General features: G+C 37.8%; 5 protein-coding genes and 2 pseudogenes across 13 annotated transcripts; 5 read left to right on the forward strand and 2 right to left on the reverse strand.

The window, feature by feature from the left end:
- Positions 1–2,825: 2,825 nt before the first annotated feature.
- On the forward strand, positions 2,826–14,071 carry LOC121781410 (annotated as a pseudogene).
- A 1,367-nt stretch (positions 14,072–15,438) lies between these two features.
- On the forward strand, positions 15,439–40,248 carry LOC121781411 (annotated as a pseudogene).
- Positions 40,249–49,581: 9,333 nt separating this feature from the next.
- LOC121782738 (patellin-3-like) lies at positions 49,582–52,386 on the forward strand. The gene is made up of 4 exons (XM_042180686.1): positions 49,582–51,039; positions 51,458–51,582; positions 51,667–51,808; positions 51,883–52,386. The coding sequence occupies exons 1-4, from the start codon at positions 49,804–49,806 to the stop codon at positions 52,132–52,134; spliced, it is 1,755 nt and encodes a 584-aa protein (XP_042036620.1). The 5' UTR covers positions 49,582–49,803; the 3' UTR covers positions 52,135–52,386.
- Positions 52,387–72,050: 19,664 nt separating this feature from the next.
- Positions 72,051–73,969, forward strand: LOC121782884 (60S ribosomal protein L6-like). Its single transcript, XM_042180870.1, has 4 exons — positions 72,051–72,350; positions 72,442–72,548; positions 73,407–73,588; positions 73,677–73,969. Exons 1-4 carry the CDS (start codon positions 72,106–72,108, stop codon positions 73,830–73,832), a joined length of 690 nt encoding a protein of 229 aa, XP_042036804.1. The 5' UTR covers positions 72,051–72,105; the 3' UTR covers positions 73,833–73,969.
- A 37,306-nt stretch (positions 73,970–111,275) lies between these two features.
- On the reverse strand, positions 111,276–119,152 carry LOC121782420 (agamous-like MADS-box protein AGL80). Of its 6 annotated transcripts, none has more exons than XM_042180264.1 (9): positions 118,895–119,152; positions 118,184–118,252; positions 117,547–117,607; positions 117,337–117,411; positions 115,683–116,282; positions 113,444–113,488; positions 112,774–112,886; positions 111,994–112,135; positions 111,276–111,530 (listed from the first exon to the last, which is right to left on the reverse strand). In XM_042180264.1, exons 1-5 carry the CDS (start codon positions 119,051–119,053, stop codon positions 115,717–115,719), a joined length of 930 nt encoding a protein of 309 aa, XP_042036198.1. In that variant the 5' UTR covers positions 119,054–119,152; the 3' UTR covers positions 111,276–111,530; positions 111,994–112,135; positions 112,774–112,886; positions 113,444–113,488; positions 115,683–115,716. The 6 variants fall into 6 exon arrangements, 5 of the variants coding, with proteins under 5 accessions (XP_042036198.1, XP_042036195.1, XP_042036194.1 ...); XM_042180261.1 differs by having other exon boundaries at positions 112,791–112,886; positions 117,511–117,607; XM_042180260.1 differs by having other exon boundaries at positions 117,511–117,607.
- A 1,760-nt stretch (positions 119,153–120,912) lies between these two features.
- Positions 120,913–123,247, reverse strand: LOC121781794 (probable polygalacturonase At1g80170). Of its 4 annotated transcripts, XM_042179488.1 has the most exons (6): positions 122,968–123,247; positions 122,163–122,294; positions 121,783–121,953; positions 121,667–121,687; positions 121,184–121,391; positions 120,913–121,089 (listed from the first exon to the last, which is right to left on the reverse strand). In XM_042179488.1, exons 1-6 carry the CDS (start codon positions 123,214–123,216, stop codon positions 121,004–121,006), a joined length of 867 nt encoding a protein of 288 aa, XP_042035422.1. In that variant the 5' UTR covers positions 123,217–123,247; the 3' UTR covers positions 120,913–121,003. The 4 variants fall into 4 exon arrangements, with proteins under 4 accessions (XP_042035422.1, XP_042035421.1, XP_042035425.1 ...); XM_042179487.1 differs by having other exon boundaries at positions 120,913–121,391; XM_042179491.1 differs by lacking the exon at positions 122,163–122,294 and having other exon boundaries at positions 120,913–121,391.
- A 7,562-nt stretch (positions 123,248–130,809) lies between these two features.
- Positions 130,810–134,011, forward strand: LOC121780753 (adrenodoxin-like protein 2, mitochondrial). The gene is made up of 7 exons (XM_042178378.1): positions 130,810–131,033; positions 131,508–131,569; positions 132,541–132,608; positions 133,073–133,179; positions 133,302–133,351; positions 133,457–133,539; positions 133,608–134,011. The coding sequence occupies exons 1-7, from the start codon at positions 130,850–130,852 to the stop codon at positions 133,684–133,686; spliced, it is 633 nt and encodes a 210-aa protein (XP_042034312.1). The 5' UTR covers positions 130,810–130,849; the 3' UTR covers positions 133,687–134,011.
- Positions 134,012–137,197: the final 3,186 nt, after the last annotated feature.

The following is a 137,197-nucleotide window of genomic DNA, read 5'->3' on the forward strand; positions in this document are numbered from 1 at the left end:
TTTTTAAACAGTTCAAAACAATGGTTGAAAATCTTTGAAGCTCCAAAATTAAAACCTTGCAGTCAGACTGGGGAGGTGAGTTTCAAGGTCTAGTTCATTTCCTTAAGGAGTGTGGGATTGTTCACAGGGTTTCTTGTCCATACACACCACAACAAAATGGCCTAGCTGAAAGAAAATATATGCACATAGTTGAGACCGGTCTGGCTCTACTAGCTCAATCTTTCTTGCCTCAATGTTTTTGGGATGATGCTTTCACTACTGTTGTCCATTTGATCAACCTTATGCCATCAAAAACCATCAAAAACTCATCCCCTTATCAAAGGCTCTTCCTCAAGAAACCTGATTATTCTGCCTTAAAATTTTTTGGCTGTCTGTGTTTCTCTTTCACTAGGCCTTATAACAAACACAAATTGGAGTTTAGATCTGTCAAGGGCACATTCCTAGGGTATAGCCCTTCCTACAAGGGTTATAAGGCTCTACTTCCGGATGGGAAAGTAATCATAACCAGAGACATCATCTTTGATGAGTCCTTCTTTCCTTTTCAACATGCTTCTGCTGCTCAGCCTAAATCCTCTAATCCCCCTGCCTCATATGTCATCAATCATCATCTGTTCCTTCTCAGCTCATTCCCATCCCTCACCAGTTCCCTTCCCCTGCTACCAGTTCTTCTCATTTATCATCACCTCTCACAGCTTCATCTGCCTCAGATTCAGCTTCATCCAATCTTCAGCCTAATTCTGATCCTAGCAGCCCAGATGTTCACCCATCTGATCAGCCCCATCCTGAACCTGTTTCCAATCTTTCTTTAGATCCTGTTCAGCCAACTCACTCCATGACAACCAGATCAAAATCTGGTATTTTCAAGCCCAAAATCTTCACTGTCACCACCCCTTCTTCCTTTTTGCCTAAATCTGCCATTGAAGCCTTACTTATTCCTGTCTGGAAATCTGTTATGCTGAATGAATTTATGGTTCTCCTTAAAAAATAAAACTTGGATTTTAACAACTTTCCCACCAGGCAAAAATCTTATTGGTTGTACTTGGATTTTTAAGATCAAATTGCATCTGTCTGGGGCCATTGCTAGACATAAGGCTAGACTAGTTGCTCAAGGATTCTCTCAACAGCCTGGGTTTGACTTCACTGAAACTTTTAGCCAGGTTGTGAAGCCTGCTACTATAAGGATTATTCTGAGCATAGCAGTTTCTTTAGGCTGGAATGTTACTCACCTTGATGTGAACAATGCTTTCTTGAATGGTGAATTGAAAGAAGACATTTACATGAAGCAGCCTCTAGGTTTTGAACAAAGTGAACCTCATCTTGTTTGCAAGCTAAATAAGGCTATTTATGGTCTAAAGCAGGCTTCTAGAGCATGGTTCTTTACTGTTCACTCTACTCTTCTCACTCTAGGCTTCTCTCAGTCACGAGCAGATGCCTCAATGTTTTTCAGACAGTAGGGCGAGGAGGTGATTTATCTATGACATGTTAATTACTGGTAATGCTCCGCACTCTATTCAGCTTGTTATCTCTCAATTAAACTCTTCTTTCTCTTTAAAAGATCTTGGGGAGGTGAGCTTATTCTTGGGAGTTGAAGTAGTTAAAACTACTGATAATGGATTTCATCTCTCTCAGTCCAATTACATCAAAGATCTCCTAAAGAGAGCTAATATGACAGGAGCTAAAGGATGTCCAACTCCCATGGTATCTAGCTGTGAGTTGAGCAAGAATACTGGTGAGCCTATATCTGATCCAATGCTTTACAGAAGTGTTGTTGGAGCACTACAATATGCAGCAATCACTCGTCCAGATATCAATTTTGTTGTCAATAAAGTCAGTCAGTACATGGCAAATCCATTGGATACTCATTGGAGAGCGGTGAAAAGAATCATGAGATATCTATCTGGAACACTTGATTATGGGATTCAAATTCACAGATCAAATGGAGACATTTCAGCCTTCTCTGATTCTGATTGGGCAGCTGATGTTGATGACATGAGATCAACAACTGGAGTGTGTGCTTATCATGGGAGAAACTTGATATCTTGGTGTGTGAAGAAACAGACTGTGGTGGCAAGATCAAGCACTGAAGCTGGATATAGAAGCTTGGCTCAAGAGGCATCAGAAGTGACTTGGCTGACTTCATTGCTCAGTGAGTTGAGGATCAAGAAAAGACATGCTCCAGTGATCTGGGTAGATAATATGAGTGCCATTTCTTTGGCATCAAATCCAGTTCTTCATGCAAGAACTAAACATATAGAATTGGATATGCATTTCGTTCGTGACAAGGTGTTGAATAATGTACTAGAATTGAGACATGTGCCAACTGGAGATCAGATAGCTGATATCTTTACTAAACCACTGAGCCATCAATCCTTTGTGAAGCTGAGAGAACGTTTGGGACTTGTTTCTCTAGCCTCCCTCGGATTGAGAGGGCGTGTTAGAAGTGCCTGCAAAGATGATCAAGCAACGGCTTGCCATGTGAAGTTGGCTGATGAGAAGCATGCAAGCGATGGAGTGTCCTGTGCACGAGAGAAAGCAGCTGGAGGCTCCACACAAGCTGTCTCCTCGCAAGCAAGCAAGACACGAGCTGAACTCGTGATTGTACTAGAGAGCACAGCTCAGATTGGGGACCATTTGTGTACTTGGAGAGACGTGGTCATTAGAGTATTAAAGAAGAAAGTAGCTTAGTTGAGTTTGTTATGATTAAGAGTTGTAATCTTGTTTTTGTCTTGTACTAGATAGATTAGTGTAGCCTTCTAGATTGTTCTCATGCTACTAATATGTAAGAGCTCGTTGTAGCAACTAACTTAATCGAATGAAACAGCAATTCCAGTTACAAACTTTTGAGAAAACAATGCAGTGCTACTTCTTCTTCTCCAATGTTTGTGCATGTTTTCAAGAGCGACGCAATGGATGGTGAAGCTCCGCTATTATGCGATAACGCCAGGGGATGTGTTGACTTCAAGGCCGCAGCGTTCTCCGCTCCAAAACCGGATGCATGAAATCTGCTTCCTTCATCATAGGTAGCTTTTAATTGGTGCGTCGCTGCTGTTACATTTCATTTTTATTTACTATTGATATATATTTGTTTGAAGGCGTTGAAATGGCGGAGAGAATTGCTTACTATGGAATCTGTTCCAATCTGGTGAGCTATCTGACCGGTCCACTAGGCCAGTCCACGGCGGCGAACGTCAACGCGTGGGCGGGAACGACATCGCTCACGCCGTTGCTTGGCGCATTCGTCGCCGATTCCTTTCTAGGGAGATATTGGACGATCATCGTTGCCTCTATCCTCTACATCTTGGTAATCGAATCGATTTAGGTTTTGTGATTTTTGAGCTGCGATTGCTTGTTGAACATTGATTGTCATTGATTTGGATAGTGATTGAACTGGATCATGCTTAGAGGCTAGGTGCACTCTCTGTATTTGCTGCTCTCAATCAAATCTTTTCAGCTGGTTTTTTGAATTGGATTATGTTTTTATGATATACCATTTGCTTGTTTAACATTTAGTGAATGATAAAACTGTTGGAATTGGGGATTATTTTAGGGATTAGGTTCAATTTCTGTGTCAGCAGCTCTCACTCCGTCTAATTCCTCAGCTCCTACTCGGATTGATGTGATATTTTTCTTCTTCGCGTTGTATTTAGTCTCATTTGCAGTAGGCGGCCACAAGCCTTTCTTGCAGGCGTTCGGAGCTGACCAGTTTGATGACGAGAATGTTAGCATCGTTGGCTGATCAAGCATGGCAGAGGTGCATGCATATGTATGGTGGAGCTGCAGACCACTTGATCAAGATGCATGGTTTGTAACTAGCCGTTGGAGTTAGTTTCAACCAACTCAACAAGATCTTGTGAAGATCTCATTCACTTGATCTCTAGCTTAAATAGTTAGTTAGATGAACTCATTTGTGGATGTGTAATTCTGTTGTAAACATTCACTACTCTCAATAAGATTTATTCTTCGATTTTCTCCATAGCAGAAAGTTCATCTTCTTCTACAAACTTAAGTTTCTTCATCTTGTTTTCTTCATATACCTTATATCTTCAATTGGCGCTGTCCGGTGGGAAGATTCGAACGATCTCAAAGGATAGCAATGGCGGCACGTCTTGATGCTGAAAAATTCACGGGCAAGAATGACTACAGCTTATGGAAAATGAAAATGCGAGCCATTCTTGTGCAGCAGGGTTTGGCTGCTGCTCTGACCCCAGCCGACGCAGATGCGAAGGGAAAAACTCCTTCTCTCGACGAAAAAGCTCAAGCTAAGCTCGATGAAATTCTCCTCAAGACACATAGTGCAGTAGTCTTGTGCCTTGGAGACAAGGCTTTGAGAGAGGTGCAAGCAGAGACCACCGCCGCTGGAATTTTGAAGAAGCTTGATGAGGTATATCTGGCAAAATCTTTGGCTAACCGTCTCTATATGAAGAAAAGGTTGTATTCTTATAATTTCTTGGAAGACTTCTACAAATCTATAGATGACCTTGAGGCTGTTGATGTCAAGATTGCTGATGAGGACAAGGCCATTTTAGTGCTCAATGCTCTCTCCAATTCATATGATCAAATGAGGGATGCTATTTTGTACGGGAGAGATAAGAAAATTACCTTTGTTGAAGTCCATGCCGCGCTCATGGCCAAGGAATTATAGAAGGGATCAATGACAAGATCATATCCACAGCCAAAATCTCTACACATCAAGAAGTTTAGTAAGAACAAGTTCAAAAAGAAGAATGGAGAATCAAAGGCTGAGGGCTCTGGATTTAAAGAAACTCGTTCTTGCCATTGATGCAAGAAGCCAGGGCATTTAAAACGAGACTGCTATGCATGGAAGAAGAAGCAGGCTAGTGAATGGAATTCTCACTCAAATAATGTGAATGGTGAGGCTGATGAGGTGCCTGAAGTTATGAATGTGACAGATAAATGTGAAAAAGGGTTCTGGATAATGGACTCCGGTTGCTCATTTCATATGTGTCCCACAAGAGATTGGTTTCAGGAGGCACAAGGGACTGTGCTTCTTGGAAACAATCAGACATGCTGCATCAGAGGGATACGAAGCATCATGTTGAGAATTGATGATGGATCTATCAAGGTGCTATCAGATGTCAGATACATTCCTGAAGTCAAAAGAAACTTGATTTCTCTGGGGACTTTGGAGCAGAAAGGATATTCCTTCATATCACAACATGGTGAGATGCAGAAATGTAAGGGTTCTCAGGTCAAGATGGTTGCTAGAAGGAATGGTAGCCTATACTATCTTCAGGTTGCAGTCATTGAAGGAGAGTCACACTCAGTCACCACACCAGATTTGAGAATCTGGCATCAGAGATTAGGACATCTAGCAGAGAGAAGTTTGAAAGCATTGGTCAAAATGGGTATGATAGAGGCCAGGGCAGAGGAAAGAATGGAGGTTTGTGAGGATTGCTTGCTGGGAAAGTCCAAGAAACAAAGCTTTCCGACAGGTAAACACACCTCCACATCTCCTCTAGACTATATACATTCAGGCCTTTGGGGCCCTGCACTAGTCAAGAGTTTAGGTGGAGGGATGTATTACATGTCAATCATTGATGATTGGTCAAGGAAGGTCTGGGTGTACATATTGAAAGAAAAATATGATGCATTCAAAACATTTAAAGATTGGTGTATAGAGGTTAGTAATGAGAAAGGCTCTACACCAAAGGTCTTGAGAACAGAGAATGGACTAGAGTATTTGTCCAGAGAGTTTAATCTTTTTTGTCAAGAGAAAGGGATCAAGAGACACAAGACTGTCCCAGCAAACCCTCAACAAAATGGGGTTGCTGAGAGAATGAATCGAACATTGCTTGAGAGAGTAAGATGTATGCTTTGTTCCTCTGGTGCAGGCAAGCATTTTTGGGCAGAAGCAGTCTCCACTGCTGCCTATTTGATCAATAAATGCCCAGCATCTGGAATAGGTGGTGCAGTTCCAGATGAAAGATGGTATGGTGAGAAGTCAGATTATAGCAGACTCAAGCCTTTTGGCTGTACAGCGTTTACACATCAGAAGCAAGGAAAATTGAGTGCTAGAGCTCTCAAATGCATCATGCTTGGATACCAAAAGGGTGTGAAAGGATATAGGCTCTGGTGTCTTGAGCCTGGTAATCAAAAGATATTGGTGAGTAGTGATGGTCTTCATTGAGCACAAGATGCCTTTTCTGAACAAGAAAAATCAGTTTGGATCTATTTCTGAGGCTATGGAAGATGATGTTCACTTTGAGGTGGAGAGTGTTCACCTTGCTGGGAATGACTATGTTGATCTCCCTAATGCACAGAATGATGGTGATCAAAGTGAGATCACTGGTCCTATAAATGAAAGCTATGAACATATTGCTAAAGAAAGCTCAGATTCACAAGAAGATCTCAGAAATTATCAGTTGGCCAGGGACAGAACTAGAAGAACAAATGTCAGGCTCCCAGCTAGATTTAGAGACACTAAGATGCTTTTCTATGCTCTTCACATTGCTGAGCAGCAGGAATATTCAGAGCCTAGCTCCTATGCAGAGGCCATTACCGGTCTAGAATCAAAGCAGTGGATCCAAGCCATGAGAGATGAGATAGACTCTCTACTCAAGAATAAAACATGGATTCTTGTGGACAAGGAAAAAATGAGAAAGGTGATTGGATGCAAATGGGTGATTGGATGCAAATGGGTGTTCAAAAAGAAGATTGAATCAGCTCAGGCAGACAACATCAGATTCAAGGCAAGGCTGGTGGCCAAGGTCTTCAATCATCAAGAGGGAGTTGACTTCAATGAAGTATTCTCACCAGTTGTCAAGCATAACTCTATCAGAGTTCTGTTGGCTGTAGCTGCACATAAAGATTTTGAATTGGAGCAGCTTGATGTCAAGACAGTCTTCTTGAATGGAGATTTGAATGAAACAATCTACATGGCATAACCCCAGGATTTTGAGGTCCCTGGATCAGAAGGAAAAGTTTTCATGCTCAAAAGGAGCTTGTATGGTCTCAAACAAAGCAGTAGACAATGGTACTTGAAGTTTGGAGAGAATCTGTCACAGCTAGGATTCTGTAGATCATTATATGACATCTGCATTTTTGTGAAGAAGCAGAAGAATAAGGAGCCCATATATCTTCTATTGTATGTGGATGATATGTTAATATCAGGCAAGGATGTTAGTGTGATCAGAAAGATCAAGGGCCAGCTCAGTTCCATTTTTGAAATGAAAGATCTTTGAGCTGCCAAAAGAATACTAGGCATGGATATAATAAGACATAGAAGTAATGGGAAGCTATGGCTATTCCAAACTGACTACATCAACAAGTTTTTGAAGAAATTCAAGGCTGACAACATGAAGAGTACAACCATTCCCCTGGCAGCTGATTCCTTATTCCAACATAATTGGAAGTATGATGTACATGATGATTTGCACACGACCAGATATTGCTCATGTAATAAGCTCTACAAGCAGATACATGGTTGGTTATGGAAGACAACACTGGAGTGGGTGTTTGAAGTGGATAATGAGATTCTGAATGGAGCTCAAAATCTTGGAATCCTATTCACTTCAGAAGGTGGAGCAAAGGGAGACCCTCTAGTTGGGTATTGTGACTCAGATTATGCAGCCAACATTGATACCAGAAGATCTCAGACAGGATATGTCTTCACTTTGTTTGGTTCGGCAATTTGCTGGAAATCAAGCTTGCAGAGTGTAGTGACTTTGTCTACAACGGAGGCCGAGTATATGGCTCTCACTTCAACCGTAAAGGAAAGTAAGTGGTTGCTTGGTTTGGTCTCTGAGTTTGGCATAGATCAGAAATCAGTGGCTGTTCATTTTGACAACAATGGGGCGATTTGCTTGGCTAGGCATCAAATGTTTCATGAGCGTAGCAAGCACATCGACGTTCGACTCCATTTCATTAGAGATAAAGTTGAAAGAGGCAGGGTTAGGGTGATAAAGATTGATACAGCCCACAACCCTGCAGATATGCTCACGAAGCCATTGAGCAAAGAGAAGTTTGAATATTGCTGTAGGCTTGTAGGCTTGCATAATATGAAGTTTTGAGAACATGGAGCCATGAGCAGCCAAGCTGGACATTGTTAGCATCGTTGGCTGATCAAGGCAGATGCATGGCAGAGGTGCATGCATATGTATGGTGGAGCTGCGGACCACTTGATCAAGATGCATGGTTTGTAACTAGCCGTTGGAGTTAGTTTCAACCAACTTAACTAGATCTTGTGAAGATCTCATTCACTTGATCTCTAGCATAAATAGTTAGTTAGATGAACTCATTTGTGGATATGTAATTCAGTTGTAAACATTCACTACTCTCAATAAGATTTCTTCTTCGATTTTCTCCATAGCAGAAAGTTCATCTTCTTCTACAAACTTAAGTTTCTTAATCTTGTTTTCTTCATATACCTTATATCTTCAGAGAATGTGAAAGAGGCCCAATCAAAGAGCTCATTCTTCAATTGGTGGAATTTTTGCTTGTGTTTTAGCGTTGTACTGGGCTTGTTAGTCTTGACCTACATTCAAGACAATCTGAGTTGGGTACTCGCTTTGGAATCCCCTGCATTGTGATGTGTTTTGCGCTATCTGTGTTCTTGTTTGGGATTGTCACATACAGATTCCGTGTGAGGAGTGATGAGAGGAATCCATTTGTGCAAATCACCCGTGTTTTTGTCAGAGCTGTGAAAAATCGGCATGCTGCTGCAGCCTTGGAAGGTGTGGCTATTGAGGAGGAAAGAGCTCACTTTAGGTAAACTAATGCTCCAAGATATGCACAGTTTTAACATGTTTGTATGAAAGTGAGTATTTTTCATATACACAAGTTATGACTTATGAGTTTAAGCTTTTAAATTAGATCTACCACCTTCATTTGAAATATAGGAAGATGAAGCCGTTGTTGTTTGTTACGATGTGCTAGGGTTTCTTGATCAAGCATCACTAGAGTTTAATAGCGAGGAAGTTTGCAGCATGAGTGATATCGAAGATGCAAAGGCAATTCTAAAGCTTCTCCCGATATGTTTGGCGCGTTTGCCTTTCACCATTGTGTATCAACAATCCACAACTTTCTTCACCAAGCAAGGAGCCACAATGGACCGTCACATAGCCAGAGCCATAACCCACAAACCAACCGGCATATCACTCCTCCAAAGAATAGGAACCGACCTAGTTCTTGGCATAGTTTTTATGGTCGTTGCAGGCTTTACTGAAAGGAAATGCTTGGAGACTGCCCTTGAACACGGGTTGTTAGACTTGCCTAAGGAGACTGTCCCAATGAGCATATGGTGGATAACACCAATTTGTGTGATAACCCTATAACTAAATATTCACCACACATTTTAAAAATATGTGGTCTGTATTTAATCTAACAAAACTATCATTTTATCAAAGAAAACTATCATATTTCGGATATATTAAGGGAAAAATTGTCATTTCATTATAAAATTAGGCGGGTAAGAAGAAAACATGAATTAAACACTGCATTCAATTTCTCTCACACTCAAACCCTCCGAATCGCATTTCAAACCCTTGCTTCTTCAGTTTCGAAGGAAAAATCATCCAAATTCTGGAATATGTCGAAGGAAAACGCTCAAGCATCATCGAAGGAAGGCTGGATGAAGTTTATTACTTATTTCACTTTTGTTTTTGCTCGATTTTATCATTTTGCCAGAGATTCTCATTTTTTTAGATTCTATAGGTTTTTAGTAAAGATTTAGAGTTACATATGACAACATGATGAATTTACTTTGAATTTACTTCATACTTGGTTTTGTATCATCAATTTATACCTTATTCCATGATGAATTATTGTTTTAAATTATAAAATGATAGTTTCAGGGGATAAAATGATAGTTTCAAATGATAAAATGATACCAGGGATAGAAATCAACTGCTTCTACTAATGTATTGAATTTCATACCAATCATTGGCTTCAAAGCATCATCACAAACAAGAATGTACATACCTACAAATCAGTAAAACTATCATTTTATCAACTCAAAGTATCATTCTATCCGGCAAAACTATCATTTTATCAACTCAGAGTATCATTCTATCCGGCAAAACTATCATTTTATCAACTCAGAGTATCATTCTATCCGGCAAAACTATCATTTTATGCAGTAAACCTAACATTTATATGCCAAAAGTATCATGTTAACACATAATCGGCAATGCATAATATAATTACATAATATCATGAACTGATTTGTTGCCCAGTTTACGAATGCCAAAACCAACTAAACGAGCATAATGTTCATAGAAATCAACTGCTTCTACTAATGTATTGAATATCATACCAATCATTGGCTTCAAAGCATCATCACAAACAGGAATGTACATACCTACAAATCAGTAAAACTATCATTTTATCAACTTAGAGTATCATTCTATCCAGCAAAACTATCATTTTATCAACTCAGCGTATCATTCTATCCGGCAAAAGTATCATTTTATCAACTCAGAGTATCATTCTATCCGGCAAAACTATCATTTTATTAACTCAGAGTATCATTTTATCTGCTGCAACTATCATTTTGTCATTTTATAGGTCAGAAGTATCATTTTATCTGCTGCGAGTATCATTTTATCTTTTTATCAGGTTATTGGCATATTATATGCTGTGAGTATCATTTTATCAGCTTATATATCACTTTTTCAAGTTAAAGTATCATTTTATCAGTTTATATGTCATTTTGTCAGGTTTAAGTATCATTTTATCAGCTTATATGTCATTTCTTCAGCTTATATATCATTTTATAAGGTTACTGTCATTTTATCCGCGTAGAGTCTGCTTCTACTAATGTATTGAATTCCATACCAATCATTGGCTTCAAAGCATCATCACAAACAGGAATGTACATACCTACAAATCAGTAAAAATATCATTTTATCAACTCAAAGTATCATTTTATCCGGCAAAACTATCATTTTATGCAGTAAACCTAACATTTATAAGCCAAAAGTAGAATCTTAACACATAATCGGCAATACATAATATAATTAAATAAGAATTTCAGTACTTCAGAAACATAAACCAAGTTATGCTCTCTCTGCTTTTTTGAACTCATTGAAATTTAGAAAATGATAGTTTCAGAAGGTAAAATGATAGTTGCACTTGATAAAATGATGGTTTCAGATTATGAAATGATACTTTGGGTAGATAAAAAGATATTTGTGCAGATAAATGATGGTTTTAAATTATAAAATGATAGTTTTGAAGGGGTTGGCAACGGAAGCGTGCATGAATTTACCGATCACATAAATTTGATTTATTTAGCAGATTATTTAGACAAATTCTATTCGCGTAATTATCACATGTATCATGCTCATAACTTGAATTAAAATATACATTAGCATATAAAATCCCTAAAACATGCTTACTACGGAATTAGCCAATTTACCTTGTTGATTCAATCAAGAATCGATGATGGCTTGCGTCTTCTCCACGTGAAGATCTTCAGTACTCAATCTCGGACCTTCTGACTGGTGTCCCGGACTATACACTGATATTTGTGTGGGCAAATCTCACCAACGTACTAGGACTTGAATAACAAAGACAGAACTCAGCTCACGGAGGAGGCAAAATTTCGAACTCTCTCTTTCTCTGAGGGGGACGAAAATTCTCAACCAGAATTATTGTGTTTTCTGTCTCCTTTATTCTCCTATTTATATTAAGTCACATATTGGGCCCAGTCAGGGATCTAAGGAAGAATTTGGAACAGGCCTCATCCAATTAGCTTTTTACTAATTAAATTGAACCCACAATTTAATATAAGCTTATATTGGAATATTACAAGCAACCACTACAGAAGTAATATTGCACTGCCTTCCAAATCCGAAATTACAAGTATTCGGGGTTTTCTTTAATTGCATTTAATTTATTTCCTGCGCTTAAGATAGAAACATCTATTAATTAATTATTGTCTGCTATGGACTTAATTAATTAACATATTTTAATCTCCAAGAGTGGACTTAGCAAGAAACTCTTATTTATTATTCATAGATTAATTAAACTCCAACTAGCTAGGTTCCGAATAATAAAACCTTGTTTCGAGCTCCTCTTGTGGATGTTATCAAACGAGACTCTCCTCGCGCACGATTCAACGCAATAGCAATCCTAGCACCGCTAGATAATGATCGCCACTACCCAATATACCTGGATCGTTGGGTGACGAAAAACCTGCACCTTTGGTAAGTCAAAGTAGTAGATACTCAATATCGTATGCTCAATGCTAACGTACATTGATTAAGAAATTAATTATCAAGACCTCGTCTTTCAGTAGATAGCATAAAGACTCGTCTTGCTGTTAGATCCATTCAGTGCTATACCACACCAACGTCATCTTATTTCAATAAGGCTTAGAAATAATCGGACTGACATTACAACCTTTCGCGATAGGTAGTCTAGGCCTATCTAGGTTGTGAAATTCTTATTTTTCTTTGTTTAGAACTGACCGTGTTACCTTAAATTGGACGACGCCCACAATCGGTCTACTAAAACAAAGACTTAGACTTTGTTACGTTTGCTTATACATTTAAATATGCAATAAACAACCATTAAATGTAAAACATAACAACATTATGACAAAAAATAATCTGTTGCATTTATTGGAAAATAACAATTAAAGTTTTACAGTATCCAATCACTCGAAAGGTGATTTCTAGTATACAAAACCCTAACAAGTTTCAGGGGATAAAATGATACTCTGACTTTATATAATGACATAAACCGTCATTTCGGTTATCATATTTCGGATATATTAAGGCAATATTGTCATTTCGTTATAAAATTGGGCGCGTAAGAAGAAAACATCAATTAAACGCTGCTTTCAATTTCTCTCACACTCAAACCCTCCGAAACGCATTTCAAACCCTTGCTTCTTCAGTTTCGAAGGAAAAATCATCCAAATTCTGGAATATGTCGAAGGAAAACGCTCAAGCATCATCGAAGAAAGGTTGGATGAAGTTTATTACTTATTTCACTTTTGTTTTTGCTCGATTTTATCATTTTGCCAGAGATTTTCGTAAAACGCTTTGGTTTAGAAGCAATTTTTTTGAGTGTTGATTTTGTGAGTAGCGTTTTGTTCTACTTAAGTGACAAGTTATGCTCTCTCTGTTTTTTAAACTCATTGAAATTTAGAAAATGATAGTTTCAGAAGGTAAAATGATAGTTGTACTTGATAAAATGATGGTTTAAGATTATGAAATGATACTTTGGGTAGATAAAAAGATATTTGTGCAGATAAATGATGGTTTTAAATTATAAAATGATAGTTTCAGGGGATAAAATGATACTTTGACGTTATATAATGACATAAACCGTTTAACACAATGAAATCTTTTATTTATTAGGAAAGAACATTCGTGATGATGATGATGATGATGATGATGATTGACTATTAGCAGATGAAATAGAAAATATAAGAAATAAGAAGAAAAGAAAGAATGATGATGCAACTAATGGTAAGGAAGCTTCAAAGAAGGGGATGGAAATAGTTGTTCAAGATGATACAGTCATTAAGATAACGACTTTGGCGGGAAGAAGGAATATTGACTTCTTCGTTGACATGCTTGAATCTCTAAACAGGAATCAAAGAAGAGCTGTTCGAGAGATTGAGTTTGGCGCACTCCTAAACTTCAATATAAGAAGTTTCCCAAGAGCATTGGCATATTATTTGATTTACAACTTTATCCCTAAAAGTTCATCAATTACATTGAACAACGGGGAATCACTGTTTTTAGATGATGAAGATGTTCACATAACTCTTGGGTTCCCGATTGGATCTTTACCTATGAAGAGGATCAAATTTCAGAAAAATATCAACATCAAAACTCAAATTGCTAGATTCTGTAAATGTGGAGAGAAAAAAATGGTGTCAAAGTATGTTGTAGAGCAGATGGAGAGAGACGAAGAAGGTGGTGAGTGGTTCAAATGGAATTTTATGGTTCTCGTGGAGTATGCCTTGATTAACACTCCTGCTGATGGAAATGTGAGCCCACAAATTTTAGATTACATAGCTGATGTTGAGAAGATCAAACAATACAATTGGTGTAGCTATGTCATATCTAAATTGCATGAAACACAAAAGAGATGAAAAACAACACAACAAAGATATTTACCGGACCAGTTATCTTTGTAGTGGTAAGAATATATTTGTTTTTCATTGTCTATGAATCTATTTACAGAATAACTAATATTTAGTTTTTGTTAATGTAGGCTTGTTACGTGGACAGAATTATCTATGAAAAAAAATGGTGCCAAGATGTTATCCAACAGTTAAAGGATGGACTGCCGAACTGTTGAAAGAAAGACAAAGAGCATAAATGAATGATTCAGATTTTGGTCTGGGTCATAAGTATGACCGATATAAAAAGCAACCTCATGAAGAGAATGATGAAGATGATGAATTTGAAGATGAAGATGATGAACCTGAAGATGTAGAAGCTTTGAAGATGAATGATCATGATGAAGAGGGGACAACCAGTGGAAGTCAAGAAAAGACTTTCATAGATAAATGGAAGGAAGCTGCCAGGGATTGTAAAGCCTCAATGTTGAAGATGGTTGATGTCCTTGAAGCAGCGCCGGATGAACTCAGGAACTTTAATAGGTTTAAGATAATCTGTGATACAACAAGAAATGCAATGGGATTGAGAGAGGAAGGTGTGCAGCATGCTATAGAAAGTCAGAAAACAATGACACATGCTATGAGCAATGATGAAATTGACGATCCTGAATGGATCGATATCATGATTGAGCTAACTAAAGCTGTTGAGAGGACATGTATACTGAAAAATAGGAATGAGTTCCCTACCTTCACTCTGATACCGGAATATGACTACACTCCTGATGAGAATCAAAATTTTAATCAGAAAAGGATATGGAGAAGGAAAAAGATGATGAGGTGGAAAACGAGCAAGAGAAACAGAATGAAAGCGAAACGGAAATGGCTAATAAAGCAGCTCCAAAAGAAAAGGAAAAAGTTCTAGAGAAAGAAGTTCAAAATGAAGAATATGAGGTAACTGTTAAAAATGATAGTTTAAGTACATAAAATGATTGTTTATATGGTTAAAATGATATAGGTTTGATGATGTTTTTTGGTTGTTCTGTTTTATTTGAAAAATTATACTTTTGCATCATAAAATGATAGTTTAAGGGGATAAAATGATAGTTTCAAATGATAAAATGATACTTTTGCATGATAAATTGATTCTTTGAGTTCTTTGGTTGGATAAAATGATAGTTTCATGGAATAAAATGATAGTTTCATTGGGTAAAATGATAGGTTCAGAGATAAAATGATATTTTTGTTTCATAATGATAGTTTTAGATTTTTGGCTGATAAAATGATACTTTTGGCTGATAATATAAGTTCCATTGTGTAAAATAATATCCCTTCTGTCAATAACAATTTATATTTTTGAATGAAAGCATGACAGAGTTGATACCATAATATCCACTATCATGGAGGATATAAATGGTGAAATAGGAGATGATGAAGTTTTAAAACAGAGAGAAAAAAATTTGAAAAAGGACAAAGGGAAGAAGATGGTTTCCCAAGAACCTCCAGTTGAAAAGGAGAAAGTGGTCAGAACAACAAAGAAAATTGTTGAAGCACTGTGCTCTCCCTACAATGTCAGAGCAGTAAATCTAAAAGGAAAACTGAATAAAGAAGAGAAAGAAATAATGTACTGGTTGATGACACATGAAGAAAGCGAATAGTAAGTTTTGAATTACATAATTATATTCTTATTAAGTTCTTTTAACTAACATTAAATATGAATTTGAAATCAGTTATGAGATGGTTTATGAGAACAACATGATGAGTATGTTCAAGATTGATTTCCACACCTTGCTCCACGTACATACGTCAGTATCAACATCATAGATACATGGGTTGTGTACCTCAACTACCATGAAAAATTCAAATCAAAGGCATCGCCGAGTCATCTTTTCATCAACACCACACCTACGGTACAGTAAACGAGTAAATAAATAATAGTGTTACATTAAAAGTTAAATTTATTTACAAAAATGTAAACATGATAGGTATACAATATTATTGCAAGGAAATCTGATTGGACAGAAGCCGAGGCTCAAGAAAGATTCTGCTCAACGTTAAATGAATTTGTGTCAAAGATTGAAAATTTTAAATGGGAAAATTATGACATGGTAAGTCATAATGAGATATACATTACAGAACAATATACCTATATTTTTTAAAATGACATTTGTATATAATGTTTTGAAAATTAGATATTCTTTCCGATCTGGGAGTACGAACATTTTTATATCATGTGCTTCAATCTCAAAATGCAAATGATGGATGTGATTGACAATGCTCTGATTAGTGAAGAGTTGATTAAGAAGAAATATGGAGATGCACCAAGTATTCTGGTATGTTTAGTTAAATGCATTCAATATTTATTAGTTAAAATGCATTGAATATCATTTAGTACTGAACATAATATCATTTTTATTAGTAATAAATATCGTTTTTAATCAACCTCATGTATGTTTTGTGTTATTTGAATAGAAACATTTCTTCCGAATTTATCTTGGAAATGGAGTTAATCCAGCAATGGGGAAAATTGTCAAACAGTCAAAAATCATGCACATGAAAATGCCATGGCAGAACGATACAAATAAAGTTGACTGTGGAGTTTATGTGATGCGCCATTAGGAGACTTATGGGTGGTGCTGTTCGTAACTGGAATTCGGGTTTAACGAAGAAGGGGACAGAGTCTTTCACAAAACTCTGTGCCAAATATACTGAAGCATTGCTTATTGGAGATACTAACTAGAAGGCTTTTGAGACATTTACAATGATACAAAAGAAGTTTGAGAATGATAGCAAAAAAGGGGAAATCGATGTTGAAAAGATGATTAGAGAATTTGAACCCCCTAAAGAGAGCTAGTAGTTGTAATAGTAACTTGTATGACTTGATACTAGTATTTTGTAATAGTGGTTTCGAATATAATCACCCAAGATTATCATTTTATCAGACAGAAGTATCATTTTATCTGCTGCAAGTATCATTTTATCATTTTATAGGTCAGAAGTATCATTTTATCTGCTGCGAGTATCATTTTATCATTTTATCAGGTTATTGGCGTATTATCTGCTGCGAGTATCATTTTATCAGCTTATATATCACTTTTTCAGGTTAAAGTATCATTTTATCAGTTTATATGTCATTTTATCATGTTAAAGTATAATTTTATCAGTTTATATACCATTTCTTTAGCTTATATATCATTTTATAAGGTTACTGTCATTTTATCCGCTTAGAGTATCATTTTATCAGGTTAAAGTGTCATTTTATCCCCAATGTATCATTTCTATGAAAGCATTATCACAAACATGAATGTACATACCTACAAATCAGTAAAACTATAATTTTATCAACTCAGAGTATCATTCTATCTGGCAAAACTATCATTTTATCAACTCAGAGTATCATTCTATCCGGCAAAACTATCATTTTATCAACTCAGAGTATCATTCTATCCAGCAAAAGTATCATTTTATGCGCTGAAAGTAACATTTTGTTAACAAAAAGAGTATCATGTTATCAGCCAAAGTGTCATTTTATAAGCCCAATGTATCATTTTATTAAACAAACCGAGTATCATTTTATGAGCTGAAAGGTATCATTTTATCAGCTGAAAGTGTCATTTTATATCAAATGGCTTCAATCTGTCTTCTCATTGACTCTACCACAATTTCTTGAATCATGACGACCCATCTCATGACATTTACCACACCGTCGTAGAGGCTTATTTGCTTTCCTTATTGCACTCTCCCTCTTTGATACCCTATCACTAGCTAATCCTTCGGTACTAACAACATCTGGAGGATGTACATCAATTACATCAGGTACTGCCATTCCACAAAAATCCTCAACCATCTTTTTCTTTTCAATTACTTAAGGTGTTGCACAATTTCCAAATATATGCTCTTCCAAATCATCAAGACCAGCACATAACAAAGACAGATGATCCATACTTCCCTCGGACTTTTGGACTAATCGATAAAAGTTGGAGAACAACTTTTTCTTAACTTCCTGCTTTTCATCCAAATCTGCAAGGTAAAAGATAACATTATTACAATAAATACTATAATTTCTCTGACTGAAAAATAGAGTTTTTACAAATAAGGTTAAAAAGGGAGCACACGTTCAAATGGTTGGTGCTCCTCAGATGGGTAGACCATGGGTTGCCTTTAGTAAAGAGCTCTTCAACCACCTTCGGCCAAAATATTTCTGAGGAATGAGATTAGCAGACTTATTCTTCAACAAACAAAATATATGACAACATAACAAACCAATTCTGGAAAACTTCTTACAGTCGAATGTGTCTTGCTTACAATCATACTTAACATCCCATGTTCTGTTAATTATGGAGCCTAATTTATCTCCTACCATGTTTAGGATTTGTTTCCTTGAAGTATTTTTTCCTTGTGATATATGTTTCCTAGTTTGACTAGAATTAGGGCTCTCTAGTTGCTTATAAATAGAGGTGCTCCCTCATTGTTAAATTATGCTTATTCTGAAATTATATAGTGAAATCCCTGGCTTGGCATCGCCCCCAGACGTAGATACACATTGTATCGAACTGGGTAAACAATTTCTTGTGTTCATTCTCTTTCATATTCGTGATTACCTGTGTTTATTTCCCAACAACTGGTATCAGAGCCTAGGGTTTAAGAGGCAGAATCACGATGGGGATCGACGAGAAAATTGTTGTAGAGAAGTTCGACGGATATAATTTCGGATTTTGGAAGATGCAGATTGAGGATTACCTGTATGGTAAAGATCTCTGGAAGCCTTTAAAAATCAAACCCGAAAAGATGGAACAGGAGGAGTGGGAGCTGCTGGACAGAAAAACGATGAGCGCGATTAGGCTATCGTTGTCCAAGGATGTGGCTTATCACACGACTGCAGCAAAGTCGACAAAGGAGATGATGAAGATCTTGAAGGACATGTATCATAAACCATCAACGGCAAACAAGGTACATCTGATTAGATGATTGTTTAATTTTAGAATGCAAGAGAGAAAGCTGGTGCAACAACATCTCAACGAGTTCAACATGATTACTTCGCAACTGAACTCGGTTGATATAAAATTCGATGATGAAATTCGTGCCCTGATTTTGCTATCGTCTCTGCCTGAGAGTTGGGCTGGCACAGTGACAGTAGTTACTGCTGCAGAGACAAACCTAACAGTTGACAGAGTAAGAGATCTGATGATTGGTGAGGAAGTTCGCCGGAGAGAATCAGGATCTTCTACTTCGGGATCAGCACTGAATACAGAACAGAGAGGCAGATCGAAGGGAAAGCAAAATCGTGGAAGATCAAATTTCATAGGAAGGAGCCAATCCAAGAAGGATTTTGGATAAAGTTAAATGCTGGAATTGTGATGAGTTTGGGCATATTAGAAATCAGTGTGAGGCACCGAAGAAGTATAAGAATAAGGATCAGAAGAACAAGAAGACAGCAAACGCTGCCATGTCTGATGACGATGGCGAGGTGTTGGTCTTGAGTGTCAGTAGTCTGATGGAATCGTGGGTATTGGATTCTGGAGCGTCGTTCCACTCCTGCAGCAATGTGGAGATAATGGAAGACTACATTTCTGGCGATTTTGGGAAGGTACATCTGGCTGATGACGAGCCCTTAGATATCGTGGGAATGGGAAACGTGAAGGTAGTGATGTCCAATGGATCCGTGATAAAACTGAATGGAGTCAGACACATTCCTGGATTGCAGAGAAGTTTGATTTCGATTGGGCAGCTTGATGCAGAAGGGTACACCGTGACGTTTGGCTGCAACAATTGGAAGATTACCAAGGGAGCTATAATAGTAGCTCGAGGTAAGAAGGAGGGTACGTAGTATACCACAACTAACTACAAAGATTGCATTGATATTGCAAGTGAGGCAAATAATGCAGATTTGTGGCACTGTCGTCTTGGCCACATGAGCGAGAAAGGGATGAAGATAATGTGCTCAAGAGGTTTACTGCCTGGCCTGAAAACTGTTGAAGTTGGCCTGTGCGAGGATTGGGTGTTTGGGAAACAGAAAAGGGTGAGTTTCTCAAGAGGAGGCAGAAAATTGAAGACACGGAAGTTGGAGATGGTCCACACGGATCTATGGGGACCAGCACCTGTGAAGTCCCTAGGAGGCTCTGAATATTATATGACTTTCATCGACGACTCTACTCGAAAGCTATGGGTTTATTTTCTGAAGAGTAAATCTGATGCGTTTGACGCTTTTAGGAAGTGGAAAGCCCTTGTTGAAACTGAAACCTGGCTGAAGGTGAAGTGTCTAAGATCCGATAATGGAGGAGAATATGAACTTGCAAAGTTCTAGGAGTACTGCGCCGAGAATGGAATCCGCATGGAGAAAACTGTGAAAGGAACTCCACAGCAGAATGGAATCGCAAAGCGCATGAACAGAACGTTGAACGAGCGAGCAAGATGCATGAGATTGAAAAGTGGATTTCCAAAGAGTTTTTGGGCAGATGCAGTCAACACAGCTGCATTCCTAATTAATAAAGGTCCATCAGTTCCCTTGGAGTTTCGGATACCCGAGGAGGTTTGGACAGGAAAAGAGGTAAATCTATCTTTCCTACGCATCTTTGGTTGTGTTGCTTATGCTCATGTTAGTTCCGTTGAGAGAAACAAGTTGGATGCTAAATCTATTAAGTGTACGTTCATTGGTTATGGAGGCGATGAGTTCGGTTATAGACTCTGGGATGAGCAGAACCGTAAGGTTATTCGCAGTAGAGATGTCATTTTCAATGAACAGGTATTGTACAAGGATAGATTGGAGGCGTCGAGTCCCAACAGTTCTGAGCCACAAGTGGTCAAGCTAGACATCTCAAACTCGAGTGGGAGCAAAGAGAGTCAGAATGCTGAAGAGGTGCTTGAAGAAGAACCAAGCACTCCACCATCGACTATTCCGCTTCCTAAATCGACTAGAGAGCGACGTGCACCTGATAGGTACTCGCCCTCTAATTTCTATTTGTTACTTACTGATGGTGGTGAGCCCGAGTGTTATGCAGAGGCAGGAGAAGGCCCTGATAAACGAAGGTGGAAAATTGCCATGGATGATGACTTTGCCTCTCTTCTCCTGAATGGCACATGGGAGCTTGTGGAACTTCCTAAAGGGAAAAAGGCATTGCATTGCAAGTGGGTCTATCGAATCAAATGTGAAGCTGATGGTAGCAAGCGCTACAAGGCTAGGCTGGTTGTCAAGAGATTTGAGCAACGATATGGTATTGATTATACAGATGTGTTCACTCATGTTGTGAAACTAACTACTATTCGTTTAGTGTTGAGATGGTAGTTGCAGAAAATCTATTGTTACATCAGATGGATGTAAAGACGGCATTCCTTCATGGTGATTTGGAGGATGAGTTGTACATGACACAGCCTGAAGGATTCGTAGTAAAAGGAATGGAAAATCTTATGTGCAAGTTGAAGAAGAGCTTGTATGGTTTAAAGCAAGCTCCAAAGCAGTGGTACAAGAAGTTTGATGGATTCATGATGGAGATTGGCTATAAAAGATGCTACGCTGACCATTGTTGTTACTACAAGAGGTTTGACAAGAGCTATCTTATCCTGTTATTATATGTTGATGATATGTTGATCGCAGGAGGTGATCAAAAGGAGATGGATAAGTTGAAAAGGCAATTGTCTGAACGATTCTCCATGAAAGATCTTGGAGAGGCTAATCAAATTTTAGGCATGAGAATCGAGCGTGACAAGGCGACAGGAAAATTGTATCTTTCGCAAGCTGCTGACATTGGTAAGGTTTTGGAAAGATTCAACATGGATAATTCGAAGCCAGTAAATGTGCCTTTAGGCAGTCACTTTAAGCTGTCAAAGAAGGAGTCGCCGAGTACAAAAGAAGAACGTGCTGAAATGAAGAAAATTCCTTATGCTTCAGCAATTGGCAGTATTATGTATGCAATGGTGTGTACGAGGCCTGATATTGCACAAGCAGTGGGAGTAGTGAGCCGGTTCATGGGTGATCCGGGCAAGCAACATTGGGAAGCAGTTAAATGGATCCTTCGATATTTGAGAGGTACTACAGAAAGTGTCTTATGTTTCAATGGCAAGAATGTCGAGCTGGCAGGTTATGTGGATGTAGACTTGGCGTCCAATGATCTTGATGGGAGAAGAAGCACAACCGGGTATGTATTTACTTATGGTTAGACATCACCAAACCGAACCGGCCCGGCTGAACCGGCCTGGAACCGTCACCGGCGGTTCCGAACCGGAACCGGAACCGTCGTCGGCGGTTCGAACCGGCACCGGAACCGCCGGTTCCGACGGGCCGGTTCAGGTTCCAATTTTTGGCGAACCGTAACCGGTGGTTCGGAACCGCCGGTTTCGCCGGAACCGCCGGTTCGGCGGTTTCCGACACAATTTCAGGCCTACTCCCTAGCCTTTTCAGAAACCACTCCCGCGGCCACCGGTTTTGACTAAAACCGTGGACGGAAACCGGCGGTTCCACTGATAAAACCGGCGGTTCCACCGAAAACCGGCGGTTCCGGCGACAAAACCGCCGGTTTCCCGCCGCATTTTTCAAAATTTGAAATTTCAAACGGTCCTCAAAACCGCCGGTTCCGCCGAAAACCGGCGGTTTCGCCGTGATTTTTGAAAATTTGATTTTTTTTTTATTTTTTTTAATCACAATTTTCCCCTATAAATACCCCCCCTCCTCTTCATTTCTACTTACCCCATTCTTGTGTTAATAAGAATTTCTCTCTCAATCTCAATTTCTCTATTCTCCATCCTCATTCTCTCAAGTTGTTTACGTTATTTGCGCTCATAATTTACTCACGTTGTTCTTGTTCACGTTATCATATTCACATAAACACTACTCTCTATTCTCTACTTCCAATTTCCATAATATCATGTCTTCATCTCGTCGTGGTGGTGATCGGGGCAAGGGAATTGCCCAAGATCAAAGTGACTCTCGTCGTCGTCGTGCCCCTACTAGAGCACAAGTTGCGGAGGAGGTGGGAAGGCGAGCCGCTCTTCGAGTAAAAGTAAGTTCTAAACTTCTAAGTTTTAATATGTTATATGTTATATGTTATAAGTTTTAATATGTTAGTAAGTTTTAATATGTTTTAAATATTAATATGTTAGTAAGTTTTAATATGTTTTAAGTTTTAATATGTTAGTAAGTTTTAATATGTTATAAGTTTTAATATGTTTTAATATGTTAGTAAGTTTTAATATGTTAGTAAGTTTTAATATGTTATATGTTTTAATATGTTATAAGTTTTAATATGTTTTAATATGTTATATGTTAGTAAGTTTTAATATGTTATATGTTATAAGTTTTAATATGTTTTACAATTATGTTAGTATTATATGTTTTAATGTGTTTTATTTATATGTTAGTAATAAATTCGTTTGTATTAAATATGTTTTATATGTTTTATGTTATATGTTATATGTTATATGTTAGTAAGTTTTAATATGTTATAAGTTTTAATATGTTAGTATTAATTTCATTTATATTAAATTTCTCTATATGTTAGTATTAATTTCATTTATATTAAATATGTGTCTATGGACTATGTGTTTTACTTTTATGTTAGTATTTTTACTTAGTCGTATAATTCTCGTAGGAGGAAGAAGATCAAAATGCGGCCTTGTTACTTGCCCTCGGCGACGACGACCAACAAGGGGGGCATTCACATTCGGCTTCGCAGTTCGAGTATGATGTGAATCTATCGTCGGACGAAGGCGATGATGGATCGCATCAATTCCCCCCTTCTAGCACCGGCGACGTAGGCGAAAATGATGATGAGGAGGCCGATGCTCCTCCTCCTTCCGCAGGACGACAAAAGAAGAAGATGCCTCCCAAGTTGAAATCCGATATCTTCACCAAACATTACAAGAAGGTACCGGTTGTAATTTCAAATCCTAATGATCCGACCACTACTACCGTGGAGACAGGTGAGTTCAAAGCATATTGCAATTATTGCGATAAAGTCTATCCATTTGGAGTCGGTGGTGGATATGGTACTCTCCATCGCCATTTGAAGTCAAACACCCCGTGGAATATGGGCATGCTAAGTCCCAAAGCCAAATCAACTTCCCTTCCGGCTCATCGTCTCAAACAGGTACGCCTCTATTTAAATATGACCCCAAAAATGTTACCGATACTATGGTAAGATGGGCGGCAATGAAACATTTGCCGTTCAATTTTTTTAATGACAGAAAATATGAAATGACTATGCAACAAGCTTTTAATGTTGCTGCAAAAAGAATTCCCCCCTCTACTGCTCAAAGATTTAACAACCGGCAGTATTTTGATAAAAAAATGGAAATTGCAAAGTTTCTATCCACCTTGGGACACAAAGTTAATATTTGCTCCGATGTGTGGACGGATTCTTTCCAACGAAATTCTTACATGGGTATTTCTTGTCATTTTATAGACAATAGTTGGTCTTTAAATAAACGTTTGATTGGTTTTAGACAATTTCCTTCCCCACACACCGCACAAGCAATTGCTTCTTTAATTATTCAAGTTTTGAATGAGTATGAGTTATGCAACAAGATATTTTCGGTTGGTTTTGATAACGAACCGTCAACACCGCAAGTATATCCGATTTAATTGCGGCTTGCTCCCCTGTGATAAGTGGTAAGTATTTTCATCAACGATGTATTTGTCATATTTTAAACTTATGTGTACAATATGCTTTGTCTTTATGGCAAAGACATATTCAACCTATTACTACAGTTGTATCCTTGATCCACTGGAAGCCTCAAATTGGCAAGGCGTGGAAGAAGTATTGCCACTCGAAGAAAATAAGGTACACAAAGTTTACTTTAGACGTGTCTACTAGATGGAACTCTACATATGACATGTTGCAATCTACATTAGAGCATATAGAATATTTAGTTGATTTTTATAGAACTTACCCTGTTGATGATTTATATCTAACATCTTCTTGTTGGGAACAAAGCATGAGTTTATTTAAATTATTCAAAGGTTTTCGAAATGCCACTATGGAGTTATCGGGTGTGTATTATTGCACATCCGTTCGTGTTTTAGAACATTGCATGATCATATCACTTGGTTTTAAAACTGCAATGAAAAATTCCACAAACAATCTTGAGCTAATGTGTGTTTTATATTACATGGTTGAAAAATGGCTCAAGTATTTCAATGAGATCCCAACGGTTTTTTTGCTTGCCAAAGTTTTGGATCCAAAGTGGAAACTAGTTGGTACTTTCAAAATTTTAGAATTTTATTACAACAATTTAGCTTCTATTGATCTTGAACCACTCCGAGCTTTGCAAACTGACGAGGACGACGACAACTACATAAACCTTGCCCAAACATTCCAAATAAACCTCCCCCACATCCCAAGCCTCCAAAGAAATTTTGAGTTCGACTTGCGGGCTCTCTTTCACGATTACGAAGCCAAGTACAACACTACCCACCAAGTTCAACCTAGACCCCCCCGTCAAACACATAACTTTGGCTTCTTCCAAGTTGATGACCCCGACGCCCAATCCCAATTGGCAAACCTATACGGCTTCAGCAGCGGAGGAAGGACGGCACATTCGGTAAGTGAGTTAGATTTATATTTTGACTCACACTTTTCATTCAATGAGGAAGAAGGAGGTCCCGTTCCCCAACAAATCGACGTCCTAGATTGGTGGGGATCACACGAGAAAGATTTTCCCATCCTTGCATCAATGGCCAAGGAGATCTTTTCGGTTCCGGCTTCCACTGTCGCCGTCGAGTCCGCCTTTAGTGTTGGAGGCAACGTCTTGGACGACAGAAGAAGTAGACTCACCGGGAAAAACATGGAAGCCACCATGTTACTTGATGATTGGTGCTCCACCGAAATTAGAGACCAAGAACCGGATTGGGACAATCAAGTAGTACAACCCGACCAAGACTACTTCCCCGACGAAGAAGAGAACTACGTGGACTTTGATTCCAAAATGCAATTGAGCATTGAGGATACGTAGGCATCTCAACTTATATTTCAACTTAAATTTTATATTTAAGTTTAAATTTAAGTTGAACTCAAGTCCTTTTCCTTTATTTCTTTTTTCTCCCCTTTATTTCGAATATGTAATTTTGTAAATTGTAATGAAGACTTTAAGTCTTTTGTAATTTATAATTTTAAAGTTGTAATTTCTAATTTTTATGTTGTAATTCGTAAATTTTAACTTGTAATTTGTAATTTTAAAGTTGTAATTTGTAATTTTGAAGTTGTAATTTGTATCAATAAAATTACATTTGTACATCGCTTCATTCTAATTTTATTTACGCAAGTTTTTTTACATTTTTAACTTGAATTACAATTTACAATGTAAAAAAAAATCGGATGAACCGCCCTAACCGGCCCGGAACCGGCTCGGAACCGGATAACTACCGACGGTTCAGCCGGTTCAAGTGAACCGCCGGTTCACGGTTCATGAACCGAAACCGTGAGGTCTTGGCCGGGCCGGTTCAGGTTCCACCAATTCTTGAACCGGAACCGTCGGTTCCGAACCGTGAACCGGCGGTTCACGAACCGTGGTGACGTCTACTTATGGTGGTACTGCTATTTCATGGACTTCTAAGTTGCAGAAGACCGTTGCTTTGTCTACTACGGAGGCTGAATATGTAGCTGCGACAGAGGCAAGCAAGGAGATGGTGTGGTTGCAGAGTTTCTTAGATGAACTTGGGAAGGAGAACAAGAGTAGCATACTCTACAGTGATAGTCAGAGTGCTATTTTCTTGGCTAAGAATCCAGCGTTTCATTCTAGGACAAAGCATGTGGAGTTGAAGTATTATTACATCCGACACCTAGTGGAGATGAAAATCCTGCAACTTGTGAAGATACTTGGAAGTGAGAATCCTGCAGACATGTTTACTAAGGTGGTGACCTTAGAGAAATTGAAGCTATGCATAGCTTCAATTTGCCCTGGAATTTGAAGAGAAGGTTAGGCGATGCTAAGCGGATGAAGGGATGAGATCACGAGGAAATGGTTATTTAGGAGTTGTTAGTCTCCAAGTGGGAGATTGTTAATTATGGAGCCTAAATTATCTCCTACCATGTTTAGGATATGTTTCCTTGAAGTATTTTTTCCTTATGATATATGTTTCCTAGTTTGACTAGAATTAGGGCTCTCTAGTTGCTTATAAATAGAGGTGCTCCCTCATTGTTAAATTAAGCTTATTCTGAAATTATATAGTGAAATCCCTGGCTTGGCATCGCCCCCAGACGTAGATACACATTGTATCGAATTGGGTAAACAATTTCTTGTGTTCATTCTCTTTCATATTCGTGATTGCCTGTGTTTATTTCCCAACATGTTTTACCATATTGGTCTTTGACCTTATGCATCTTGATGTTATCCTCAACAGTCATAGAAACAATCTCACATACCATACTTATTTCCTGTTGTACATGTTTGAAAATAGAATCAACGTAGATTGTAGATGCATGCCAGGAATAGTTGAGTAATCCAAGTAGTTCAATCGTGAATTGGCATTCCTTTAATCTCCCACAGCACAGTTAAAGAAATTGATGAACTGTACAAGATTTGCACGAGGCTTTGTGTAGTTTTTAAAAAAGCTATGCTCTGATTCAGACATCGATGTAGTCCTAAGAAGCGACCCCATGGGAAAATCTCGAAAATAAGCAGGAACCCAGAATTCTCTATCTTCAAACATCGATCCAAACCAGTGCACGTCTTCTAATCCATATCGTTCCATTATATCATTCCATATTATATCAAACTCATCAGGCTCTAACAAATCAGACCAAACACATGCATTCAACTCTTTTTTGAAATCTTCATTACCAAGCAAGGATTTGGGCAACTTATCTGACACCTTAACCATAATATGCCACATGCACCATCAGTGCCTTGTTTGTAAAAGTACTTGTTGAACAGCAAGTTTGATCCCCCAATCTTGATCAGTGATAATCAATTTGGGTGCTACCCCCATACATCGAACAAAACAGCCAAACAACCAAGAATATGAGTCTCTACCTTCACTTGATAACAAGCCAGCTCCAAATGTAACTGCTCTGGAATGGTTATCTTTTCCAGTGAATGGAGCAAAAATCATGCAATACCTTCAGAACATAACATAAAAATGAATTATATTTTCATACATACAGAAAAGTATTACTTTATCAGCTATGACTATCATTTTATCAGCCAAAAGTATGATTTTATCACTGAAATATAATTTAATCAGCAAAAAGTATCATTTTATGTCTTTTAGCAACAAAAGTAATATATCTGTTAGTGTTGTATGTTGAGTCAAATGAAACTACATCTCCAAACATATGATAATTTCGTCTTGAAATAGCATCAGCCCAGAAGAGTTTAGTTAACTTTCCATGAGATCCTATCTCAATTTCATAATAGAAGGCATCAGATGATTCCTTTTGAGAACGCATATAATCAAAAATCATTTGAGCATCTGAACCATCAATATTGGACATAATATCACGATAACCATTTCTAATATCAATAATATCACATCCAACATTTTCAGGTCCACCCATTATCTCCTTCAAAAGTTTGAATGTGAGAGTGGGACCAATATTACACCTGCCACAATCCTCCATAAACCTCTGATGGATAGGATCCAGTCTGCGATTGGTCGTCATAAAATGCTTATGTTCATCCGCAACCATTAAGTGATTATGATAATCAACAAACTGATAAACCTCATACCCTTTGCTCATGCCATCTGAAAAATATCTCAAGTTGAGCTTAGCAAGACATTCACACCTAAATGACCGACACCTACGCTTCTTAATAGACACTTCAGTTGATTGGGATGGATGACCAGGTATAAAATTCTTAGAGCCTTGTCTGCTGCAAGCCAAATATTGCCACTTGATAATACCATGAACTGATTTGTTGCCCAGTTTACGAATGCCAAAACCAACTGAACGAGCATAATGTTCATAGAAATCAACTGCTTCTACTAATGTATTGAGTTTCATACCAATCATTGGCTTCAAAGCATCATCACAAACATGAATGTACATACCTACAAATCAGTAAAACTATCATTTTATCAACTCAGAGTATCATTCTATCCGGCAAAACTATCATTTTATCAGACAGAAGTATCATTTTATCTGCTGCAGCTATCATTTTGTCATTTTATAGGTCAGAAGTATCATTTCATCTGCTGCGAGTATCATTTTATCAGGTTATTGGCATATTATATGCTGCGAGTATCATTTTATCAGTTTATATGTAATTTTGTCAGGTTTAAGTAAAACTATCATTTTATCAACTCAGAGTATCATTCTATACGGCAAAACTATCATTTTATCAGCTCACAGTATCATTCTATCCGGCAAAGTTATCATTTTATGCAGTAAACCTAACATTTATAAGCCAAAAGTATCATCTTAACACATAATCGCCAATACATAATATAATTAAATAAGAAGTTCAGTACATCAGAAACATAAACCAATCGACAACTAATATTAATCTAAAATCAAATTCAATACATGAAGCAAAACAATCAATAAATTAAAATATGAACACAATCAATAAGCTAAATAATAGATAATGATTGTTACCTTCGTTATTTGCTACAGACTCCATCAAAGCAAATTCTGACAGCAATTGAATAGGTAATCAATGAAAATAAGAACGCAAAATTGAAAATATCTTCCCGGTCACAATTATGCGAGAAATATGGAAACAAAATCTAGAGATTATGGAATTATGAACCAAATCGGAAGAAAATATGGAAACAAAATCGCTGAGAAGAGGAATATGGAAACAAAATCACTGAGAAGAGGAGAGAATCGAACTGAGAGAGAGTGAAAGAATGAAGCGAAATTCAGAAATTAAATGAGGGAAATGACATATTTACCCTCTGCGCCTTTTTTATGAAGTAAATCTAAGTTTGAATCTCAGCCACAAGATTAGAATATGTGTGGTTCAGATTTGGTTATAGAGTTATTACGTGATTTGGGGGTTATCATATGATTACAACTATCTCTCTCTATATATATATAGAGAAGTGATCAGTGTCGAACCAATTTTAAAGACCGAACTAGAGACCAAATCTCATCCATCCATTAATCACATCTAATGGTTATTAATAATTAGTCATTATTTTATTTCTTTTATTTAATTAAATTGACACAAGGGTAGTTTTGGAAGACCAAAAATGATGCAGTTCCGTGCATACGCTTCTTCCTCCATTCCCAAATTCAATCCACTTCTCTCTCTCACCAGTCCCCGGCGCCAACTACCTCCACCATGCGGCCTCCCATACCCCACCGCATCGGAGTTGAGGAAGAAGCACCACACTGCGGAGTGGATCTCGGATCTGGTGGAGATGGAGAAGCTCTCTGACTACACTTGGAACGAGGCATATACAGCAAATCGTCGACATGATCTGCCGATCCTTTATCTCGTAAATATCTATCTTCTTATCTCAATCTTCCTCAAATCGTGTTGCAGTTTTCATCAAATCGTGATTCATCTCTGAATATAAAGCTGGAGATATCTAAACAACGAAGTCGGACGTGAAGAATTCCGATTACTTCGTGAGACAAGAATTCCGATTACTTCTCAAGCTTACCTTCAGAATCTCATAGAAAAATTCTGATTATGGATGATCTACAAACACCAATTGGCACTCTTCATACAAATTCAGATTTAGAGGTAGAAGAAGACGACAACTCATTTGAAGGTTCACGGTTTTTTTGATTCATTTTTTTGGATACCTGATGTGTTTTTAATTTTGCTAAAGTTTTTTAACACATCCGATGAAAAATCTATTGTTGAACCTTGTTGATGAATGAATTATATTTAACAAGAGATTAATAATTTGTATTTTTTTTCATGTTTGTAGTAATAAACAGATCAGTATGAAGTAATAGTTTATCTGAATGAATTACTAGGTTGTAAGAAGAAGAAGAAGAAGAAGAAGAAGAAGAAGAAGAAGAAGAAGAAGAAGAAGAAGAAGAAGAAGAAGAAGAAGAAGAAGAAGAAATGCTTATTTCCTTATAGTAAATTATTTCATTCCAGTAGGTTTCATTCGATTTTTTCACACTTGTTGTAATAAACATATCAATATGAAGTAATTTATTTCCAGTAGGTATTACTTCATTTTTGTAGTTTTTTATTTCATTACAGTAAGGTTATTACTTCAGTTCATTATCTAATAAATTGAAAATGAAAATGTTTTTACTTCATTCAAGTAAGTTTATTACTTTATTCCAGCACGTAATATATTGAAAATGAGTAGATTTTTACTTCATTCCATACTACTTCATTTAAATGAGTCGTTACTTCATTCAAGCAGGTTTTTAGTTCATTGCATGCAGTAGGTTTTCAAATGATTTAACACATGTTTCATTCGAATTCATTGAACTAGGTTTTTACTTCATTCCAGTTGGTTTTTACTTCATTTCAGTTGATTTTTACTTCATTTAAGTAAGTTTATTATTTCATTGCAGCACGTAATATATTGAAAATGAACAGGTTTTTACTTCATTCTATATTACTTCATTTCCTTATAGTAAATTATTTCGTTCCGGTAGGTTTCGTTTGATTTTTTCACGCTTGTAGTAATAAACAGATCAGTATGAAGTAATAGTTTAGTTGAATGAAGTAATCACCAGAATCAATGAAATAATATTAACATTACTAGGTTGTAAGAAGAAGAAGAAGAAGAAGAAGAAGAAGAAGAAGAAGAAGAAGAAGAAGAAGAAGAAGAAGAAGAAGAAGAAGAAGAAGAAGATGTTTATTTGCTTACAATAAATTAATCCATTCCAGTAGGTTTTCGTACTTCATTCCTGTAGTTATTTACTTCATTCTTGTTGTTTATTACTTCAACACATGTTTCTTTCAAATTCATTGAACAAGGTTTTTTACTTTATTCACTCTAAATAATAGTACAATTTATTCCAGTATATTTATTACTTCATTCGAAAAAGTTATTACTTCATCCAGTAGGATTTCTAATTCTTCTACAGATATTTCGTTTCTGCAGTGTCCACGGCAGAGCCTTCAGCTTCTGAAAACCAAAAATCCTCTCTAATAATTGAACAAATGGATTTAACAAACAAAATGCATCACCTCTTCCGCACCAAACTCACTTGCTCATCGCATTTTTAATCAATTATGACCATCATTTCAGGATCCAAGAGTTATTTGTACTTAGAAACATCGGCGAGGCGGTTCTATCCACAGTGGTGACTCGATAGCAGTAACGAGCACGGTGAATAGATGCAGCGCGAAGGAGATGACGGCGAAATAGCTTCAAGTGGAATTTTATTACTATTTTGACGAAAATCAGAATCCAATTTAGGAATTAGATTAAGTAAATTAAGACTAAGAACTCTGTAAAGCTTCAAAGGTGTATTACCTTCACCAGACGTTCAGCCAAAACGCAACAATCGTTGATTACCTTCGGTCAACGATTGGCCTGTGCCAACCATTTCAAATCAGTGGATTGGGGATGAATTGGGGTGAATCGACTATAGTTGAATCAGCCGGAGATGTCGTCGATTGTAGCCGAGGTAGACGATGATGTCGTCGATTTGCAAAAGAAGATGTGGAAGCGTCGATTTTGGTAGAAGAAGCAGCTTTGGAGTGTCGATTTGCCGAAGAAGAGGAGCGGGAAATGAGAAAGAAGGGTAAATATTTTTGGAGGCGCAGCAGCGGGAATGAGTATGGAAAGTAAACCATGAAATTTTTACCCTAAATGCAATTTTACCTAAATACCCCTGGGATGAAGTAAATTGTGTACCTAATTAAGGAGCCAAATTAATATAACATGGTCTAATCTCATCCATTAAAAACTAGATCTAAGGGCCCTAATTTGGTCTCTAGTTTGGTGTTTAAGACTAGATTTGTGAATAATGGGACTATATATATATATATATATATGTTCACAGTGGCGTATGCAAGTGGGAACAAGGGGGTAAAACTGTACCCCAAAGTTCATGATATTAATACTACATTTATTGGTGATTTACAATAAAGCTTGGTGCTCCAGTGGTTTGTCGCTCATAATGTCTCTCATAGCTCCGAGTTCGATTCTTGGCTGGGGCAAGCGCTTTTTCCTTTTCTTTTTCTTTTTGATTTACGAAAACTACCTTTCTATTTCTATACTCATCATTTTCATTTTTGTTATGCATTTAATTATGTTTATGTTTGAATATTTTTTTATTTATGTACTAACATTTTCATTTTTGTTACAGTACGTAGTAATTAGTTTTTTTAGTTAGTTAATTATTTGCACTTCTACTAACATTTTCGTTATTGTAATGTAGTACTCCAGTAATTAATTTTTAGTTAGGTAAAAATTTGCACTCCTATTTTATTTTATAGATATTAGGATTGTTTACTATACTTTAATTATTTTGATTTTTCCTATTATGTTTGTTATTTTATTTATTTTAATTGCTTTATTTATGATACCGATACTCTATTTTATTTTATCATTTTAAGTAATGTAACTTGTACTTCAAATAAAAAAATTCTTAGTTTTTTTATTGCTTTTATTTTTTAATATGAAATTCTTATTTTTAACATTTTAGGTAATACTCTCCCGTCCCACTTTAGGAGTCTCATTTGAGTTTGGTACGCGTTTTAAAAAATGTAAAGAAAAATTGGTGAAAAGGATAGTGGAATGTGAGTCCCATTTTTATATATTAATCTTATGATAAAGTATAAGTGAAATAATGTTAGTAGAGCGTGGAGCCTATTGTCATTTATTGAATATTTTAACCGAAACTCTTAAAGTGGGATTGATGGAGTATTATTTTTAGTACAACTCATACTACATGTAAAAAATTATTACTATTTAAATTATTTTTATAATCAATATATTTTATTTATAATAATTATTTGTCATATAATTCGTACCCCAAATCAAAAACTCTGGATACGTCACTGTATGTTCGGCCATATTTGTAGTTCTAGCCCAAAAGTTATAAGTCTATTTTTGCAATTATTCGAAACCAAATTTTTAGGGCATCGCATCGGCACCGCTAAAATTGCACTTCACTTTACTTGCACTATTATTTATTATTAGGCATAATATCTCATTTTACCCTTATTACCTAACACTCAGCAACCACACATTCTAAAATTGCACTTCTTAACAGTATTATAGAGTCTTGTACTACATAACTAAATTATACTAAACCTCATACTATGTAAATACCATAATTAAAATAAGAGACTTGAATATTCAAATTTACCATAAAAAAACAAAAGAAATATTAAAAAAATGTGATTCATAATTATTTATAGAATTAATTGAATGAAAAAAGTGTAGTATATAAAATGGACAGCACGATACTGATGCGTCAGTAATTGAGTGGAGACCAACAAGCAAAGTTATACTATGGCTTACTATTTACTTTTAATTTATTAATCATTTTGAAAGCTAAGTCATATAAATATTTCTTGCTATTTGAATTATTGCAATTCAGAATATCTTACGCTATCATGTATCTCGGGCAAAATTTTTATTCTCGTGTTACTTCAAAACAAATAACTTTTTAAAGCAAACTTCAGAAGGCACCATTAAAAATGTTTAATTCAAGATGCGTGTATTTTTAAATTGATACTCCCTCCGTCCCGGGCTACTCGCCCCTTTCCTTTTCGGCACGGAGATTAAGGAATGAGTGTATAGGAAAGTCAAAAATTACGGCTGTAGGTGAAAATTTTTACTAAAAATGGAAAGAGTGCAAGTAACTTGGGACGCCCAAAAAGGAAATAAGTGCGAGTAGTGCGGGACGGAGGGAGTATTAATCATTAGAATTTAGACTAATACAAATCATTTTTTCGCATTAATCACTATAATTATGATATTGCAAGTTTTTGTATGAAAATGAAGTACTTACTCCTTTTGGCCATTAAACTTGGAGTCTAGCTAAAATTTACTTTATTTCAGATTTTCTTATCTAAAAATATACTATCCAATAATTTTGGTAATTACATCAATTACTCCTGGTACCAATACATCACCAGCTTGTGGCATCTCTTATGGCATCCCAAACCAAGCAATGACAAATCTACTATCATGGTGTACCTTGGTAATTACATCAATTACTCCTGGTACCAATACATCACCAGCTTGTGGCATCTCTTATGGCATCCCAAACCAAGCAATGGCAAATCTACTATCATGGCGTGGTACACCGTTCAGAAAGTTTGATATGAAATCTTGGTTGTCACTGTGCTACATTATTACTTGGATTGTTTGGGATATATCAGGAATAAGGTTGTTTTCCAAGGCCTCGATCCGAAATGAGAGTTTGAGAAAAAAATATTGTTTTGGCGCCTCGGCATGTGGACTCGGGGTTGGTGTCACGATTTTCCCTTCTCGCCCGGACAAATTCTTAATAATTTGGAGGAAGTCAGGAAATGGGCAGGTTCTTGTCAACCTGAGGCTAGGTGGTAAGCTTTTCGTGACCTTCTTGAAAGTTGTTTTATGACACCTATTGCTTGTCGTAGTTTTCTTTTCTAGCTTTGATTGGGGAAGAGTTTGTTGCTCCCTTTCTTTCTGTTTTGGTGTTGTTTTGTTTCTGTTTTACTCCACAGCTCGCTTCTCTTGGCTCGAGCATTTTGAATAATAATAAAAAATCATTACTAATTAATCTAAATTAAATAAATATACCATTTTTTTCATTTTATTAGTAGATGGAGTATTATTTATATTACATGATTATCCATATATATATATATATATAAACACTAAATTCCTATCAATAAATAATGCATATAGAAAGTAATATGATCAGGTCTTATTTAGCCTAAAACCAAAATCTGTTATGCACAAGAATGTGAAAAGTATAATGTAAATACACTTAAATAAGCCAATTATATATAATTAATAAAAAAAATACTAACTACAAATATATTATTGCACCATATGGAATCGCCCCAACTACCCTTCAACACCTACTTGCTTGAACTACAAATATATAATAAACGCCATTGTTTTTATGTGATTTAAATCTCTACGCTTAAATGCCACCACAATCTTCCTAACATTCTATAAAATAAAACATTATAAAATTGTCATGAAATGCCATAAATCTTTTAATTGCTTATTGCATGCTGAAATAGAGAGAGTGAGGAAGCGAAGAGAAAGGTAGAGAATGGATATCGGAGTGGACAATGGAGGAGCCATTAAAACTCGGCTACTGGCCCACGACAAGGACGACGTCGTGGCAGGCTTCGCGGATTTTAAAGGCCGTCGTGCCGTCCGAGCGAGCGAAAACCGGACTATGGAAGTCCGCTTCTTTCATCCTAAGGAAGTAGGAAAAATCATAAATTTGAATGACATTATAATATGTTTCGTAATTTTAAAAATCTGGCCGATAAACCATGAAATTTGAATTTTATTGGCAATTACTCTACATACAATATACTCCTACGACATTAGTTAAATAGCCAATGATACGTTAACATATGATCTTCCTACTACCAAATTAGAGACATTTTCAGCAAAAAAAATCCTCAGCGGAAAATTGTGAACAAATCAAAAGTTATGAAAAATACCATAATTTTACCAAAATTCATGGTTATTCAAGCAAATTTCCTTATAAATTAATTATGGCGAGGTGGGCCATGAGGGCTCAAGAAATTCCATTAAGAGCATCTGCAGCGGTGCTCGCTGGGACGGACGGCGTCCGTGCCGCTGGCGCGGCACTGCTGCTACACTCCCGCCGCTGGGACGGCGTTGTTCGATGCATCGAGCACGTCCGTGCCGCTGAGCAGACTACGTGGCGCGTTTCTATTGGCCAACGGATTATCCGTTGGAAATTCAATTTTTTTTTAAATCGAAAATAATACCAAAAATTAAAAAAAAAATTCAGATTCCCAAAAATATGGCCGTTTTATTACCGTTTTTCAGAAATTTTTTTTTTTTTTTTTAATTTTTAATTCCCAAAATCATCTATAAATACATACATTCATCATCCATTTTTCACATCAAATCATCTCTCATTCATCTCTCATTCATATTTTTTCATACAACTCATCTACATCTTTATCTCTCACTCAAACCCTCTCAAATAGATTTCACCGATATCATGGCGGAAGCGGAGCGCGAAGAATAAGAATACTATGAACAATATGATGCCGCTTATGAAGCCTATGTCGCCGCCACTACCCCCGCCCCTCCTCCTCGACCAACTAGATCAATTCGCCGCTACATCCCTCGTGACCGGGAGGGAGCCAACGAAAGGCTCGTTGCCGACTATTTTTCCGACCAGCCGCGGTTTCTGAAAGATTACTTTCGGCGCCGTTTTCGCATGTCAAAACGGTTGTTTATGCGTATTGTCAACACATTGTCCACCCATGTTGAATACTTTCAATCAAGTACAGACGCAACCAGTCGGCAAAGTCTCTCGGCGTTGCAGAAGTGTACTTGTGCCATCCGACAACTTGCTATTGGGCAAACAGCTGACCTCTTCGACGAGTATTTGCATGTCGGTGAGTCAACTGGAATCCTAGGCCTTAAATATTTTTGCGACGGCGTTCGTTCTACTTTCGGCGAGGAATTCCTTCGGGCACCCACCACCGATGATTGTCAACGGTTGCTTCTTCTTCACAAAACAGTCCACGGTTTTCCCAGTATGCTTGACAGCATTGACTGCATGCATTGGAAGTGGAAGAATTGTCCGACTGCTTGGAGGGAGCAACACTTAAGCGGCCACAAAGGCGGCGGCCCAACACTTATCCTTTGAGCGGTCGCCGACTACCGCGTATGGATTTGGCATGCATATTTCGGTATTGCCGAATCCAACAACGACTTGAACGTGCTCTATTCTTCACCACTCTTCAATGATGGTTTGAATGGTGTAGCACCGGCGATCGACTTCACCGTCAACGGAAATGCATACCACATGGGTTACTATCTTGCCGATGGTATCTACCCAAGGTGGTCGACTTTCGTGAAGACGTTCAGCAATCAACAAGACCCGAGACGGGTTCTTTTTGCGTAGCGTCAAGAGTCTGCTCGGAAAGACATCGAAAGAGCTTTTGGGGTCCTTCAAGGCCGATTCAACATTGTGAAGGCCCTGTCTCGGCTGTGGTACGTTAAGAATATCGCCGACATCATGTACACGTGTATTATCTTGCACAACATGATTATAGCTGACGAAGGACCGTGGGCGGCTAACTTTTACGACGAGGATGAAGCCGGAAGCTCAACCGCGAGGTCTCCCCCACGCCGAGGTGTGCATACGACGGTGGGCGAGAGGATCGAAACAAGAAACACAATGCGTTATACCCGAACCCACACTGAGCTACAAGAAGACCTAATCAAACATATTTGGGCGAAATTCGGCCACGAGTAGTGGGTTTTTTTATTTTATGAATTTAATTATGTAATTTTTAATTTTTAGGATTTTAATTATGTACTTTTTAATTTTTGGGATTTTAATTATGTAATTTTTAATTTTTTGTAATTTGTAATAGTATTCCGGGTATTTTTAATGCATTTTAATATTGTGGAAATATTTTTATTTAAATTGAATAATAGAATGGTGGGACCCTTGAGCATGTCCTTGCGGAAGAGCATGGATGTGAGTGTTGTGCTCTTGCCTAAGAGCAGGGAGTAAAAAAGTAATAAAAGTGGGTTCGGGCCCACATTCGTGCTTTTTGGCAAGAGCACGGATGGGGATGCTCTAAATTTTACCGTTTATAATTTTCTTGGGTTGTGAATTATTGAGTTAAGGTGTTAAAGTGGCGGAGAAATTTGCATATAACGGTATAAGTTCAAATCTCATCACTTATTTGACGGGGCAGTTAGGACAGTCGACGGCGTATGCAGCTGTCACCTTTCTTTCAATTGAACTATTATGATATGTCATGTTTAACTTCGGAATTCTAATGAACACCATCAGAGTTTGGGGTTACTGTCTCTGTCGGCGTCCCTCCACTCCGACTGCAAGGCCGGAGCTAATACCTCCGATCGCGCTCCTCCTCCGCTCGAACTTGTCGCTTTCTATCTCTATTTGTACCTAGCTGCATTTGGGGAAGGGGGAATGAGGCCCTGCATACAAGCTTTCGGAGCTGACCAATTCGATGGCGACGACGTCAACAAGTCATAATCGAAAAGCTCCTTCTTCAACTGGTGGTATTTCGCAATGTCGGCTGGCTCTTTGCTGGCCTTCTTGATCTTGAACTACATTCAAGATAATCTTAGCTGGGAGCTCGGGTTCGGGATCCCCTACATTGTGATGCTCGTCGTTCTCCTATTATACTTGCTCGGCTCCCCGACCTACCTATTCCGCCTACACAGAGATGCCAAGAATCCATTCGCAAGGATCGGTCGTGTTTTCTTGAACGAAGCGATTCCTCGCCGCGGCTGCTCTGAAGCTGATGCAGAGCAACCCAGAACTAAGTAAGTAGTTTGTTGTATAGTGGATGATAAATTTTGATGTTATGTTTGTAGATTTGGATATAGTTAATGCTCGTACACGTGGCAGGTTTTTGGACTAGGCCGGGTGCAGTGAAGGCGACATTAGAGACGCCAAGGCGCTCCTTGGCCTCCTCCCCATCTGGTTCACGAGTCTGGGCTTTGCGGTCGTGTTCTCGCAAGGCACAACCTTGTTCACCAAACAGGCCCAGACGATGGACCGAGAGATCTTCATCGATATCAAGATTCTCGCCGCCTCGCTGCAGTCTTTGTCGTTTTTCACCGTAATTTCCTTTATGCCAGTCTATGACTGGGTTCTGGTGTCGGCTGCCCGATCCTTGACTGGGCGACCGGCAGGGATATCCATGCTCCAACAATCGGGGCGGGCTTGTTCATGTCGTTGCTCTCTATGGTGATTGCCACACTTGTCGAGATGAGGCGTCTGGACGTTGCGGCCGAGTGGGGAATGGTCGACGAGGCGGGGGCCACGCTCCCGATGAGTGTGTGGTGGTTGGCGCCCCAATACGTGCTGTTTGGTTTGGCGAATGTGTTTGTGATCGTTGGGCATCAGGAATTCTTCTACGACCAAGTTCCTAATGACTTGAAAAGTATAGGGCTTGCCCTATACCTTAGTATTTTAGGAATAGGTGACTTTTTGAGTAGTTTTTTAATAGCTCTGCTCGAGTCGATCACGACTCGAGGAGGGCATGGTAGTTGGTTCGACAACAATATGAATAGAGCCCACGTGGATTATTTCTATTGGTTGCTAGCTGGGATTAGTGCGATTGTGATGTTAGCTTATGCTTTCGTTGCAAAGTCCTACGTTTATAGGGAAAGAGATTCGGTGTGTTGTTAATAGTGGATGGTCGAATTCGTATGACTTATTATTATTGTGTAAATGTTCCACTATTTTTTCTTTCTTTCTTCATCATTCACAGAATTCTTTCTTTCATCATCATTCATGGGCTCTGACCCCAAACAATATTGGGCCAAATGCAAATTAATAGCCCAAACATTTGGACCAATTACTCAATTAATATGGTACTCCATAAAATTTAAATATCACAAAGAATTCTGAAATATATGTATTTTCGATTTTTGTTATGAGGTTTACCACTCTTGATTTCATTAATTTGTGAGGTATTGCATGTGAACCAGACATCCCCGACCACGCAAATACAGCCCAAATGCTAAATAGTAAACACCTTGTACTAAGCCCAATTATATACGTGTATGATTAAAATACGAGCCCAATTTGCATAACTACATATCTTTTTTCAATGATCTCTCCTTTACTTAGCTACTAGTATTAACACCCGTGCTATGCATTGGACATAAAAGTTTCAAATTATAAATACAAAATAAATGAATATATAAAACCATAAATCATGTATGGCTATATCTTTCACCCAACTATTACATTAGTACGCATAAAAATATGGTCATTTTCATTTATGAAAAGTTATCCCAATTTATTACCCATATACACCAAGTTATTTATAACTTGTACCACCATTAAAACATTACTTCAACTACTCTTCCCCCCTCTCATACTTTACAAATTTTATCTTAATTTCCATAGCATATTATATGCCTATATTTTTATTGAACGAAGAGAGTAATGTACATAAATATAATATTTTAAGAAGCATAAAAGAGAAATAGGAATCAAAGTTATAAAGAACAAAATCTTTTCTCATAAAAGAAATCAAAATCAAATAAATTGTACTTTTTCATACTACCTTTAGTGTCCACAATCTTATCTCATGACGCAAATTATTTTGTCACAATCTCATCCTATGAATATCATCACCCAAACACTATCATTTTACTTAATTAGTATTTTAACATTTCTTGATTATATGTACTATGCAAGTTTAGAGAATTTGTTTTTCTTTCATCCAAAATAAAATGATAATAAAATTTTATATAGTTATACTATCTTAATAATAACTTATAAAAAAACTAAATGTCTCAATAAAAAAATACTTAAATCGCAACAAATATTATAATAGTAAGTACCAAATGTATCTTTAACACTATAGGTTTTAATGACTTAGCATAACTTATGATGTATGGCCAAAGACTAAATACATAGTAATTATTTATAATAGATAAAATAAAATCAACTCAATTAGAATTATGTATACTAAATTTAACTGTAGACTTAATTGTAGAATTATGTATACTAAATTTTGTATTATCCGATAATCACATTTTAGTTGACTATTTATTTCTTCCGTTTAATTTCAGACCGTAACATAACTTGATATATATGGCCAAAGACTAAATGAGTTGTTAATATTGGAAAGAATAAATTTCTTACTTCCCACCACATACACGTATAAAAAGTAAATTGCCACTTAAAATAACGATAATATTTTATGCATCTTATTTGTTTTGAATAATATGAAGTTTACACTACTCTTATATTTAGAAGTTATACAAACTTTATATGTTAGATTTAATTTTACGTGTATATATATATATATAATTTCATCTTATTCCGTAATTTATACAACTCTTTAGTAGTATTATTTAATTAATTAGAGACTAATTAAAATATATGAACTGAAAACTTTAATTGAGTAATTATAGGATGAAAATTGTAAACATTACATATTTGTGTTGTCGTTTAGCTTGTGAATTAATTCAGAAAAAAATATTACAATAAAGGATTAAATTGCAATTTCAACCTAAATAAATGGAAGGCAAACTAAACTCTATAGCACAATTCCAATTTTAATCCAAATATAAGGCTAATTAACATATACTACTACTTTTATAACTAAATTGTAAAAAAAATTAAAAATATATATGAAGTATATACTAAATCCAATAAATTAATAGTCCAAATTAAATCTAACTTTTAAGACACAATAATACCTAATTTAGGACTATATTCAATTAAAAAGAAAATCAATCAATGAAGTATAACATTTTCTGAAAATCCAACTCAATAAAAACCTTAATAAACCTACCAACCCTACGATAAAAGTTGTGCCTCCCTATTCTCCATCTCTCTCCCAATCACGCCTCTCTCTTCATCTCCTGCTCCTCCACACTCTCTCTCAATCGGCCTCGCCACCTCCATCTCGTTGCATTGCCTCGCCACCTCCCTCTCTCTGCCAATCGACGCCGCCACGCCCAACGCCGTGCTCGTCGGGTTTCCTTCCATCCTGCATAACTGTCTGTTTGGTCGGCCAGGTGTCGTCGGATGGCTCTTGCAGAGTTGCAGTTCCTACACCGCCGCCGCTTCCTCCGTCTCTTCCGCCGGATGGTTCTCTTCCAGCTGCCGCTGCTACCTACGTCCCTTCCGCCGTCGCCGCTGCCTCCGTCCCTTCAGCCGCCGCTGCCTTTACTTTCCGGCCATGCATCTCCAGCGCTGGCCTCATCCCCGATGAAGTATCTTTTTCATGTTTCAGAATATAGAATTTAAAACCAATATTAAGTTATTCAAAGTTTCAAAAATGTATAAATTGAAAGATTCTACATAGATTTTTGCTAATTTGATATGTTTGTTCCTTTGCCAAAGCCATTGCCGGAGTTCTCGCCAGAGCCATCACCGGATTCCAAGCAGAACCACCCCCTATTTTGCAATCAGAAAATTAGAAAATTTAGTCCATGATACATAAATGTAGATTCAACTAATGGCAGACTCTATTTAAAAGTGTTTCAAAACTTTCTCAAGAAGCTAGAATTTTATTGAACAATACTCAAAATAAAATAAAGAAATAAAAGTCAATTCATCTCTCCATTTTCCCTCCAAAAAGGGTATTATTGTCTTTTCACCAAACTGACACTTTAGATTATGATAGATTAAAAATTTTAACTAGTTGTGCTTAGAAGTCTAATCCTCCTTGCTAATTTTAATTATAATTACAAGAAAACATTATCATTAAAATATACTCTTAATAGCTTGATGATGAAATTGTGTACCATAATTTGGGTCATATTCTTCACTCTAATTATGCCAAATGCAATTTCCGCATCATTTTAGTTCCTTGTCCCCATCATTTGTCAATTTATGATGACATTTATATTTCGCCAACATGGATATGTCACACTTCATATTAAATTTTGGTAGCATGATCAACCAAGAAGCAACACAACGGTTGAAGGCATCCATAACTGTTTTCTATTAATCACTTTAAAAGGTTGCAGTGGTTAAAATTTAAATATATAACATATGCATAGTGGATGCGATGCTCTCAATATCAAAATTAGTAATGGAGTCCAACTAAAAATATTAGTAATTGAGATTACCAAGAAAAAGGAAAAGGAATTTAGATAGTGACGTTATAGTACAAACAAAAAAGAAGAACGTTAAAAGCGGTAATTGTCTTTAACGACACTAATACAGATTTTTAAATAATTTCACTAAATTCCAAAAGCTTATATATAATCACACTGTTTATTGCTTGGACATTTGCAGCGTCCTGAATTAGGGTACGATATCTTCACTGATTAATTAAGCGGACTTTTAAGAATTATTTTATTTTTGGAATTTTTAAATAAATAATATATTTGGAAGCATTTACTAGCAATGACTAGGTTATTTTTCCTAATAAAATAATTCGATTAGTAATCATCGAATCAATAAGTATTGGAGTACTCCTGATTTTTGTTGCAACATATGATCCAATACGTAATTGCTAAAACCAGCTGAGTTTCATTTTAGTCAATGTATGAGGCTTGATTAAGATTAATACATTTAAATATTAGTTATGTGTTTGATTTTGATAAGATTAGTACAGCTCTTGACTTTAATAAAGTTTTAATAAAATATTTCGACATATAATTAATTATGATCCTTATCTCTTTTATTGACCAAAACAGTGTTTATCAGGTTTATAGATGACATTAACTGACATTCGTATAAGATTTGGTTAAAATAAATATGACAGTGAAATGTAACATGACATTAAAAAAATTGTAAGAAGGTACTCCACAAATAAAAAGTACTAGTAATTTTCATCTTCCCCCCAATGCCCCAACTAATATGAATAACCCTATAAATTAAATAAATAAATTTTCAAATAAAAAGGAGTATTAAACTCAGCTATATCAACTAATTATGTGGAAGTGGATGCATATTTATGTGCTTTTTTAAGTGTCAAAATATTAAAAACATCACTGAAATGTTAGTAATAATTAGTTATATCATGTTTTTCATGGGAAGATCATATAGAAGTAAGTTTTCCAAATTAGTGTAGCAAAACTAAATAAATAAAAAAATCCTTAATTAAAAACTTAAATACAATAAAGACAATATAATAAATTAAATCTCGGTTTCTAATTCTATATAATAAACTTAAAAATTAAAAAAATGTTAAAAGTTTGTAACTTTGTATGTTCATATATAAATAATAAACTTAGTTATATCATTACAAGGAGATATATTATTATTGTACTATTTAAATAAAGCATCAAATTATTCAAAAAGTTGCACTGAAACTACTGCAATTAAATACTAGAATATGTAATAAGCACAATTAATTAGAGGTTTAATACAGTTTGGAATATCTATTTGGTGAGCCGGCTTTTTAAAACGAGACGATGATTATTATGCTTATGTGGGATCATAGGACAGCCTGTAGAATAACAAGTTATTTAAAATAATTTATTTTTGGGAAAATAAATTAAATATTTTTGGAGTGTACAATATTAAGGTAAAATAATATCTTTCTTGATTTTGTATACTTTTGACAACTTTTGTCGTGCTGGAAAAAAGTTAGTAGTAGGATTTTGTTTAAAGACGAATGAAGTTGGTGATGACGAAAGTGAATCTAATGTACATATATACTTACCTTGTATTAAGAATAAATAATTATTCAAATAAATATTTCGAAAAATAAATTAAATAATTTTACTGGAAGTGTATCATGACAAAGTGAATCTTGCGTGTGTATATATATATATGCTTCAAATTAAGAAAAAGAAACTAGGGAGGTATTAAATTAGTTATTTAAATTGGCTTGAGATACAGGGAGACATATTGATTTAAAACTTATTAGCAAGGAAAATATAATTTTAAAATTGTAACTCTTGATAATTCAACTGCCTTGATGTGTAGGTTTTTTAGAATTTTGGTGGAATTTCGATTCATAAATATCATCGTGATTTATTTTGGCGCAATTTATATATTACTTCCTATGTTACTTGCACTATTCCATTTCAGCTCGTCTCAAACTATTTATATTATTCCTAGTTTAAGTTAGAATTAATGTATTTAGTTAATATGTTAGATTAAGTTAAGAGTTCCTTTACTAAGTTATGTTCATTACACTTAAAATTCTAATTTAATTATCCTAAAAAATTAGGGGTGGGGAAACGGTTCTCGATTCTTGGTTAACCGAGATCCCAACCTTATTTTTTCGGTTATTGGTTAACCAAGAACTGAAAAAATAAGGTTAAGGTTCGGTCCCTGTTAGTGGGTTTAGGATTTAGGCAGTTCTCAGTTCTAACCGAACCGAAAGGTTAGAACCGAAGAACCGATTGGTGTGTTTAATTTTGATTTTTATAGATTCATTTTAATTTCATAAACTCTATCTTTCAAGTTTCAAAGAACTTGATAGAAACCAAACTCTATGTCCCTATAATTTGTCTGCATTTTAGACAAGAGAACACACAGATCAGGCCACCCGCAATGGGGCGCCCGATGACGTCCATCGTCCTCGGGCGCGGACGATGCCCACATTGTGGGTGGCCGCCATCGCCCGCGCCCTACGTCCGCGGCTGATGCATAGGGCGCGCCCTACGTCGCGGACGATGGCCTATCATCCGCACCATCGTCTGCGCCATTGTGGGCTCGGCGGACGATGGCGCGGACGATGGCCTATCGTCCGCGCCATCGGGCGCCCCATTGCGGGATCGGCGGACGATAGTCGCAGACGATGGCACGCGTTTTCGATTTTTTGTATAAATACCCCTATCCCACCTTCATTTGTAACGTTTCATTTCACGATTTCACTCTCGAAACTCACATTTTTATTATTACTACGAAATGGATTCAAGTCCCAAGAGTCCGATGTTTGGGGAGGTGCCAACACGTAGTACGATCCCGAATTCAGCACGGAATCGTACGGTTTGGATGACATGGAGCCGTCTCCAAACCGACCCGTCGCGCTGCCGCCGCCGACGCCACCCCTTCCGCCCCTCCAAAAAGAAGCGGACCTGGCACCGCGCGCAGAAGTTGCCACCTCCGAGAAATTGTGAAGAGTACGCCCCCGCCATACAAACTACCAGCCGGATGAAACCCTCATATTGGCGAGCTGTTGGGTGGACATATCGGAGGACCTGATATTCGCGAACAACCAGAGGCAGGTGACGTACTGGGAGCGCATCGCCGAGCGTTACAATGCGGCGAAGCCGCCGAGCGCGTACAAGCGCCAACGGGAGCAGCTCCGCAAGCACTGGGACTAGGTGAAGAAGCAAATCAACCTGTTCTCGTCGGAGTACGAGAAGTGCGCGAGGGAGCAGGAGAGCGGCGAGAGCTTGAGCGACGTGCGCTCCAAAGCGCTGATGTCGTACCAGTCCCTGTACGGCGAATTCAAGCACGAGGCCATCTGGGCGCTCTTGAGGGACAAGCAGAAGTTCCAAGGCGGAATTCTTCACACCGGGGTGACAAAGAGGACGACGACCACCGAAGCTGGTGGTTACACGAGCAGCGAAAGCGGAACTCGTCCGGTGGACCTCAACCGGACGTACGAGGACATTGAGAGTTCCGGCACACCGATGTCCTCCCTGCGTCCCATAGGCGTCAAGGCTGCGAAGGCCAAGGGGAAGGCGGCGGCGACATCATCCTCGACTGCCGCCGCCCCATTGCCGATCCCGATCCCGAACCCGACGGCCGCCGGGAATGAGCAGTTGGCAACAGCCTCGATGGCGAAGACGTTGTTGCAGACGTACAAGGCCCTCAAGAAGTGTACGGACCCCTCCGAAGCTGAATATCTTCGGGGGTTGATCGATGAGCTGCGCCGGAAGTTGGGAATTACGTAGATTAGCTAATTTTAATCGTGTAACTTTTGTTTAATCAATGCAATCTTCGCCGATTTTTAGTTAATCGTTGTGTTTTTTAATTAGTTTGCATTACATATTTGAAAACATTTAAATTAATTAACAAAACAATAGTAAAACATATAGGGTGCGCCTTAGGGCGCCCCATTGCAGGTGGGGGGTAGGAGGATAAAACTGATGACGTGGCACGCCATAGGGCGCGCATTAGGGCGCCCCATTGGTAATGGCCTCAGAGAGATAACCAATCTCAAGACAGCTACTTTGTTTATTAAAATTTAGAACTTAACGTATTAGATAAATATGGAGCATTAGCAAATAACTTAAATATCCCATAATGATATAGATACATTGACTTATCTTCCATGAAAAAATTACCAAGTGTTTACAGTAATGTCAAGTCAAATATCTCGTGAGCTCTCTCATCTAAATTCTCATAGCACGCCGACCGTTGCTCTCTCCCACACCGGCCACGACGAGGCTGCTACTTTCTCCTCGTTGCGTTGCTCTCTCTCGAGCCGGGGACGACGAGGCTGCTGCCCTCTCCACACCGCCGCTCTCTCCGACGAGGCTGCTGTCCAACTCTCCACGCCAATGTTCTCTCCTTTGGTTCCTTTGGTGGAACCGAAGAACCTGTCGGTTAGGATCGATCGGTTCCTCAAGGAACTGAACCGACAAAGGGTGCGATTCCGGTTCTAGATTTTGGAAAAAATGGGATTCGGTTAACGACTAATCGGTTCGGTCGGAACCGAACCGACCGAATCCCCACCCCTATAAAAAAATCAATACCAAGTTTACGGCCTAAAATGAAAAGTGCTAGTAACATGAGACGGAGGGAGTATGTTATTAACTTGTATCATTATCATTATTATTATTATTATTATTATTATTATTATTATTATTATTATTATTATTATTATTATTATTATTATTATTATTATTATTATTATTATTATTATTATTATTATTATTATTATTATTATTATTATTATTATTATTTTTTGATACCCACAAGGCCACAAAGGTCCACAATATTTCATTTTCTCTCTCAATGATTTATAAAATTACAAGACTATGTTTATTCATATCATTGACAGGCTCTTCCCATGCTTATCTAATAGTCCCTATAAATCTATAATCTTTTTCTAGAAGCTATAAATAAGTTTCACAAGATGATAATAATAATAATTATTATTACTCCATATACATAATTTTGACATCTATGGATTGCTTGTAACAATTGACTTATTACGCCATGGCTTATTTTTCTTTTCCTTTTTCATATCATGACAAAAATCTCTTTCAATGGGTGAATTATTCATTCTTCAAATTTCCTAGTATTAGGTATGATGTAAAACCTAATTGTATAGTAATTGCCTTTTATATATTTCGATGTTATTTCCATTATATCAACCGAAATCTATATTAAATTGGTAAAAGTGGCCGAATTCATATAATTTGATTAATTATAATCCCTTCATCCCATGTTACTTGCATTGTTCCTTTTCATCTCATTATAAACTCCTTATACTATTTATAATTTAAGTTAAAATTAATGCATTTAATTAATATGTTAGTTTAAGTTAAGAACTCCTTTATTAATTGATGTCCCATTACACTTAAAATTCTTTTTTAATTATGCTAAAAATCAATCTCAAATTTACGATCTAAAATGAAAAGTGCGAGTAACATGATACGGATGGAGTAGCAATTTACAATAATTTATACCCTAATTATTTTATTATTCATGCATCTGAATCCCTGATCATGAAAACATGAACAAAATTCAGTTTAAAGTAGTTCATTATTGTAAATATAATAAAATCAGATTACAAATTTACATTCTTAGAATTAAAAAGGTATTCGATGCAATTACGAAGATATTTGTGGAGTAGCAATAAGTAACTAGTAGTACTATATAATATACTATTGATGGACTGTAAAATCATGACCAAATTGTATGAATTTCGATTAAATTGTGATTTGTTTTTTACTTTTTAAAGACATGAATAACAAATTGGCACTACAAAATTTAAAAAAATTTCCAATTGAGCATTGAAATTGTAAAATGAAAATAATTGAGACGATAGAGTAATTTAATTTGATTTCGTATAAGAAAAAGAGAAAAGGATGTGTGTATGTGTGGTGGAGATGGGCCCCATTTCAAGAGTGGTAACGAGCTGGCAAATTCTCAGACAGACTGTTTCTCTTCACACACTACACACACTCATTCTTCCTCAGTTCCTCTTCTTCAAATTCACCAATTTTCCTAATTTCAATTCATTCTTCTCCCTCTTTCTCTCTCTATATCTCAAAAAGAATCAATTTTTCGAACTTCCCTACAATCAAATCCCCAAAATTTCCCCTTTTTTGCTAAAAAATCTGCTCTTTCGAAATGGCTGAGGAAACCAAGAAGACGGCTCCGGAGGCGGCGTGCGCGGCCGAGGAGGTGGCGGCGGTATCCGATGTGCCGGTGGCGGAGAAGCCCGTCTCCGTGGAGAAGGAGGTGCCCCCGGAGCCCGAGCCCGAGCCCGAAAAGAAGGTGGCCGATGAAGGAGAGAAGGAGAAGGAAAAAGATGAAGCCGCGCCGGCGCCGGCGGCGGAGGATGAGAAAATTACTGAATCCGCCCCCTTTAAAGAGGAGAGCAACAAAGTCGACGATCTCGTCGATCCGGAGAAGAAAGCTCTCGATGAACTCAAGCTCCTAATTCAAGAAGCCCTCAACAAGCACGAGTTCACCGCTCCGCCGCCGGCCAAGGCGGAGGAGAAAAAGGCGGAAACAGAAGCAGAGGAAAAAACAGAAGAAAAGAAAGAAGAAGAGACCAAAACCGAAGAGAAAAAAGAAGCAGAAGAGACCAAAAAAGAAGCAGAAGAGATAAAAATCGAATCTTGCGAGGCCCCACCTGCTGAAACTCCGGCGCCGCCACCTGCGGCGGAGGAGCCGGCGGTGGAGAAGAAGCCGGAGGAAGCAAAAATCGAATCTTGCGAGGCGGCGGAGGAGATTAAGGAAACCATAGTCCACGAAGTCACCGCTCCCACCCCACCCCCCTGCGAGGAGCCCGCCACCGCCCCCGCGGCGGAGGAAGAAGCTCCCCCGGCGCCGGCGCCGGAGGAGGTCTCGATCTGGGGCGTCCCTCTCCTCGCCGACAAGAGGAGCGACGTGATCCTCCTCAAATTCTTGAGGGCTCGTGATTTCAAAGTGAAGGAGGCTTTCACCATGCTGAAAAACGTGGTGGCGTGGAGGAAGGAATTCAAGATCGATTCTTTACTCGAAGGGGAGGAATCCGCCCTTGTTGAAGGGCTTGAGAAAGTTGTGTTCTTGAGTGGTGTCGACAAAGAGGGCCACCCGGTTTGCTACAATGCTTTTGGGGCCTTTCAGGATAAGGATTTGTATAATAAAACCTTTGGTGATGCTGAGAAAAGGGGTAAATTCTTGAGGTGGTATATTCTGTTGTTGGAGAAGAATATCAGGAAATTTGATTTCAGCCCTGATAGCATTTGCACCATTGTTCAAATCACTGATCTTAAGAATCTGCCTGGTTTGATTCTCTTCAAGAAAGATTTCAGGCAGGCTACTAATGAGGCACTTCAGCTTCTCCAAGATAACTACCCTGAGTTTGTTGCCAAACAGGTACTCTCTCTCTCTCTCTCACACACACACACACACACTGACGTTTCATTTGACTTTTACTTGGGATGTTGTTAAAATAGTCTGTATGCTTGTTCTTGAATGGGTTGCTTTAGTCTTGGTTGATGGATGGTGTTTTTGTGTGTGCTTCTTGCAATTTGATTGTGTGTTTTGGGTATTACTACCATGAGTTTGTTTCCAAACAGGTACTCTCTCACACACACACATTCCCACACTAAAGATTCAATTTTTATGACTTGGGATGCTGTTTAACTTGTCTGTTGTTTGTTCTTTAATTGGGTTGCTTAAGTTTCATTGATGTGGATTGGTGGTTTTGTGTGTATTTCTTGCAATTTGATTGTTTGTGTTAATGTGTTTTGGGTATTACTGTGTTTTAACTAGAATTGATTTTGTTGTGAAGGTGTTCATCAATGTTCCATGGTGGTATGTGGCTTACAATAGGTTGATCAGTCCATTCTTGACTCAAAGAACCAAGAGCAAGTTTGAGTTTGCTGGCCCTACTAAGACTACTGAGACTCTCTTCAAGTTAGTAACTTTTTTTTTTACCAATTTTGAAGATTATTTGAATTCATATATTGTTAATAATTGAAAAAATTCTACTTTTATTAGATACATAGCACCAGAGCAAGTCCCAGTTCAATATGGTGGCCTAAGCAAGGAGGGTGAGGCAGAATTCACCACTGCTGATTCTGCAACAGAGGACACCATCAAGCCGGCGGGCAAGCACACGGTTGAGATCCCGGTCACTGAGGTAGGCCTCGTTTATTCGAGCTCAAATCAATGAAAACCCGACGTCTAATGGTGATTCTTGAATTTTGTATGCAGGCTTGCACAGTGGTGTGGGAGGTGAGGGTGGTTGGCTGGGAGGTCTGCTACGGGGCGGAGTTTGTGCCCTCGGCGGAGGGAGGGTACACGTGGATCGTGCACAAGTCAAGGAAGATTGGGCCGGGGGATGAGCAGGTGGTCAGTGGCAGCTTCAAGATTGGTGAGACTGGCAAAGTTGTGCTTACATTTGACAACCAAACATCAAAGAAGAAGAAGCTTCTCTTCAGGTTCAAGACTAAGCCCTCTGAATGAATGAAAGAATGAGGAGAGGAAAAGGGTGGTTTTTCTTTCCTTTGTTCAGTCACATAATTCTTTTTTACTTGATTTGTGTTTAAAGAGAAGAAAAACATAGTTGGTGTTGGGAAATGTTGTTGATTCTATATTTGTTTGTTGGTTGTTATTACAAACTGAAGTTTTTTGTTGTTGGATTGCTGTGTAACAAAAATTTGGAATTCAAGTACATATGTTTAAGGAATGAGTTAATGTGAAACAGAAATGTTTATACTTTTTGCCTCTTTGTTAGAGTGCAGCAACTTTTATTACTACTACCTTCTTGTTGGTGTTTTTGTTGATGTTTGCATCTTTTCTTACACTGTCCCTATTTCTTTTCATGGATGTTGATGTCTATAAATGTAGAATATGCCAATGTGTCAAATTCTTGCATGTGTTAGTCATTCATTGCAAAGTCCAAGTGGATGTTTTTATTTTGTATCCATTGGCGGAGACAGTAAGGGAGGGAGAAGGGCTTAAGCCCCTTCGAAGAAGTATTTTTTCGTGTTTTTTTCTACTTTAAAAAATTTCAAAATTTTCAAGTACTCATATCAGCCCTTATCAAATTAATGCCAATGAAGAATAAATCTCAGAAAGTTAAATGATAGGAAGGGCTGAACTTTTAAAATGGCTGTTGTGTGTGTTCGTGAGGAATTGAACTTAAGTTAAATAAAAATGGCTGATATAGTTTTGGGGAAGACGATGACTCAATTCACAAAGTGAATAATACTAATAAATGATATTTTTAATTAGTGTTATTTTAGTTTTAGAAATTAGAGCTGTGCGTGTCTCACATTTTTAAATTGGTTCATACTTTTATTTTGTAATTAAGTTTAGTGATTAATTAAACTTTTTATTCATTTTCTTTTCAATTCAATTATGTAAATATTTATTTTATAAGAATTTTTAATATTTACTTTATTGGTATAAAAACTAAAAATTAAAATTGAAAAAATATCATGGATTGAATGTGTAATTTATTTCGTATAGGATTTGTAATTAATTGAAAAATAATTGATCTTCACATGATTTAAGTTTAAGATGTCGAGTTTGTAATTCTATAATTAGATTTTGAGGTGTTTTAATTGAAATTTTAATATTTTGTTTAATACATATATATTTTTCTCAAATATATATGTTATATATTACTATAAAAATATTCTCCGTCCATGATATATTATTTTAATTTTTTTATTATATTTATGTTCGAGTTCTAAGAATAGTAGAGAAATATGAGTGGAAAAAATATGAAATTTATGTAATACTCCTACTTTATATATTAATTTACATAAAATTATTCTTCAACGATGGACTATAAGAAAATATGAGATAATTATTGCGAACAAGAAAGTATATACAGTTCAACCCCTACCACAAATTTTTTCTGCGTCCGCCACTGATTGCAGTTGTGCATCATACTAGATATGAGATGTAACATGTATTTTTGGTCCATCTATTTAATTTTCTTTTGTAGTTGTGCATCAATATACTAGATATGAGATGATTTGGTGGTGATTGGAATCAGAGATGTTTTTGGTCCATCTATTCAATTTTCATTTGTAGTTATGACATACATGGCATCATACTAGATAAGAAATGATTTGGTCATGGTTGGAATCAAATATGTTAATCTTATTCGAAACTCATCAGATTAGACTGGCTAGACAACAAAATACTAAGAAGAAGGGTTAGAGTTGAAAATTTATAAAAAAAATTTACGGTGAACTGATAGTTCAACAATTGAAAATTTCTCAGTTTGAATGTATAGGTATAACAAAATGTTGTGGACATAATATGTCAAGAAAAATGTAGGCAACATCATTGTGTTAGTATTTCTTATAGACCAAAACCATGCACATGGGGAGTAGCATAAGACTTGGGGATATATCATCAAAATTATACAGTCACTATAGTAAAGTAAGGCATTGGATTAAAGCATTAAGGGATAAAAAAAGGGAGATTGGCAGTCATAATCTTGAAAATATTTAAATAGAACAGTTGAAATAAATCTTGAAAATATTTAAATAGAACAGTTGAAATAAATCAAGAAAGTAGAAAGCAAATACAGTTTGTTAGGCACTTTACAGACAAAAATGGTTTCATTTCAACAGTTTTATAATTTGTAATCAGTTTGTCAGCAGCACACTTCTGTTTGAAACAAAAAAACAAATATTTAGACAACAGTTAAGATTCTTTCTGAAATTCAAATATTTAATGTAGAAACACCTGCAAATGAAATTGAATTTGCCTTAAAATAAAGTTTGGATTCTAATCATTCTTCCCACCTACTTAAATTTATGAATAAATATATATATGTTTCATCATCAATTATCAGCACACGTTGTAGCCCCACATTTTATCAAATAATCACAAAATTGGATTCAGCCAATAATGTTGCAACCCCACAAACTAGGCTTTTATCATCCTCTTTTCCCCTAAATATTCCTGGGATTTTTCTTTTCCCTAATTTATCTTTATGATCTGGAAATATCGACGGAAGATTTTCTTTTATTAATTATAGTATTTGAATGAATTCTGTAATTCCTTATAAATTCTTTCATTCGTCTTTCCTCATCCTTACATGGGCACACGATTTCTTGGATTATTTTTAATTATTTTATGTTTTGTTATGTGAAGGATACATAATTAAGTTGATAAAGGAAACTCATAAAGTATAAATTATTAATAATAATTTGAGCTGTTTTGGCTTTAATAGTGGGAATTGGCTTCTCCCTCGCATGATCTCCAGCTTGATTTCTTTAATTATTCATCCAATTCTTTTATTTAAAACTTTACCCTTTTCTAGAAGCTATTGATTTCGATAAACTCTTCTTATTTAAGTCATTATTTTGTGCGCTTGTTTCTTTCATCACATAAGCTAGATTAAATTAGGCCCTAAAAAAGAATCTGAATTTTATCATGAAATGATGTTTTACCAAACAATACTGACTTTTTAGAAGAAAATTAGACACATACTTAGATATGACATGATATTCCATTTTGTAGTTTTTTTTTTCAATTGTGTTTGTGAGATTAACATGAATATTTACTTCTTCACCACCAACAAAATGAACATTAATCTTTACTCTTTAGACTATACACATAAGTATACAACAAACATTTTTTTATTTACTCAAACTTTTTTGTTACTAATATTAATACTAATGTTTTTATAGCATATATGAACTGGCTTATATCCAAGTCAACTTTGCTAAAATTGAGTTATACTACTATCTTATAAGGTTGTCTTGTATCTTTGTTGTCATTGAGTGGCTTTGCATTCTTCCTTCTAGAAATATCTCTCTTGATATTGTTTTTTTAATAAAGTCATAATTGCATACTAAATTATGTTAATAATGGAGTAAAAAATTAAATTATACTCCCTCCGTCTACGAAAAATAGGGCACTTTCATTTTCTGCACGTGTTTTGAAAAAATGATAATAAATAGTTAAAGTGGGGAGAAAGTAAAGTACAAGAGAGAATAATGTAGAGAAGTCTCTTGTCTATATTATTCTCCCTCTTACTTTTCTTTCTCTCCACTTTAACTATTTATTATCATTTTTTTAAAACGAGTGCAGAAAATGAAAGTGTCCTATTTTTCGTGGACGGAGGGAGTATATGCTAGATCTAAGTAAACTTTGAAAGTATATAATACTTTTAAGAGTGAACTACATCAAAAGTCCCTAACTTTTCGGTTTGTGACACTGCAGGTCCCTAACAAAAAAAATATCATTAGATGACCCTAACGTTAAACTTAATTACGAATCATGTTTTTAGCCACTTTTCGGACGAAAATGGCCAAATGGCTTGAAGGGCATTTTTGGCAATCCCTAAATTCGATGACATATGAATTCTGTCACATTTATGTCAACAACTTCTTATGTGATATCCTAATAAGTTCTGATACTTCATACGTGATTAAAGTTTTGTCAATATTTATACACAAAAAAAAACTATTTATATTCCTCTATTTCTAGTTAGTGGTAACAATATACTAGTTATATCATATAGGAAATTCATTGAGAAACAACAAAAATATGGAAAAGTGGAGTTATTTATGAAATAAAATCTGAATCAATAATACTCAGAATAAAAAATATTTCATATTTAATTAAATGATACAGTATTATTTTCTTCAACACTAAAATTTAAAATATTTTTTCATTATATATCATCGAACTAATTTGTTAATGTAAGCCTAACTTTAAGACGATTTTATATTTATTAATATTTTATTAACAATTTTAGTTTAGCTCAAACTGAAATTTTTAACATCATATGAATATTCAATCTTTATATATAAATTTGCATAGTTTCTTGTCATTCATGATAAAATTGAAACATGAGTAATATTTTAAAAATATTCAAGCATGTGACATTAGCTATTTAATCCTTGTAGATTTTTTTATTAATAATAGTATCTGAAATTAAGACAATGTAAATTTATAAATTAATACTGCAAAACTGGGATACTATCATAATAAATAAAATCGATCGATAAATCAAGGTAAAAAATAAATAAAAATTAGTAGAAATTAGAAAACATCGAAAAATACCTGAAAATGAGTTTTATAAGGAAGAAAGGGTCTCATTTTATTAATTTTCATATTAATTCATGCAGATAATGTCATAATGATAAATATGTATATTATAAAAAAATTAGAAAGTGTAAATAAAGACTAAATTTTTATGAAGTACTAGAACTTATTAGAAAATTACATAAAAAGTTGCTGACAAAAATGTGGCAGAAATCACATGTCAACAAAATAATAGAGTGACAAAAATGTCCTTTCAGGGCCGGAGGGTATTTTGGTCCGAAAAATATGATTCGTGATTATATTTAATGTTAGTGTCCTCTGACACTATTTTTTTCGTTAGGTACCTGCAGTGTCATAAATCGAAAAGTTAGGGACTTTTGATATAGTTCACTTTACTTTTAAAAGCATACTACATTAGAGCATCCACTACGCATCCCGCGCGCGGCTCGCGTTCCGTCCCGGAGGGACGGTTCCGCCGCGGGACGCGTTGCAACATTCGTCCCGTCCCGTAGCCCGTCCCCAGCCCGTCCCGTAGCCCGTAGCCGCGAGACAACTGACGCGCCGTCCCGTAACGCGCCCGGGCGACGTGTCGCGCCCCCGATGCATGCGTGACGCCCACTCGCTGGCCCGCGAGTGGACGTCGTCACGGATGACGCAATAATTCGTTTTTTTTTAAATCAATTCGAATTTTAATAAAAAAGAATTTATTTTTCAAACGGTAATGTTACCGTTAATTTTTTATTTTCTTTTTATTTATTTATTTACTCTATAAATAATCATATTTCTTACTCATTTCACACACAAACACACATCTATTCCTCTCAAATCCTCTCTATAACCACTCCAATTTCATCTTAAATCAACTCAAACAAATGGATCATTTTGAGCAAATGCGTCAACTAATGGAACAATCACTTGAAGAAGATCGACGCCGAGAGGCGGAGGAAGCCGCGCCGCCTCCACGACGCTCCCGGACATACATCCATCGCAACCGGGAGGAAGCCGCCGCAAGGTTAGTACACGACTACTTCTGCAATAACCCGATTTGGGGAGAAACCTACTTCCGTCGCCGTTCCCGCATGAGTAAACAGCTATTTCTCCACATCGCAAATACTTTGGCGGCCCGGGAAGAGTTCTTCCGAGAAGGGTTCGACGCGGTCGGGCGTCCCAGCCACACGACGCTGCAGAAATGTACTGCAGCAATCCGTCAGCTTGCGACTGGACAAACGGCCGACATGTTCGACGAATACCTCCACATCAGAGACACCACTGGGCGCATGTGCTTGCTCAAATTCTGCAAAGGCGGGCAAGCACGACCGATTGTCAGTTCCTCCTCGACTTGCACGAACAAGTGCACGGATTCCCCGGGATGCTTGGCAGTGTCGATTGCATGCACTGGCAATGGAAGAATTGCCCGGTGGCTTGGAGGGGGTCCTACACGAGCGGCCACAAAGGCACCCACCCAACCGTTGTACTCGAGGCCGTTGCCGACTACCGGCTTTGGATCTGGCATGCGTACTTCGGGGTCCCTGGCTCGAACAACGACATAAACGTGCTCCACCAGTCCGACCTCTTTACCGAAGTTTTGGATGGTAAAGCACCGGCCATCAACTTCGTCGCCAACAACCGGCTGTATAAAATGGGGTACTATCTCGCCGACAACATCTACCCGAAGTGGCCGACCTTCGTGAAGACGTGCAACAGGCCTGCGAACCCAAAACAGGCTCTTTTTGCGCAGAAGCAGGAGACTGCTCGCAAGGATGTGGAGAGGGCGTTCGGGGTTCTCCAAGCGCGCTTCAACATCATCAAAGCCCCGTCTCGTTCGTGGTTCATGGAGAGCATGGTCGACATCATGTATACGTGCATAATCTTGCACAACATGACTGTCAAAGACGAAGGACCCGAGGCGGGAAATTGGTTCGACCCCGAATCCCCCGGAAGCTCAACCGCAAGTAGTCCGCCGCGAAGTGGAGCGCATCCGTCAATACAAGAACGGTTGTCTATTCGGGCAAGGACACGCGACTCTAGCGCCCACGCCCAACTCCAAGAGGATCTAATTGAGCACATTTGGGAAAACTTTGGCGGAGAAAATTAAATTATGTCATTTTTATTTTTTAGGATTTTAATTATGTTCATTTTCTATTTTTTTGAATTTTAATGTTGTTTTAATTTTAATAAAGTGTGTTTGTTTTAATTGAATTGGGTTGAAAAAATATAAAAATGAAATTTAATGAATAGTAATTTAAGGGACGGAATAAGAGACGGAGCGTTCAGGTTCCGTCCCTTAGTTAAGGGATGAAGGGATAAAGTACAGTGAGACCCTCAAATAGTAGTTTAAGAGACGATGGGGGACAGCGTAATGGATGCTCTTATGGTTTATTGTATAAATTTGTCATTTTTTGGATTTTGTTGTCCATAGAAAAGGACCAATAGCCCTATTTATGTCACCTCATGTGAAAAGAACAATAATTCTCTGACAATTTCATGAGCATTAAACACTTTGCAAGGTGCAAATGTTTGGTACTTCAGCTCTATGCACATTCTTGTGTTACTATCAACCGATTTCATGTCTTTGGGGATGATAAAATAAAGGTTGTGGTGGAAAGTGAGTATTAATTTAAATCATAAATATATTATATAAATGGGTTAATATTATTGGGAGTAGTTTATTATTGATGAATAAATATATAATATGTATATAAAATAGCTTTGAGTCTTTCATCTATGTTGAGAAATAAATGCTTACATTAGCTTTTTTCATATGACTAATATTTAATTTCTTACTTATATATTTTATTTAAGCATCATCTATATATACTGCTCCTGTTTAGCCATTTTAATATTATTTTTTATCCATTTATTTAGATTTTAATAATATAAAAGCCATCACTGATGTCATTAAATTTTCTAAATTACATAAAAAATGAAGCTCGATTTGTCCATTTTCATACAACTTCAAATAAATAATAAAACAATAATCACAACTTTGATTTTTATGTAAGTTATAAACTTCAGGGCAAGTACATGAAAGATGCACATACTACTGCATATTAGACCTTTACCACGAAATTTCAATGTGGTGAAAAACACATGAACTCTTAGGGTGAAAAACAATTATCTTGGATTTCAAGAATGGGAAAACAAGTTTTTTTACCAATAATACTTTAATCATATATATATATATATATATATATACATATATATAATTGTGATCAAGATAGAACCATTCTTAAACGTAGAACCATTCTTAAACGTAGAATAAATGCCATATATATATATATACTTTTATATATATATATATATATATATATATATATATATATATAGAGTCATGTTCATATCATTTTCACATAATTTATCCTTTTTCCTTCTTCATCTCATGCGTCCATTTAATCAAATCGTAGGGGTTAGATTATTTGCTGAATCCATTAAATATATTCATTTTTTAATTCGGAAAGGGCAGAAAAGAGATTCACTAATGTTGGTTGTTATGGAAAGATCCATAATTTCCTCCCTCCAGGATCTGTGAGGTTATTTGTAAAAATTTCATTAGGATTCATTAGAGGTGAACATAAACTTAGCTCCGTCTCCAGGAGGGTACGTCTCGATGCCCTTGGCGCTCATGTACACGTTGTTGCCTCAGGCCCCGCCGAGGGCGCCGTCCTGGAGGTCTTGGATGATCACGTTTACGACGTCGTCCGGGTAGTAGTGGCGCCGCTCGCCCTCCGTTGGCTACTGGAATAGCTTCCATATGAAGTTGGCGACTTCGGGCATTGTTTGGAGGGTGTACGGGATCCCGATGTCGCGGTTGAAGCGCTGACCGCCCAAGGTGGAGGAGGCGTTGTTGGTGGCACCGAATCGGACGGCGGCAAGGGTGGCTTGGAGGAGTGAGAGGGCGATCAGGAGACATGGGAGGGATATAGTGTGGGTTTTTGTTGCCATGATATTTTTTTTGGGTGTTACAAATGTGATTGGTTTTTGTTGTATGTATATGTTGGAATTGGATGACCATTTTGTTATTGAGGAAAGATTGTGTGATTCATTTAATTATATACATAATGTACATATTATGTAGTGTAATGCGTAGTTTTAGCTTCTGTAATGCATTATTTGTGATATGTAATGAACATTTATCTTGCCCCGTTTCATTTAAGTTGTACCGTGTTTCGATGTTTGGCGCACGTTTCTTGTTTTCCCTAAGTGTTTAACAAGCCTAGGGGCTAGGGTGTAGTATGTTCTAAGTCTAAAAAACGTTGTCCAAATACACGAGCTATAGTCATTCGTCTGGGGTTGCACATGCATAGCACGTATGCATTTTTTAAAACAGATATACATAATGTACATATTATGTCGTGTAATGCGTAGTTTTAGCTTCTGTAATGCATTATTTGTGATATGTAGTGAACATTTATCTTGCCTCGTTTCATTTAAGTTGTACCGTGTTTCGATGTTTGGCGCACGTTTCTTGTTTTCCCTAAGGGTTTAACAAGCCTAGGGGCTAGGGTGTAGTATGTTCTAAGTCTAAAAAACGTTGTCCAAATACACGAGCTATAGTCATTCGTCTGGGGTTGCACATGCATAGCGCGTAGGCATTTTTTAAAACAGATATACATAATGTACATATTATGTCGTGTAATGTGTAGTTTTAGCTTCTATAATGCATTATTTGTGATATGTAGTGAACATTTATCTTGCCCCGTTTCATTTAAGTTATACCGTGTTTCGATGTTTGGCGCACGTTTCTTATTTTGCCTAAGGGTTTAACAAGCCTAGGGGCTAGGGTGTAGTATGTTCCAAGTCTAAAAAACGTTGTCCAAATACAGGAGCTGCAGTAATTCTTCTGGGGTTGCACATGCATAGCGCGTAGGTATTTTTTAAAATAGATATACATAATGTACATATTATGTAGTGTAATGCGTAGTTTTAGCTTCTGTAATGCATTATTTGTGATATGTAATGAACATTTATCTTGCCCAGTTTCATTTAAGTTGTACAGTTTTTTGATGTTTGACCCACGTTTCTTGTTTTCCCTAAGGGTTTAACAAGCATAGGGGCTAGGGTGTAGTATGTTCTAAGTCTAAAAAACGTTGTCCAAATACACGAGCTATAGTCATTCGTCTGGGGTTGCACATGCATAGCGCGTAGGTATTTTTTAAAATAGATATTCATAATGTACATATTATGTAGTGTAATGCGTAGTTTTAGCTTCTGTAGTGCATTATTTGTGATATGTAATGAACATTTATCTTGCCCCGTTTAAGTTGTATCGTGTTTCAATGTTTGGCGCACGTTTCTTGTTTTCCCCAAGGGTTTAACAAGCTTAGGAGCTAGGGTGTAGTATGTACAACAACAACCACGTGATGCATAAAACAGGATAAATAATGCATTCAAATAGCCAAATAATGTACAGAATCAATTAAGTAATGAACATACAAATATTGCATTCATTCTTAGACTCATGTACAACATTAGTCTAATGATGCATAAAACATGACAAATAATGCATAGAAATAGCTAAATAATGTACAAATATTGCATTAACTCTTAGACTCATGTACGAGTTCCGTGACGGCTTCCTTATGCCGTGGAGTTAAACTCTTTATACAATTCAGAAAATCTGTAGGGGTTCGTCGACAATACAGATGGTCGACGTGCCTACCCCTTGGTTTCCTATCCTCTGTCTCTTCCGGAGCTGTACTAGTCCCGGCCTCTGATAATTGCTCCCGGAATTTCTGGGTAATTCCTACTGGCAGTATATCTTCGACTGCCTCGTCGATGTCCAATCTTAGCTGCTTTAATGGTGTACAACATACACAATAATAACATACAATTAGTTACATAATGTACAGACTGAATAAATAATGTGGACAGTTATACTGCATTCACTTATACACCCTTGTACAGAAGCCTCAAAATAATGCCTAAAAACTGATACATAATGCATTATAATAATCAAATAATGTTCAGAATCAATCAACAAATGCACCACGAATATTGCAATCACCCATTGTCCCATGTCCAACAACAGTCACATGAAGCATAAACCATGATAAATAATGCACTAAAATAAATAAATAATGTACAGATCCGGTCAAGTAATGAACATACAAATATTCCATTCACTCTTTGACCCATGTACAACAGCAGTCACATGATGCATAAAACATAATAAAAATGCATTCAAATAACCAAATAATGAACAGAATCTCTCAAGTAATGAACATATAAATATTGCATTCACTCTTATACTCATGTACAACAGCGGCCAAATGATGCATAAAATAGGAAAAATAATGCATAGAAATAGCTACGTAATGTACAGATTCGATCAAGTAATGAACATACAAATATTGCATTTACTCTATGACGCATGTACAACACAAGTCACATAATGGCTAAACCATGATAAATAATGCAGTGAAATAGCTACATAATGTAAAAATTAATCAACTAATGAACATACAACTACCGCATTCACTCATTTACCCATGTACAACAACATAATGCCTAAAACATAATGCACAACACTTCCTACAATAATGTATACATTCCATCGAATAATGCACGACATAATATAACATACACTCAACCCAAAACCATAATGTATACCAATCCATACAATGTACAGAACAAATAATGCACAAACGAATATTAAAACAATAACAAATTTGGTAAACAACTCCCTACAATACTCAACAAATCGCAGCAAATAATGCACAAATGATAACAACATTCACTCATTTACAGGCTTCTTATTAAACTGATTCCTGTAGTTTCAAACAAAAATATAATGCACAACAATTCCTACAATAATGTACACATTGCATCAAACAATGCACGAATAAATACAACATTCACTCAATTACAGACATATTAAGTTGTCGACATTGTTCACCTGCAGCCTGGGTTGGTTGGCTTTTGAAAGGCCTGCCTCGTTTCGTCATCCTGGATCTGTGACACAAACCAAAAATCAAATCGGATACAATCTTCTCTCCAAAATCGCTCAATACACAATTGTCAACAAGTTATTAACTACAAACTTCAATAATCGACAGAACCCTAACACAAATGAACACGATTTTACGATTTACGAAAATCTCGACCAAAACAAGTGTGAAAAACATTGAATCGACGATTAGGTGGTGTGTCAGCGGTGATAATCGGCGATAAACAGTGGGTATTACGAAAATTTGAAGCGTTAAAACCCTACCTTGTTGTCGACTCGAACTGGAAGTCGCGCGCGAAGGGAGTGAGTTTTCGATAGTGAAACGGCGGCGGAAGGTTGAATTAACAACGAAAATCGACACTAAGGTTGGTTTCCAGTGGATTGGAGTGGTTGCTGGGGTTTGGAAATGAGGGGGAATTCGGGGAGACGGTGTTGAATCGTGGGTTTGAGGAGTGCGACGGTGGGAGTGAGAGAGAGAGTGGGTAGATGGAAGGTTTATGAAAAGCACTCTGAAATCTCGCTCATTACATTTTAATTCATTGTTGTTTTACAATTATACCCATATAATGCACAGAATGAGTTTAATAATGCAACACGGGATGATTTTGTGATGCTTCATCTAGTCCATCCATTCCATCAATCTAATGGTTGATGTTAAGAGGGAACTTAAATCTAAGGGAGGAAAATGAGATTAACACTATAGGGGAGCGTTATTCTCCTATTCATTCCTTAGATCCTTTATTCTTCTTAATATGAGCAGTTAGATCTCATTCATCAACTGTCCAGATGATCTGCATTATTACACTATAATGATGCATTATTAGTCAGTGTGCATTATTCAACTGAAAATCTGCATTATTACACTATAATGGTGCATTATTAGTCGGTGTGCATTATTCAACGGAAAATCTGCATTATTAAATGACACGTGACACTAATCTAACCGTCGGATGACAAAATCGTGGGGCTGGGATCAAGAAGGAAAAAGGAGAAAATATGCAAAAAGGAAATGAATACATCCCTATATATATATATATATATAGGGTAGTGTTAATCTCCTTTTCTCCCCTTAGATTTAAGTTCCTTCTTCATTTGGAGCGTTAGATTAGATGGATGGACGATCCGGATTAGAAGCATAGTTAGGATTCCGTCGGTGCATTATTTGGTGCATTTCGTGCATCATAGGGGTTAATTAGTAAATGTATATTCTCAATACCTCCCAAAAACAGCATGTGCGAGATTTTAGGCAGAGTATACCCACGACCTTCCATTTACTCTACACATTTGTCACTCCAAACGTATCTACTCTCAATCTCTCTACCCGCTTCGTCTCCCCAATCTCTATCCCATTTCAAAACCCTAGCCGCCTATTCAAGGTACCGGCCATCTCAACGGACCTTCGAAGGTCGTCAGATTCCCGGTTCAACAACCCTCCCATTTTGTACAAGCATTTTCTGCGGTCGACGAGGAGGTACGGCTTGTCGAAGATTAATTTCTGGGTTTCAGCAAACGTTTCTCCCCGATTTTCGACCCTACCTCACCACACAAACGACGATTCACCCATTTTTTCCCATAAATGAGGATATTTTCAAAATGGGATTTCTTCTAGATTATGGTTAAAAATTGTTTAGTTACCCATTATGTAGATGAAATCTGATAGGGTTCTGATTTTTTGGTTCGTCTCCCAGATTTATCACGACGAAAAGAGGACGTCCTTCCACTTCACAACCATCCCAGCCTGAAGGTGAGCATTCAATTTCATTTGCATGTCCAATTCCTGAAATAATTGGCTGCTTCTGTACATGAAGTATTGGGCGAATGCAAAATTCATGGCCGCATTATTTAACTGAATCTGTACATTATTTACATATTTGTATGCATTAATTATCATGTTTTAGGCATTATAGGCCTGCTGTTGTACATGAGTCAATGAGTGAATGCAGTAGTTGTATGTTCATTTCTTGATTGAATCTGTACATTATGTAGCTATTTCTATGCATTATTTAGCATGGTTTAGCCATTATGTGACTTGTGTTGTACATGGGTCAAAGAGTGAATGCAATATTTGTATGTTCATTACTTGATCGAATTTGTACATTATGTAGCTATTTCTATGCATTCTTTATCCTATTTTATGCATCATTTGACTGCTGTTGTACATGAGTCTAAGAGTGACTGCAGTATTTACATGTTCATTACTTGAGTGAGTCGGTTCATTATTTGGCTATTTGAACGCATTATTTATCTTGTTTTATGCATCATGTGACTGCTGTTGTACATGAGTCAAAGAGTGAATGGAATATTTGTATGTTCATTACTTGATCGGATCTGTACATTATTTAGTTATTTTAGTGCATTATTTATCATGGTTTATGCTTTATGTGACTGTTGTTGGACATGAGACAATGAGTGATTGCAATATTCATGGTGCATTTGTTGATTTATTCTGAACATTATTTGATTATTAAAATGCATTATGTATCAGTTTTTATGCATTATTTTGATGCTTATGTACAAGGGTGTATAAGTGAATGCAGTATAACTGTCGACATTATTTTATTCAGTCTGTACATTATGTAACTAATTGTATGTTATTACTATATGTTGTACAACATTAAAGCAGCTAAGATTGGACATCGACGAGGCGGTCGATGATATACTGCCAGTAGGAATTGCCCATAAATTCCGGGAGTGATTATCAGAGGCCGGGACTAGTACAGCTCCGGAAGAGACCGAGGATAGAAAACCAAGGGGTAGGAACGTCGACCATCTGTATTGTTGACGAACTCCTACAGAGTTTCTGAATTGTATAAAGAGTTTAACTCCACGGCAGAAGATAGCCGTCACGGAACTTGTACATGAGTCTAAGAGTGAATGCAATATTTGTACATTATTTAGCTATTTCTATGCATTATTTATCCTGTTTTATGTATCATTTGACTGCTGTTGTACATTACTTAAGAATGAATGCAATATTTGTATGTTCATTATTTGAGTGATTTTGTACATTATTTGGCTATTTGAATGCATTATTTATCCTGTTTAATGCATCGCGTGGTTGCTGTCGTACATACTAAACCCTAGCCCCTAGGCTTGTTAAACCCCTAGGGAAAACAAGAAACATGCGCCAAACATCGAAACACGACACACCTTAAATTAAACAGGTCAGGATAAATGTTCATTACATATCACAAAAAATGCATTACAGAAACTAAACTACGCATTATACTACACTAAAATGTACATTATGTATATCTGTTTTAAAAAATACCTACGCGCTATGCATGTGCAATCCGAGATGAATTACTGCAGCTCGTGTATTTGGACAACATTTTTTAGACTTAAAACATATTATATCTTAGCCCCTGGGATTGTTAAACCCTTAGGGACTTCTTATGGTCGATGGACTTCTTATGGCCCTCCCTATTGCATACGCATTATACTACACTAAAATGTATATTATGTATATCGTCGATGGACTTCATATGGCCCTCCCTATTGCATACGACGTAATACCACGTTGTAACTTCGTCCACCTTCCTCACACCTTGTTTGCGCGTGTCAAACCCAACGGCCCTAGCATACACATCATAAAACGCGAGAGCAAACTCTAATGATTCGAACCTCTGACCAACTACAGGCTTTATCTGCTCAGAACATGCAGGCACAACGCGTCCTGTTTACAAACACGAAACAGTATACATGTTAAGCTATAGATGCATTATATGAAATATACTATACATTATATAACATAAAACAGTGCATTACATAAGCATAATTATACATTACATGTATAATTTTTCATAACTAATCATTCGATGTTAAACCAACGTAAATGTTTTGAATCGCATATTATACCACAACCTGGGCCCAGAAATCGGCAACCCTACGGGGAAGATTGAAATTCAATGTCACGTGAAATAACAAAAACTATAAACTTGAATAAACCGTAGCAACAACAAAACCGTTAAACGTCTAAATTGATTCAATAAACCAACACCCAAGCACACAAACATGAAACAATAATTCGTTGAGTTAAACATATTGGGTCGTGCGGCTGAATTACACATAACAGTTGTTAGAAACTGCAATATTAAACAACAAACCAGCAACCAAATCATGGTCCAACAATTTTTTCCCAGATTATAACAATTGACAGCAACCAATTCAGTTCACATGGGCGAAAATTACATTATTACCTTCTTCCATTGATACTTGAAATACCGGGGATGAACCGTATTCGTAATATTTGGATTCAAAAAATCGCTTCAACAAAGATTGATCGTCGATTAGCAGTAAGCACTCGGCTAAACGCTGGAATATGGAGCACGCAGTGGACTAAATCTGGAAAAGATTTGCTTCAAAACTGCAATACGCATTGAGGGAGGTATTCACGCCACTTTCCATAACTAACTACAACACAGAATTTCAATTATACCCTTCTCACGTAAATAATGCATGCAATCTGATAATTAGAATCAATTATTTAGTCCATTGGATCGGCTCAAATAAAGGGTGGAGATTAAGAAGGAGATTGGATTTAATAGGTGAAAAGGATTTGAACACAATCCTATATATATATATATATATATATATATATATATATATATATATATATATATATATATTACAATTTTTGTATTAAACCTCATGGAGCATCTTTTTCTATCAATGTTTAATACTAATAGACAGAAAAAGTACATCTAATTTTTTTTTCGTTTATTGTTATTGTAATCACATGCCTTTTACAATTGATATGATCATAAACAACTTTATTACTACTCCTATTTTTATATGCAAAGTTCATTTATTTGAGAGTAAGAGAAAATTTGAATGGGCAAACTAGATTTAGGAAAAGGACCCAATAATTTAGAACTGTTGGGCCTTTTGGACTCTTAACGACGTTGTAAAAATAAATAAATTATGGCCCAAACGAGTTTAAAACTAAAGAATATAAAAAAATAAAGAGAGAGAAAAAAATTGCACAAGCAAATGAAAAAACGTAAAGAGGAAAAATTTGGAAATCGGAGACAAAGCGCAACCATCGGTTGAAATCGCAGAGAATTTGTTTGTTGATTGGGAGAAAGAGAGATTCCGGAGTCAAAAGTGGAAAGGAATTGTAGCAATTTTGTCGAAAACAATTTAAAATGGTGGAAAACAAAGCTGAGATTCCAGAGAAGTACGATTTGAATGCGAAATGGGATGCCTGTGTCGATTTAAGCGTGCGCCGCTTCGTCTACTCATCTTTCGCCGGCGGTTTTGCCGGACTTCTCCTCTTCCGTGAGTGTTTCTTTCTCAGATTAATTTGTTTTTTAGTTTTGTGAATCGACATGTTGCGGAATTTGTGGTTTCGGTGTTTTGAGCTGATTATTTGATGTATTTAGGTTTTTGTGTTGTGGAAAGGAAGAGAATGTATGTGATTGGGAGTAGAGTGATTTGCAATGTGTATCATATGCTAAATTTGTTGCTGAATGATTGTGTTTTTGTGTGTGATTGTGTTTTTGTTACTGAATGATTATAAATGTAGAATGTAGAATGCAGAATGTGTGCTGAATTTGTTTCTCCAGTTCAACTTTTTTGTTATAGATTAGATGAGATTAGGAGAGTTTTTTCTATCATGATGAGATTTTCTTTGTGCATTTTCATACCAATTACTTGAATGCATATTTACTCGGATTAGTTTATCGATCAGTTTAACCAATCAGTCAGCTATGTCAAATGTTGCATCAGGAAGTCCTGTAACGCGCTGGGCTTCAGTAGCGTTTGGTGCCGGGCTGGGGGTCGGCTCTGCATACTCAGAGTGTGCTCATAAGTTTGATACTTCTTCACCAAAATTGACTCCTAATGTTTCTGAGACTCCTCTGCCTGAGGTAAGTAAATGAGTCAGTGACATCACGGATTGTATTGTATCGCATTCATTTGGAGATATGATTGTCACATTGTCTTTTATATGTTCCATTCGAGTAGTAAATCAATAATTTCTGGCTAATAAGAGTGTGACTGTACTATTTTAGTGTTTCCTTTTCTGGACTTTTTATAGAATATATTAGTGGTTTTCTGGTATGTGATTAGCATCGTATACACTTGAGCTAATGAGTAAATAGAGGTGGTATATGAAGATTTTATTCGTTGCATGTTTGTCTGGTGATAGTAGGAAGTTTGTGTAGTCTACCTTGAGGCCAATTCCCCATGTTCTTGCATTCCTGCTATCTTTCTTCTCAGATTACCCATCTGCCTCTGGCTCTAAAAGTTTTGATGCATGTAAATCCCTAAGGGAGTACGCTTACTTTGAGTGATATGAGTGATTGATTAAACATAGGATTAAATTTTTGGAGGATAACGATGAAAAGATGAAACAAACTAAAAGTTATCTAAATTTGAGATTACTATTAGTTGGTATATGCAAGTAGATGCAAATGCGTCAGCTTAGACAGTCGGTATTCTGATGTGATCTGTTTATCTTTATATGTCGAAACAGCTTCACCCCCTCTTCCCCCACCCCCTCATGTAAGTTATAATATTGAACAATAAATCTATTCATTGCAGACTAGAGAAGAATAGAGCAACAACTTCAGGCCATATTTTCCCAGGATTCGACTTCCGTTTTCCCTAGATATTTTCATCTTCTCGACTTAGAGAATGCATTTCCAAGATTATTGTTCGCGCCACTCAATAACACAATGATGTGTTGCATTGTTTTTACAAATGCTATCTCTTATCTATTGAATCTCTGTATGGGAGAAGCTGAACACAAGTCAAAGAAGAGAATAACCAGTATTGTTTTGAGGTATTTGACACATTTCCTGTCTTGTCTGTTAAGGCTCTTATTTCTCTCTTGAGTGAAATTAACTCTGCATTTCCGACGAGTTTACGATGCTAAATAAACTGAAAAAATGCTCAACCCTAGTCGGAGGTTGCAATGATCCTTGTGTATGAATGTTTGGCTCATATTCTACTTGTTAATGTTATAAGGGTTATGAAAAAGGAAATGTGCAATTTTGTTTGAGTGGTGAAAATGCTGATATGTTCCATATTTTTCTCAAATGTTCCCTTGTATAATTAGGAGATGTTTGATCCAATATGAGAAAAGGGAAAGGAATCAAGAAAGCCAGATGGATATAAGCGAAAGAATGGTTCCCAATTTACAATATGTTTGATTCACAACCAAAAATGAATTATTTGGTTAATTAATGGGTTAGTCCACTACGAAAACTAGACAAAATGAAAATGCAAATTGGATTAGATAATAAACAAGCGCGTCCATTTGAATAATTGTCGATCTTGAAATAAATATTGGAGTTAAAAGTACTCCTATAAAGTTTATGGTAATAAAAAAAGGGCAAAATCAAATTTCTAAAAAAAACTTACTGATATTTAATTGAAAAAATTATCAAATCTATTGGGGAATAACCGAAGTACGGTACGGAATACCGTTATGCAAATTAATCTATTTTGTTCACAAAATATTTAAAAGTAGGATTTTCGAAGATTTTTTCTTTTTAATTCTATATAAATATATTAAATATAATGTAATATATATAATATTTCAACGTGTAACAATTTTTCGGTATACCGAGTATTCGGTATACCACGGTATATGAAAATTGATACCGTTGCCATATCGAAATCTGGCCGAAAATTGCGATATATTGAAAAACCGATATTTTTGGTACGGTAAGTGTGGTATTTCGATACTTTTTTCCACCCCTATTTTAACCCTAGTCTTAGTTCACGACTAAGATTAATTACTTTCCTTTCAGTTTCCATACTCAATAGAATGAGGTTGCTTAAACTCCCTTCGCTTTGTGATGAGTGAATACTAGACTGTTTAAGTTCGACTCATTTAAATATTGGGGTATTTGAGCTCGTCTCGAGCTTATGTCCTATTTATTATACAAGATTAGTCACATATTCATTGACCTTGAGCTCGGGTGATGTGATATTATTCAAGGTAACTAGTGTATATATTTTTGAGCTTGAACTTTTCAAATTATTGTGAAAGACCGTAGGAATATTCAAAATGTGTCATTGATCAACTTGTTACTTGAGTTCCATTAAAAAGTAGATTGAAGAGTAAATGTAGTCCGCGAGCATGTTTAGAAACAAACGAATCTGAACGATCCCAATTAACTAAGCACCAATAAACACAAAATCGGTTCGATAAAACTATCGAGTTTAAAATCAGGCTCAAACTCAAACTCGTCTCGTTCACGAGCTTTCTCTATAAAATACTGAAAACATTTTTTGAGTACATAGATTCCATAGTTTTCACATCAGGCCCTATATGAGTTCATTAACTATACATTACAAACAAAGCCCATAAAATGATCTTAAAAAAGCCTAAATAACCGGCCCACCAAGAAGATGGCTCAATTAGGTTAGACGCCCAATATAAATGAAACTAGGGCTTCTCTTCCCATTTCCAACCTCGCCTGCTTCTCTTCACACACAACACACAGTGAGCTGCAATGGCGCCGAAGCAGAAGACCCGCAATCCGGAGCTCATTCCCGGAGTCCGCAAGGTCTCGCGCTCCCAGATGTACCACAAGCGTGGTCTCTGGGCGATCAAGGCCAAAAACGGAGGCAAATTCCCCGTCCACGCCAAGCAGGAGACACTCGCCGCCGTCGAAGAGAAGCCGCCTAAGTTTTATCCCGCTGACGACATCAAAAAGCCTCTCTCCAACAAGCGCACGGCTAAGCCTACCAAGCTCAGGTTTTTAATTTTGCTAGGGTTTTGTGTTGGTGATTTTTTAATATGGATTTGTGGATTTGAGCTGATTTTTTGTGACTTTGTTTTGCTGTAGGGCGAGTGTTACTCCGGGAACTGTGTTGATCATTTTGACCGGGAGGTTTAAGGGGAAGAGAGTTGTGTTCTTGAAGCAGCTCACTTCTGGGCTGCTCCTTGTCACTGGTGAGATTATTATATTTTATGCTAGATTTGATTGGATGATTGCATAAGTAGATAGTACGTGCTTGATTTATTATCTAAATGAATGTAGTTTATGCATACCTCATATTGAACTCGTTTTTGTGTTGAAATGTTTGGTGTATAACTGATTTGTTTGCCTTCAAAGAATCTGTAAATTATGACGATGTTGCCTTTTTTGCCTCTAGTGTGCTTACTCAAATTGGGTTTGGTCCCTTTTTAGTGGATTACCATAATTACCTCTCTGAATTTGCAATGAGAGATAAATTATTTGTTATTAAGATTAGTTAAGATTAGTTATTGAGTTGAGGTTAAGGTTAGTTAAGATTAGTTATTGTACTAATAATATATCTTAGCCGTAGTTGAGTTTGATGCTGTGGATGGAGACTGATTTTTCTATGTTTTGACTATGCTATGTCTGTTTCTCATGTGGTGATTCTCCTTTTTTGGGGCAAGATATATTAAATTCTTGTATTGCCCAAGTGATATAATCATCAGACATCAATCCCCTTCTGTTGATTCCTTGCTTTGGTCCTCTGTTTTCGGAGACCTCTCACATCTTATCCGGAGGGGGAGCTCTCATATCCTATTGCCTTGGGTAGTGGGTTGCCATAATTACCTCTTGGGACTTGCCATGAGAAATACATTTATTACATCTTTACTTATGTAGTCTTAAGGGAATTATTCTGTCTAGAGGCAAATATAGTTCACACCAATTCCACTTTTATGTGATGTAATAATGCTTTGTTCATGGTGTTATTTGATGATAATGTGGATCTTGTTAGATGTTGTGCCATATAAATCTTGAATGTTGTCATTTATTTATTTGTAATGCTGCTACAGGTCCCTACAAGGTCAATGGAGTTCCCCTAAGGCGTGTCAACCAGGCTTACGTCATTGGAACCTCCACCAAGGTTGACATTTCAGGCGTGGATGTTTCCAAGTTTGACGACAAGTACTTTGGAAAGCAAGTCGAGAAGAAAAAGAAGAAGGGAGAGACTGAGTTCTTTGAGGCCGACAAGCAGGTTTGTCTCGCACATCATATTGACAATGCATGACTGGTTTCTGAGCTGTTTTGTTTGGCTTCTAATGGTGCATGCTGTTAATATGCAGGAGAAGAACACACTCCCAACGGAGAAGAAGGATGACCAGAAGGCCGTTGATGCTCCGTTGTTAAAGGCTTTGGAAGCCGTCCCGGATCTGAAGGCTTATTTGGGAGCAAGGTTCTCGTTGAAGGCTGGCATTAAACCACATGAGTTGGTGTTTTAGAGTAACTTTGAGACTTAGGCACTATTTTGTTATTTGTTGTCTGCTTTTTTGTCACTTGAACCTAATCTCATTAAGGGTTGTATTGCGACGAATTTTTCTCTCGTATAAACTTTATGAAAGTTTTGATTGTCATATTACTCGATTTTTGCATGAATTTTTCGCCAATAGCGTATATATTCACATCTTTTCACCCATATCAAATGTACACAGCCCTTGCAAAAAGAATCATTTCAGATAGCTGTCAACTAAAGGTACCACCATTAGTGTTCATAAAAACTTTCGAAAAAATCAATGCCAAAGCCTTATAAGTTCTATTGCTTATCTGAATTATTAAGTTTCCAATTATTTATATGCAAGTGTTTATGAGCTTTTTTTACTCTAAAGGTACTTAGAAATATGGAGACATTTTTTATGGTCCATTTTACATTCGATGAGTACTAGTCTAGGCTTAGTAGTATCTCACTTGTTCTTTACTTCATTAGTAATTTAAAGAGTTATACTAAACAGACTTCATCAAACAAAAATCACATGTCTATGTCAGGTTTGTCAACAATCACTATATACACTTCAACACATTCTGAACAAATTTATTGATATAAATGTCGATAATATAGATATAAATATTAGACATGACTTCATAATTTAGGAATATAAAATTGAAGCAATCTGTTTCATCGAGATTAAAATAAATAGGAAGAAGATTTAATATATCCTTATAGATTTTTCGTTCGGTATATTTGCAACTAATAATAGAAAAGATTTGGTATTGATCCTTTTTTTACCGAAGAAATAAAAAAATAAACTTCACAAACAAGAAATACATATAGGGTTGAGGAGTGAACTAACAATGGCGAAAAAGAAACGGACACGACTCGAAGATGACTATATGGTAAAAATCTGCCTAATTATCATTATTGATTGTTATTTATGTAAGTCTTATGTAACACTTAATGATTTCGATGATGAAATTATGTTCTTGATTTGTTACAATTCAACCATAACAAAAATACTTTTGTACAATCTTGATTTATGCTTCCTTTATACTACTCATTTGTTATGAACTTAATCCTTGTAATTAATTAAACCAATAGACACATATGTCACAATGTTGAGTTTTCACTTTCAGGGTGATCGAATCAGCACGCTTCCCGATGATATACTAGTGTTAATATTATCTTCGCTGAGCTTAAGAGAAGCTATACAGGACACCTTGCAGGGGATGATGCCTAATCGTAAGGAATTGGTGGTGGTGGTTGGGAGTGATTACAATGACAATTGTTCTCTCATGCCAATAATAAGCTGGTTTAGTGTGGCACCTTACTTGGAGAGATTTGTCATAGAGGTAACTATCTATTTATATTGCTAGTGGTCAAATTCTGTCAATTCAGAAATGGTCAATTATGTCATAACTTTGACATTTTTATTAATGGTTCATAGCGAGAAATTTGGACGTATGATGTGGAAGCCGCCGTGAAATTATGATATCACAAATTCTGCATCATACAAATTTTAGTCTAAATTTCTAGCATGAGATAAATGTCAAACTGACCATTTTTCTTAAATTAGGGGTTTGACTGGAATTTGGCTTGATTTTTTCAGAAATTTGCCCTTTCCAATATCTTTTGGCTTACCAAGTGTGGTTATATAATGAAAGATAAGATGAATTACTTGTTGATTAATGATTTTATAGGCGTTACACCAAGAGATGATCAAAGCAGAAAAGAAGGTGTTGCAGGCTCCGGAAATGAATGACTTGCTTTATGGTGATGATTATGATGTTTCGGAGAAAGAAGGAAGTTCAGAGAGTTTATTCTCATATCAAGGAAGTAGAGTTTGTTGGGTATCGTGGTGTGCGTAATCATCTTCAAATGATTACACAATTGGTGCGAAACGGTGTTGCACTAGAGAAGATAATCGTGGATCCACGATCTCTTGAGCGTCGCGGGAACATGCCATGGGATTGAATTTCTCGAAACCAAATGGAGGATGAAGACCAACCTAAAAAGTTGTGTGTTACTCCAAGAATAAATGTCAACATTCTCTAGACTAGACTAGGGTTTGTGAATTTCATATCTCAAAATATCAAAATTTAATCCACATTTCGTCCTTTGATTATTACTCCATTAAATTATAAACGTTGCATGATTATCATTTCTCTATTCCTATGTGATTCTGAGATAATAATGTACACCTGAGAATATTCCCTTGCCTCTGTGACATATTTTCGTTGCCCACGACCCGTGCGTCTAGCCGGATGGCCATATGAGTCGTGCCGTGCCTTAAATTGCCGAACAACAGGGGTATTCCAAGAATGAATCGAGTCATCATCTCAATCACAAGACCACTATGAACTACAGGTTTTCGAGTGTATTCATTATGGTTTTCGAGTGTATTCATTACCTCGAATTATTATTTTTCATTCATTGTCTTTGTCGTCATGTGCGTCTTTGTTGTTGATTGTTTTAGTCATTCTTAATGTGCCTTTTAACTCAGGATTAGACGGATAACGTAGACGACAAATCATTGAACTTGACTTGTTTCGACAATAGTTTGAAAATGGAGTCGTTGGAATTGAACGCATAGTAATTGGTTTTAGTTTCTTGCACATCCCTAGGATCTTGAATCAATCAAAAATTAGCTTTAAGATAAGTGTTTAGCTACCAAAGAATTAGTATTTACTTAACATGTAGTACTATTTAGATGTTTCAGGTTGATGTGTTTTCCATGTTCTTACGTACATTAAATCCAATAATAATTTGAAGCTTTCATCCAACTTATTTAATTAAGGATTGTTAGAATCAAAAATCACATATCTCATTTAGTGTCTAAATTTCATACTAAACAAATTCCATCAAACAAAAATTACATATGTGATATGTCTATGTCAGGTTTAATTCTGAATTATGTTGCCTTTTTACAGATTAAATAAATACTTGCAATAAATTTATGCATACAAATGTCGATAATATGGATATAGATATACATGAAGGTAATAGATAGTCTCTTTAGAAAAAGAAGATTTAATTTAACCTTATCTTTTTGTAACTAATCGATAATAAAAAAGATTTGGTATTGATCCTTTTATTACAGATCGACTATATAACATATGCACAAACACAAATAAATTAAAGGTAGGATTGAGGAGTAAACTAACAATGGCGAAAAGGCTACAGAGGCGACTAGTCGAAGATGACTACACGGTAAAATTCTCCCTAATTATCCTTATTGATTGTTGTTTATGTAAGCAATATTTAACCATTGTAATTAATTAAATCAATAGAGTTTGAAAGATATATTATTGTTAATATTATCTTCGTTGAGCTTGAAAGAAGCTATAAGGACTAGCTTACTTTGCTCTCGATGGAGGAACTTGTGGATCTTCCTACCCAAACTAGATCTCAATCTCGACTCGACAACAATACTACTACAATACCACCGGAGATGTTATAACATCCACAAGTTAAGAAGCGATTATGTTAGATGGGTTGATCGCATATTCACCATGCTCCCCAAATCCTCCACTAACCTTGTCAGATTCCGAGTGTCGTTCGATTTACCTTTATCTTTTAGTGGATTTATCGATGATTGGGTTAGCTCCGCTGTGAGTAGAAAGGTTGAGAGTCTTGATTTGATCTTGAATGCCTACTCCTACCCACTGGAAGAGTGTTACTATTTCCCTTACCATAAAGGGAATTTCCCCGACAATCTGAAGCTGCTGAAGAAACTTAGTTTGCATTGTGTGAATGTGAGTAATGAGGCTGTGGCGTTTTTGTTGGGGACTGTAGTCTCCTCGAGCAACTGTCTCTGTCCCGGTGTGGAAACATGCTTTCGTCTCAGGGGGTTGGTGGGAAGTTGCCGGTATTCAAATGCCTAGAAATCAGCCAGTGCCCTAGCATCTCTTCAGTTGTTGTTAGTGATTCGAACAGTGTTTGCATCAAGTACGCCGGTCGGAGTAGACCACATTGTCGTTTCAAGCTCGTCCGTGTTCCTCATCTGGATTCAGACCGCACACGGGCCAGAGCAGCAGTTTTGTGTTAGGAACATCAGAGGCATTATAGACATGTTTGATTCCGTGCTTCCACAACTACACACGCTCAAGATATACTCCAACTACAAAATTAACTACTATGTAATGTATGTTAGAATTTTGGGCTTCCATATGACTAATTTAATGTGTATGACTACCTTTCAGTTACCCAATTAAAGTGATCTATTAAAGATTAAAGTTTGAGCTAAAGTGTATTTATTTGTTATGGAAATAAGTGTAGATACCATATGAGATTTTCTATTTGATGAGAGACCGAATAGAAAATAAAGGGTCTTATATTTAATATAAATATAAGCTAGGGTTATGGTCCCCAAACGTCAGAAGAACGTTCAATATCTCTGTATTCTCTCGGCGGACTATTGTGAAGGACGTCTCTGATCGTTTGGAAGATCTATAGCCGTTGCAAAGCAATTCCACCGTTTAATTCGTTATGGATCAAGGTACGCTTCCGCTCTACAGTTTATGCTCATTCTCCGTCGTTCTTGGTTAATCATTATAAAGAGCTTTATATAATTGTTCACTCAATTATTCCAACAAGTGGTATTAGAGTCACTCTATTGATGATTCTCTGAGAATTGGGAAAAGGAGAATTAAGGTTTTAGTTTTAAGAATAAAGTCATGCTGTTAAATTTATTAGTGTTGGCGGCGTGTATTTTATACCTAGGTTTATGAATTGAAGATTTGATTTCTTATTTTGGATGCACTCCGTTTTATGTTAATGAATTGTGAATCATGTTGAATCTGTTGGAGTATATTAGAATTCGTTGATAAGATTTGTATTGATGAATTCCATTTGGATGTATAATTGTACTCGTATTCCAGAAACTGAGTTCATTCCTACGGTTGTCTTTTGATGAAAGACAAAAATATGCGGACATCACTTTGGTTATTGTTTGATTATTCATGGTTTGATTTAGTTATCTTATTTGATGAGTTGTATGCATATGGTCGCTACATATATATGGAATGATTTTTGGTTACAGAATTGAATTCCTTCGTGTTTGTATTCATGGGGAATTCATTGTGGTGAATAATTCACAAAGTTCAAAGATATTAGATTTAATTATTGTATAGAGTTGAGTTGATCGAATTGGTTGTAGAATTCAAAGTTATGGTTAGGCACGCATTTCAATTAGGTTTTGATTATTAAGAATTCATGAGGTATATGATTATGGATGAATTCTTTTTTTAGCCGCTGCATCATTAAGTTTGCGTATATAATTTGTACGCCTACAGATTATAACTTTGGTTAGTGAATTATTTTAATTATGCTAATAAGCAATTTCTTTATGGAAAAATATTGATTCTGCATATATGTATGGATTTTAGTTGGTGTATTTGTGTTGCGTGAACTTTTGTTCGTCAAAATTTATGCATATATTATATTGTGTGTGAATTAATTATTCAATTTAATGTGTTTTATGCACGTTTTTAACGTCTTTATATTAAGAAAGAAATTTGAATAATTAATTCACATACAGTCTCAATTAATTGGCTAATTAATTGGGAATTAAGAATTCTTTTGAGAATTTAATTAAAGTTTTAAATTCAAATTTTAGGGTGCATCTCATGTTCCTTCATTGGCGAATGTGTATTTTAATGCGGATATTAGTCGGCCAAAAGGAAGATTAATATTTGACACGAAATACACATATACTTGTGGTAATAAATACGTGACAATTATTCAGTTTTCTTGTGAGTGGTGTGATGCTAAAAGGTGGACGCTACTTAACTGGATCTTATTGTCAGTGTTTAACCACTGTAAGGAGGTTGCCATTTACAAGTTCATATTACTGTCAAAAGACTTGATGTGGATGTTGTGCTCGGAACCTCGTAATGTTTTACTAATGTTCAAAGTAGATTAGTCGAAGCTAGACGTTGCAAAAGTAACCTCTCTTGTCTAGACTTCTTTAATGCGAATGTTAGGACAGTATGTGTGTGTGTGTGTATTTTAATGCGGATGTTAGTCGGCCAAAAGGAAGATTAATGTTTGGCACGGAATACATACATACATGTGGTGATAAATACGTGATAATTATTCAGTGTTCATGTGAGTAGTGTGATGCCAAAAGGTGGACACTACTTGACCAATCTTATTGTCAGTGTTTGATCACTACAATGAGGTTATCAATTACAAATTCATATTACTGTCAAAAGACTTAATATGGATGTTGTGCCGTTACCTCGAGATGTTACCTTCATATTTGAATTTTATTATGTGAGCATGACAATTATTTCGGTTTTGTTCTCTGATCATTTATGATGTCTGTTTCTGCGGTTTCTTCCAACATGAACAATATATTAGTGTTGAATGGGTCAAATTTTAAGGATTGCAATGATTATGTTTGATTGCTATGGGTTGCATGGATCTGGATTACGCGCTAAGGATTGGGCAACCTACTTCTTCTACGGACGGTAGTACTTCTTATCAAAGGAGAAACTACGAGAAGTAGGAATACTCGAATCGCATAAGTGTACTGATCATTGGGTTTAGCATCCTAGAAGCCTTTCGAGGAACTGCATCTAAGTATATCACTAAGGCAGTGAATATACCTTGCCGAAAATTAAGGAACGTTTTGCGAAAAACATTAAGGCTGAGACAAGCATGCTTGATATAAGGGCAATGGCAACATAAGGGAGCACATTATGAAAATGTCTTACGTTGCTTCACTTAAGCTTGAATTCTAAAGACTTGCTTGTGCATTTGATGTTGCACATCTGGTCAGTATCTCAAGAAATAAAGTAAAGGGCATTAAGAAAAGTGTATTGAGAATGCTGCTATGAATAAGGGTTCATCATAAAAGAAACAACATAAGGATAATGATAGTTGTTTCCTTTGTGGTAATATGGATATCAATATATATATATATATATATATATATATATATATATATAGAATTGTATCAAAATCACACATGGCGTGGAAAGAAAGGTGCAATTCTTGCTTTGGTCTGTTTTGAAGTTAATTTAGATTTAATCCCTAATGATATTTAGTGGGTAGAATCTGGTGCTACTGCTCATATAAGGTTATCAATGTAAGGATGTCTGAGCTACCGAAAGTCAATTGATGGTGAAAGATACATCTATGTGTGATATGACAAATCGGTGGAAGTATAAACTATTGGGCATTGTAGATTGTTATTAAAGACTGGAATTTTTTCTGGTTTTGAAAGATACTCTATTGTATTGTCTTTAGACAAAATTTGGTTTCTATTTCTGCTTTGGACAAATTAGGTTTCTCTTGTTCATTCAGTAATAGTAAAGTTCTTCCTTCAAATAATTTTAATATTGTGGGCACCGTTTCCTTAAGTGCATATAACAATATTTGTATGCTCAATTATGTTACTTCATATTTAGAAGCTTTACATGTTGATTCAAAAGCAGACCAAACATAAGAAATTAGGTGCCGATAGAGGTACAGAAGTCCAAGAATTGATATATACGGACATTTGTGGTTCATTCCCTTTGGTTTCATGGAATGGTCAACAATATTTTATATAGAGTATAGACGATTGTTCTCATTATGGGTACCTATATTTAACCAATGACAAGTCTGAGGTTCTAGACAAGTTCAAAATATTCAGGGCTGATGTTGAGCTCCAACTCGACAAAGGCATTAAGAGAGTCAAATCTGGCCCGTGGTGGCGAATACTACTATAGAAATGACTGCTCAGGTGAACAATGTCAAAGACCTTTTGTCCTCTATTCGGAAGAGTGATCGTCCCTTAGTACACCATGTCGGGATCCCACAAAATGAGTGGTGTAGCTGAAAGACGAAATAGAACTTTTAAAGATATGTGAAGGGGTATGATTTATCATTCTTCTTTGTCACATTCGCTTTGGGGAGAGGCATTAAAGACTATAGCATATATATTCTCATTTGGTCATCCAGAAAAATTTAGGAATTTTTTAAATTTTATGATCCCACAAGAGGAACTAATTTGGGACGAGATATATAGTATTCTTTGAGGATGTTGAGTTTGGGGGGAAGAATATATTAAGGAACATTACTTTTGAGGAGGAGTCTGTATAGACACCTACTACTGCTTCTGACAATGTTCAGGTATCAATTACTATCACTGAAGAAGAAGCAGATTAAGAACCTCAAGATGATAATGTTGTAAACATTCAATCTCATGTGGATGATGTCATTTAAAGTCAATCTCAACAACCTCAATTAAGACTCTCGCAAATGGTACCACAAATTCTATAAAGTAGTTCTTTCATTTGGATTAAAAAAGAATGCTATTGATGGTTGTGTGTATCACAATTTCAGTGGGAGCAAATGCATCTTCTTGGGAAATATTGCACAACACCAAGAATCACTCTCGAAGAAATTTGAGGTGAAAGATCTTGGGAGAACCTCTTTTGTATTTGCCAGCAAGTAGGACGGCGTCCAGTCGGTGGTGGCGAGTTAATATCTGGCTCATAGGATGGCGGTTGTTGATATGTGGCGGTCTGGTACATCCATGGTGGGTCCCAACTAGTGGGCTGTCGGGCGTGGTAGGGGTGACACTGTTGGTGCCCGTCCGGCTGGTATGGTAGCGACTGTAGGTGGCATCGCCAATCGGATGATTGATGATCTAACAGCGGCTGCTCCTCGGACAAGGGAAACGGACTTGGGGATTGATATACGGGCTGCCATGGGAGGTACGGGTACCCAGCTGTTGTATATCGCGGCTGTCCAAAGGTCCCCATTGGATACATAGATGGAGAGTGAAAATGGTGACTTCCGTCGTGGAGATCTCCTTCGTCAAAATGCGTCGATTGTGGAGGATGAGCACGAAATGAAAGCACCAGTTGATAAGAGAAAGATTCTTATCAAGTGAAAAAGATAAAGAAAATCGCATAGAAACGTGCTCTGTCGATAATCGGAAATTCTAAACGGAAAAACTAAATAAACATAAAAGACAATAATTATGATTTCATTGATTCCTTAAAGAGAATAACAATAGCCCTATTTATAATAGGGATACTAATTTAATTAGCAAGACAAAAGATATGGAAAATATATGCAGTCCATAAATATTTAACTAAATAATGCAACTAAATAATAATGCAAGATATGAAAGAGATATGAAATATTGAACGTAGATGATGAAACAACTGCAAGGAAGCTTGCAAAGAAGCAACTTAAACATGTTACTTCAAGAATAAATGTCAACATTCTTTAGACTAGGATTTGCGAATTTCATCTCTCAAAATATCAAATTTTTATCCAGATTTTGGCACTTGATTATTGTGAAATATAAACGTTGCATGATTATCATTTCTCTACAATATGTCATTAGATCGTGAGCTGGCATTAATGTGTGAACAAATATCATCACACACAAAAAATCACTCTAATGTATTTTGTTTCGTTTAGAATTAAACAGACATCACTTCTCAATAATTGAAATACGGAGTACTTAATTGTTTGATTATTTTTTTTAATATCTAATTGCACTGATCTTGAGAAAGATCACATGTTGCATCCCGATTTTATTTAATGCTAATCGATACTCTAATTCAAATAACTCTTTCAAATTCAAACTTTTATTTGGTGTTCAACATGAAAAACAAACATATAAAGTCACATAAATATGAATATAGTTAGAGGAATTTTCATCGAGATTACAACAAATGTTATGTTTGACTTTTATATGTGAGGCCGTTTTTTATAATTCATTTTGAAATGAAGATTTAACATATCCTTATAGATTCAACCGATAATCAAAAAAGATTTGCTATAGATTAGTTATCACAAATTATATATATATATATATATATATAGGGGAGTGATGGGGTACGAACTAAACCCTAATGGCAAGCCCAATAACAGTGACGGCCCATCAGCCCAGAGCCCAAGAAAGAGTATCTGTTCGGCACCAAAGAGTTCGGCACGACCAAAGAGTTCGGACTCAGCCTACAGCTCGGTAAAAGCCGACCAGTCAAGCTCTCCTCTCAGATCGGCAAGAGCTGATCGGTGAAGTCCAGCAGTTCGGTCTCAGCATTCGACCGAACTAGGAGTTAGTGGACTCATGAAAGGCCTCCACGACCTCCACTATACCCACGATCTATTTAGTGGTACGAAGCAGTTATTGAGCAGTTATTGCTCACCCACGATCTTGTTAGTGGGGCTGCAAACCACGATCCTAGTTCAATGTATAAATAGAACTTAGATCAGATAGAAAAGGGTTAAGCTCTCTAGAGATAAAATACCATATAGCAAGTCTGTGTTGTAAGCTGTAATCCCAGATCAAGCAATACAATCTTGCCCTCCCTTCTTCCCGTGGACGTAGATTTACTTCAGTAAATCGAACCACGTAAATTCTGTGTCGTAGTCTTTATTCTCTACCAGCATTTACTAACATCAAAAATTCGCGCAATCATCACTGGCGCCGTCTGTGGGAACAGAGAACAAAATTTGTGATAAAGCGAATTTTTGATCCATTTTTTCCACCCAAAAAATGCATACCAGATCGCAGAGTACCCGTATTCATGCCCGTGAGAACCAGGAGGAAGCCAATCCATCCCATAGGTCTGGAAAACAGCCTAGGGATAAATCCACCACCAGTTCTCATGGCGAAGGAACAAGCCGCTCCAAAAATCGTCCCACTGAGTCTTCCCAGCAGCCCGATTTGAATGAGGCTGTCAAGCAGTTTTTGGCGGCGAAGCAGGAGGAATTCTTAACCTTCCTGCGAAAAAGCCAAAAGCAGCCGGAGACGAAAACGACGGATTCTCCTTCTCCCTCCGCACAAGAAAGTCACTACCGCAGTAGTGTCGCATCTCCCAGGAGAAAGAATCCCCATCCCCAACATGTTCCAGTTCCTCCTCGGTACCGGAATCACAGGAGAACTCAATCTCCTCCATACCGACGAGATATCGGATTCGCCGTGTACGGAGCACTGAAGACTCCGTTCTCGGACGACATCACCCGAACTCCCCTACCACAGAACTACCGAACTCCGTCGATGACTTACGACGGGCTCGTGGACCCTCACGATTTCTTGGGGCGCTATCAATATAACATGGCGAACCAGGGTCTCAACGAGGTCCACATGTGCAAGCTGTTTCCCGAGCTGCTAATCGGGAACGCGAGAAGGTGGTTCGATAGCCTCCCCCAGGGCAGCATCAGATCTTACCGAGATCTAATGGATGCCTTCCACAGGAGGTTCTTTCAGAAAGCGGAAGCCCGAATCACTTCGGCTCAGCTGCTTTCCATTCGTCAAGGTCGCGACGAAAAAATCAGCGACTTTATGACAAGATTCCACAAGGAATGCCTGCAAGTAGACGATCTCAACGATCTGCTTGTCATCTCGGCATTCCAAAATGGAATCCTGCCCGGAGCTCTCTACAGGAAGCTCGTTGAGTGTGGTCCGCAGACAGCTCAGGAAATGTGGGACATTGCGGACCAGTACTCCCGGGCCGATGAGGCAGACCGTCGCAAACGGTCGTTAGACAGCTCATCGACCCGAGGAGACAGAAGGAAGCCCGATCATAGCGATCAGGGGCATCCTCGCCGGACTCCATTTGAAAGAATTCAAAGGGCTCCGGTGCAAGACAGATTGGGACCTCGTCTCAATCCCGAGAAGCCGCCCGCTCAGTTCGTACCGCTGAACAAGCCGAGAGCGGAAATTTTCGAACTGCACTCTGACCTATTCGAAAAGCCAAAGCGGATGACGAAATCAGCCGCGCGCCGACCACAGGATAGCTACTGCTCCTACCATCAAGACCACGGTCACGATACTGAGGAGTGCAGAAACTTGGCTGCAGGTATCGATGTTCTTGTGAAGGCAGGGACATTGAAAAAATACCGAAGCAAGCAGCCAAAGAAGAATAAAAAGCAGAGTGGTGCGAACTGCGCTCCTCAGGATCCGAAAAGGCAGCCGGATCCCGAAGACGATGACGAGCCGCAATATGATGGAGTAATCCAGACTATTGACGCGCTCCCTGCCGGGAAGACCAAGTCGTCCCTAAAGTCAGAACGCAGAGGCTCCAATCGAGAGGAGCCAACGCATAAAAGGCTGAAGCAGGACGAAGTGATTACGTTCTCGGCTGCTGATCCCGTCCCGGCCATCTCTCCTCACCAAGACGCCATTGTCATCCAAGCCGGAGTGGCAAACAAACTGATCCACAGGGTGTTTGTGGATACAGGAGCGTCGGTTAGCATTCTTTTTAAAGAGTGCTTCGACAAACTAGAAGTGGACCCAGCTCGGCTCAGTCCGGCTCCGCTTCCCCTGAAGAGCTTCACCCAGGAGGACACCCGCCCTGAAGGTATTATCAGCCTTCCGATCACGGTGGGGAAAGCGCCTACTAGCTCCAGTACGATGATTGAGTTTTTCGTGGTGAAAGCTCGGTCCCCGTACAACGTCATCCTGGGAAGAGACTGGCTCAACACAGTTCGGGCCGTTTGCTCCACCTATCACCTCACCATCAAGATCCCTACTAAAGGAGGGATAGCGGTCATCCGAGGTGACCAAAAGAGAGCAAAGGAATGTCTGCAAATTGCGCTCAGAAGTGCCGAGCAGTCAGATCGGCACCACCAAGCATAGCAATCACAGCAGCCGGAGTCAGAGGCGATGACCGAAGTCATACCGGAGCCGAACTCGATGACAGTTCAGCTGTACGAAGACGATCCATCCAGAACGGTTAAGATCGGCTTCGCGGGAACGCCCCTACTTCGGGAAAAAACCATCCAGCTCCTTAAGGAGTATAAAGACGTCTTTGCATGGTCTCCGTTGGACATGACCGGAGTGCCCCCCGAGGTAATCACTCATCGGTTAAATATTGATCCTTCAGTCCGGCCGATAAAACAGAAGCAAAGACTCTTTGCGGCAGAACGAAGTCAAGTCATCCATGACGAAGTCCGTCAATTATTGAAGGCGGATGTGTTATTCGAAGTGAAGTATCCTTCGTGGGTGGCCAATCCTGTCATGATCAAGAAAAAGGAAGGAGGATGGCGGATGTGCATAGATTTCACCGATCTAAATAAGCACTGTCCCAAAGATTGCTATCCCCTTCCGAACATAGATAAAAAAGTAGAAGCTTTGATAGGCTTTGAAATTTTTTGTTTTCTTGATCTGTACAAAGGATACCATCAAGTTTTAATGGATGAGATTGACGCTTCAAAAACGGCCTTCATTACTGATTTCGGCATTTTCGCTTATAAAAAGATGCCATTCGGTTTAAAGAATGCCGGAGCCACTTATCAAAGGATGGTAGACAAGCTTTTTCGGCACCTGATTGGAAAGGAGGTCGAAGTGTATGTTGACGATATAGTCGTCAAAAGCAAAAGCACTTCGGAGTACGAGCACAACCTCAAGTCCACTCTCAACGTGCTCAAGAAAGCCAACCTCAAACTTAATCCCCAAAAGTGTACCTTTTAGGTAGATTCGGGAAAGTTTCTGGGTTGTTGGGTTTCAAAGGACGGACTCAAGGCAAACCCCTCAAAAGTTCAAATCGTTCAGAACATGGCAATGCCGAAGTCCATACATGACGTGCAAAGGCTAACCGGATGTCTAGCCGCACTGAATCGATTCCTTTCCCAAGCAGCCGAAAAGCAACTGCCGTTCTTCAAGGTGTTGAAAAAGGCACCAAAGTTCGAGTGGGGAGCCGAGCAGAAAAAGGCCTTTGACGAGCTCAAAAGTTATCTAGCCGAGCTTCCTATTCTCTCTGCTCCAACCGAAGCCGAAGTAATATTCTTATACTTAGCGGCATCGGATCAAACCATCAGCGCGGTGCTTGTACGAGAAGAAGGCCTAAAGCAGCTTCCCATCTATTTTACAAGCCGAGCATTAAGAGGTCCAGAAACCAGGTATCAACCACTGGAAAAGATTGCTCTGGCATTAGTAAATGCAGCAAGGAGACTGCGGCCATACTTCTATGCTCACAAGGTATGCGTCTTAACTGATCTGCCACTTCGGCAAGTGTTGACCAAACCAGAAGCATCAGGCAGAATCGCCAAGTGGGCTATAGAGTTGGGAGAGCACACAATTGAATATCTACCTCGGAAAGCCATCAAGGGACAAGCCTTGGCAGATTTTCTTGCGGAAGCAAAGTTCGATCAAGCAATTCCTGTTATTGCCGAACAGAAGAATTCTGCCAATGCCGAACTAGCACAGCCCTTGGAATCCGAAGTAGAGCCGCCGGACTGCTGGAGCGGATTCGTAGATGGAGCTTCAAACAAGATGGGAAGTGGAGCTGGTATTCTACTTGTCGCTCCCGACGGACACGAGGTAACCTACTCACTTCGGTTCCTATTCCCCACTACTAATAATGAAGCCGAGTACGAAGCCCTCCTGGCCGGACTCCAGTTAGCGCAAAGTCTGCTCGTCAAATCTCTCAAAGTCCATTGTGATTCACAAGTCATAGTAAATCACATGTTGGGTACAAGTGAAGCTCGTGACGAGAGAATGAAGAAGTATTTGGACAAAGCGCGAAGCATCAGCCGAAGTTTCTCCTATTTTCGGATAATCCGCATTCCTAGAGCGGAAAATAGCCGAGCAGATACCTTAAGTAAGTTGGCCTCAGATCCGAGCTCAAAGGCGGAAGAATTAATGCATCGAAGCATTGATGAAGCCGAGGTACATTCAGTATCCAGCTCGCCGAACTGGATGACGCCGATCTTGCAGTATCTGGATCAAGGACAATTGCCCGAGGATAAGAGAGAAGCTCGGAAGATCACGTGCCGAGCACTTCGGTACGAACTTCATGAAGGAGTCCTCTTTAGAAAGTCTTACCTCCAGCCGTTATTGCGGTGCGTAGGACCAGAAGAGACGGACTACATCCTCAGAGAAGTTCATGAAGGATCGTGCGGTAGCCACATCGGAGCCAGAGCTTTAGCTAAAAAAGTTCTGAGATGGGGATATTATTGGCCAACCATGGTACAAGAGGCAGTGCAGCTCGTCAAGAAGTGTACGAAGTGCCAAATTCATGCAAATGTCCCAAGGATGCCGCAGACCGATCTATACACTATGCAAAGCCCTTGGCCTTTCATGCAATGGGGCATAGACATAGTGGGACCACTTCCTCAAGCTCCTCGGCAAATGAAATTCCTTATCGTTGCCGTGGACTACTTCACGAAGTGGGTGGAGGCGGAACCATTAGCTACGATAACGAGCTCAAAGGCATTGGACTTCGTCTGGAAGAACATAGTGTGCCGATTTGGCATACCCCACATCCTCATCTCGGATAATGGGACTCAGTTCACCGACAAGACGTTCAAGAATTGGTGCCAAGAGCTGAACATTCAACAGCGGTTCACTTCGGTCTCCCATCCCCAAGCAAACGGACAAACGGAAGTAACGAACCGGATTCTGGTGAAAGGGTTAAAAGCTCGGTTAGAACAAGCCAAAGGACAATGGGTAGAAAATCTCCCTCAAGTCCTATGGTCCTACCGAACTACACCCAAAACCTCCAACGGTGAAACTCCGTATAGTCTGGTGTATGGCACTGAAGCCGTAATTCCGGTGGAGATCGGCGTACCCAGTCCCCGAACTCTAAATTTCTCCTCAGAAATGAATGACGACGGACTGAGAGCAGAACTAGATCTCGCCGAAGAAAGAAGAGAATTGGCGTGCATAAAAGCAGCCAAGTATAAGGAGCAAGTAGCCCGGTATTATAACCAAAGGGTGAAAAAGCTTCAATTTCAAGTGGGAGATCTCGTCTTGAGAAACAACGAAGTAAGCCGAGCAGAAAAGCTGGGCAAACTCGAACCCACATGGGAGGGTCCATATCGGGTGTCAGAAGTCCTCGGCAAAGGGTCTTATAAATTGACTCACATGTCAGGAGAACAAGTACCCCGAACATGGCACGTCTCCAACCTCAAGAAGTTCCACTTGTAAGAGACAAAGGTCCGGTCAGTCCGTCTCGTGTCTAGTTCGGTCATAGGGGTATATGTTTTTATTTGTTTGTTTTTTACTTGTACCTTTTACTTGTCGTTTTATAAAAAGTTTAAAGTTTTTTTCTTTCATCGTTTTCATTTTTTCTCTATGTGTTTTGTCTCTATGTGCTTGTCGTCTCTTACAAATGGTACCAAGGTATATCGTTCTTTAAAGACTGATCCCCTTTTTAGATCGATTATTAAAGACTATTGTGAGTCCAAGCTTCTAAGGAGGATATAAGACCACAATTCAGCTTAACAAGCAGTCCGTCTGAAACGAACTGCAATAAGCCAACGATTGTGAGTCCAAGCTTCCAAGGAGGATACAAGACCGCAATTCAGCTTAACAAGCACTTCGTCTGAAACGAACTGCAATAAGCCAACGATTGTGAGTCCAAGCTTCTCAGGAAGATACAAGACCACAATTCGGCTTAAGAAATAAGCACTTCGTCTGAAACGAACTGCAATAAGGGAAAGTTCGATCCCGGCGACAAAAATCGCCAAATTAGAACACAAACCAAGTCCGGTCAAAGATGTTTATTTCATCAGACCAAAGACGAGTCCGGTCAAAGATGTTTATTTCATCAGACCAAGGACGATTCCGGTCAAAGATGTTTATTTCATCAGACCAAAGACGAGTCCGGTCAAAGATGTTTATTTCATCAGACCAAAGACGAGTCCGGTCAAAGATGTTTATTTCATCAGACCAAAGACGAGTCCGGTCAAAGATGTTTATTTCATCAGACCAAGGACCAAGTCCGGTCAAAGAAGTTTACTTCATAAGACCAAGGACCAAGTCCGGTCAAAGAAGTTTACTTCATAAGACCGAGGACAAGTACGATGAAATTTTTTCGCTAAGCTGTAAATACAGTGTTAGAAGCGAAAACAAAATTTCATTTTTCAAATCTTGTTCGGCATACAACTCCGCTACCCTACAAAATGGCGTTACGCTATTACACAGGACTATTCTACTGTCCAGGGTTGCTGAAGTTAAGCCACCTATCTGCAAAATCCTCTGGAAGCCGAGTTCGGTTGTTCCGAGCAGATGAAGAATAAGCAGGTCGACGAGATGCTATCCTCGACCCAACGCCTCTTCCCCGAGCCCGAGAAGTCCTAACACCTCGGCGATGAAGAGTCTCTGCAATAAGCATCTGCTGATCTTGCTCGCTCATAGTCACAACTCCTCGGCGAATTTCAGTCCGTCCCTGTCTTGACGATTCCGGTTGCTCCTGAGCCCGTTCTCGTCTTGACGTTTCCGGCTGTTCCGGAGTTCGTTGTTGACTGGGAGTAGGATTTTGAACAAGGGAACCAGAGGCTTGATCTGGAGTACGAGCATCTGTTGGCGGGAAATGCCTAAGGAATCTCCCGATTGAGGGACGCCGGGAAAGAATGATTTCGTACCGAGAAGCCCAGCGCCGCAATGATTTCACAACTTGTTGGCAAGCCGAGCTCTCCAGCGCATTGTTCCTCCGGAGTACATGATATTCCTCCCACAGTTCGTCAACTCGACTCTGAACATCTGATATGGTCACTCCCCCGCGCACACGGATGTAATCCTCGTACGCAGTCCTCTCAGCAATGGTCGTATTCAGCTCGGCCTCCAGATCCTTCTTATCGGACTCTAAGTCCTTATTATCGGCCTCCAGCTTCACTAAACGAGCCAGAAGCTCGTCATTCTTCGTCTGATCGGCTATAGCTCTTTTCTCAGCTTCGTCTAAAGCCGAAGAGTACAGCCGTTTCCAGTGAAGTATCTCCATCTCCTTGAGTACAAAGCAGCTATATTAGTTCGGCAGCGGTACCGAGCAGATAGTAAAATACAACAGGAATAAAGGCGAGTACGAAAAGCTATACGAAGACAAGTGTGGAGAATTTTTCATTCACAAGGAAAATTTTTACACTAGGAGGGCTTCAAGGCCATTTTACAAGGAAGAAACTAGACTAAGAGAAGGGAGACGAAATCATACTCCGCCAGCTTCGTCTCCGGCTCCTTGGTCTGGTTCAGCTTCTTTCTCCTGAGCTACCTCAGCCTCGGCCTCGCATCCTGCCGGCCTCGCCTCCGCCTCCTGATCGGCTTCCTTCTCCGGATGCCCGGCCCGCTCGACTTCGGCCTCCAGCTCCAGCGACTCGGCCTCACCCTCTCCGTTGTAAGTCGAAGCGGGTGAAACGGGTCCCACGGAGGCAAAGATAGCCTCCAGGTTCTCGTCCCGATCAGCTCGACAACTCCGGACTCGGTCTGCAGAAAGCAGGACCGAGGATGAAGCGAGCTCCTCAAGGAGCGGCAGATTCTGAAGCCGAGCTGCTATCTCACGGCTGTACAGAGGCAGCACGACGTCGGCCCCCTGCTCGCCCTTATCGGTAATTAGCCTTACCAGACTACCGACAAAGGCCGAGAACTGGCTGCTCAAAAAGAGTTTCTCCGTGTAAACACGGAGAGCCTCCCCCTGGGCAGCCACGGCGGCAGCCTCCTTCTGAGCCTCCCGGTGCTTCGTCTGCTCTTGCAGGATGATGAGCTGGTTTTTGGCTGACCGGGCTTCATCCTGAGCCGAGATCCTAGCAGCACGGGCCTTCTCAAATTTGGCCTCAGCCTGTTCGGCCAGACTACGAGCAAGATGCAACTCCTTCTGCATCTCCTCGTAGTCATGGGATGCTTTGGAGAGCTCCACGGAGACGAGCTTGGCTCTCTGAAGATGAACAAGGAAAAAACTCAACAGAATGGCCATCAAAAAATGTGGAAAAGAAGCCAAGTCAGAAAGCTTACCTCCACAAAATTTGTCGGCCATTGAAAAGGCTCAGGGACGTGTTCCGGGATGTCTGCAACCACCTCGGAGATGACCAGGTCTTTCCCCGGCACTCTTGGGGACTCATGAAATTTCCCCTTCCCTTTAGCCGAACACGACTCCGGCACTTTCGGATCCGAAGAAGAGGTTTTTTGCCTCTTCGGATTCTCCTCGGCTTCAGATGCCGAGCGAGGGGCTCTCTGCCTCTCCGGCTCCACAAGCTCGGAGGACTTTCGGATAGCCTTATTCAGCATGTACACTGCCAAAAAGCAAGAAAGCAAAGTCAGATTTTCTTCGTTAAAGCAGTAGAGCATAAAGATAAAGAGAAATCCTCACCCTCGGCCTCTTCGTCCGAAGACGAGATGTCGAACATGACGTCGCCCTTGACGAGCTCAGACTCCGTGTATTGTTTCCTAACTATGGGAATCTTGTTGAGCTCGCCATCGAGCTCGTCCAACGGTTCAGGCCGAGGATGACGGATAACGGACTTCGGCCCTCTCCAAGGAAAACTAGGAGCCGCGGTCCTATCATAATAGAAGAAGCGGTTTTGCCACTTCGGCCACTTCGTTTTACAAAAGGCCCTAAAGGGCTGTACAGGGATCAAGTAAAACCAAGACCCCTTCCTCTTAAATTGAAAGAATTTAAGGATCGCCTTCAAAGACAAATCCCTTCCTAACCTACGGAGTTCGGCAGCGAAGGCCGACAAGTGCCTCCAAGAGTTCGGAGTCACCTGGCCTAAAGGAAGCTGAAAAAAATCTAGCAAATCTATAAAGGCAGAAGGGAGGGGGAAACGAAGCCCGCATTCTAAGCAGGCCTCGTACACGGTGGCGTAACCCTCCGGCGGGGAGTCAGCCCTATGATCACCGTCAGGTACCACCGCCCTCCCCCCAGGAAAAAAGTATTTTTCGGGTAGGGATACCACAGTATCCTTACTCAAAATACTATGGAAATACTCTACGGTCTTCTCCCCGGACTCTTTCCGGCCAGAAGACCCCTTACCGCCTCTCCTAACGCTACCCGACTCCGAAGAAGAAGAAGAAGACATTTTTCTTACTTTTTGAAGGTGAAGAAAGTCTGAAGAAGCTCTTGAAAGCGGAAGAAAATTTCTCGAGAAAGAGAGAGTATAGAAGACGCAACAACAAAAGTGTTCAAATGAGGAAGAAAGAGCATATTTATCAGATTCGGAAAAGATTTCGAGATCGTTGCGCTGTTTCGAATTCCACCTTTTCAGGATTCAACGGCCGGATTTTACTATCGCATTTAATGCAGGCACGCGCAAGGCACGTCCCCTGACGTCAGCCTCCCCCTTACCGTTATCCAGAATGCCGAAGTGACTCACCTCGCCGAAGTGATTCACTTCGCTTTTCGGGGGGGGTAGTGATGGGGTACGAACTAAACCCTAATGGCAAGCCCAATAACAGTGACGGCCCATCAGCCCAGAGCCCAAGAAAGAGTATCTGTTCGGCACCAAAGAGTTCGGCACGACCAAAGAGTTCGGACTCAGCCTACAGCTCGGTAAAAGCCGACCAGTCAAGCTCTCCTCTCAGATCGGCAAGAGCTGATCGGTGAAGTCCAGCAGTTCGGTCTCAGCATTCGACCGAACTAGGAGTTAGTGGACTCATGAAAGGCCTCCACGACCTCCACTATACCCACGATCTATTTAGTGGTACGAAGCAGTTATTGAGCAGTTATTGCTCACCCACGATCTTGTTAGTGGGGCTGCAAACCACGATCCTAGTTCAATGTATAAATAGAACTTAGATCAGATAGAAAAGGGTTAAGCTCTCTAGAGATAAAATACCATATAGCAAGTCTGTGTTGTAAGCTGTAATCCCAGATCAAGCAATACAATCTTGCCCTCCCTTCTTCCCGTGGACGTAGATTTACTTCAGTAAATCGAACCACGTAAATTCTGTGTCGTAGTCTTTATTCTCTACCAGCATTTACTAACATCAAAAATTCGCGCAATCATCAGGGAGCATTATTCTCCTTTTCAATACTAACATCCTTTGTTCTTCTTATTAATAGGCGTTAGATTGTAGTAATCAACGGTCCAGATTTCTACTACCAATATTTATCCGTGTTGCATTATGGAACCTGTGTTTATGCATTATAAGGCTAAAAGTGTCATTCTACACAAATAGAACTGCCAGAATTTGGAAATGGCGAAATTTTTGGGATTTGAAACATCTGCCTCTTCATTCTCGGTCATTAAGCTTTGTAAACCCTTTCTCCACTCTCTCCACTATCTAAACCCTAGATCTCGTTCGCCGCTCTGAATTCATTGAAGAAATCGTCCAATATTTCAACACCCACCCTCCACCGTTGCTAAGACCGAACCGATATCGGCGTCAAGGTACGTTACTTTCCTGTAATTTTGTTGTAGCCACGAAAAATATAAACTGGAACAGCGACAATTGTCGCGGCTCATGAAATTCACACTGAATTTTATTGTTTTGGGTATAAAAGCATGGATATTGTTATCCGAGTGGGTTATATTGTTTGGGCTGAAATTTCTCTGCATCCGACTGTGGTTTTTGTGTTTTGCGTTTGAAATCATGGATTTTGGTGTTTGATTTGGTTATTTCCCGACAGATTTAGAATGCCTAAGCGAGGACGTCCGCGCTCACAACCATCCCAAGCTGCAGGTATATTTGCGGCGCTGCTTGTGCTATTCAATATTTTATCCGTCTATTTTGTGGAAGGATAATTGCATGTTGGATTATTGCATTATGTGTATATGTAGGTTTCATTATGTGAAGTAAATGATGCATTATTGCGGGTGTTGTGTTTTTTACTGACTAGACTCTGACAAAATTAGATTTGTGCATTATTTATGTTGTACTATGCATTATTTAACATGATTTTTGCATTATATTGGCTATATTATGCATTAACACGGGTGTTGGCTACGGGGGTTAAGCAACTCCGGCAAAGTATAAATCTGATTATTGTTTGGTGTGGGAAGTGCATCATAAATCTGTAATCATGCATATGCTGTAGTTTATGGTTCATTATGAGTTGTATTCTTGATATTGGTTACTAGTTTTTTGGTGTAATACATGTGCATTTTTTGGGTTTAGACAATGCATTATGTCCTATGAAATGTACATTATGTTAAGTATATTATGCATTATAACAGGGTATTATTAGAATCTGCCATTGTGCAGCCGGTGTAGTTAACTATTACGAGTATAGTAAGCACATCAGCGGTGTTGATTGTATTTGTTAATTGCCTCGTATCAGAAACTAAGTTTCAGGTTTTTGATTAAATTGACAAATATTTTATCTGATTGTAATAAGTGCATTATTTGATTTGACAAACGCATTATGGGTACTGTTTTATGCATTATGTGTTCTGACTGAGGCAATATTTGTTGTGATTAATACATGTGCATTATTTGCTTTGTTTAACGCATTATTTGCTTTGTCATACGCATTTTTGATTCTGTTTTATGCATTAAGTATCAGGGTGTTGATTAACTTAATGCACTTCCCACAACAAACTTACACAACTCCTATCATGTTGTCCTTTGAGTTGGTGATATTTTCTGATGTGTTGTGTTGGTTGCTAATATCAGAGAAGCAGCTTAGAGACAAGATAGACGACGCAGTGGACGACATTATACCAGTTGCATTGGCAAAAAAATTCAGAAAGAGATTGGCTGATGTAGGCCCAAGTACGTCTAGAAGTGAGGGTGAGCCAAATCAACCTACAGGTCGAAAAAGTTAACGACTCTATTGTCGGCGAACGCCGTCAGAATTCCTTAATTGCTTGAAGCAGTTGAATCCTTATCATATTCCACGTAATGTAAATGACACAGTAAATAATGCAAGATGTAAAACAAATAATGCACTTATTCAGAAATGTATTATATGCAGTACGTTTATTTATGCAGTGCATTATGTATACATACAAAGGCATTATTTATATTATATTATGCATTATGAGATTTGTCCTGTTTATATGGGTAAATTGGTTTTGTAGTCCTTAACAGTCGTGTAATTGTTTAGTTTCTTACATACTTTCGTATTTGGTATATTACATTTGTGAACTATCATTGTCCGCGTCAGACAAATAAAATTTGATATTACTTATGTTATGTGCTGCATTGTTTTTTGAAAAGTGGATATAGATACGGAGAATAGATATGTGCATTATTTGATTAAAAGAGTGCATTATGCATCAACAAATGCTCATTATTTTGCATACAGTAGGGAACACAAGTATCCATGGCGTCATGGATACTTCATTGAGTTAACTTCACAGATATATATAGTACTCGACTGATATATAATCCATTAATGAACAGAAAAAGTTTACTAATGCAACAAACCACCTGTTTCAACTTATAATACTACGACAAAGATTTGAACAACAATACTACTAGGACCCAAACAAAAGCTGTGATGTGCTGTTTAAAGAACATAACTCAAGCTTGAAAGATATACTAGCCTTACAACCACAACGCTTAGATAACTTCCTCCGCTAGATACTGAAACCCGACCGGGCATTCAATTGGTCATCTTCGTTCGACTTCTTCTTTCCTTCCCTATTGCATACTATGAGATACCAGGTTGTGACATCATCGACCTTTCTCATCGCTTGTTTGCGCGTATCAAAGCCAACTGTGCGGGCTTATACCTCGTAAAAAGCAAAAGCGAATTCCAAGGATTGGAATTTCAGACCGACATGAGGCTTAAGCTCCAGAGAACATTCACGAACAACACTCTCTATACACAAACGCAAAAAAAGAGGTTAGCAAAAATGTGCAATGTAGCAATCGATTGTTCTGACAAGTAATGCACCTTTTTTATAACTTTATTCGGTTAAATATGTAAATTAGCAAAAATACGTGTATGTACTATACCCTAGCCCCTGGGCTTATTAAACCCTTAGGGTAAACAAGAAACGTGTTCCAAACATCGAAACACGGCACATCTAAACCGTAAAGGAATGAGGCATACTCGCGGTCCTTCATTAAGTCATCCAACGTACTATGCATTATACAGGCAATAGATATCATTATGCATAACCATTTGGTGCATTATATGTATCTAGTTAATGCCAAACACGATTATGCATTATGCATTATATACTCAATTCAATTCATTATACATCATCACTTGTTGCATTATTTGTATCTATTTAAACTACTACCCTAGCCACGCCAAAAGCTAAACCAAAACCCCAAATGAATGATTTATAATCGCGTTCACTCATTATTTACTCTATCCTATACATTGCAGTTCCCAGAGAACGCATTATATAGTCAATAACATTCAGTATCCATTCTCAATTGGTGCATTGTTTATACCGACATAACATGAACCCTAAACGGCAACAAATCAAAACTGGACATCATGTTTAAACATGATTTCACAGTACTCGACATACATGCTCAATAAGTAGCATATACAAGGACTGGTCTGAATTGGTAGAAAGACATCCGATACATAAACAAATACACGCATACGGATCAAAATCGCTTGCCTTACCTTCTTCCATTAATGAGAGAACAACAACTGCTGCAACGCAAGCGATAAACTATTGTAATATCGAGGATCCCGTAACCAAGGGGCTTGAATTTCAACGTGTAAAAACTAATGACTGGAATTTCTGACCTACAACAGGCTTCATCGAGGGAGGACATTCAGGTACAACAACCACTGTACATAATTGGAAAAAAGGGGTCAGCATAATATAACAACTTTGCAATATAATATGCTGACAAGTAATGCACGATTTTCACGATTTCAATATGTCAAATTATTCAGATAGACAAACACGTGATTTATGCATACGTATAACACATACTAATAAAAACGTTGTTACGGAGTACATGTTGTGGTATATGTATTAAAAATGTTGTTTTTTACATACTATACCCTACCCCCTAGGCTTATTAAACCCTTAGGGGAAACAAGCAACGTGCGCCACACCGCGTAATCCAGACGAAATCTTTTTTACCCGAAACATTGCCTCTCACGAATTATGCATTATATAGAAACCTAAGTGCATTATACATCGTCCATACGTGCATTATATGCTTCGTCTCAACCTAATACCCTACATATGCCGCTAGCGAAGCCATGGAGAAAATTCTCAAAGCAATCAGTAATGTTATACAATGTCAACACAAAACACGATTTAATTGTTGATTAAAACCTACCCCCCTACATACTACACCCTACCCCCTAGGCTTATTAAACCCTTAGGGGAAACAAGCAAGGTGCGCCACAAATCGCAAACCAGACGACCCTATCTTTTTTACCCGAAACAATCTCGCTCACTAATTATGCATTATATAGACATCTAAGTGCATCATACGTCGTCAATACGTGCATTATATGCCGAGTCTCAACCTAATACCCTACATATGCCGCCCGCGAATCCTTGGAGAAATTTCTCACAGCAAGCAGTAATGTTATACCACGTCAACAAAAAACACGATTTTATTGTTGATTAAAAATCAATTAATCAAACTAATACAACTTGTACATACGACACCCTACCCCCTAGGCTTATTAAACCCTTAGGGGAAACAAGCAACGTGCGCCACACCGCGCAATCCAGACGAAATCTTTTTTACCCGAAACATTGCCTCTCACGAATTATGCATTATATAGAAACCTAAGTGCATTATACATCGTCAATACGTGCATTATATGCTTCGTCTCAACCTAATACCCTACATATGCCGCTAGCGAATCCATGGAGAAAGTTCTCACAGAAAGCAATAATGTTATACCATGGCAACACAAAACACAATTTAATTGTTGATTAAAAATCAAATAATCAAACTGCTACCACTTCTACAGAAAGATCCGCAACATTAAAAAAACATGCTAATTCATGATTTACCTTCTTCCATTGCTTAAGATCAAACTCTGACTACCAACGACTGATTAACAATATGATTTAGATTTGTGATAATTGAAACCTTCCAAAAAAATAGTAATGCAGAATCATATACGTCTGACGCTTCTCTGCCTTCTTCGACGTGAGAGAAGAAAATAAACCGTAATATTTGCAAAGGAGAGAATCAGGGAATTTCCATAACTAACACAATATTATCTACCAAATCTGCCCTTAATCGATTTTTAATTGATAATAATTAAATGGAATCAGCGATTTTTTTAAGCCACAAGATTGCTGGAATTAAAGGTTGAGATTAAAAAGGAAAAAGGAGGAAATATGAGAAAAGGAAATGAATACATCCCTATATATATATATATATATATATATATATATATATATATATATATATATATATATATATAGGGTAGTGATCAATGTATAACTAATCTTAAATGTATAACTAGAGAACAAATCTCAGCCACACATCTTAATGGAACAAATATTATTTATTTTAATTATACAAAGTAGGCCAAGGATATTTTTGGAAATTACATTATCAAATTTAAATCAAATTATGCAGCCTAGTTCAGCAACGAGCTGGAGAAGTGCGACAAGGCCAAGGCCGCCAGCTCCTCCGCCAACTTCCTCGGTGCCGTCTCCAAGTACGGCAAGCTCGACTCCACCCAGGGTGTCGGCAAGTACGTCGACCAAGCCGAGGGCTACCTCCGCCAGTACGGCGCCCCCAAATCCACCCCGTCGCCGCCGCTGAAGACAAACCCGCGGCCGAGACTGAAATTCCTTCGGGCGGCGACGTGAAGAAGCCGGAGGAGAGCGGCGAGGTTGGGGACTATGCGAAGAAGGCGGAGGAGCTGCTCGGCGGAACCGGTGAGAAGAGCGGGGCGGAGGGTTTGTTGAAGGCTGCCGGCTAGATCAACCCACGTGTGATGCGCAATTACCTTAATCAAATGAGTACACTGTACACACATGTATTATTAATAATGATTAGCGAATAGTTTTAGTAGAATTTAAATTGATTTATTTGCTTGAAATAAAGTTACATCTCTACTTATGCTATTTTTACAAAAAAATGATTATGTCATGTTTAATATAGCTAATTGTCACAAATATGGTACGTAGTCCTAATTTAAGTTGGCTGATATTATCCACAATCATAGTTATTTTCTCCCAAAAAATCTCAATAAAAGAGTGATTTTACTTCACTCTTGTTTACAAAACACATCATTCTTAGCATGATTTTACATCACTCTTGTTTACAAAACACATCACTCTTATTATGATTTTACTTCACTTTTGTTTACAAAACACATCACTCTTAGCATGATTTTACTTCACTCTTGTTTACAAAACACATCACTCTTATTATAATTTTACTTCACTCTTGTTTACAAAACACATCACTCTTGTTTACAACACACATCACTCTTAGCATGATTTTACTTCACTCTTGTTTACAAAACACATCACTCTTGTTTACAAAACACATCACTCTTAGCATGATTTTACTTCACTCTTATTTACAAAACACATCACTCTTAGCATGATTTTACTTCACTCTTATTTACAAAACACATCACTCTTGTTTACAAAACACATCACTCTTAGCATGATATTACTTCACTCTTGTTTACAACACACATCACTCTTAGCATGATTTTACTTCACTCTTGTTTACAAAACACATCACTCTTGTTTACAAAACACATCACTCTTAGCATGATTTTTACTTCACTCTTGTTTACAAAACACATCACTCTTATTATGATTTTACTTCACTCTTGTTTACAAAACACATCACTCTTGTTTACAACACACATCACTCTTAGCATGATTTTACTTCACTCTTGTTTACAAAACACATCACTCTTGTTTACAAAACACATCACTCTTAGCATGATTTTACTTCACTCTTGTTTACAAAACACATCACTCTTAGCATGATTTTACTTCACTGTTGTTAACAAAACACATCACTGTTAGAATGATTTTCTCTTATTTCAAGTTCATGAGTAATGATCAGTAGAACATAGGCATTCATGTCATTTCAAACAAAATTGGACTGTTTTACAACTGTGATGTTTCAAAATTAGTTTTACAAAATGGCTTCTACCAATACAACTTATAGGCTCTTCTATCTATATATTATCTCCTCTTTGTCGACAGGCTTAGACGTTCAGCTTCTTTCTCAGCAACGATGACACAGAATTCTGCACCAAGCATCTCAGGCACTTCAAGATCCATAGACTTGCTCAACTCAACAATTTGTGTGATAATTTCTACTGTAATCGTGAAGCCTAAAGTAGATAGCATTAGCTGATCTGCAAATATTAGAATGATTCTCTGCGAGCAGCGTCTCTCAGCACCATGGAAGTCGGCAGCGTCGGGAGAGTCTCGTTTCTAATCAAGAACGACAAGACCGATCAACCTCCCAAGCCTGCGCGAGAGGAGAGATCGGAGCAGGTCATATTCCTGCGGCGGAGCGCTAGCAGCTGCGTCGAGGTGAAGAAGACTAACGGATTTTGGATTGAATTTGCAATGTACCTAATTTTGGATGTCAATGACCATTATACCCCCGCTTTGTTATTGTGGAGTAAATTTGTGAGAGAGGGAACTAATATCTCCTTTAAATTAAAAAATTACATGTATTAATAGTAGCCCTTGATTTTTTTGATCTTGTGGCTATTATTTGTTCTCTAGTTATTTGGTTAAGAGGTGTTTACCATAGATCACTACCCTATATATATATATATATATATATATATATATATATATATATATATATATATATATATATATATATATATATATATATATATATATATATATATATACAGGGTTGTATTATATACCAAACTAGTTTAAAACACTAAGCGTCAAATACATCATTATATAATAACGCGGAGTTCATTACAACTTTATTTGTAGTTCATTATAGGGAATTCTGAGATTTAAAAACAATGACATCATCATGCATAGTTTAGAAATCTGAAGTTCAATATAAGTTTGTTATTAGTTCATTATAATGAACTCCAAGTTATCATATAATGATGTTGTTCGGCGTTTAAGGTTTAGGAGTGGTTTGGTATTGATCATAGTCCTATATATATATGCACAACAAATATAGATTTGACCACACAACTATCAATGGCGAAAATGCAACGGAACTACACGGTAAAAATCTGCCTAATCATAATCACTATTATTATTGATAGCCTTCTCACCCTTCTCCCAAAATCACCCCCTAATCTTGTTCAATTCAGAGTGTTTTTCGATCTATCCTCCTATTTTACGGAATGGATCGATGCTTGGGTTAGCTACGCTGTGAATAGAAAGGTTGAGAATCTTGATTTGATCTTGAATGCCAACTCGACAAATGAGTGTTATTCCTTGCCGTGCAAACAAGGGAATTTCCCGGACAATCTGAAACTGCTGAAGAAACTTAGTTTGAGTTATGTGAATGTGAGTGGTGAGGCCATGGCGTTTTTGTTGGGGGTACTGTGTATTGGAAACATGTGGAAAATGTGAGAAATTAGAAGGGTCTCAAATGCTTTCATTTTCTTGTCTTTTGGCTTTTTAACTTAAGGTAACCTCCAAGTGGTTTATGGGATCCTTATAGCATCCCCATCCATGCTCTTGCTAAAGAGCATGGATGTGAGTCCGAACTCACTTTTATTACTTTTTTACTCCCTGCTCTTAGGCAAGAGCACAACACTCACATTCATGCTCTTCCGCAAGGACATGCTCAAGGGTCCCACCATTCTATTATTCAATTTAAATAAAAACATTTCCACAATATTAAAATGCATTAAAAATATCCGAAATACTATTACAAATTAAAAAAATTAAAAATTACATAATTAAAATACTAAAATACTAAAAATTACATAATTAAAATCCTAAAAAATAAAAAATACATAATTAAAGGCTAAAAAATACCCCCGTGGAAAACTATTCCTCTAGCCCTATCCCCAATGTTCTTCGGAGACCCCGTATCATTACCAAATGTGAATCAAGTTGCTTGGGAGTCATATTTGATCTATCGGCCAAATTGAGTTGGGCCAAAATGGTCCACAATGAGTTGGTGGGGGTTGAGGTGGCACAAAGGGAGCGGGAGCGAGAGCGGGGGCGGATGGAGTCGCAGCGTGACGGCAGTTGGTCATCGCCTTCTTCGTTCTTTGCGGCCGGCGTTGGGAACTGCTCGGGCCGGCGTCGGGGCTACCCAAATTAGCTCTGGCGAGCTGGCTAGCCACCTCATCCTCGCCGGCGTCGGATAGGGATACCGACCTCGAACGTTTGCTAGAGGAGCTGTAGGAGGATGATACACCTCCCCTATACTTCGGATGCACACGCACCTCTTGCCAAGCGCTGAGGTACTTGAACGGTTTGTAATTTATGGATTGATAGGTCGCCAAGGCGGCACTGATGATGTCGAGCTCGCTCCTACCGCTCCCCGCCGACCGCTCTTCCTGGAGGTAATACCCCTGAAACTTTTGGATTTCTTCGTTGGCTCTGAATATGGCATTGCGCACCATACTCTCATTGCGCTCGATGGTTCCAGCCGGGCAGTTTTCATTATACCTGCGAGAGACGCGCCACCAAAACCTATCCCTGCTTTGGTTTGTGCCTATCTCTGGATCTTCGGAGATAATCAAATAGGCTTTGAATAATTGATCTATCTCCGCCGGAGTGTGCGGGGTGCGGACACCACGAGGAGTAGGAGTAGGAGTAGGAAGAGGAGAAGTTTGAGAGCCGCCGCAGCCGCTCCCTCCCGATCTGGGTTCGGGTCCCCACCCGTATCGCCCATCGGGGGCATCTTGGTCATCCACCGGGTAAGGTCGGTTGCCACCCGGAACTTGAGAACCTTGGGTTTAAGGAGGGTCCGAAAATTGCATTTCCGGACTAGGAAATGGTTGTGAGCCGAACCATTCGTGGTTCCAACCGCGGGAGTCGGAGGGGTGATCGCCGGAGCCGGACATTTTTTTTGTAAGTAAGAGTGAAAGATTGAGAATTGATAAGAGAAGATGAGAGAATTTAGATGAGAATTGCGTAGTGTGGTGTGAAATTTTTGGCGTGGAAGTGGGGGAATTTATAGATGAAAATGTGAATTTTGGGGAAAAATTTTGAAAAATAAATTAAAAGTGGGGAGAAAATGGATATATTTTATTGGGAAGTGGGAAAATATTTTTTTAATTTAATTTGGATTTTTAAAATTAAATCCGCTTTTTTTAAAAAAAAAAGAAATTGCCAACGGCATTGCCGTTGGCCAATCAGGCGTCGGCACGTCAGCTGCTCAGCGGCACGGACGTTCTCGATACATCGAGCAGTGCCGTGCCAGTGGCAAGAGCACAGCAGCGAGCAGGGGTCAGCCGCGCCAGCAGCACGGACGTCGTCCTTGTCAGCGAGCACCGATGCGGATACTCTTAATGCTAAGAGTTTTGAAGTGGTCTCTCCTATCCTATAAATAGGTGGGTTTGAGAGATGAGAAAGACACCAACACCACAACAAGCATTCTCTCTTCTCTCTTGCTCTCTACATCCTAGTTTGCATATAGGAGCATTGCATAGCTCGATTCTCTAAACTCCATCAAGTTCGCCGGTGCCTAGCGGGTTTGAGGTGCTTCTACACGCTAGGAGGAAGTCGTTTTATCTTTGGGGGCAATACGTCATTCCGTGAGCACTAGCCAGGGCGTAATTTGTCTTGCGGAAAAAGGGCTTTCCTCGACTCGACTTATAAGTTTGGTTTGTTTTATTTTCGTTGTATTTTCCATTCCACTTATTGTCGTTAGTTTCCTTTCGATTGTAATAGTTAGAGTACCTCATGTACACGGCTTGGGAATTTCAACCCATTATTTCTAACAATCGCAAGACAAATTAGTGTACTCTTCTAAGGCATGGAAACAATATAACAATATAATCCCATTATTTCTATCAATCGAAGTTGGAGGAAACATGAGCTTCAAAGCTGGAATGAAGAAACGAACAGTACCAATGTTCATAGGCTACGAAATGGTTAATTCCTTGAGATCTATTCTCTTGAGAATTGTGTTTATCGTTTGTCATTTAACAAGCAAGACCAATTTAGACTTGCTAGTAGTAATTGGGATGCATGAGTTGTTGAATATACCAATGCACATATGGTTCAATATAATTGTGAACTTATTGATAGAGACAATATTGTGCAAATTATTTGAACGTGTTGTTATAAACAACAAAGATCATGAGGTGGTCGCAATGGTCTCCCATGGTACCAATCCAAATGAATGGTTTGTTGATACAGGTGCCACATGTCATGTGTGCTCTGAAAGAAGCGTTTTTTCTACCTACAAATCTGTTGGATGTAGAAAAGTACGCATGGGAAACCAAGCCTCTTCTAAGGTGGTTGGTGTGGGTAATGTGTTCCTAAAATTAGGATCTGGAAAAGTTCTTACCCTTAAGGATTTGCTGCATGTCCCAGACATCCGAAATAATTTGGTGTTAGGTTCACTTCTAGTAAATCATAGATTTTCACTAGAATTTGAGTGTGAAAAGGTTATATTGACCAAGTATGGACAGTTCATAGGTGAGGCCACCTAGTGAATGGACTTTTTGAGCTGAATATTACGGTCATTCACTATGGAAAATGAATAAGCAATAAGGAAGATGACACATCCTTTTATTTGCTTGAGAGCTCTGATTTATGGCATAATAGATTGGGACATGTAAATCTAAATGCTATAAAAAGATTAGTAAATCTTAGTTTACTAAAAGTAGATAAGTTTAACTCACAAGAAAGATGTGAAGTGTGTGTTGAAGCCAAAATGGCTAAGTTGCCGTTCCATTCGGTAGAACGAAGCACAAAACCTCTTGAATTGATCCATACATACGTATGTGATTTGAAATTTTTGCAAACAAGAGGTGGTAAAAAGTATTTCATCACATTTATAGATGATTGCACAAGGTATTGTTACATTTACTTATTAAGAAGTAATGATGAGGCAATTGAAGCGTTCAAAGACTTCAAAAATGAAGTTGAAAATCAACTTAATTGTCAAATTAAGTGAGCTCGAAGTGATAGAGGTGGTGAGTATGTAGCGCCGTTTGCAGAATTATGCCATGCAAGTGGTATAATTCACCAAATCACAGCTCCATATTCTCCTCAATCAAATGGTATTGTTGAATGCAAAAATCGAACACTAAAAGAGATGATGAATGCTTTGTTGATTAATTCAGGATTACCCCAGAACATGTGGGGGGAGGCTGTGTTAACGGTGAATTATATCTTGAACAAGATTCCACTAAAAAATAGGGATGTGACTCCTTATGAGTTGTGGAAAGGGAAGAAACCTTCGTATTCATACCTCAAAGTGTGGGGGTGTTTAGCGAAGGTAGAAGTGTCACCTCCTAAACAAGTTGCAATAGGCCCTAAAACAGTCGATTGCATCTTTATTAGCCATGCACTTAATAGTAGTGCCTATCATTTCCAAGTCCATAGGTCAGCTGTGCCTGGCGTGGCTGAAGGAACAACGATTGAGTCAATGAATGTTATATTCTTTGAAAATGTTTACCCTTGCAAGATGCAAGATGATCGTTCTAGTGAAAGAATGATGGATGAATCCACTAGTTCTAATCCTCCAAAAAGGACGAGGTCAAGTCCTGAGGATGTTGAACCAAGACGTGGTAAAAGAGTTAGAGTTGCTAAAAAATTTGGTCCCGACTTCATAACTTTTATGTTGGATGACGAACCAAAGTCAGTGGAGGAAGCGCTGACTAAAAGCGATCAATAGTGAAATTGAATCAATTATGAGAAATAACACATGAATGTTAGTAGACTTGCCAGAAGGCTGTAAGACCTTAGAGTGCAAGTGGATCCTAAGAAGGAAATATAAAACTGATAGTACTATTGAAAAGTACAAAGCTCGCCTAGTTGTGAAAGGCTTTAAGCAGCAAGAAGGATATGACTTCTTCGACACATATTCACATGTTACGGGAATCACTTCTATTCGGGTGCTTCTTGCAATTGCTGATATGCACAATCTTGAGATTCACCAAATGGATGTGAAAACTGTCTTTTTGAATGGTGAATAGGAGGAAGAAATTTATATGGAGCAACATGAAGGATTTGTAGTACCTGGCCAAGAAAGGAAGGTATGCAAACTAGTGAGGTCTCTATATGGATTAAAACAAGCGCATTTGCAATGTCACTTGAAGTTTGACAATGTGATGTTGTCAAATGGGTTTACTATCAATGAGTGTGATAAGTGTGTTTAGATTAAGAACACAGATAACAGTTTTGTTATTGTGTGTCTTTATGTAGATGATATGTTGATTATGGGAAGCAATAGATAGTGCCATTATCAACGAAACCAAAAATATGTTGAAGAGAAATTTTGACATGAAAGATATGGATTTAGCTGATGTGATTCTCGGAATCAAAATTAATAGGAATCATGAGGGAATTGCTTTGACACAATCTCATTATATTGAGAAAGTGGTAAAGAAATTTCACTCGTTTGATTGTGAGCCAGCTAAAACTCCATTTGAACCCAACGTGCATTTGATTAAGCACACGAGTGATCCTGTAGCTCAAGAAGAATATGCAAGGATAATAGGGAGTTTGATGTTTATCACAAACTGCACCCGACCAGATCTTGCGTGTACGGTGAATAAGCTGAGCCGATTTACGAGCAATCCAAGCAAGGAACATTGGAAAGCTCTGCGTATACTCTTAACTTTGAGCTGCAGTATACAAGATATCCCAAAGTACTTGAAGGGTATTGTGATGCAAATTGGATCTCTGATTCAAAAGACTCGTTCTCGACGAGTGGGTATGTATTCACTATGGGGGTGGAGCTGTTTCGTGGAAGTCAACGAAACAGACGTGTATAGCTCGATCCACCATAGAATCCGAGTTTATCACTTTAGACAAAGCAAGGGAAGAAGCCGAGTGGCTTAGAAACTTCCTAGAAGATATTCCATGTTGGAAGAAGCCAGTGCCGACAATAGTGATACACTGTGATAGTCAAGCAACTATAGGGAAAGCACATAGTGGCTTATATGGTAAGTCTCGATATATTCGTCGGTGACATAATACTGTCACGCAATTGATCACAAGTGGTGTTATCGCAGTTGACTATGTAAGGTCAGTGGATAACTTAGCGGATCCGTTAACTAAAGATTTAAACCGTGATCAAATGCATAAATTGCTAAAAGGAATGGGACTGAAAACCACATCTTAAAAGATGATTATAGTGGTGACCCAACCATACGATTGGAGATCCCATGGGCTTGGTTCAATGGGAAACGAAGCTATATGACTCTAGTTGTAACACTCGGAAGATTCTTAATCTTCGCCCATTCTTTAGAAAGCATTGAGTGTTGTAACCTGCATATGGCAAGAGGCTAAGTTTTGACTTTTAATGATTCTTAGAAACCTCGAGGAGGTGAGTATGGCAGGATACCTGTAAAAGAATCACCTATGTAAGTTAAGAAGTATGGGCCGCTTCAACATGTGAATCACTTATGAATTCAAGGTGGTGTTCCATGGCCAATAAAGGACACAAACGTGAGAACTGATGAGTTTGTAAATAATATTGTGTCAATATTATTGTCTCTGTATACACCAAGGAGGAATGGTTCAAGGCATCACGTCCACCAGGCAGCTGGTATGCCCGATAGTGTTCACTATGAAAAGTTCAAAGCCCCAAGCTACTATTCCAAATGCAATATTATTTCTCGAGAATTGAGCAAAGAGTGTGCATGCATGCATACATGTCGTATGTTGGTTTGAGTTGGCAGCACTCTAACCAATGTGGGGGATTATTGAAAACATGTGCAAAATATGAGAAATTGGAAGGGTCTCAAAGCCTTTCATTTTCTTCAGTCTTTTGGCTTTTCTAACTTAAGGTAACCTCCAAGTAGTTTATGGGGATCCTTAATGCCAAGACTTTTGAAATGGTCTCTCATATCCTATAAATAGGTGGGTTTGAGAGATGAGAAAGACACCAACACCACAAGCATTCTCTCTTCTCTCTAGCTCTCTACATCCTAGTTCGCATATAGGAGCATTGCATAGCTCGATTCTCGAAACTCCATCAAGTTCGCCGGTGCCTAGCTGGTTTGAGGTGCTTCTACACGCTAGGAGGAAGTCGTTTTATCTTTGGGGGTAATACGTCATTCTGTGAGCACTAGCCGGGGCGTAATTTGTCTTGCGGAAAGAGGGCTTTCCTCGACTCGACTTATAAGTTTGGTTTGTTTTATTTTCGTTGTATTTTCCATTCCACTTATTGTTGTTAGTTTCCTTTCGATTGTAATAGTTAGAGTACCGCCTGTACACGGATTGGGAATTTCATCCCATTATTTCTAACATTGTCGTCTCCTCGAGCAATTGTCTGTGTCTGGAACGGACGCGCTTTCGTCTCTGGAGGTTGTGGGGACCTCACCGGTGTTCAAAACCCTAGAAATCGGCCGGTGCACTAGTCTCAAGTCGGTTGTGGTTGTACGCCTGTGCGGGTAAACGAGATTGTCGTTTCGTGCTAGGCGATGTTCCTCTCCTTACTGAGTTCTGGATTCAGGCATGGGCGGAGGAGATGTAATATTTTGATGAGATGAGAAAGATTATAGACATGTTTGATTCTGTGCTTCCACAACTAACCATGCTCAAGATATACTCTTTGTTCAGAGTTACATGTGATGTAATGTACACTTGTGATTGATTTGATTTTCTATAAATTAATTAGCTAGGTTAGTATGATATGTTTATTATGATGATATACATACATTGTACAGGAAATTTTGCAGAAGATGATGCCTAATCTTAAGGAATTGGTGGTGGTGGTTGGGAGTGATTACAAAGACAATTGTTCTCTCGTGCCAATAATAAGTTGGTTTAGGGTGGCACCTTGCTTGCAAAGATTTGTTATAGAGGTAACTATGTTTTCATTTTCCAAGTGCAAATTGACATAAAAACCTGTTAAATTCTGGTCAATCTTCTAACTTAAGAAAATGTTTAGTTATTTAATAAGTTTGACATATTTATTAATTTAGAAAATTGGACGAAATTATGTATGATGTGGAAGGTGGCTTTTTCGTGTCAAACTAATTATGGGAATTAGAAAGTTAGAATATAGTTGACCATATTATAAAGTTAGGAGATTGATTAGAATTTAACCAAACTTTGCCAATAGATAAGATGAATTACTTTGTTAATTTCTGATTTTATAGGCGTCACACCAAGATATTAGCGAAGAAGAAAAGAAGGTGTGGTGAACTCCGAAACTATCACTTGCTTAATGGCGGCAGTGATCATGATGTTTCGGGGATTAGTGGAAAAACAAATGTTGGGAGGGCTTATTCACACATCAAGGAAATAAAGTTTGTTGGATATCGTGGTGTGTGTAAATGATTACACAGTTGGTGCAACAAGGTGTGGCACTGGACAAGATTATTTTAGAATCGCATTTCTCGAAGCCAATTGAAGGATGAAAATTTTGCAAGGAGGCGTGCAAAAGACCAACTTAAACACTTGTATGTTACTTCAATTAGACTAGAGTTTGTGAAGTTTAGATTCTGGCATTATTATTAAATTATAAACGTTGCATGATTATCATTTCTCTATTCCTATGTATTTCTGAGCTAGGGACCATATCTAGACCAGATATATATGGTGAATTTGTTTTCACAAAATGATACTACTACTATCTTTTAGATTGTGAGCAGGTAAAATAAATCCATCTAACCAGACGACGAATTGAATCATCATGTCCATCTAAGCAGACGCCAAACTGAGTCATCATTCTGTCGCCTGAATATTAAGCAACACATAAATCAATCATTTTCCAAACAAAACCATATTTTTGAAACTCATTCTTCTTGCTTCATCTAAAACACCTAAAGCGGACTGAAATACTTCCTTTTTATTGATAAACAAAACAAAACAAAACAAATAGTCAGTTGACACACTGTGCAAATATTGCACTTTTGTACAAAGCCTCACTGCCTCTCTAGAGATTGAATGGCAAGCTTGGCGGCAAGTATTTTAATATTGTCTTTGGCCAATTGGATAGCTTTCTCTAGTCTTGGGAGCGTATCACTTGTTTCCATCGACACCAGTTTTTCTTTCTGCAACTTTGCCAGTTCTGATTGATTCGAACCTGAAGTTTGAGGGGATAAAGAGACTCAATTCAAACAACAATGTATGCTCAAATGCAGCTGTCTAGTTTCTAAGTGATTTCTAAGTGATGCAGTGACTTAAAATGCAGAATACAGAAAAACAATGACTTCAAATCATCTAATCCTTTCTTTATTGTTCTAGCAAGCAATTCGTTTCCGCTTATGCATAAAACATGTAATTTTCAAAACAACTTTGTTTGATATGCATATAAATGAGATCTTGTAAACCTTGAAGATCACTGGTGCAATGAATTATATCACACACACACATGTATGTCAGTGTTGGTGTATTTTATTTATATCTTTCTTTTCATGCTCAGCTGTACTCATTAGTGGGATTGTTTACCAATTAATTAGTGGAATCAATTCAGAGATAGTATCAGATAAACTGAGTTCAAGGGTTGGGGAGACACTTGCAAGTTAAGGCCATTTTAAATGTCTTACCTGAAACAGGTTGAAGCGCAGCAAAAGAAATACGTTCAGCAACGGATGGAACGAAATCTCTGATGTAATCCAAAGTTATTTCCTTTTCAGCCCAAACAAGAGAATTTGTAATTTGAGTTTGCAATGATGCTTCCCATGGTGTCTGTCATAGAATAGGAATTAGAATATGTTCTTTCTATATAGGCAGCATTTCTAAACTACTTAATAAAATGTCACTCATTTCATGTTGTCTAAAGATTCTCACACATGAAATGTAAGTAATGAAATTTCTACTATCAGTTCCAAACATTTCAAACTAGTTCCAGTTGAAAACTCTTTTGATCTAAGTTATAAAGAACCATCCAATTTAGTAAATCTATGTAAAGCAACATACTGAAAAGAATATTCTTCCATTGTTTACCTAGTCATTTGTTTATGCTTTTGAACTTCTATATATCAAAATTCGTATAACTAAATGGTTCGACAACACAAGTTCAATTCTCACCAAGTTGAGGGAGCGCCCATTAAAAGGGGGAATGGCCAGACTTTATACATTTAAAGAGCTACCATTGCATTTACATTAAGCTCGAGGGGCTGAATGTTCAAATTTGAATTGAACGACTAAATTACTAGATTTAATATGTTTAGAGGCAGATAATTATTTTGCCTATACATATACATATTTATTCAATAAGTACACAATAGCTGTGACAGTTCAAGCATACCACATACACAGATAGTTAAAATTACTTACACGTGCACAATGTTGATGCAAGCCAGAAAGATAGATAGAGAATTAACCTTCAATTTTATCTAACCTATTCAAATTGTGAAGAACTTCCTTCAATTTCAGAACTTCAAAGTTTATTTCTGTCTTGCATCGGTGTAACTTCTCCTGTCAAGTACGGTTGAGCCTGTCATGGAAATTACAAGTAAGCAATAGGAATTTATTCCATATAACTAACTTTGATTTTTTTATTAATATCATCTGTAAAAGCAATAACCCAGGAAAACGTTTTCAATATTTATTGCAATATTGTGCTTTGTGTTATCACAAAAATAACATGCAGCAGCGACCAACATCATCTATCATAAACGAGTCATCTGGAAAAGTAACTCTTCTAAATCCAATCCAGTATGGAAAACCTAGAAGGAAATGTGACGCGGCCAGTTCTAAGATATTAAAAATACTAAATGCTGATAACTAATCTTATGATATATCTTATCCTAATTCACTGTTCCTACAGATCTAGCAATAAAATAATTAATAATGGCATGAATTGGTCAGTTAAAACTCCTGCAGTTAAAACTATAAGCCAGTCATTTCACAAATACAAATGTATGATATACCATTAACTACCAGGTAAACAAATGAATTTGGCAATTTGGTTGATATTTGGCAATTTGACAAATTGAAACATTCAGAAATAAAGTAGCTTTTTAGTCTTCCCAATTTGGTTGATGCACAAACCTTATTTTTTCTTTATGCCATTTCTGAATTTGGCTAACAGAACCCCTGACATACAATAGAATAAAATTAAATAATGATTTAGTCATTACCCCAAATAGAGTGTTTGGTTCACCTGGAAAAAGAAAATAGAAATCCTAATGGCCTTATATGCCTCCTTTTATCTATAATTCATTTGTGAAACACAACACTACCAATCAAATGAAATTATTCATGAAATTATTTGTGCAAATAAACAGCTCCACCTTTAGTGCTTGTCAACTCACATGTATCAGTATTGAGTGGACGTAACTCGTGAGTACCGTCATGTTTGTACACCTAAGGTAATTACCAAAATATATAATCGGCATCTAGATTTATTATTTGCCCTTGAAAAGATGGAAAATTAAGAAAGCAATTTAAGAGGAAAGAGAAAGAGAAAGTAGGCTAGCTTAGATCCATACAATATGTAATAAAGAAAAGGAATCCATTCACTTTGGCATACCAAAGTTTGGAAACTTAAGTAGTTGGTATATGAATGCTAAACCAAATAACATTTTTATTATCCAACATGAACATTTATAATAAAAGAAAATTTATGAAATGATAACTAAAGGAGATATTTGCTCAACATTTAGTGTACGGCTCATGGAAAACAACCACACATGTTTAGTGTGCATAGAAAAAGATTATCCAACATAATGAAACAACCATACTAGTTAATCAACCAATATTGGGAGAAAATTACGACTAGCTTCTTTAGGAACTACTCCCTCCGTCCCACTCAACATGTCCACATTCTTGAGTGACACGGGTGACGGGATTTCAGTAGGAGTTGCTAGGTGAAGTAAGTAGAGAGAAAAATGTAGTTGAAAATTTTCAAATGAGAGAGGAGAGGAGGGGATTTATTTCCAAATATAGAAATTCGACATCATGAGTGAGACAAACTAAAAAGGAAAGATGGACATCTTGAGTAGGACGGAGGGAGCACTATGCATTTTCCCCACAAAAAGAATATATGGAGATTGGTGGAGAACGTATCAGATATTAAGGTTTACGGAACGTTTGTTATTGCAAAACCTATTGTGCTTCGTATATCTACTACTATTGCTAATTTTCATTGTCCGAAGCCATATGGAAGATGTCGGTTCCCACGGAGGTCCAACTTGCACCGTGGTTTATATTTCCCGTTCGTGATGTAGCACGACTAAGAAAATTCTTATGTTCCTCTCTCTCTTGGCATGTTTGATTCGCCGGAGTTTTTTAAACTCAAGAGCAATTAAGACCCCAATTTATTGGGCCTTTTGTCTTTTAAAATTCTTGACCGAATTAGGGATGTAGTCCCTATCAACTAGCTCAACCACTTAATATATCCTCAGTGCATAATTCATATCTCCAAGATTAGAAAATATCTGTACTATCCAAGTTATGCAATTAGCCATGAGAAGGTACAAACCAAATAAACTTGACATATGGGAAAGATGATTATCGTCGTACTCAATAGGAAGGCATATCAATTGAAAAATCGACAAATGACATTAATCAATGTTGAATGGAGTCCACATGGAGAAGATGAAGCAACTTTGGAAAATGAAGAGAATACTAGCGAAATATCTCCCTAAAGATGGTAAGACCAATTCACTTGCACAACCTTTGGAGAAAGTCTAAATAAAACCTTGGCTCGATAGGGACACTTATATCATGTCGGAATCTAGTTACAATTGACAATTGACAAAAGAGTGGTTCGTTAGGAATCATTGCAAAGTGCTCTAGAGACCCATGGTGGCCATTATTTGCTAGTCTACATGGTTCGAGAAGAATTTGATAATTTTAATTTTAAGGTGGGGGCATGTAACCATGTAACTAGCAATGGGCTAGAACTCAACTTAGGATGGTTCATAAATTCAAAAGCATACAGACTCAGGCACTTGTTTGTTTCAAACTCCATTTAAGATCACTTGTCTATGGTATGTATCGTTTTTCTTTTCATTTGATAAATGTTATTATATCTTATCAAAATTGACTAAAAGGACCTAGATAATCGACTAAAAGGACTGAGAAGATCGACTAAAAGGACCAAGAATCGACTAAAAGGACCGAGAAAATCAACTAAAAGGACCAAGAAAATCGACTAAAAGTACTGAGAAAATCAAAATAACAAAGGAATAATTCATAACAAACTAGCGACTATAGCGCTAAGATAAAAAAGCATCATTAAAAGAGCTTCAAGTAGGGATTAAAGTAATTAAGTAAGTAGAAGTACTCCAGAAATTGAGATGTGATTCCATGAGGATTCTTCAAATGGGTTGTTTCCCCTTTCCAAGATGAAGGTCAGGTTTAATCCCCCTTGCTCTTGCAGCTTTAACAGAACTAGAAGGCCCAACATCAGCAATCTTACGATCGACTAGGTCAATCTTCCTGTCCAATAGGCGAAGCATCTCGTACAATTCCTTAGAATTGCTAATGTCCACCTGTTCCTTGGCCAGACACTCCACTAAGCGCAGTTCCTTCTCTAGGTGTTGAACCTTCCTGGTCTCTCTATCCAAGTTCTTGGATATCCTAGACAAATTTTGCCTAAGAAAGCCAGACTGGTCTACCATATTAGTTGTTTTGGAAGAAGAAGGCAAGCTTAAGAACCTTTGTACCACTTGCGATGCCGCAGGCATTGAAGGCCAAACTTGAGACTGGCTCCCATCTTCATTCATGACAAAGCCACAAGCTTCAACGTTGCACAACGTTTTCAATTCATTTAGTTTTTTTAGCAAACCTGACTTTCTTTTTTTAAATGTCTCACGTCGTGTGCGAGCATCAGCAATTAGCTGGTATTTGATCTTTGAACGAACCATGGTAAATTTATTTAAAGCTACAAAAGATGATAAAGAATTTCAAGTTTGTAAGGAATTGGAGATAACAAATAACAAAAAAAGGTATTATGTGTGACAATATATGTAAGATAAACTCATATTTGTCTATAAAGTTGCGTTAATATCATGATGCACTATCATCGTTACCAAATAATATATCTACCGAAATACTATTCGCATAATATTGACCCCTAAATTAGAATATGGAGATTCAGGGATGACTCATTCTATTACACCTTGATGTGTCTCAATAGAAATTACATCAACTATAGACTTAAAACAAAAAACAATAAGCTTGTTGTAATTGTTTTTGAAAGAATTTTGACTGAATGACCACTATTAATGAAATCAAATTAAACTATGTTTCGTAGCTTTCATATATGTAAAAAGAAATTTTAAATCTAATATCTTTTCTCCTAAAGTCCAACGCGAGAAGCTTCAAAAGATCAAGCAAAAAGAACCTATATGCCCCGAAGTTGGTCAATAACATCGCTTCATTTGGACATAAATTAAGAAAGCTATCACTAGTTCCATGAGTGTCTATGATTTGCTAATATGTCATTAATTACTGACGCACCAATAAATAATCCGACTCTACAATATTTTATATGGTAAATCAATATACCTTATATAAAAACAGCACACATGTTACCATAATGATAGTATCCTATAAATACCATGTCAATTAAAGAACAGAATAACTAAAAGGTGTACGATGAATACTAGATTCGTGCATCAATTTAACAGAGCCATCATCATCAACTCAATTACCTTTTGGTTAGTTATTCATCCAATTATTGATACCACAAGTTTCAATAGTGACACTTGTATGACTATCAATCAACCTAAACCTTGCTATTCAATATTTAACACCTTTTACGGTGTTGACCACAGATGATCCTAATGTTGCTTCAAATTCTTGTACACAACCTTTTTAATCATATAAAACTAACATAAAAATGCAATGTATTTAACACATCAAAATGAATGGAATTGAAACATTTGCACAAGAAATGTTAACAAAGTAGTCTTAAGAATTTTAAAATGGCCTACCTTTCGGAACTCCAACAGTTTTACTCGACCTACACCTCTTATCAAAACCAATGCTCCGATATCTAATTTTTCGACCTGCAAAAAGCAAGGGTGGATGTAGAATGAATAAACATAAAACTTAGTGCATACAACAAGTATATTGAAGCATCACTTTCTCAACTGTGACCAAACAACCATATCTAGCAGCAAAGGATGCCTCTGTTGACGTACCACCAAGACCAATTGGATCTAGCACAAAGTGCACAAACGACTTGTTCTTCTGAAACAAAGACTGCATAATAGAATAGAATTACATAAGACATTACTAACGAGTTGGAAGTGTATTCTTTAGTGTACTTGTATTAGTTTGGCCCATGAAAATAAAAACAACTGATGCTGAAGCCCTTTTAACATCAAGCTACATCCAGAAAAGAAAAACAAAGACCAGAACATGCATTGATGCTTGGGACAGAGGTCATGAAGCTACTGCATCATTGTTATGATGCAGAATTCAAATACTATTTCAGCTCTTATGGACAATGCAATAAAGACACCAAGACTTCTTGAGGATATAGATGGGATTTCTAGCTGTGAACCAAAGTATCTGACCATGATAGACTCAACATTTAACATGTAGAATTCCTTTTCCAAAATTTCAACTCATTAAACACTAATGCAACCAAATGGGATGAACTGGTTATTATCACTTATGCAGATAACATATTAATATAATTTAATTAAAAAATGAGTTAGCCACAAGTGAAAATATAGTAAGCTACATACTCCTTACCTTATCAGTGCACCCAAAAGAAATTGGGTACAACGATAGGCAAGGTTATGTTACTTTCCTTGGATATAGATTCTATACCTCTTCCAGCAGCGCTATATACCTTGCTTCATATAGATGAAGGCTTTTAACCTCAGACGGAATGAGCACCTATACATACAAAACAAAAGGCATAAAGAAATAAGAATCATCATCCTCGTAAAGAATACCCACAACCACAATGTACGCAAAGGAAATTTAGTAATTTTGGTTTAATGTAATTCTATATCGAGCATCAAATTTAGCAATCCATAATATAGAGTTTTGAAATCAATTCCATTTCCAAAACTTTACTATCATGTTTGAGTGCCGACGAGCTCTTAAAGTCAAAGAGGTGGTGGATCTGATTTCTGTACTGAACCAACATGCTTGAAAATACATCTGAGTTCGCCTCTAACAGCCAAAAATCTAGACCAATGACGTTTTTCTCTGTCTTGGTAATAAAAGACCTATCAACACTCAGCTCAGTTATGTCTGTCTCTCTCAGTGAAGTGAGAATGAACAAAAAACATTTTCCAATAACGCACGTGCAAGATGCACACGACCTCACAAATACTCACACACATACATTTATGCAGTTTCCAAACCCCGAAAACCTATCAACAAACTGAATCCATTTCCAAATTAAATCAAATCAAACTCAAAATAAACTGAAAACTTTCCAAACTTACTAAAACGGTTACACAGATCGACAAAAATAACAGCGCACGAATCAAAACCGGAAAATAAACGGAAAACAAATAAATTAATCACCTGATCGATCGGGAAAGGCAGGAGCGGGAGCTCCAGAGAGGAAGCGCGGATCTGAAATCGGAGGCGGCGGCAAATGAGAGGTGAAGCAAATGAGGAATGGGGATTAGGTCTACATAAATGGGAGATTAATGGGGGTGGATTTGATATTAAGGCGCTCATAATTGCAACACGAATAATCTGTTCTGCATTTAGGGTGGGAAGGGAACATTATCGTTGAAGATTTTTGCAGCTAAGATTAAATTCAATGCAATTTACTCATTTTGGATTTTGGAATTTTTAATTGCGTTTTGGTCCCCTGTTTACGAGTATATATCACTACACCCCTGATCCCAAAAAATACTCTTTTTAAAATAGTTTTATTTGTTGACGATACAAGTTTTAATGATAAACTGATAAAGTAAAAGAGAAGATGAAAAATTGGTAAAAATAAGAGTAAGAGGGGGAAATGGGCAAAATATGATAGAGATTAAAAACATGATAAAATATGAGAGATAAACTTTTTATTTTAAAAATGAGATTATTTTTCATGTAGTGATTAATTTTGTAGAATTGCAAATTTAGTAACTGGATATTGCTACTTTCATCTTTATTGTCCATAATAAATTTTATTGGCATCATTCATTTCTGAACATTGTTTTATCATTTAAAGATTTTTGCACTATTTTATTTTATGATATTTTTGCTATTTCTTTAACATTTTTACTATATCCATTATTTCGAAAATACTTGAAACATATTAGTTCATTCATTGAATATCTTTTTCATGATTTTAATTTTCTTTTTTCCTTTTTTTCTTCTTTCATTTGCGTATTCTTCTTTCGTCTTATTTTTTTCTTCGCATGTAAATGCTATTTCGGAAATAATGAGCGTCTTAACTTCAGTTCTAATGATAATTTTTTTTAACTTGAATAAAACATTTGCGTTCAGTAATTTGGAGTAAGATTTATAAAATTAGTAGATATACAATCTCTCATTTTTACACTTTATAAGAATATTTAGAATAGTAAATAATATTTTATCTGTATTTTTGTTATCTTTTTACTAATTTTATAATACTTATTCTAAATATCTAGTAGTAAAATTTTTTATCCAAGTAAATAAGATTATCACAACCAATAAATTTAAGGTGTATTCCATTTATAAGTAGCACCAATTTACAATGAGAATAAAGAAAAATAAGAAAATTAAAAAAGGAAAATGATGAAATCAAAATCAGAAAGAAAAAAAGCCAAAAAATAATTAATATCATTCAAGTGGTTGAGCCTTTTATTGAAAACACACCAATGTAAAAGACGAAATAAGAGAATTTATCCAAAAAGAGTGATCTATCAAAAGAGGACATATGATCCATGAATCTCACATTAATTGTGTTACATAATCGATGTGGAAACCGAACCACCCGAATGCTCTGCCCTTTACTAGCCAATCAACACAAAAAACAGTACAAATTTGTCTTCTAAATGGCTTTATTGCCAAAAACCGAAAAAACAAACTCCTATGTTTTTTAATAGAATTGTAGTTTATCAATCAATATATTTCTAATCTACCTCCTTGTCTCATAATTCCGTATGAATGTTATGTTCATAGCTTTTCTCCTCAACAACATGACCTTCTCTCTTATGCAGCAGGCAATCTGCAGAAGGATGAACATGGCCGTGAATGCAACCAAATGCATTATTACAATAGGTCTCCTCATCACCATCTTCACTTTCACTCTGCAAGTTGATGTTGTTGAGGACTCAGAATTGTGGTGTGCTTGTCTCTACTAGATAGAGTTCAGACCAATCCCAATGTAAAATTGAATTTGTCTGAACCTCTCGAGGGTCAAAGTCATGTCATATTTGTTGCCCCGTCCCGAGCCCACGGAATGGATGGAGATTCCGTGCCTAAATCTCTTTAGATTTAAAAAGTTGTGTTCTTGTTTGACCTAGGATCGGAACCGATTGGGCTATGTTGAGCTGATTCTGACAGCCATCAATTCAATTGTGTGGTAAATCGCACGGTCAACCATCGATTCATTAGTAATAAGTTCAATATAAGCCATACATTAGGACATTTTCTTGAAAATAATGATAAAGATCGTATATTAGTTTGCCCTTTGCATTAATTTTACCTTATCCCATGACCGGGCCCACAATATATATTCTTCATCTTGATATTCGAGCTATGACTCACAATGGATATGCAATCATCACCTAAATATCAATACACAAACCATGATACAAAACAACATTTGATTGCCCTTCAGCTCAAATATCAACATGATGAAACGCAAAGCAAGATGCCAACCTGCTCCAATCACACAGTTCTGCAACACTACATTTTTCGAGGAAGTGACGTGAATCCCATCAGTGTTGGGGCTGTTCCCTGGGGCCAAAACTGTCACGCCAGATACTCGGACAGTTTCGGACCATGCGATGGTAAAGTGCATTTGTTGTCCGTTTTTCACTGTCAAGTCTCTCACCCTAACACGCGAGCTAGAATCTATGGTCAATGCCTACACAACAATCCACACATTTATTTATACACTTGGTCATTGGATGACACAATGTCGTTAGAGGGGGCTCGAGCCTCCGTAAGGTCTTTTTATTAAAAAAATATTTACTTCAAGACAATTCTTAAATCTATCCGAATCTTACATACAATACTATGCAAAGGCTCCGACCAATCAACCAAAAATGTTTGAAAAATATTATGGAAGAAAATTTTGAAAATAATTTTTTTTTTGCTTTCACCTCAAAGTTTATTCACGAGGTTGAAAAGAAATCTCACCGTTGGAGCTCCTATGCAAGGCTGAGTAACAAAAGACAAAAGCAGAAACTCTAGTTAATCATGGGGGTGTAGTTTCTTGATCAAATTAGCTAATTAAGGCAATCTCAAACTCTTACATTGGATTTGTTCCTTTTGCAAGAAGCTGCCCACCATTTGCTGCCCGAGCCATCAATTGCTCCTTTCCCTTGAAAAAATACATTGCTCAAATTGTAGTATCCGAGCCACATTCGAGGATGGTCTGGGTCCCATATTTTTGGATCATCCGGTGCTACTATAGTTCCATCGATCTACGTACACATGCGTATATAGAGTCAATGACAGTGAGCATTTTTGTTTCATCCACATATAACAACCTCGTTCTTGACACCTTCATTGCATTGAACACTTCGAATTTTCGTTATTTTTTCAAAATTCAAACAAATGTAATGTCGACAGTGAAATGAGCCAAGAGATCCTCAAATAATTAAATTTATCTATTAAAAGACTATTTAATAACCTGGATTACTAACTGGCCAGCACAAGGCCCTTTGAATTTGTTTGCACTAACTAGATATCTTTTCCCTTTTGGAACCAAGAAAATTGAATTTCCACGTTTAGAACAAGCTTTCTCCCATGCACCTACAAATGCCTATATACATAGGCGGATGCAGAAAAAGAGTATTATATTGGCACAGACTTAATTCAACCACTTAATTCAACCAATAAATATTACTCTCTATGTCCCACAAAGATTGTCTCATTTTGACCGGGCACGAGTTTTAAGAAATGTAATGAAAAGTGAGTTGAAAAAATTAGTGGAATGTGGGTCCTACTTTTATATATTAATTTTATAATAAAATGTGAGTAGGAATGAGTTAGTGGAATATGTGGTCCACTATCAAAAATGGTAAAAAGTGAAATGAGACAAATTTTATGAGACAGACGGAAATGAAAAAATGGGACAATCTTTGTGGGACGGAGGGAGTACAATTTTTTTGACCTTTTTCATTTACTTTATATTTTTTCATTTTGACATTTTCTTTCTTAAATCATGTTTTTAACAATTTTTTCCAGCCCTTTATATTTTTAGGAGTGAAGTTTCTCTTTAAGCTCAATAAAGGGAGTAGCTAGACGGAAAAAAATCGTGAGAGGAGGCTGCTTTTTCTACATTTCGAGTTTCAGATTTCAAAATTTCACATTTCATGTGTTTTGGTTTTATGGGAGGGAATTTTAATGCACTGCAATTCGCACAAAATATTGATTTAAAAATCTTTTAAGAAAATACAAATAAATAAATATTGATTAAAACCTTATCTAATTACCTTAGTATCATCGGAGACTCCATCTCCAATTGCTCCAAATGCTTCCACGTTTGAGACATCCTTCTTCCGACCACCACTTTCCCAATTTGGCAAGTTCAAGAACTCATCAAACTCATCTTCTTCGTCTGTTTCTTGCACCTCAAAAGGGCCATCGTAGTCTTCGTTGAAGCCTCCGGAATATTGTTTGCTTGTAAGTCTAAGGGGAAGAGCCAGGAAGATGATAAAGCAGAGCAAGTGTAGTGTGTCCATGATTTTAAGGATGTTTTCTTTGAATTTTGAGTTAGTTTAATATACTATAAATATGTGCATGAGTGCCTTTTGGTATTAATATAAGGGTTTCATAAAAAAATATAAAGTGCATGAAAAGAAAATGTAAATATTAGAAGGCTTTTGCATTACTCTTTATTCTACTTATAAAAACACACATTCCCCTTTATTAATCAACACTGATTTCATGAGAGGTAGTTATTGAGAAATCTTCGAAGAAAGGAATAATTAATGGTGACATAACAACAAAAATTTACATGATTTTATATTGTTGCTTTTCAAGTTGATTAAGCTAGGCATTCTTGTTCAGACAGTTAATGATGAACAATTTGATATACTTTATAATTTTGTGTTTAATTTTAATTTGGGACCAGATATATGCAATTAATATAATTATAGGAAACGATATGTAGAAGAAAAAAGATTTGTTATTCAATGATTAATGATTCATGATTACCTATTTTTCGTGATATATGTGATTGATGGATTGAACGAAAAAGGCAAATTGCGAAGAAAAAAACATAGAAATTTGGATTTATTTTCAATTATCTCATAATGATTTTTCTTGTGAAATTGTATGCGATTTAAAAGTCGTTATATATGATATAGAAGCCAAAAATGGTACGTACATGTTACGACCAATAAATAAACGAGATTTTTTGGTGGAAAATATGAACAATATATTATGCATGAGTGACTGAATTTTTATTTTTACACCGTGGAATAATTGAGAATAAATTCAAATTTCATAATTTTTAAATATATTACGAGACAAATCAGAATTTGACTAAACTTTATGATTTTTTACCCTAAAAAAATAAGTACATGCATTAATTGTAATTGTGTTTATAATTATATATACTAGAAAGAATGCGAACTCTAACATATTAAAGAAAAATCTAATATATTCTATAACAAAAGTCGCCATTCTTGAAATAATTACACGTAATAATGGCAACTACAGTATAAATAACTTATTATCTCATTCCAATAAACCATATTCTTTGACCACAATCCTCATTTTATATTCGTCCATGATCAATTGCCGACCGGGATTACTGAATCTGTTATTGATTATAATTTTAATATACTATATTAAAGTTCAAAATTTATTAATTCAATAACTATAGGTACAATCTATCATAGAAAAAAATAATGTATGGAAGAATTAATTCTAATAAATATTGTGAAAATTGTTGCTCTATGATTTAATATAAAATGCCTATGATACATAAATGAAAACATATTAAAGTGGGTTATAAGCAACATCGTGTGGTTTCTAACCATTTAAGACATTGTAATTATTATATTTGACTTGAAAAAACATAATCATATTTTTAAGTATATGAAGTCGGGAGTGCGTTAGAGTGACACAAGTTTTAAAGTGACAACTTGACAATAACGAGACGGGTTGATAATAGTACCACCTAAGACATGAAAACCAGAACAAAGTTAAAGGAGAGAATATTTAGATTACTGCCACAACTGGAACTTTAATCCAAGCATCATTCCTTACAAAAAAAATAAGATAAAAAAATAAGATCAAACAACATTGTTTTAATTGTACGTTTTAGTTTGATCTTAAATTTTTATCTTGTTTTTTTAGGAAATGATGCTTGGATTAAAGTTCCACTTATCGGCGAAGGCCCTCGTGGTAGTTATTCACTCAAATGATAGTTTAATGTTGGGTATACACGTCTCTGATGTTCCTTGTGAAAAGGTATTTGCTACATTTGAACATGTGCATTGCTTGCACCAAGGTAATACACCTTTCTTTGTATTTGTTAATAACTTACCTTTTCATTATAGAATAAATTTACTAACATATTGTCTTCACCATCAACAGATGATGAAAACATCCTCTTCACCACGTACACATATGTAGTGGATGGAAAGGCGATGTTTTCAGAGAGTGATGTTGTTGCCCTTTACAACAGTGGCAGTAATAATGACTTGACATGATTTTCTATGATGAACTGTCCTTTTAAAATCACTTATGTGGTTGATAATGTCACATATAGTGTTCGCTTTAAGTTGTCGGGACGGGTTGGATATGCATCTTTGGAAGGTTTTGACTGGAAAAGTCATACCCGCTATTATTTCATCAAGCAGGTTGATAATAGTGTCTACTTTTGGCTGATCGAAGATGATATTTTCTTTGGGCTCCAGTTTCTGAACCTGTGAAAAGTAAGTCTGTGCACTTATTATCTTGTTGTTGTACTCCTATATCACTGTCTTGATTCTAACAAGTTTCCTTTTAGTGCAGGCTGTGAGATGCATTCAAGAGAGGATCTTGCTTTTCACTGTACGCCTTGTAAAACATTCCTTTTAATAAACTGCTGGTAACACATAGATTGTAAAACCTTCCTTTTAACAAAATGTTGGTTACATAGTTACTCCATTGAAGATGTAGATTCACACTTTGTAGTAATCTAAATATTATCTCCTTTCACTTTGTTCTTTACTGTTTTTCATCTCTATTTTCATGTCTTAGGTTGTACCATTTGTGTTACTATTTTATGATATTTAAAAAAATGTTTATTATACTCAGATGACCTTTTTCGTCTGTCTCATAGAAATAGTATATATCCACTTATGACAACCTTTTCTCATTCTTTTTTACTTTATCATTTATGGGTCCCACCATCAACTACACAATTTAATGTTAGTGGATAATGTGACCCACATTATTATTAGTGTTTAATGAGTTGTAATGGTGGGTCATACCATTATAAGTTGTAAACAAATTGATGTATATGGATAATGAGTTGGAGACAACTTTCTATAAATTGTAAATGTTGGATCATATCGGTATAAGTTGTAAATGCTCATATTTTTGTGGGACGGACGGAAATGAAAAGTGCATATACTTTTATAGGACGTTAGGAGTATTGATTCAGTTATTGTACTTACATGATACTCAGTCCATTAAAACATAATTGAACAAGGTAAGTAGCATGCCTTCAAAATACGACAAAGAAAATTAGTCATATTTTACTAATGAAAATTTTCTCTCTTACTTTTCTTACTTTACCCACCTATATGATACTCATTCCATTAGGACCGCCTCTGCCAATCAATTGACAAATCAGGTGAGATTCCATTGCCAACCCGGACAAATCTTGGCAGGTGGTTTGCAATTTGACGTGAAGCTTGCAGCGTTGGCTGGCTAGTACGCGTACTAGACCCGCATTGCTGACGAACATAGTTGCTCCGGCCATTTTGTTGACGAGTTTGGTGCGATGTGCTTCAAGGGAGACATGCTTCTCGATCTTATTGCAGGATGTATGAAGTAGCTCTTAAAATCAGTATATCTCTAATAATTTTACATGTAACTAATCAAAATAATTGAGCAAGACATTAATAGTTTGTTCATCTTGGAGTTACAAATACTAGTTTATTCAATTACGCAATGTGTATTGAATAATCTGTACAAGGTTAGCAATAAAAACCCCTATTTGACTCGATTCCAAAAAAATCAAATTAAAAATGCTCATATTTTGTGTACATTGTAAACATATAAAAAGCTAGTCACAACACAAAGATCTTTGTCCAGCTTTCGTGTGCAGTAGGCCAACATCGTCTGCCCTATATAGCACCGGACCTCATAATTCATCGCTACGTACGGTAGCGACGCCTTCTGCCATTGGAAGGCTTTTATCCAGTTTCCCAATATTCGAGGTAAGGATCTTATTAATGGAAAAAATGACTATTCCCTTTCAGAAATTCATACATAAATTTCGATATATATGTGCTACGAATATTTATTTCTAGTCGGATTCTCTCTATTCGATGTTTACATGTTCATTTCATTCAATTATTTTGAGTTCATAAATTTCATAATACTATGTATTTAGAAAAAAATTGTCTGCTGGGTTAAGGTCGCATTCTGAGCAAATCTCGTTCAATGTGCTAAATTAATTGTTGATTTCAGGCTGAATGACTACGTACATTTCAAAGTTTTGTCAGCTCAGAGCTTGTGCGGTGAGGAGCCATGTAGTAAGAGGTCTGCTCTTTGCTATGTCCGTTAATGTTAATCTGGATTTTCTTCAAACTCTGTGTGTTGCAGTACGAAATGCTTGGCTAATGGTTATGTGTGTGTGTATGTGTTTCTTATGTTATATCATTCTGCTGATTCTTTAGGTTGATATAATGGTGTCTTAGAGCATCCTCAGTGGTGCGGATGTCTCGACGGACATCCTAAAAACACCTCCTGCCACGTCATAAGGACTTCCCACTGCACAGTGACGGACATCCCGACGGACTTCCCACAATAATAAAAATTCACAAATTCACCAAATTAAACAATTTACGGAATTAAAATTTCGACACAAATACGGAGAAATTGCAACCACTTTATTTTAAAAAAACATACATAGTACAAAAAAAACATACATAATTATTAAAAAAAACCGCTGTCTCACTCCTCGGATTCCCCGCCGCCAGTACCCTCGTCGTCCCAGCCGATAGTCCCCTCGTCGCCACTCTCCGCCATGTCTCCCAACCCCAAATCGCGCCGCATACTATTGATGATATCCTTCAGCGACGACCTGTAATGGCGATCGGTCGATGTTCGCCATTCAACCATTGCACGTAACAGGGTTTCATGTTGCGCGATGCGGGCGAGTGAGGGGAGCTCGGGATCATTTTGGGTAGGAGCTGCCGATTGGGCCTCGGCGAACCCGCTGGCGCTTCCACTCGCCATCCGCGCCACGGACTTTTGCCCCACCTGGCGACGGCGGCGGGCCGACGATGAAGGTGTCGGGAACTCTGCCTCGATGGGGGGGGGGGGTTCGTGGGAACCAGCACTGCTACTGTACTCCCCGGAGGCGCTGATCTTCGTCCGCTTCGGCCAGCCAGATTCAACACCCGCAGTAAACTTGGCCGAAGACTGCACCACAAGATACACCTCCCAATATTTGAATTCCCCGAAGCCCGCCGCAACGTCTATGAACTGATGGTGAGACAGAAGCTTCACATCTTCGGCAGACATGCCGCTGGTTGTCGAACGGAGGTTGTTTGTGTAAATGCCGGCGAATCGGCTGAGCTGTCTCTTCAGCCGCTCCCACTGTTTCCGGCATTGCTCTCCGTTGTGAGGCTTCCTCCCTGGCTGTTGGAATTGGAGGTAACTTTGGCTAATGCACCACCACATTCTGTCGATATGCTGGTTTGCCCCGATATATGGATCCTCCACTATACTGATCCACGTCTTCGCAAGCGCAATGCACTCCTCTCTGCTCCAAACGGTCCTCTTTTTCCCGATGGATCCCTTCCCCACCTCAGCGGCCACCGCCTCACCATCGTACCCCGCCGCAGGTGAGGTAGTGCCTCGTCCCCTGCCCCTCCCTCTCCCTGTCCTCCCCCTCCTCCCTGTCGCCGTTGGTGCGTCTGTGGGAGAATCCCGGATCGGAGATAGCCCCAACTCCTCCACCGAGAACGTCTCGATGCCAGTGAACTGAGTCTCGAGAGGAGTACTCGGGGGGTTTTTCGTCGACAGTAAATCCATATAGGGGCGATAGACATTGTCCACCGGTGACTGGGGGACCCCCTGCATACTCCCCTGCAGCGACAGGCGAGCCCTGCATCATCCCCGGCATCATCATCCCTGGCATCTGGGGCGGCATCATCCTCGGCATTACAGGCATCATCCCCGCCATTCCGGGCATCATCCCCCGGCATTGGGGTCATTCCGGTACTCACCCCGGGCATTTGGGGCATCATCCCATACCAAGCCGGGTACATGTTGTAGTACTCGGACATCATCCCCGCCGTCATTTAGGGTTGGGGCATCATCCCCGCCATTCCGGACATCGTGGCGGACATTGGGGTACTTCCGCCAACGGGAAAGATCGATCCCTATGACTCGCTCGTGGCGGGGGAATCACTATCGTGGTGCTCCATTTATCTTCGAAAGAAAAGTATTTAGAGTGAGAGATATACTCGTTAATACATGTGGGGCGAATGAAATGAAATTCAACGAGCCGTATTTATAGAATTTTCAAAAAAATAATAATAAATAATCGGGACGTCCGCACGGACGTCCGTGGGGTCAACGCAATGGCGGACGTCCCGGGAACGCCGCGGAACTCCGATGTCCGCAGCGGATGTTCGTATCCGCATCACCTTTGCACAATGGCGGACGTCCGCCGGGACGGGCGCCATTGCGGATGCTCTTACGTGTCTACATTTCCCCATATATGCACAATAGCATCAAGAATTTCCATTGATTTCTAAGATCCACACACATAAACTACACAAAAAGTAAAAAAGAAAAAAAGATCTATAAGCTACCTAAAGAACAACAAGATCATTTCAATTTTCTCGTTCAAAACCTCATCACCTTAATTCCATCGAGATGAACAATTTCAACAAGAAATCCTCACATCACGCGTTATCGGACTCCGGCGGATGGTGGCGCGTCTTCTCACGTTTCCTGAAAGCACTGCAACATCCGAATGTCGAAACCTTAGACGAAGGTGGTTCGACCGCCGGAGACACCTTTTCGGTACAGAATCCCCTATTCTTGTTGGATCGGCTCCTATCGATCGCCAATCGGGCCGGCGGTGGCGGCGGCGATTTCTTCGCTGCGGTGGCTATTGGTATTGGATCCTCTTTGTTCTCCTTGGTGGTGGTGGTGCTCAGTGATGGAACCTGAAAATTGAATAAGCCGAGGCTGAAATATAAAAAAAAAAATACTTCTACCGTCTCATAAAAATATGTGCACTTTTTCATTTTCGTCCGTCCCATAAAAATATAGGCATTCTATTTATGGAAAGTTGCCCCAATTCATGGAAAGTTATTTACCACTACTATTACTACAATTTAAAACACTATTAATGCTTTAACTACCATTCTCTTTATTTCTCTTAATTTATCAATTTTATCTTATTCCTATGTCATACCACGTGTCCATATTTTTATGGGACGGATGGAATAATAATATTTAAATATTTAACTTTACATGTAATGCATGTACAACTTTTAAGACACACTAGATGATAACTGTTATGTAGTCCTAGGTCACTATATAACTTTTTCACATTAGATTCAACACTTGCAACATTAAATATTTCCTAACTCACAGTCGGATTCGGAATTGAAATACTACAATTAGTTGGACCACTTACAATTGAAGCATTCCGTGATTTTTGAAAAATACGGATGCACAACTACTACTAATAACAATAAGATTTCTTAGATATATATTCACCAATTAATAAATTTAATAAAAATATTTTTATAGTACTCTCTCTGTCCCATTAAAGATGACTCACTTTCCTTTTGGTTTGTCCCAACTAAGATGACCTCTCTCTTTCTGTACTCTCTCCACCTAATACACAAAATTAAAATGATGTACTCTCTCCACCTAATACACAAAATTAAACTGCATAAAACTCCGTGCCGCCCAAGGAAGGAGTCTTCCTTTGGGATGGAGGGAATACTAAATTCCGACTCCAATTCCAATTCCAATTCCAATTCCAATTCCAATTCTAATTCTACCAAGCCCAAGTGCATCATTAGTTTATTATAGCCCAACAATTAAATAAATAATCCAAAATTACTGAGCCCAACCCTTATCTTCTCCAACCTAATTCCATTTTCAATTTCAAAGAGTATGGAGGGTTGGAGTACAAGGCGAGAACAGGTGGATAAGGGGAGGGTCGGAGTCCGGTGCCGGCGCGGGGGCTTGGCCCTATGTGGTTTCGTTCGCGACCTTATTGAACTGGTCGGCCGACGAGCCTTGTCGCCGGAACGATATAGCAGATCTCTCCATTACCGACCTCGAGATTCGTCTGCAGGTCTAGATATTTTGTGTTAGATTGATGAAAAGTGGAATTGTATTTAGAGTTAGCTCTTATAATTCTTTGTTTAGCTTTCTATGCGAGAATGCATCATTTGAACACCATTGCAGTTTGCTTAAGATCATTACACTTATAATAATCTTGAGGATATTTATAAAGGTTTACTGAGATTCATCATTGACTGGATGTTTAACTTTATATGATCAAATAAGACCTAGTCGATATAGTGTATGATAGAAACTTCTCGGACCTGGATTCTACTCTAAAACTTTAATGTACTGTCAATGAATTCTTGGAATCCTGGTCTAGTATGAAATTTTTGGATGTTGATGAAATATGAAGTCATAGTGTATTAGTGTGTTACCAGCTAGAATTTTAAGTTTCATCTAATATTTTTACTAACAGATCCTAATGACTTTCACTAAATTCTGTTGTGTCTATCTGTTGACTCATTGCCCGTCTTCTTAACAGCTCAAAAATTTTCATCGGTGGTATCAAACTCCATGGCTCATACTCAGTATTTAAAAACACAGGTTAGTTTTCCATGCATGGAATGCAAAACTCTACTCCATTTGCGTATATTCAGATGTCAAACAGTTGGAATTTTGTTTTTTATCCAATAGATATGATACATAATATAGGTGTTTGATATAATTAAGGTAAAAAAACGCTAGATCCCAATGTAGCTAGACTTATTGACTCAGTTGCCCAAGAAATTTGAAGGTCATGGATATACCATCTTTTTAAGTATAAAAGAGCAAATCTGATAGAGGTAAGCATAGCTAAATACCATACCACAGCCACACTGCAAAAGTTTCTACAGAAAACACAACCTAATCTAGCTTAGAAATGCTTATTAATAACCTACTCCTGTCAGGCCCTTGCCAAATACATAAACCCACAATTAACAAAATAAGAAATAATAACAAAACACTTGTGCCTCATATAAAGTTATAAACCTGTTATCCAGGTGCATCTCTATCAAAATCTAAGGTGCATGAGTTTTTTTGGATTTTCTGCAAGTCTCTATTTCTACAAATTCATTGTTAACCTAGGTCCTTAGTTCCTTACAGAAAATGCAAGTGTATCTGTGCTTTCTACTTGATGAGCTTGCGACTTAAAAGCATGTGTATTTGCTTTTAATAGCTTTAACCGACTTTGGGGAAGAAAAAAGACAATGAACATTTAGAGAATTAGCGACTTTCAGTTCTTCCGTTTCTTGACTGAGGGGGGGAAATAGTTGCAATGAAGAACATTTAGAGAACTAGCAACTTCATTCAGTTTTTCTGTTTTCTTCTTCTTGATTAACACAATTATTTAAATTGGATGGTGCTATTCTTATTATTTTGTCTCACTCATGCAGATGATGATTCTCTCTTAGTATTATCTTTTGATGCTAACATGTAACTTGATGTATTTGCTTTGTTTTTCCCCTCATTTTTGTTGTATCTCCTGCTTATATGTGAGTAGCTTTAACCTGTTTGTCTTCTTCTTCTGTATTCAGAGCCACGCATCGTTTTGCACATCTGCAGCCAAACTCGACTCAGAGGAAGGCGATGAAGAACCACAAAGGTTATTCTTGTGTAACTTTTCAATTTTTTTCCCTTTAAGATAAGGAAGTCATGTCCCAGGGAGTGAGTCATGGTGACATGGTGCTGAAGGTTTATCTACATTTTGTTAGAGAGAGAGAGAGGCAAAGAAGCAGTTATCTAATAAGGGAAAAATTCTGTGTGAGAGGAAAAAGTTACTCCCATGCACGCACTAATACATCATCCAAATGAGTCTTAGTCTTACCCTTTAGATTTTTATAAGGGAGAAAAGCATACTTAGAGTAAAGGCAAAGTATACTGAACACTATATTATCATTTCGCTTGAGACTATAATATTCGTTGAAACAGCAAAGAACCTGACTTCAGAACTGGTGACTTACTAGGCAAAAACTCTTAACTTGGAGAAGTTATCAGAGGTCAAAAGTTGGCACGTGATTTATTTTTTATAGTAACTATTATCTGATGCATTTGTGTGGACTCTTGCAGAATAAATGTAACTTTTGTGGACAAAGACGGAGAGGAGAAGCATATCAGTGTCCCTGAGGGGTTTTCAATGCTAGAAGCTGCTCATGACAATGATATAGATCTTGAAGGTGAATTTGCAAGTTGTTTCTGTTCTGCATCGCAAGTTGTGAACTAGCAATAGTTGATAGGTTATGTTTACATCCTAATATTTTCTAAGTGATTAAGTTTACATCTCATCAATTGATTGCAGGAGCATGTGAGGGTACAATGGCTTGTTCCACTTGCCATGTTATCGTCATGGTAAGCTAACTCCAGAAATGCCCAGTTATCTCATAACACACAGTGATACAGCTAAAGTTCAGATGTTTATCCACTTATCCAAATAACTTTTGTTGTATTTGGCAGGATGAAGACCAATATAATAAATTACCAGATCCAGTTGATGAGGAATTGGACATGTTAGATCTTGCATTTGGCCTCACAAAAACGTAGGTCGTTTGCTTGATGCTGATCATATTCTTTTCTGGAAGCTTATACGCATGATGTTTTTCCTCAGGTCTCGCCTAGGCTGTCAAGTAATTGCAAAACGCGAACTTGATGGACTTCGTCTAGCACTTCCGTCAGCTACTTCATGATCATGTAGGTACCCCAGCGTCCTTGAGCCATCTGTAAGTAAAGTTCTATACGGATGATGAAAGAAGTCGGGAGCATATTTTTCGCAGTTGTGATTCTCTAAGGAGAAGGATTTTTTTTTTCACTCGTTTAAAACCATGAGTCAATACTCTGTTGGTTTTGTGGCGTTTTGGATAATAGGAACTCAGGATTGCCTAATATTCTTCAATTTTTGTAGTTAGGGATTCCAATAGTCTAGTAAGCCATTTATTTCGTAGTGCTGTATAATTGTTATTATCACTGTAGCTGTGTAGCATGATTCGAGTAATTGATTTACGTTATGTGCTATCCTTATTATTGTTTTTATAATTAAAAAATTAAGTTGATAGCATGAAGAAATTATTTTTAAAAAATATTCATTTTGTTTTCGTTTTTCCGATCAGACCCAAATTACTAGATCAGATAATTAATGCTAGGGATAACTGCCTTAAAAGTCATGAACTTTGCCTGAATTTCGGCTTTTCCCACGAGCTTTAAAGTTGGCGTATAAAGTCACGAACTTTGCATTTTGTCTGGTATTTCCCACGACGGTAATTCTGGTGAAAGAGCGAGCTGACGTGTCGGATTTAATTGACGTGGCGCCTGACATGGTCAATAATTGTTGACTGTGTAATTAAATAAAAAAATAAATTTAATAAAAAAATACAAAAATAAAAACCCCCCTCAAATTCGTCCCCCAAGTCACCCCACCCCCAAATCACCCCACAAATTCGTCCCTAAATCAATCCACAAATCGCGTAACCTAACCTAATCGACAAGCTGCAACGACGACGACGAGAGAGCGAGCGACGACGGCCTAATCGACGACGACGAGTCTATTGGCTTACCTGCAACAGCGACAGACGGCGACATGAAGATGTGGCCGGGTTTCTGGCCAGACAATCCGAATCCGAACAAACCTTTCCTGCTTCGGATTTACCATGGTGGGCATTTCATTCCTGATAGGAGGATTTGTGAGAAATACGTAGGTGGGGAAATGTGGGAAGGTAGTGGTTTTGAACCAGATAGATTTGGTTACTTCGACCTAGTCGATGAACTGAATAAGCTAGGGTTTGATAGCTGGGATAGGCTATGCTTCAAGAGAAAATGGGGAATGAAGTTTATTAACATCACGGGTGATGCAGAGGTGATGTTAATGTTGAAGTTCCTGACCACAGTGAAGCATCAAATATGTGATGTGTATATTGTGGGTGGGAAGAAGGGTGGCCTAGAGCACATTGTTGAAGATGAAGCTGTAAGGAGTCGAGTGGTTGAGTCGGAGTTAGTAGAAAGGAGTAATGATGAGTCTATGAATAAGAGTATGACTACTAGAAGGGGTAGAAAGGAGACAACTTCAACGGGTGGCAAGTTGAAGTCAGTTTCTACCAAAGATGTTATAGAGAAGAGTGTTGAAAGTAGTATTAAGAAGAGATTGTTCCAGTCTAGTATGAGGTCAGTGGTTGAAACTATGGGTGAGGGGGTGGGAGATAGGAATTGTGATGCTGATGAAGTTGGAAAGAGTGTGGGTGAGGATGTGGGTAAGATGGATCATATAGCTAAAGACAAGGGTAAGAGTGTTGTTGAGGATGAGGCATATAGGAACTCTGATGCTGATGTCTTGGGGGATGATGTGGGAGGTAAGGACAATGATGCTGAGAATTTGGGGGTTGTAAATGAAGCTGTGGGAATGAGAGACAGAATTGATGAGAGTGTAGGAGATAAGGCTGATAACAGTATGGCAGTGGGGGTGGGATATGATAGTGAGGAGGATGAGAGTTATATACCATCATCTGAGGAAGAGGAGACTGATGATGACATGGAGGCTGGGGAGTTAGTGTATGAGGATGAGGAATACACACAGGGGAGGAAGAAGACAAAAGAAAAGAAAGAAACAGAGTTTGTGGTTACTGATGAAATCTTCTATGGCCTAGTCAGTGGAGGGCAAAAAAATGCCTATGTGTCTGAGGACGACAATTCTAAAGAAGGTGACATATACTCCAGTTCAACTGATTCTCAAGATGAAGGGAGAAGAAGGCTGGAAAGGCATGGGAAAGTGATGTATGATCCACGGTGTGATCATAAAAATTTGACATTGTGCCTTGAAATGAGCTTTATTGATGGTTTTCAAGCAAGGGATGCTCTAACAGACAATGCAGTGGAGAATGAGTGGGAGATTCACTTCAAAAGAGCAAGTGCGAAGGCATTTGAGGCAGCTTGCAAGAGTCCTTGCAAGTAGTTCTGTTCTGGGAGCCTAGTGAAGATGAATGGTTCTGTAGTAATTAAGAAACTTGAACCAGAGCACACATGTCTTAGGGCTATGAGAAACAAGATTGTGACCTCAAACTGGATTGCTAGAAAATACTTGCATGTGTTTAGAATCCGGCCAGAGTTCAGCTGTAAGGAGTTGGGGAAGGACTTGATGCAACCGTTTGCCTTTGATGCAACCAAATGGAGGTTATACCACTCCAAGAGAAAAGCAATTGACATGCTGAGGGGAACGGTGGAAGCTCATTATGCAAAGATGAGGAGCTATGTTCTGGAGTTGAGTAAAGCTGACAGAGAAGGGATGTTCGAACTACATGTCGATGTAGGTGCTGTTTTCAAGGCTTTGTACATTGGTTTTAGTGGCCTGAGAAAGGGATTCAAGGAGGGATGTAGACCTGTAATTGGGCTAGATGGGGCATTCCTCAAGACATATCTTGGTGGGATATTGCTCACCGCCGTAGGGACTGATGGAAACAATCAAATGTACCCCATTGCTTGGGCTGTGGTTGAGGCTGAAAATGAAGTATGCTGGACTTGGTTTATTAAAATTTTGAGTGAGGATTTGACACTGGGTGAGGGAGTAGGCATTACACTTATCAGTGATCAGCAAAAGGTATTCACTATACTCACTTATCTGTTATGCAGTCAATTTTGTGCTTTGTTGTGGGCTTTGTTATGTTGTCACTGACAATGTTGCTTGATAAGGCCTGGAAAATGCAGTACAGAGACTACTTCCATTGGCTGAGCATAGAAACTGTGCAAGACATATCTATGCAAATTGGAAAAAAACTCACAAAGGTCCACTTTTGAAACAACACTTCTGGAAACTTGTTAGAAACACTTACATGGAAGAGTATGAGATTGCTTGCAGAGAACTCGAGAAGGAAGATGGACAGGCATATGCAGACTTAAAAGACAAAAACCCAAGCAAATTCTGTAAGGCTTTTCTAACACCTTTCAACTGCTCTGATGCCATTCTGAACAATGTGTGTGAGTGTTTCAATGCCTATATTCTGGAGGCTAGGAGTAAACATGTGTTAGACATGCTAGATGAAATGAGAACCAAGCTGATGGAGAGACTTTACAGAAAAAGTGTAAGACATAAAGAGTGCCGGGGTAAATTCAAATGTGTGTCCAAAGGTGAGGAAGAAAATTGAAGCTATGGTCTATGAGAGTAGAAACTGTACTACCATTCCTGCAGTTGGTGGTAACTTTGAAGTTAGTCACTTT

This window comes from Salvia splendens, chromosome 20 (assembly GCF_004379255.2).
Source record: "Salvia splendens isolate huo1 chromosome 20, SspV2, whole genome shotgun sequence".
Lineage (NCBI taxonomy): Eukaryota > Viridiplantae > Streptophyta > Magnoliopsida > Lamiales > Lamiaceae > Salvia > Salvia splendens.

Coding starts and splice junctions, on each gene's coding strand:
- LOC121782738 (XM_042180686.1), top strand. CDS start 49,804: ATGGCTGAGGAAACCAAGAAGACGGCTCCGGAGGCGGCGTGCGCGGCC. Junction 51,040..51,457: donor CTGAGTTTGTTGCCAAACAG/GTACTCTCTCTC, acceptor TTTGTTGTGAAG/GTGTTCATCAATGTTCCATG. Junction 51,583..51,666: donor ACTACTGAGACTCTCTTCAA/GTTAGTAACTTT, acceptor TACTTTTATTAG/ATACATAGCACCAGAGCAAG.
- LOC121781794 (XM_042179487.1), bottom strand. CDS start 123,216: ATGGACACACTACACTTGCTCTGCTTTATCATCTTCCTGGCTCTTCCC. Junction 121,954..122,162: donor CTGGCCAGTTAGTAATCCAG/GTTATTAAATAG, acceptor ATGTGTACGTAG/ATCGATGGAACTATAGTAGC. Junction 121,688..121,782: donor GCAAAAGGAACAAATCCAAT/GTAAGAGTTTGA, acceptor TTTGTTACTCAG/CCTTGCATAGGAGCTCCAAC.
- LOC121780753 (XM_042178378.1), top strand. CDS start 130,850: ATGGAGGGTTGGAGTACAAGGCGAGAACAGGTGGATAAGGGGAGGGTC. Junction 131,570..132,540: donor CTCAGTATTTAAAAACACAG/GTTAGTTTTCCA, acceptor TTCTGTATTCAG/AGCCACGCATCGTTTTGCAC. Junction 133,180..133,301: donor CAATGATATAGATCTTGAAG/GTGAATTTGCAA, acceptor AATTGATTGCAG/GAGCATGTGAGGGTACAATG.
- LOC121782884 (XM_042180870.1), top strand. CDS start 72,106: ATGGCGCCGAAGCAGAAGACCCGCAATCCGGAGCTCATTCCCGGAGTC. Junction 72,549..73,406: donor TGGGCTGCTCCTTGTCACTG/GTGAGATTATTA, acceptor ATGCTGCTACAG/GTCCCTACAAGGTCAATGGA. Junction 73,589..73,676: donor TCTTTGAGGCCGACAAGCAG/GTTTGTCTCGCA, acceptor GTTAATATGCAG/GAGAAGAACACACTCCCAAC.
- LOC121782420 (XM_042180263.1), bottom strand. CDS start 119,053: ATGAGCGCCTTAATATCAAATCCACCCCCATTAATCTCCCATTTATGT. Junction 117,608..118,183: donor ATATAGCGCTGCTGGAAGAG/GTATAGAATCTA, acceptor TCTATTATGCAG/TCTTTGTTTCAGAAGAACAA. Junction 117,412..117,510: donor ATCCTTTGCTGCTAGATATG/GTTGTTTGGTCA, acceptor TGCTTTTTGCAG/GTCGAAAAATTAGATATCGG.